This window comes from Trichosurus vulpecula, chromosome 5 (genome assembly GCF_011100635.1).
Source record: "Trichosurus vulpecula isolate mTriVul1 chromosome 5, mTriVul1.pri, whole genome shotgun sequence".
NCBI lineage: Eukaryota > Metazoa > Chordata > Mammalia > Diprotodontia > Phalangeridae > Trichosurus > Trichosurus vulpecula.
This window is the reverse complement of record NC_050577.1, coordinates 4274265-4418443: the sequence shown is the minus strand read 5'-3', so window position 1 is coordinate 4418443 and position 144179 is coordinate 4274265. Positions and strand designations below refer to the sequence as shown.

The 144179-nt window shown below is 40.0% G+C and overlaps 3 pseudogenes; all 3 read right to left on the bottom strand.

Annotated features, from left to right (window-relative positions):
- Window positions 1-28945: 28945 nt before the first annotated feature.
- Window positions 28946-30151, bottom strand: LOC118852208 (annotated as a pseudogene).
- Window positions 30152-34684: 4533 nt separating this feature from the next.
- On the bottom strand, window positions 34685-35819 carry LOC118850163 (annotated as a pseudogene).
- A 33323-nt stretch (window positions 35820-69142) lies between these two features.
- Window positions 69143-123465, bottom strand: LOC118850160 (annotated as a pseudogene).
- Window positions 123466-144179: the final 20714 nt, after the last annotated feature.

The following is a 144179-nucleotide window of genomic DNA, read 5'->3' as shown; positions in this document are numbered from 1 at the left end:
ATTTAGGGACCTCCTTTCAACGAAGATGCTCAAATATGACAGAAAACCCCTCAAAAGGCACTGCCATTATTACAAAACTTGGGATTCAGTTTTCTTAGAAAGTAAACTTACTTCATCAAAAAAAAATCAAAAAAGGTTCCCAAAAGTCAGAGCAAAAAATTACATTTCCAGGTTTTTAGAAGTTTCTTTGGTGATTTTTGTTTTGAAAAAGAGCATAAGAAATGATAAGCTCAGTGATTTTAGGAAAACAAAAAACTTGGAAAGACTTCCATAGATTAACGAATTGTGAAATGAACTGAACCAAGAAATTGCTGTATACAGTAACAGTAATATTGCTCGAAGACTGACTTTGAGTGAATATTATTTTGAATATTACAAACAGCCACTATCTGCATCCATAGAAGGAACTGATAAATAAAAGTATATATAGAATAATTTTACATTGTACATATACATAAACATATGTGTTCACATATGTGTGCATATGCATAAATATATAACATGTGTGTATGTATCTATGATATTCACATATATACATCTATTTGTGTCTAATTGTGGCCATCTCTAGGGCAAGGGGGTAGGGAAGAAAAATGAAATTTACATCTTAATTTTGTTGTGTATTTGAAAAGAATAGCAAGTTATGCATAGTATATTTTCAGTTTCACATGCAATCATCTTTTTTTTGTACTATGTTATGGAAATGCTTCTTTTATTCCATAAATTAAAAATAAAATCCATTTTCAAAAAAGACAGTTGTCAATGACTTGTTTTTCTCTGGTTGTGTTTACTTCTTTTATACTCTATGATCAAAGTCAGAGAAAGTACATTTATACATATATTTTGGATATTCATGGAGAATGAATCACCTCAGGTATCATGTGAACACTCCATAATATTTAAGAAATTCATTTTGTCATTCCTTTGTAAATATCTTTCTAATGTTGCACACAGTAATGCCATTGACCTCCAGCTTCTTAGTGGAAAAAGATCATTATAAGTCCATGTATTTTTAGGAAGAGCTTTAAGGTGAGAAATATAGTAGAGAACAGATCTGATTGAGGGAATATAGAGACAAAACTCTCTCATATCTTCATTTATAATTTTATTTTCTCTCAGTTATATGTAAAAAAAATTAACATTATTTTATTTTTAAATTTGAATTCAAATCTCCTTCACTCTCCCTTAAGCCCTCCTTGAGAAGGGTGGCAATTTGATATTGATTTTACATATGTAGTTATGTGAAATATTTCATTATTAGCCATGTTGCAAAAAAAATACAGACCAAAACAAGAAAAAATCAAGAAATATATAAAAAATAAAAAAAAATGCTTCAATCTGCATTCAGACTCCATCAATTCTTTCACTGGAGATAGATAACATTTTTCATCTTAAGCTATTCACAATTGTCTTGGATCATTGTATTGCTGAAAATAGTTGTCTTTCACAGTTGATCATTGTACAATATTGCTGTTACTGTCTACAATTTTCTCCTAGTTTTGCTCACTTCATTTGCATTGGTTCATATAAATCTTCCCAGTTTTTCTCAAAACATCATGCAAATAATTTCTTATAGCACAATAGTATTTCATCACCATAATATTCTGCAACTTGTTCAGCCATTCCTCAATTAATTTCACACTTAATTCTTTGCCACCATGAAAAGAGCTGCTGTAAATATTTTTGTACATATATGTCTTTTTCCTTTTTTAAAAAAAAATATTTTTGGGATAAAGACCCAATAGTGGTATAGCTGAGTCAAAAGGTATGCACAGTTTTGTACTTTGGGTACAGTACCAAATTGCTCTCCAGAATGGTTGAATCAATTCGCAGTTCTACCAATAATGGATTGTCTTAATTTCCTCACATCTCCTCCAAACATTTGTCATTTTTCTTTTCCTCATATTATCCAATTTGATAAGTATGAGGTATTGGCTCAGAATTGTTTTAATTTGAATTTTTCTGATCAATAGTGATTTGGGACATTTTTTCACATGACTATAGATAGCTTTGATTTCTTATCTGACAACTACCCATTCATATCCCTTGTCCAATTATCAATTAGGGAACGACTTGTATTCTTATAAACTTGATTCAATTTTTCATATATTTGAGAAGTAAAGCCTTTAACAGAGAAACTTGCTGTATTCCCTCCTGAAATTTCTGCTTTTTTCCTAATCTTGGCTATGTTATGGTTTTTTCTGCAACAACTTGTTAAATTTCATGTAATCAAAATTATCCATATTATAATTTTGATTACTTTTTTGTACAAACAATGCCAATGAAACCTAGATCAGGAGGGAAGCAGGAAATTGGGAAAGAATTTTAATAACCAGTATATCTGATAAAGGCCTCATTTCTACAATATATAGAGAACTGAGTCAAATTTCTAAGAATACAAGTTATCCCAATTGATAAATGGTCAAAGGATATGAACAGACAGTTTTCAGAGGAAGAAATTAAAGATATCTTCAGTTGTATGAAAAAATGCTCTAAATCACTATTGTTTAGAGAATCAAATCAAATCAAAACAACTCTTAGATACCACATCACACCTGACAGGTGGGCTAACATAACAAAACAGGAAAATTGTAAATCCTGGAGAAGATGTGGGAAAATTAGAAGACTAATGAACTGTTGGTAGAGTTGTGAACTGATCCAAACATTTTGGAGAACAATTTGGAAGTATGCCCAAGGGGCTATAAAATGTGCATAACCTTTGACTCAGCAATACCACTTCTAGGGCTGTATCCTAAAGAGATCATATAAATGGGAAAAGAATTCACATGTACAAAAATATTTTTAGCAAGTTTTTGTGGTAGCCAAGAACTAGAAATCGAGGGCATGCCTATAAAGTGGGGAATGCCTGAACAAGTTGCGGTATATGAATGCAATGGAATACTATTGTGCTATAAGAAATGATGACCAGGTAGACTCCAGATAAACCTGGAAAGACATATGTGAACTAATGCTGAGTGAAGGGAGAAGAACCAGGAGAACATTTTACACAGTTGCAGCCACATTGTACAATGACTAACTTTGGTAGACTTGGCTTTTCTCAGCAATGCAAGGTTCTGAGACAACTCCAAAAGGGTCATGTTGGGAAATACTGTCCACATCCAGAGAAACAATTATAGACTCTGAATGCAGATAGAAGCATACTATTTGCTCTATATCTTTTTGATTTTGCTTCTTCTTTCTTATGGTTCATCCCATTGGTTATAATTCTTCTTTGCAATATGACTAATGTGAAAATATGTTTAATGTGAATGTATATGTAGAACTTATATCAGATTGCATGCTGTCTTTAGGAGGGCAGAGGGGAGGGAGGGGGAGAAAATTTGGAACTCAAAAGGTTGTGGAACTTAATATTGTAAACTAAAAATACATTTAAAAACATCATTTTATTGTACCACTTTATGAACCTGTTTGCTTTATTCCATAGTTTAAAAGTAAAATTAAATTAAAAATATATCCATTTTACATCCCATAACATTCTCTATCTCTTGTTTGGTATTAAATTTTTCCCTTACCCACAGATAAGACAGGTAAAATTATCCATGATTCTCTAATTTGCTCATGATATCTCCTTTATGTCTAAATCATGAACCTATTTTTACCTTATCTTGGGTTACAGTGTGAATTGTTGGTTTATACCTAGTTTCTGCCAAACTGCTTTATAATTTTCTCAGCAATCATTGCCACATAGTGAGTTCCTGTTCCAAAAACTTGGATGTTTGGTTTTTTCAAACACTAGACTAATGTGGTCATTTGCTATTATGTATTTTGTACCTAATCTATTGCTCTGATCCACTGCTTCATTCCTTCAGCCATTAACAGATTGTTTTAATGATTACCACTTTATAATACAGTTTGAGATGTGGTATTGCTAGGTGACCTTTCCTCATATTATTATTCTTCCATTGATTCCCTTCATGTTCTTCAGCTTTTGCATTTTCAGATGAATTTTGTTGTTATTTTTTCTAGTTTTCTATTTATTTTTGTCAGTTTGATTGGTTTTACCTTAAGCAAATTAATTTAGACAGAATTATAATTTTTATTATAATGGCTCAGTCTACCCATGAGCAATTAATATTTTTAATTATTTAGATACAATTTTATTTGTGTGAAAAATGTTTTCAATTGTGTTTACTATAGTTCTTAAATTTGTCATGGCAGGTAGATTCCCAAGTATTTTATATTGTCTTCAGTTATTTTAAATAGAATTTCTCTTTTTATCTTTTCCTGCTGCACTTCATTGGTACATATAGAAATGCAGATAATTTAAGTAGGTTTATTTTATATCTTTAAATATTTGCTGTAGTTTAAAAAATAATTTCAGTAGTTTTTTGGTTGACTCTCTAGGAGTCTCTAAGTATGTCATCATATTGTCTGCAAAGAATTATAATTTTATTTCCTCATTGTGTATTCTAATTCCTTATGCTTCTTTTTCTTCTCTTATTTCTATATCTAGCATTTATACTACAATATTGAAAAATAGTGGAGATAATAGGAATCCTTGATTCACCCCTGATCTTATTGGGAAGTTTTCTAGTTTATTGCCATTATAGATAATGCGTGCTGATGGTTTTAGATAGCTACTACTTATCATTTTAAGGAAAGCTCCATTTATTCCTTTGCTTTTTACTCTTTTTAATAGGAATGAGTGCCATATTTTGTCAAAAGCTTTTTTTCATATACTTTGATTATCATATGATTTTTGTTTTCATCATTGATACACTCAATTCTGCTCATAATTTTACTAATATTGAACCAGACCTCCCTTCCTAGTATAAATTATACCTAGTCCTGGCAAATGATCTTTGAGATATATTGTTGTAATCTCCTTTCTAGTATTTTATTTTAAATATTCACATCAATATTCAATAAGGAAATTGATCTATAGTTTTCTTTCTCTGATCTTGCTCTTCCCAGTTTAATTATCCACACTATATTTCTATCGTAAAAGGAATTTGGCAGAACTTCTTTGTGTATTTTTCATTTTAGTATTGGAATTAATTGTTCCTCAACTGTTAAGTGTAAGTTGCTTATAAATCCACCTGGTCCTGGGGATTTTTTCTTAAGGAGCTCATTTTTGACTTGTTCAATTTCTTTTTCTAAGATGTGGTTGTTTTAGTATTTTAATTTCCTCTTCTGTTAATCTAACCAATTTATATTTTTCTAAATTTTCATCCATTTCACTTAAATTGTTAGATTTATTGTCACATAATTGGGCAAAATCAATTCTGATAATTTCTTTACTTTCATCTTCATTGGTGGCTCATTCACTCTTTTCATTTTTGATACTGGTAATTGAGTTTTCTTTCTGTTTAAGATCAAATTAATCAAATGGTTTATTTATTTTATTTTTTAAAATCAGCTCCTAATTTTACTTATTAGTTCAATGATTTTCTTTTGATTTTACTAATCTATCCTTTGATTTTTATTTGCTGTTTAATTGGAGATTTTTATTTTGTTCTTTTTCTAGTTTTTTTAGTTGCATGCCCAATTCATTGACCTGCTCTTCTGTCTTCTAAATTCATGTGTCTCTTTTTCTTCTGAGAACAGTAGCACCATTTATCTGCCAAAGGATACGCAACTTTTCCCCTACATCCCCTCCATCTCTTCCCCATTATAGTAGTATGATGGTAATTTTTCATTATTGTTTTCATTCAGTTGTTTTCAGTCATGCCTGAATTTTTGTGACCCCATTTGGGGATTTCCTGGCAAAGATACTGTGTAATAGTTTGCCATTTCCTTCTCTCACTAATCTTACAGATGAGGTAACTGAGGCAAACAGGGTTAAATGACTTGCACACAGTCACACAGCTAATAAGTATCTGAGGACAAATTTGCAATCAGGGAGATGAGTCTTCCTGACTCCAGGTCCAGCACTTTATTCACTGAACCACCTATGTCCCCTCACAATTTCCTGTATGTCTTTCCAAAATCTTGATTCCACCCTCCTCTGGATGATAAATTCTTCAAAGTCTGTCTCCTGGAAGATCCTGAGTCACCTACCCTATTCTCTAATTCTATAGCTGTAATCATGAATGTATACTTAGAAGAACATGCAGAAGTGTGGAATAAACAGCAGGATTGCATTGTGAAGCAGCATTTTTAGAAAATGTCTGCGGCATAGAGATTCATTGACATCTTGATGTTGAAAATAGAGGAGTAAATGGCCAGGCTCATTGGGCCTTGCAGTCCCCCTGAAATTAGAGCTGCTTCCCAAGCCCCGGGGCCACTGAGAAGTCAGGAAGCAGAATGGTATCTTTTGAGTGACACAGGAGGTGAGATTGGCCCCCATCTTCTAAGCATAATCTTATGTGAACTCTCTGAGCCATAGTATCCTTCTGAGCTTCTTTCTGATGTACAGGGATCACAAGGATCATTCCAGCTCTGGAAGGGCAGTGTATTCATTCAGGGATAGCTGCTCCAGCTCCCAAAGAGAATTGTTCCAGTCTATTTTCCCCTGAGCAGCAGGAGTAAGCCTTGTAAAGAAGCAGGACTTGGCAAGGCTACAGGAGGCATAAATAGTGTGTAATCCACAGATGAACAGAGAATTATGTGCTGGAGAAAGGGTGTAGATGAGCAATGGGAGCCCGAATTGCTCCCCCCAACTAACTGGTTCATGGTTAGGAGGCCTTTTTTTCTGAAGAAGACCTGGCAGGGTGCATGGGATAGCATGAAATCCTGTGCTCCTGACTTCCCCTGCCCTCACTGATACTGAGCTTTAATCTCTATCATTCAGAAAGGAAGACAATTGAGGCTCACCTATAGGATTCAAAAACAATTTGCCTCCTTCTTCTTTAACCTGCTAATATCTATCATTTAATACAATTGTTAAATCTTGCACCAAAGTGGCACACAAAATGAACTTTCTGAGATGGACAGTGGTAACAACTTAAAGAAAACACCATATCCCAAGAAGCATTGCAGAGTCCATGCTGTGTGCCAGCCATTGTGTCAAAGGGCTCGGGATGCAGTCAAATGTGGGCATCACACTGATGCCTTGAAATCCCATAACACTCGAAGAATTTCAAAACTATTTGTATGAATTATTTAATTTGCATGCAGTAGAATTCCTACCCTCAAAGAGCTTCCCTAGTGGAATAGAATATATACAGATAAATAAATACAAAATAAAAACAACAGGCTTTGGCCCAGGGTGTTAACAACCGGGAAATCAGAGAAGCTTTCCTACATGAGATGGCAAATAAGTTGTCTTAGAGGGAGTTAAGAGTTCCAAGAAGCCAAACAGAGGAAGAAGGCAATTCCAAGTATGGTGGACCATTTCTATTAAGTTACAAAGTTGGCCAATAGAATGCCATGTACAGAGAAGAGCATATTAACCAATTTGGCTGGAGCAGAGGCTAGACTGAATAACCAGGCTGGAAATATGGGCTAGAGCCAGACTGTGAAAGCAAAAAAAAACAAATTGTGTTTTATTCTATTGAACCATGTAATTTGAGAGTTGGAAGGTACCTCAGTGACCATATAGTTCAAGCTAAACAGAAAAAAAAGATTCTCCACTATAATATACCCAATGATTGATCACCCTTCTCTGCATGAAGACCTCAAAGGAAGGGGAAGTGAGCACAACTCTAAATTGCCAAACTCAATCTGGTACAGTTTGAATTGTTAGGGTGTTTTGCTGCTTCTTTGTTTTTTTCTCCTGACATTAAGGCTAAATTATCCTCTTGGTTACTTCTCCTGGTTCTATCCTCTGGGACCAAACTGAGTAAGACAAATCTCTCTCTCTCTCTCCTTGATGGCCATCTTTGAACTAAGCTAAATCTGCCCACTTCCATTGAGTAATCTTCACATGGCATAGATTCAAAAGTCTTCCCCATCCTGAGTGCCCTCTGGAGGCTCTACAGCTTCTCAGTGTCCACGGACAAGGCTCCTAGAGAGCAGGGTCAGGGACTGGTTTTGAGTCCAAGACAATTGTAGACACTGTCAAAATTGTTATTGTGTTGAAAGGACCTAGAGGGTGCCATTCTGTATGGAACTCCCCTCCAGAAAGCAAGGAAATCTGGGTTCAAGTTCCACCCCTTGTATACACTGACTGTGTGACTCCTGGGGAGTCAGTGCCCCAGCAGCTCTTGAAGCCTGCAGAGACAGTGATGACCTGCATCAGTAGAGGGCCCTTCCACAGGAGTAGTTCTGATGCAAATGGAATAAAGAAACTGATCAGAAAAAGTGTAAGCCCCACTTCCCATGTTATCTCTGTAGCCTTCCTATACCTTCCGTACCCTCCCACACTCTGTGACTGATCGATGATAGCCTTCTTGCTACTCATACAATAAGACACTCATTCCCTACTCTCCACATTTTTAGTGACTGTCTCCCACATCTAGAACTTCTCCCTCCTCATCTCTACCTCCTGACTTCCATGACTTCCCCAGGAAACCTTTCTTGATGTCCCTTAATTCTAATGCCTTCATTCTTTCAAGAATATTTATCCCATCCACATTGTGGGGTTTAGGGGTATGGCAGCTCCCTCCAACCTCCTGAACTGGGATCTGGAAAATACGCCTACTTTTTTGGCTCTCTCTTTGTGCCAGAGAAGTCTGCATTTTTTTTCTTTTGTGGGGTGTTTATAGTACCTTATTGTAAAGTTTAGGTTGATATTATATGATACTATATATGTATATATATATATATATATGCATTTCTGAGTTTCTAAATTTTTTCTGTCATCTACTCACCTTTGCATGTAATCCGTGGCTTCCATGAAACTCCCACAAAATTCCCATTTAACCTCTTACGCCAATCCATGATATATTAAAACCACCATGGGAAGGGTCATGATTTGGAAGGGATAACTGTGTTTCTAATCTATCCCGTAGATAGCTTGTTTGAATGTAGTTGTTTGCATATTCTCTCCCCCATTAGAGTTTAAATTCCTAGAGAATGGAGATTTGCTTTTATATTTCTTTGTCTCTCTAGTGCTGAGAACAGTGTCTGGCACATAGTAAGTACTCAATAAGTGTTTATTGACGGACTGACTACCAGAGTCTTGCCCCAGCCATATCTTGAAACTAGAGCAAAAAGCAAGCAACTTCTGTTAAAGTAGGCCAGATAGATAGCTCTAGAGAACTTTCGGGGAGTTAGCTGAAGTCTTGCACACTAATGCTCTTAACGCTGAATTGAAACTGGTAAGCGGACATTTTCTAAAGTCTTCAACCAGACACGTAGTGACTCCAGGTGATTTGCACCAAAGCATGGTATCCACTCTTGGAGGATTTTAAAGTAGACTTTTGGGAAAACCGCTTATTATCAGAGCTGGATTTCACAGAGGCTCTTCAAGGATCTTCAAAAATGCTTAATGTCATTTATTTTCTTTGATCTTCCCAACGACTCAGTGATGTAATCACTTCAGGTACAATGATCATTACTCTTTTCCAAATTAGGAAACCAAATCTCTCAGAGTAAAATGATTTGCCTATTACTAAATGGCTACTGAGTTTGAATGATGAGATTTGAACAAGGGTTCTTGATTAGAAGTGTATTCCTCTTCCCTACTCATCATCACTGACCATTAGCTTCTAAGGATGTTTTACTGAATCAGAGAATGTCTACCACCTGGTCAAAAGGAGCCAATGTCAAGATTGTTGCCACTTGTTTTTCCATGGCTGATGGTAGCACTTCAGGCAGAATAACTAAAAACAAAAACAGGACAATATCCAAAATTTGGGTACTGCTTATGTCAACCACAAACCCTCTCCCTGCCCCTCCACAAACTGTGTTTATCCATATGCCCAGAACAAGGACAATCATCAGAATAACCCTTTTGCCTATTCCTATTCTTGGAGAAATTTGCTCTCTTCCTTTGGTCTGTCCTGAATGAATGTCTGCAGGCTCAACTCCTGTCTCCCCACTCAACCTTAGTTGTGCAGTTTCTCTGGATGAGAGCTAGGGTAGATGTATACTACCCATATGCCAAGATCAGATGAGGGTGTCATATGACAGGTTTAGGGACTTGGGGCCCAAAGACAAATGGAGAGCTGCTCAGAGGTGGGCATTTTCAAAGGCCTGGGTTCAGAACCTTGGCTAAGTGAAATGTATCACTGGTGGAAGCCATGGAAGATCTGTTCATATGGAGTTGTGTTTGTATGTGAATGTGTGTGTATGTGTGTGTGTGTGTGTGTGTGTGTGTGTATGGATGGATGTGCATAAGTGAATATTCACCCACCAATATCTGAAGGCATTTGGAATTTTAGCAAGCTCCTAGATTATGTAAAACAAATGAGAGTCATGGGTGGGCATATGGAACCCTCCCCTAACCCCCAGATTTATTAAGACTGTAGTATATAATTAGGCTTGTTATTGCCTTCATTCGGCCTCCTTGGAAGACAATTGTGCCTGATATCATGGTGATCTTCCAGCTCTTCTTTATGACATCTTACCAGTCCCTTCTTATTAAGCATTTAGAGTTCATTCATAATTTATGATCAGGTTTAAGTCTTTGGCTAGCGAATATCTCTAAAATCCTTATTAGATTTTGAGTAAATGTTCCCCAACTCTCCTCAGCATTTTGTGAAAAATGAATTTTATATATTTTTTGATAAAACTTACAGAACCAAATGCTCAATAAAAGGAGTGAGGCTAAAATTACCATGAATATGTGAATGTTGGGCAGGAGTTCCTTTTCTCCATGCAAAGGAATGAGTCACAGAGGCTTCATTTCCTGAATTCCTTATTAACTTAAACTTGGGTCAACTAAAAAGGAGATTGAATTTGACTTGAGGGCCTGACCTTTGCTCAGCTGACCCTCTGACAACACACAAAGACCTTCTGATTGCCTTCCCTAGCCCCACTGTGCAGTAGTCTGGTCCTGGGTAGACTGTGCTTATTTGTATGTATGTGCATGCATGTGTGTGTATGTTAATCAAAAGGAGGGGAATTGGGAAGGAAGTTTTGCTTGAAAATGTCTAACTCAGCTGAAATCTAATAGAATGTGGGTTACTTTTTTGTCTGTTCATTACTCTGCATTAGGTAGCAGTCTTGTATAGAAAAATTGAAAGACAGGCAACTGTGTTAACAAACCCAGAGTGGGGTGCAGATTAAGGGGCTAAAGAATTCTTTGAGGAAGAATAGATAAAAACAGATTCTAATAAATGTCCACTATGATATAGTTGAATTGCTGACTTTCTAACTGAAATATCACAATGATATTTCCCCACTTGAACACTGCAGGCACAAATAAATAGAGCTTACACCTGTGACAAAGCTAAGATGGGAGCTGTCTGCATATCCCTGCTGAAGAAATCCCAAGATTTTCTTCTTTTTTATCCTCCTGGGAAATGTTCTGGTAAGTTACTTGCCAAATAACTTACAATGGAAGTATGGCATATTTGTAAGGAAAGGGTGGGGCTGGGCATCACAAACCTTGATGGGAAGGGTTCCTGGCCAGGTAGACCAGACCTACTAGCTGGGGTAGACATTGATCCTTTCCCAGTGAATGGTTCTCTCCCTTTTTCATGCTTGAAATCTTCAGTGGGAAATGGCTTTTCTTAGTTGGTTGTTTGGAGTTTTGTAAAATTGTTCAACTTTAATCTAAAAACCAAGTGTTTGTTAAGCACCTGCTGCATGCATATCATTGTACAAGATTCTGGAGACACAAAACAACCTAATCTTATTTTTCAAGGAGCTTGCCTTGTGGTGAAAAATGCATTACCAACATAGCTCCCACTTATCTCTTCTGCCTTATTCTATATTACTCTTCTCCATGCACACTTTTCTCCAGTAAAACTGTCCTTCTTCTTCTCCCTCAGACATGGTGTTGTATACACTGTCTCTTGTGATTTCACATTGGTTGTCTCCCATGCCTAGAGTTCACTCTGTCCACATCCAGAGCTCAGGTCAAAATTTGTCTCCTCTAGGAGGCCTTTCTGGATCCCCTCAGTTTCCCCTAATGACCTTGAATTGATTCTGTAGATACTTATATGTACACATGTCTTTTCCTATGTGGTGTGATCTCCTAGAGGGCGGGGATGGTATTTATTTTGGATTGTGCTTCCCCACAACTGGTGGCTAGAGAGGTGTCTTTGGGATCAAGCAGAGCTGGATTCAAGCCCTGCCTCTGATATGTTCTGGGTACATGACCCTGGGCAAATCACTTAACCTCTCAGTGCCCTCCAAGTCAACGCTCTAAGCCTATGTGTTGTGAGGAAAGTGATGGCTTGCATTGGTAGGAGGAATTTTCTCTTCTGGGAGAACCTTATATTAGTGAAATCACATGTTTAGTCTATATTCCACTCACAGTGCCTGAAATAGTATTGAACACATATTTGATGCATAATAAATGTTTGTTAATTGGTTGATTAACTTAGGTCTGATCCATCACTGAGAAACAAAGTTATTAACACTGATAACTTGGACTCTAGGTGAAGAGTCAGTAATCTTCTCCTATTTATCTGTTCTCAGTCCTTAAGACAGAAGTATTTTGGGGTAATTGTGTGGGCTTGGATAACTCCAATTCCAATCATGAGCTTTGGAGCCTTTTTAGGCATTACATAGGAAATCCTGGGACTTTTAAAATCACTCCTGGAGAGACAAGTGTCCCATGATTCTTGTAAAAATTTACTGTGTAAGCTACTTTGTAATGGCCCATGCACACAACAAGGATACCCTAGTTCAATGGTTCCAATCAGAACACGAGCACATTGGCTTTTTCTGAGTTACCACTGAAAGGTGGTAGAATGCACTAGATTCAGACATTCTTATGTTCTCTGCATTGGAGTGGCCTTCAACCAGCCTTACGAGGAAGGAACAGTGTTAGAAAACATGTCTTTAGGGCACATACATACATACATACATACACACATCAGTAATGAATGGTGTTCTTTACTAAAGCATCATAGAGTCGCAGAATCAAAATTTTAGATTTGGAGCAGGCTTTCAATTCCTTCTCATTCCAACATATGCTCTGAAAAGGACCTCCCTGCTCCATTATTATATAGCAGACAAATCTCTATGGAATTTCTGCTGAATGATCTTCAAGCCTACCATCACCCCAAGGAAGTTCATCTTTCCTGTGCTCTACTCAGGAATGTGTCCTTCCATCCAGCCCAAATCTGTCTCCCTCTAAGTTGCACCCATTACCTATAATTTTGCCTCCTGTTGGCCTACTGGAGACCACGTCTGTTCTATTTCATATTACTACTCTTCAAATACCTGAAGAACAAGATTTCTTCTTCATCTGTCCTGATTTCAAATTCTACAAACAACTTTTTTTTCACGAGGGCCAATTCTTGCTTAATTTTTTGAAAATATCATCCATTTGAAGGCATCTCCATGGATATCTTGCCTGATTTCTTTGTCCATTTCTATCTGCTCTGATATTTTCTTGTTCCAAGTACATTTCTTCACAATAGCATTTCTTTTTACTTTTTAGTATCTCTGTCATTATGCCTATTTCTTTCTCTTCCTTGTTGTTCTTCTAAGCCATTTTGTATAAGGTGGTTATTTCTCATATCTGCATTTAGGTTAAGCACTATTTTCTGATGATCCTCCATGAGGTGAGCCACTTGTTTGGCTAGCCTTTGCCTCTTGTCACTCTTTGTATCATAGAAGCCCAGTATGTCCATGTTGGAAAGAACCTTAGAGACATTTAGTCCACCTTCTATCTAAACAAGAATCCCTGCTACAACATCCTTTTGTTTTGTATTTGAAAGGAATAGTAAGTTGTGCATTGTAGATTTGCAGTTTCATGTACAATTATCTTTTACATTTTACTATGTTATGGAAATGCTTGTTTTATTCCACAAATTAAAAATAAAATTAAACAAAAGAGCTGACCATCTAGGATTGGCTTAAAGACCTCAGGTGAGACATATTCAGAAGCAGCCCTACTTGGAAACATCTCTAATTTTCAGGAAGCCCAAATTGGCCTTTTCGACTTCTTTCTGTTGCTTCTTATTTTAACCTCTTTGGCATAAAGAAGCATTTTTTCTCATCTAGTCAAGTCAACATGCATTTCCCAAGAGCCTACAATATGCCAGGCATTAGGCTAAGTACCAAGTATATAAAGAAAGGCAAAAAAATCCCTCCCCTTGAAGAGCTCCCAATCTAATGTGAAGGTGATATTAAAAACCCACCTAACAACTATGAAGAAATAAGACATATACAGACATATGCAAATGTACACTCAGAGAGAAAGCACTAGCATTAATGGTGACCACAAAAGGCTCCTCAGAGATGATGGGATTTAGGTGAGACTTGAAGGAAGCCAGGGGTGCCTCTTCAAATCTTTGAATAGACCTTTTATGTCTTGCCTACATCTTCCTTTTTCTAACCTAGACAGCCACACTTCAGTCAAACAGAGAACGTGATTTCAAAGCCCATGAGCATCTAGGTCACCCTTTTTATGGATGCACTCTGCCTTATCCAGGTCCTTCATAACATGTGGCACCCAGAATGGAAGACAAGTCAGTATGAACAAAGACACTTGTTATCTTTCTTTTCTTGTCTCAGCTATTGCGGTTCCCATAATATAACCTTAACATCAAATTAACTGCTGGCCTTCACTTCTATATTATCATAAATAGCATTGTTGACTCAATTTAACCTTGCATTATACTAAAATATTTTTCCAAAAATTTTACAAGTATTTTTCAGGCAAACTTCCATCAAGCCATGACTCTCCCATTATGTGTTTGTCAGGCTTACTTTTTGGAAACAAGCATAAGATATCACATTTATCCAATTCCATTCCATCTTATTCAGTTTGGTCCAGTTTTCTATACTGCCGCTATCCGTGAATCTTGACTATGCCCTCCAGCTAGTCGTCTAGTTGGTATATAGAGCTAGTGTACCTCCTGTAACTTTGATAAAGTAGCCATTTAGTCCATTATCAAAGTAATGAACATAGATATTAAAAGACATAATATTAGACACTCCTAGGGAGTTCATTTTCCAAGCTGATAGGAGTCCAAACTATGATCTATGGATCAAAGCTGTAAATAGGTGAATTTACACTGGATGTTGGGATAAAAGCAATTGGAAAAGAAAAAGAAACCAAAAAAACCCCAAAATAATTCCTAACTGAAAGCTGAATAGACTAGCAGGAGAGGCTTGATCTCAGAGTCTGGATGAACACTTGAAAAATTCATTGTGGAAGGACCTCTTTCCTTTTTAAAGATTCAGGTTAGATTCAATTAGATAATATTTGTAAAGTGCTTAGGACATTGCCTGTCACATAGTAGGCATCATATAAATGCTTATGTGTTCCTCTCCCCCTTTCAGTGGCCTCCCTGGTCATTTTTATATCTAAAATTCTGTGATTTCCTGACATGGACTTTCTGGAAATGATTTCTGGACTCCTTAGATAATTTTTTTTTCTGTATTGAGAAGTGCTGGATGATTTCATTTTAATATTTCTTGAATTATAGTTTTCTATGTTGTTTTGTTTTGTTGCCATCTTCTGGGAGACCTATCATTCTTAAATTGTCTCTACATAGCCTACTTTGGGATCATATTCTTTGCTTGTGTGTTCTATAAACATTATTGCCCTTTGATTCTCTTCTTCTAGAGTGTCCTTTACTTCTATAAATTTGTATTCCCAATGTATTAGCATGGCAATAAACACAACATGGACGATAACTGAGACTATGGCTATGTAGTTCTGTATCACAAAATATAAGAAACTTTCCATATATGAGGTAGAAGGAGTAAAGTATTTATTCAGACCCTGGAGGAACAGTTCCCATAACCAGTAAGTCCAACCCATACAAGCAGTAACCAACTCCCCAAACCAGTAAGCCCACTTTATCATAACAGTAGGGAATTTAAAATACAATATCACAGCATGGAGCCTCACCATCCCGTAACCTTCTTACCCCCTCTTGGGGCCTTGTCACCAACAGCCTTGCACATCACAGCACAGCACAGCATGTCTGCTCTCACCCTCAGCTCTAACTTCTCTCTATCTGAGCATTTCATTTTCTGTGACACACTTTCCTTTACCTCTCAGCAAGCTCATCCCACTACATGTGACTTAGGCTTCCTGCGATGTAAGCAGGTCACACGGGCCTATTAATGGGTGGGAAAGGTCTTCAAATCTAAATTGTCATTACATCCAATTACTCATTTTTGCTTTTATTTCTTTGAAAAGAATTGCCACGGTGAATTAATTTTTTTTATCCTTCCAATTATTTCTGCAGCATGAGCTATAAAGTTTGCTTACACAACTCTTATTTCTCTTTTAAACCAATCAGGAATCTCCCACTGTGGTTCCATGTCCTCTTGGAAATTCATGGATTTCTCTACTTCATTAAGTGTTGATTCATTTTCCTTTTTCTTATAAGATTTACTTATAGATGACCAGATTCATCGATAATCTAAACATTATTTTTCCATTTGTTATTAATATCTACCCTCTTGGCATATTTGCTTATGATTAAAATATATAATTGAGCTTTTCTTCTTCAGAATTCATTGATAATCTCATTCTATATTCCCCTATGTTTCCTAATAGCTTATTTTCTTCCTCTCTACCCTTGAATGGCAATGTTTCAGGGGGCTGGAACTCAAAGCTGTGTTGGCCTCTCCCACACTGGGCAATGACTTTTACCTGCCTTAATCTTTTCCTCAAGTGACATATTAAAGGAAAAAACTCACCCCAGTTGGATGTTTGGCATAGTGGAGTATCACACCTCCATATACAAGTCGTCTTGGCTTGGTTTCTTCTGTACCTTGGTTTCCTGTCCCTCTCTTCCCTCTGTCCTCCAGTGTGCTCTGCCCCTTAATTCTGACTCTGTCCTTCAGCTCTTTGGCTCCCTCTGCCCCTCACTTTACTGGTTGAGCTTTTTCATAGCTAATAGGATTGCCATGATTTTGGCTCGGCTTGAGGAAGTCTCTGCTTTTTGTTTTTCTAGGGCAATAAAAGAAGGGAGTGAGACAAAAGCCCATGGGTCCAGGCCTGGCTCTGGTGGATGTGCACATTGGTGCCCGGGAAGCAGATTTTTCCATTATCAGTCCATCACAGAGCTGTCTCTTCAAGGTTCTCGGTGTTCTATGCTGTGGATACATTTGAAGTTTATTTTCTGTTTCTAGAGGCATAAGGATAAGCAAAAACATCTTATCATCCATTATACTGAACACATGGCTTAGTAGCTAGTTCTGTGACATGAAACTTTGTTGATGACTCTCTGAATGTGGCAATTCAAGGATCTCAAGTTCAGCCATATAGGCCAGGGCTGCATTTTTTCTTTGTGTGTGAAATTTATCTGAAGTTTGCTAAAAAGCTAAGTATATCTACAGGGTCCCTTAATCTACCACCCTACTAACCCTATCAAAAACCAGAAACAATATTAATTTGGCAAGTCCTCCTCCTAATGGAGTCATGTTGACCATTTCTTGTTACTATTTCTTTATCTCAATTTTCTTGTACCATTTCTTCTATACCTTAGTCAAGAATTGAAGTCAAATTCCCTGATGCATACTTTGCAGATTCCTTTCTATTCTTCTTGGTGAAACTTGGTGCACTATTTGGCCTTTTCTGATGCAGTTGTGCTAATATTATCCTCCAAGTTTTTTTGGAATATCACTGAACTTGGCTTAACAATTCTATCAGTCAGTCACATCTGTACCCAATGGTGTAGCTCAGTAAGCCTAGTATTATGTATGTATTACAAACAGCTAAATTATCCTCATCACCTGCTCTATCTGGGGCATCAAATCTCTATGAGCATTTTTTGGGCTCATTTCCACTCCAATACCACTCTCATTGGCAGAGGAAACAAAAGATTATGCAGCCCTGCCTGTTCATACGTTGTCACTTATCACCACCCATTCTTCTTTTGGCTTTTTCTTTTCTTCAATATGGATGAATATATTGTCTGCTCATTGAGTCGTGTGTCCCATTAATTCAGAATCATTTAGCTTGACCCAGAATATTTCAGCAGTTTCTAGGCCTTATAGAATTTAGGCATTGCACCCCACCTCAAATGTGGGGTGTTCCCATTGGGCAGTCACTCTGAATGGGCCTACTTTGATAAGGAAAGGTCTGGGTATTGGCTGGTATGTCTCTTTTCTGAGGAAGAGTGGCGAATGATTCTTAGATATAATCTTTTATATCACATGGAGGTTACATTCCTGATGTCAATTCCCAAAGTAAGCAACATGGAAACATGATCAGATGACCATTTGGGGAAAAAATCAAGGACTAGTCTTGGAGTGAGAATGATCCGTAGACTGTATGAGTGGGCTTGGGGGAATAATTCAGCAGGAGTATATTCCCTGGGGTGGAAAGGGAGGCCATCTTTGATTTATCATTCCTGCCAACTAGATGATAAGTTCAGTTATTTTGATATTGCTGGAAAAGGTCACTCTAGTTAGTCCTGACTAAATTGCAGTCACCTGGTCAACAACGCAGTCTCTTAGCTCTTGGTAAAGCACAGGCAATCTGCAACCGTGGTTGGAGTACCTACACCAGTGAAATCATCTCTCCTTAAAGTCTTTAAGTAGTTCATATATGGGGAAGTGGAACCTGAAACTCCCCATATGATTTGATATGCATAATGAAATATGCAAATGAATAAAGAAATTTAATATGCCCAGTACATTTGATTAATAATGGGTGGATAGAGGCAGTTTAGAGATACTTTTTGTAAGTACCCAAAGGATTTGGTCTAGTTTATCTCCAGATATACTTAACATCTTTTGTGCAAAGAATGAGTCAGTTTTTCATCTCTCTATCCCCTGTGCATAGCTCAGTGCTGGGCATATGGCAGCCACCCAATAAATATCTGCTTAATTGAACTGAATCCAACATCCACTACTAGCCAATCCATCCAATCCTTGTCCTCTTTTCAGTAACATCCCCCAAACTGCAAAAGAGATCCTGGTCCCTAAAGCCTTTCCTGCAGTTACCAGTAGGAAACAGCTGCCAACCTTTAGTTACAAGACTACATTCCAGAGACAGGAATTAATGAGGCTCATTTCCATGCCAGCCTGCCCTGAGTCCTTAGAGAGTCAGAGGGCAGTGGAAGAGTATAATTATGGGAGTTAAAGAGTAGTGGCAGTGGGATGGAGTCAGGATTCATGGCGGGCTTTAAAAGAACAGCTTTGATTGTATTTTTAGTTTGATGTGGGTGAATCAGAAAGTGGGGGGAAAGGGCCTCTGTGAAATGGCACTTAGCAGATATAAATGGAAACACACATTCAAATTCTCCATTCAGAATAATAAGGAGAGAAAAAATTCACCCTCCTGATTATGGGTCCAGCAGTAGAAATGAACACCATCAGTTATCCTTTGCTCAAGGTTGTCATGATGATAGAAATAAGTGTCAGGTGCGAATTACTGATTTCTAACCATGTTGAAAAAGCTACGGCAGTGAAGGATTTCCTTTTATTTAATCATGCATGCTAAGAATTTTTCCATTTTTACCTGCTCACTACAGTAAAGTTCACTGAAGTGTGGCAGGTACTTTATAAATCTGAACTAAAGGAGACAATGACCTTTCACTAGATATTCCTGTGCCTTTCTGTAGATGAGAGTCCTTTTATTGAAACAGACTCATAAAGGCATAGGCTCTATTTTGCAATATAACCTGCTTCCCCTCCCCCAAGTTATGTTCTGGATGTGCTACTGAGGATTATTTCCTTTTCATCTGTGGTGGAATATTGAGATGTCTGCAGATGCTTCATGACAAAGGGTACCGTGATTGAATTCCTTGGTATGTCAATAATGCATTGGCTGAGCTCAGTATGATATCCTTAGTGATTCATCTAATTTTGTTGCATCAGAAAGTAGTGCTAATGTGATGACAGTCTGTCAAAGGAACTCAATTCACTTCAACATATTAATTATGTCCACTGGGTTATTTTGGTAGAAATAGTTGAAACTGCCCCAACCTTTGGTAATTTAAGACATCATTCTGTTTGCTAGTGTTTGAATTTTATGTATGATATCTTTCAAATAAGGCAAAGAAGCAGAGAATTGTGGATGTGAGTGACCAAAGTCTTTTTTGAGTGATTAGACATCCATTCATTTAATCATGCATTCATTCATTTGTAAAGTGTATTAATTGCCAACTTTGTTCAAGACATGATCTTTGGTGTGGAGGATACAAAGATAACTTGAATGCAGACCTTGGTCTTGGGGTGCAAGCCCCATGCTTGGAATGGAGAAGCTTCACTGGAACTGTTCACCTGAGATGACAGTCCAGCAAGGCAAGAAACGGTAAGAAAGAGCAGCAAGCTTTCAGTAAACATATACTTGTTTCTAGATGCTTCATTAGGTTCTGTGCAAAAATAAAACCATCCTTCCTCTTGGGTACCTATTTTCCATTCAATCATGCTTTGCCCTGCATCCAGTGCTTGGGTGATCTGGCTAGACAATATCTAGTGATATTGGACAGTGTACAGGAGAATAAGAAAGTGACTGTAAGGCACTATTCTGAGAAGATTTCTATACCTCAAAAAAGATTTGCAGACTATTACCCATATTAAAGGATGATCTTACTCACTAATAATGAGAGAAATTCAAATAAATGCAATTCCCCAAAATTGCCTCATACACAGCAAAATGGCAAACTTGGTAAAAGATGGGAATAGCCACCCTTGGATGAATTGGGGGAAGAGAGGCACAACAATACATTGTGCGTTGAGTTGTGCATTAGTAGAACAATTCTTGTAAAAATATTTGTTGCTGTTGTCGTTCAGTCATTTCAGTCACACTCACCTCTTCATGACCCCTTTTGGGGTTTTCTTGGCAAACACAGTGGAATGGTTTGCCATTTTCTTCTCCAGCTCATTTAATACATAAGGAACTGGAGCAAACAAGGTTAAGTGACTTGCTTAAGGTAACACAGTTATTAAGTGTCTGGGTCTGGATTTGAATTCATGAAGATGAGTCTTCCTGATGGCAGGCCCAGCACTCTATCTACTACACCACTTAACTGTACCCCAAATATTTGCAATTGTGCAATTAAATTGACTAAAATATTCATACCCTTTGATGCAAAGAATTCACTGATGCAAATATATACCAAGGAAACCAGTGATTAAAAGAAAGCCTCTGAACATACCAAAATATTTGTAGCATTTTGTGATTGTCAAGTCAACAAGCATTTATTAAGCACCTAATATGTGTCAGGCACTGGCCTAAGAGCTGGGTATGCAAAGAAAGGCAAAAGGCATACATTGCTCTCAAGGAGTTCACAGTCTAATGGAGGAGACTATGCAAACAACTATGCATAAGAAAGGAAAAAAAATAAAGAAAGGAAGGAAGGAGGGAATGAAGGAAAGAGAAAGAGAAAAAGAAAGAGAAAGAAAGATGTATATTTTTCTATCTATCTATAATGTTAATTTGGAGATAATAATAATTAAGGGTGATTAAGAAAGGTCTCATGTAGAAGGTGGGATTTTAGCTGGGACTCGAAGCAAGCCAGTGAAATGAGAAGGAGGAAGTCAGGAGGGAGACCACACCAGACATGGAGGGCATTCATGTATATGCTTGAGATTCCTCTTCTTTGAGGAACAACAAGTAAGTCAATGTCACTATACTGTAGTGAGTGTGTGCGTGTGTGTGTGCGTGTGTGTGTGTGTGTGTGTGTTAGTTACAAGAATACTGAAAAGGTGGGGCCAGGATTCTGAAGGACTTTTAGAGACAAACTGAGACTATGACATTTGATTGTTGAAATATCAGGGAGCCACCACAGTTTGTTGCAGAGGAGGGTAACAGGATCCTGGGCTTTGGGGAGTCTACTATACCTTGGCAGAGGAGCTAAGGAAGGAGTAGGGAATGCTTTGAAGCAGGGAGACCAACCAGAAAACTACTGCGATTGTCCAGGTTGGTTGGTTGGTTGTCGTCCTTTGTTCTTGAAAAGGACCAAAATGACATCACTATGTTGGGGTCAAGGTACAGTGTGTCTGACTGTGGCTGATCAAACCAACATGAGCACAGAAGCTTTTAAATTCTAGAGCCATGTTCTAAAGTCTAGAACATGTCAGGCACAAATAGTCCACATGAACATTTGGAGAGCAGATGTCTCATGTTTCTTTTGAATTACTGTAGTTCTGCTTTGCTCACAGAGTAGAGGGACTTCTTTAATGTGGGCATCCCATGGTGGGGTGGGGGTGGGGGTGGTCCTGTGCCCTTATCTCCAATGCTTCACAATTGCCTCCAAATTCTTCAAAGAGACTTTGAGAGTGTCCTTATATCACTTTTTCTGACCTCCAAGTGAGGGCTTGCCTTGTGTGAGTTCTCTTTAAAACAGTTTTTTAGGCAAATGTGCTTTTGGCATTTGAACAATATGGCAAGCCCATCAAAGTTATATTCTCTACAGCAGAGTTTGAATGTTTGGCAGTTTAGCTCAAGAAAGGATGTCAGTATCTGGTACTTTATCTTGCCAGATGATCTTCAAAATCTTCCTAAGACAATTCAGACGGAAGCGACTCAGTTTCCTGGCATGGCACTGGTATACTGTACAGGTTGCACAGGAAATACAATGAGGTCAGCACAATGGCTCTGTAGACCTTCAGGTTGGGAGGCAGTCTATTACCTCTTCTAGGTATGAGAGCATAGAGAGATTGAACTAGGGTGGTGAGAGTCAGAGTAGAGAAGGGTATATTTATGAGGAATGCTGAAATGGCAGAATTAACAAGATGTAGGAGGTAAGAGTGAGCATTTGAGCATGACACCTAGACTGTGATTCTGGGTGACTGGGAAGATGCTGGTGATCTTAACAGTAAAACAGAAGTTAGAAAGAGAGAATTTCTGGAGAGAGGTGCTGAGTTCAATTCTGGACATGATGAAAGCCAAAAACTGAGGAGTGGGGGGAGAAGCTATACCTTGTTTGGGAATGACACATCATATGAATGAGATGTTACTGTGCAACAAAGGATTATGAATAGGATTAATACAGAGAAACATGGAAAGATTTAAATGAAATGATTCAAAATAAAGAAAGTGAGACAATCAATATACATGATGACAATGTCAGTGTAAATGGAAAGAACAACCACACTCCATGAGTAAAATGAGTGTTGCAACATTATAAAGAACAAGGAAGGCTGCAAAAAAGGAAGAAATAAGTCCCTATCTTTAGCATTCTGGGCATAGTACAACAGTGTGAGAACGTCACTTTTGGGGTTTGTTTTTCCCCTTTTCTGAAAAAAAGTGAAACTTTGTTATGAGTTGGCAGCCAAGAAGGGAGGAAGAATGCAGCAGGAACTCTAAGCAACAGAAAAATAAAATGTACAAATGAAAAATTGCTTTATAAAAAAAGTGAAGCCCAAGTCATAGGAATAATCAGGAAGGGTGGGATGCTTTCTGCTGGAATCCTGCAAGGGGAGCAGGAGCAAATAACACTTCATAGAGGCCTTAAAGGAGGGGAAGTGTTACAAAAGGTGGGGGGTAGTCTATTACAGGCACTGGAGATAGAAGACATGGGAGAGAGAAGGGTGTGAACTGAGGCAGCTCAGGGACACAGCACACGGAATTCTGGGCTGTTTGAAGACCTCAGCACCTGGGCAAGTCACTCACCTCTTGGCCTGAGCTTTCTCATCTCCAAAATGACAACAATCACAATGCCTACACATAAGATTTTTGTGAGGATCAAATGAGATGATATATAAGGTTGTCATCGTCATCGTCATCGTCATCGTCATTCTGCTGGATTGGGCTGGAATGTTGACTGTGCCAAAGCGACTACCATGAAATGCATCAATAGAAAGAAGGCAGGGAGGGTCCTTAATGTAGGGAAAGGGTTGGTATTGAAAGGCTCTCGGGAGAGAGAATGGGAATCATGTTGGCCCTTCCTATTGCACCCGTTAGAGGTAGGGAAAGACCCACTGTGAATGCTGTTGGTATGTTCCAGAACATCATATCATTTCCTGACTGCTGAGCTTCAGGCTGGCAATTTGGATCATTGGTTTGTAAAGTGCTTTAGATTATGAGTCTTGCTTCTTGTTAAGGGAGTATGCAACTTGGCTCACATGGTTGTGTTTGGAGAATTTTTTTTCCTTGAAGAAATGTATCTTCTGTTTGATAACATGGCATACTGAAGTTGTCGATAATACCAGTGAAAACTAATTCCTTTCTCCTTCCTGATTCTTAAAAATGACAGAAATAAAATGTATTAAGTCTTCAATTCTTTCCTTTTCCCTCCCTCAATTGTGCCTATTTCAGACAATTCTATGTAATCCCTCAGTTTTGTGTGTGTGTGTGTGTGTGTGCGCGCGCGCATGTGTGCACCTCTGTGTGTACACGTACTGTAATTCCTCTAGGGATCTTCCTATTCATCCATCATGCTTTTACTCTGACAATTTTGGTCAAAATTCAAAATTAGGGCTTCTTTTATGTATTAGTGTGAGAGAACTAGCCCATCAATTAGCTGAATTTCTTCTTTACAGGATGAGGTAATTAAAGGCAGCTAGCTCATAGGAGCTCCTCTCTTCTGCTCCTCTCTCAGACCTTCCACCAGAGATTTCCTCTCGGATATCAGGAATGTTATCTATCTTGTAGTGAATCCCCTAAAGCAATCTGTGGGCAGGAGCACAAGACAGTCAATGTGTGTCAGGCATAGCAGAGAGCAGGAATACAGCTTATGGAGCAAAAATGGAATGAGAACTAAAATGATCTAATTGACCTCGACACTTCTTCAGCATCAGCTGGACAGTCAAGTAGGTCTTGGGGGTTTTAACCAAGAGATGGACAAGGTTTTGCTTCTGATTCCAAGATGCATTGATTGGGCTCTCCCAAGCCTAGTGACCTGGACCCATGGGACTGGAAGTCAGGCACCTGGTGAGGAGGTAGGAGAGGAATTGTCCCAGATTTGCTATGGAGAGAGAATGCCTTTGACTTCTTTGTGCCTTGGTTTCTCCCACTTTAAATTGGAGATCTTTCAACTGCTCCTGTGATCTTCACATTGGTGTTGAAAAGAAAAAAAACAGAGATGAAGTAGTGGGTCCTGATACCTCTGGACCCCTCAAGGTCCCTTATAGGTGGACATCCTTTAATCAAATCACCTTCTCACAAAGTCCCCTGGAGGCTTCATTCATTAGACAGGCTTGGAAAGGATCAAAATTACAGAGAAAGGCTTCTCTCATACCTAATCTTATTCTTGGTGGATGGTGAGTGTTACACTTTCTCCCTTGCATTCATTGGGATCAAATGTCGAATTCCCAGAAGGAAATGACATAAAATCAGCACAAATTACTCTGGGTTATATTAATATTTACTTATTTAAATTGTGTCCAGGAATTTACATCAGCATTTTAGTCAATTGTGAGACTCTCAACTAAAGGATGAAAATATGATGGTCACCTACACTTAAAGATAGATGCTACCCCTAAACTGGAGACTTTCTTGGCCAGGGCTGATACCTGATAAACAAACACACGAGGGTTTGGATCACACTGAGTGCACTGGAAGAGAAGTGTCTGCCTTGGGATGGATAAGGTGCTCAGCATCTCCCTGATTGTGCTCAGCATCCAGGCCCTGCTTTAGAGCAGCCTGGGACAGCTGGCAATAGAGTGAGCCACTTGGAATCAGGAATACTTCAGTTGAACTCCTGAGTCAGTCCTGATTCAGCATGACCCTGATCATATCACTAACATTCTTAGCCTCAGTTTCTTCATCTCCAAAGTAGGGCTAATAATAGCACTTAAAGGATTGTTGTGGGAATAAAATTTTATATACATACATATATACATATACATATACATATACACACACATACCTGCCTACCTGCATACCTACGTATGTGTATGGATATGTGTGTGTTTCTGTCTCTGTGTCTGTCTGCTGTCTGTCTGTCTATCTGTCTCTCTCTCTCTCTCTCTCTCTCTCTCTCTCTCTCTCTCACACACACACACACACACACACAATATATACATATGTAATGGGTCTTGGGGATGCCCAGATTGCCTAGCATGCAGTCATCCCATTTTCCATAGTTCCCCTACCATGTGGGTGTGAGTAGCCTCTATTGATTGGCTGCTTAGACAGAATAGGATGCATATTTAAAATCAGGACTTTGAGTCCTGGTGCCCTTGGAGTCAGGACTGCAGGTGTGCTTTTGCAGTCAGCCAACCTAACCTGGTAGGGGAATCCAGACAATCCAGGGCACAAGGAACATGAGCCTGACGTGGGGTTTGGCACTGAACTACTACTATGCTCTACAGCAACTGAGATAAGCCATGAATCTGATCCCTTTTCCCTCCCAGAGACTGAGCTGGAAAAAGGGGACAAGGCTATGAAGCGTTATGTATTGGGAGCTAGGTTGGTATTTTTGTGATTATATCATTTGAAGTGCAGATTACTTTCTGAGAGGTAAACTAAATATTAAATGACTAAGTGGAAGTAGCGTGGAGGTGCCCATCCCTAAAATCAGACTGAGCCCTCTCAGTAGGGCTGGAGCCATTTTCAGAGTGCCCAGATGCCCTCCACCCTCTCAAAGGTGCCAGAGAACTCTGCAGAGTGCTGAGATGTACCGTTTCTGGACTTCAGGCATGTGGGCCAGGATAGTTGATGTTAAACATGTGTAAAACCTCAAAGCACTTTATAAATACCAGCTCTTACTCTTATTCTTAGCTTAGAGAGTATGGAAATGTATTGGGAAAATGTATTTGCTGTTCTCTCACTTCTCCCCACTGCCTGCAAATGGAGAAGTGGTAATTTCTTCTTTAGTGGCACCAGCCAGAGAATACATCCAAAGGACCACACAGCCTGAGTGGGAGAATTGAGCTGGGCATGGGGGTGCTGTGCAATGTGCCCATAGGTACACTAGTCTGCGATGTGCTTGAAACATTTTTTGAGTTTGACACTAAGCCGTAGCTGTTGTGATGACCTTGGTACAATGATGCTGAACTCCATCCTGGTCATTCAGTCATCATAACCATACAGTAGCAGCCCCTGCCATCCCAAAGGGCCTCACCCCTGGATTGGCCCTTACCCCAGAAGGAAGTGAGTCAGAAGTCTGCAGTCTGGGTTAAAAAGGATACTACTCCCAACATCATCCTGTGCCCGCTGCCTCATGCTTGCTCTGTTGCTATACTGCCTACCTATCTCCTGGCTGGCCTGCTGGCCTCTTGGACCTTTGTTCCCCACAGGTTTCCTGATGGCTTACCCTTTGCCCATGTTTTTGCCTCATAATTCACCTCCTTTGTGTTCCATTGCTGCTTTCCAGGATTCTCACTTGGGCTACCTATGGGCTCCTTGGCCCTGGAGGCTCAGCTCAAAGCTGTCCTTGGGCTTTATTATGAGTGTTGGCCTTAAGATGCTCGGGATTACTTCACTATTTTTTTTGGGGGGGCAATCAGGGTTAAGTGACTTGCCAGGGATCACATAAATAGTAAGTGTCAAATGTCTGAGTTCAGATTTGAACTCAGGTCCTCCTGACTCCAGGGCCAATGCTCTATCCACTGCACTACTGCATAGCTGCCCCTTACTTTGCTCTTTTGTCATCATTCCTAGCCTTGCTTCAGTTTCATTTTCCTGAAATCTCAGTTCCTTCCTTTCTCTGTGTCCAAATGTGATGAGCCTAAGTTCTAAGAGCACTAGTGACTCATCGTTAAGAGTCAGTGGCTGCTTCTTGACATGGGTTTTCCATTCATGTTCCGTGCCCTGAAGATCACTTACCTCTACAACTCTGGATGCTGATTGGAGAACATTCATCTTGTCTGGTTGGCATTCAGGACCATCTTTCCACTTCCCGTCCACCTCCTTGACAGGCTTGAACATGTGTATGCTCTAATTCTGCCTTTAAATTCTACCTTAAAAAAAGCAATCAAGTCAGCCCAATCATTCCCTTTAAGTGCATCTCAAAAATGACCGTATTACTCCATTTACCCTGCTTTCTGATTTCTGTCTTCACATTGTTCCTACATGGCCACTCCTCTCCTAATACAGATATTGTCTTCCCCTGTGATGATGTAAGCTCTTAGAAGCAGAGTCCTTCTTGAAGTATACCGAGAATGTCAGAATTCACGATGCTTAGTATTTGTTAATTTAAAAAAGGAATTCGACTCAGTAGAACAAAATGCTAGTTTAAAGATTCTTTTACAATCATGTGTTTTTCAATTACATATCAATATCATTAAAAATCCCTTGGAAGATATAGGAACAAGAATACATAGTCAGTAAAATTGATTACACACTTTTATGTGGCAGGCACTGTGCTAGGTGATGAGGCTGTGAAAAGAGACAAAAGAGAGGCTCTGTCCTCAAGCAGCTCACAATCTACTTGGCGGGGGGAGACAACAAGCCAAGGAATATATGTAAACAAGCCATATACAGGAGAAGTGAGAGATAACTAACAAAGGAAGGGCACTAGAATTAAGGGTGGGAATGGCTTCTGTAGAAGGTGAGATCTTAGCTGCAACTTGAAGCCAAGGAATCCAGTAAGTGAACATGAGGAAGAGTATTCCAGGAGTGAGATAACTAGAGGAAATCCTTGAGATGAGGAGTAGAACATCTTGGCTTTGGAACTGCCAGGACACCAGTGTCATTGGATTGAAGATCATCTGTTGGGGAAGAAGGGGTAAGTCTGGAAAGGCAGGAGGAGGCAGCCTATGAAAGGCTTTGAACATTAAGCAGAAGATTTTATAATTGATCCTGGAGATGATGGGGCTAATGTTATTGTCTGTTTGTCCTTAATTTTATATATACATACACACACATATAGTATACATTTTATTTGTCGGTATTTCCAACATTACAGAGTCAGGCTTTATTGAAAGAACCTTTCTTTTGATGTTCAGATCAACGTCTGAAATGCCAACATTTGATATCATGAATAAAATTATACATGAAAAATCATCCAGATTGAGCAAGGATACTTGGAGAACAAAAACAAGCTAAACAAAAATAGCCTTTCCTTCTATTAAAGGTGGACATTGAAGTAGATTTAATTTGGTTTTCTTTTTAAAGACCCCCAAATCTGAAACACCTTGAAACTTATTTAAAATGAATAAAAATTTTTGTATCAAGCTACTGGTCTCCAGCTCCATTTTCTGTTTTCAGTTGTTTTGGTGTAGGTTCTTCTTTTTCTGTTTCTTCTCATGTCCTTTTAAGGGATCCTCCAGCATCACCATTTCGCTGTTCTTCATCACTATCAAATTTTGTTTTCTTGCCATGAAATTGTAGTTTTCCTTTATTGGGTGTACCCTGGACAGCTTTACCATTTCCTCCTTCTTTTCCTTTAAATTTGTGACCTTTTGACTTCAACTTATTTAGGGCTTCTTGTTGGTCTTCAATGATTTTTTTCAAAGCTTCTTTCTCTGTGTCTCTTTCTAATACTTCCCAAGTTATATCTTTGTTTCTTAATTTTAAATTTCATTATTTTCTTCATTGACTTTGTCCAGTGCTTCTTTTGCCTTTTCTTTAAATAGGATTATTCCCTCGTTTGCTCCTCTGATGAAGTCTATCTACTTTATTTCTCCATAATCAGAAAAAAGTATGTGAAGATACTCTCTACAAGTTTGATCATCTAAATCACCAGAAAATTTCAGCAAGCATCCAATCTTTTCATCCAGGGATTTCAATTCAGCATCTTCTACTTGCCTCGGTTTTTCTTCTTGCTCTTGTTTACCTTTGGTTTTAGCTTCTACTTTATTTTGCTTCCTTTCTTCATTCTTTTTTACAAAGTAATCTTCCTTAAAAAGTATCAGCAGCTTTGTATCTTTGTATTTTAGTCCAGGGGTTTCCATAAACTTGTTGGCAGATTTAACACTATCAAAAACAGCAAATATTGATCCCTTAAGGGTTTTATTTAGTGTTCCTCCTCATTTGAATATTTTATACTTGGCCTTTACCTTCTCACCATTCTTTTATGTCATCAAGGGTTGCATCTGTTGGAAAGCCTTTAACATGGATGGACCTATTTTGTACTTCATTTTTATACTCGTCTGTTACTTCATTATTTAGAGATCTTCTGATCTGAGTTTTATCCTCACTAACTTCCATGAGTTCTGCCTTGTACTTCTTTAGAGCACTTTTATCACATAAAAGTCTTTTGTTAGTTTGCTTAATCTGTTGAATTTGATCATTAGCTCCAAAGGTACTCACCCATCTATTCTGATCTGTTCCTTTAACAATTTGTCTCCTGAAGGTAAAGTCACCAAAACAGTACCTAATTTGTTGGCAAATTTTGTACTTTACATCAGTCATTTTTTCACTGTCACTATTCTCAGCCATTGTGGGAGCCTATTCCATGAGGTCCCAGCAGGGTTTGTGCTGCCCTGCTATGATTCTCACGACTCACGAACTCACTCTTCGATTCCCTATGGCAGTGTGGCTACCTGCGCTTGTCCTTTATTTAAAGCTGGAGCTGGGCCCCAGCCCATGCCTGCCCTTCACTTTTGGAGAAGACCTGTGACTTCTGTGAGGTGATGTTTTGACTTACATGTGACATGGATTTTAATTGAAGCAGAGTTGCACAAAGTTGTGAGCCTCAATCTCTCTTCCAGAGTCACTGAAGTCCAATGGCAAGAGTCAGGATGGCTGGCCATGGCCTGGTATGCAGTGGATGACCTTGCAGTCTTCATTGTGTGACAAAGCTCTAAGCTCTCCACAGCATCTGTTTCAGCCACCTTTCTGGCTGTTGGAACAAATTGCTCTTATTGGCCCATTCTGCCAGTGGTGTAGCTACTAAGTTGTTACTTGAGTTTATTGAAAAGAGAGGGTCTTCTGGTTGGGCCTTGTAACAGCAAGCAAAGTGGACTTTTTTGTTGGACTGAATTCTAGACAATCAGAGACTTCCATGTGCATTGAGTTTTAGCACAGCAGACATGGGTAGTGAATTCTAGCCAATCAGATGCTGACTAGAACTGTATATAAACAGAGCCCAGAATATGAGAAAGCTGTCATTGAGAGAGCCAGCATTGAGAGAGCTGCCAACATTGTGAAGAAAATGAAGAGAAGAGACAAAGAAGAAGAATGGGCTTTGAGTGTTGAGCTGAGAGGAAACCTAAAGGAGCTGAGAAGAGACCTTTAAGAGCTGAGAGGAAACTTTTGAGAGCAGAGAGGAGAGTTCTGAGAGCAGAGAGGGGACCTCTGATGGCAGAAACTTGCTGATGGAACCTCTGAGCTGTAAAAGCAAATAGAGCTGTAGGACAAAAACCTGCCCACATCAAGGAGGCTTAGCTTAAGCCCCTTTTGAGAGCTGTTAAAGTGAACTGAGCCATTAATGCAGAGCCTCTGGACTTTGGAGGTGAATTGAGATGGTGGTGTTGGTGATGTGTGTTGTTGCCCTGTTAAGCTTTGTTTTACCAGAGGCAGAAGTTGTGGACAGGACCCCCTGAAGCTTGCTGTTGGGCAGGAGCAGTAAGAGCTTGAAGTGGAACAGTCCCCATGAGCCGAGACATGGCACAGGAGTGGAGAGCTGCCTACTTGTGAATCCAGGCTAGAGCCAAGAGCTGTCAGCCCACAGAGGAAGAGCCATCGGACTTGGAAGTCAACCTTAAGTCAAGATGAAAGAAGACTTTACTTGATGCTTGATATTGATTAAGAAGATTATTCTTGTGATCTAGGGGTGGATGCTGTGACGTTTTCTGCTACCCCTTAAGGATGTGTTACAGTGAGAGGGAAGACCTTAACCTGGGATCCCCTGCTGTGTAAACAAGTATTTTGGGGAATGCTACTGAATATAATGATATATGCTATGAATCATGTGACATGCTGAATGATATGAGATTTTTTACATACCTAAGAAGAACCCCCAAAAAACAAGAGGAAAAGATTCCATCAAACCCTTGTTCTATAGAAAGAAAAGGGAGGCTGGTCCTATGGTGAAAGCAAGGACTGACCAGTAGATGGCTAGAATTCCTCCTTTGGTATCAAGACAAGTTAAAGAAGGCCTTGAGCCACTGAGTGGTATGACCTGGATGAGAGTCATGCAGGATGGTCAGGAATAGATGGATTTCAAACTATATCTTAGTGGAGGCAGCTCCACATAGATGAGATGATAGATTCATTTGAGCGTGCACATCTAAGCCTATATTCTATTGGGTCCCATTTGGCTGGACTGGGGAGTGAAAGAGAGAGGGTAACTTGAAATCACCGGTAGACTGGAGTCATCATAAAATGCATTTGGATGCCAAACAGAGAAGATTGAATTTCATCCTAAAGCAAATAGAGGCACTAAAACTTTGAGAACAAGGAGTCAGGTAGGTTACATTATCAGGCAAAACAGGAAGAATATTGTGGTGGCTGAGCAGAGGAACAGAGAGACCGAATAAGAGAGAGAATGGAGGTGGTAAGACCGAAAGATGATGGGCTGGATTTTGGAAATTTTGAGGAAGACATTTATACATACATACATACATACATGCATACATACATACACACATGTATATATATATGTGTGTGTGTATGGGTATATATATGTATATATATATGTGTGTGTATATATGTACACACACACACACACACACACACACACACACACACATATATATATATATATATATACTCAAAGTACGTTGGAAAAAACCTGCACAAATGTGAGCTGTTGTGATTTATTTCTCTGTGACTCAATGTCTTTATCAAAAAAACAGGCATAATACAAGTTCCTGCCCTGCCTACCTCCTGGGGTTTCTCAGAGGATCTGAGGAAATGATGGGTTTAAAGTTCTTTATGAGGAGCAATGGGCTACAAAAGAGCTTCCTTAACCTCTTATCATTATTATGGTTCAAAGATTTGGAGCCAACTGTGGCTTAGAGAAGAACAGTGACTTGTACAAGGCCACACAGGAAAGTAAAGCTCATTGGGAGCAAGACAAATGGTTCCTGCCATTCCCCAGATAATGCTATAGCATACCTTTGGAATGCAAGGCAAAGAATAGACAGATTTCTTTCTGAGACTCATTTGTGATACTTGTATTTATACTTTCCTGGGGATGGCCACACTATTCCTGGTTAGCCAAGAGACAAAGGAATTTGATGTGGTTTCAAAGGCACCTGTGGGAAGATGAGGGCCGAAGCTCCAATCAGCTCCTTCTTCCATTTCTGGTTGCATAGGCTCAGCTCAGCAGCCCAGGATGAGTTGGTCTTGGATACCAGCATTCAGATGATGGTGAAGAAAACCTAAAAACAAACACCCTGAGTCAGGAGGTGGGAAGAGAAAAAGCAGAGAACAAAACCCAGTTCTTTGTGGGAATCATTGAGAACTAAACTCCTGGCTTCATTTCTTCCTTCTAGCCACATTGCCAAGGGAGTTCCACTCCAGGAATTGCCACAAAATGGCCCCCAGCCTTCCTGCTTCCTCTCAGCCTGTCCGTATCATGTCTGTCTCCGTAGATGTGGATGTGCTGAGGCTGAGTCCACAGAGGCCCAATCAGCTGGTGTGGCTGCTTAGCGAAGGAAAGGTAACCAGAGAAACAAGGGGGAGCAAAGCCCTGCCTTCTGCATGTGGGGGCAGTAATACAAGGCTTGATTGGACCTCCTCTTTTGGTGCCTTGAATTTATCCCAGAGTAAAGGAAGGCAGCTCAGAGACATGGTGAGCAGAGAGCTGGGCTAGTAGTCAAGACCTGAGTTCAGATCCAGTTGCAGGCATTAGCTCCATGACCCTGGGAAATGCCCTTCAACTGAGGCAAAGGCTGCCTCCTTTCCTTTATCTCTAAAATGGCCATAATAATAGCGCCTACTTCTCCCAGTTTGGTTAGGTCAAATGAGCCACCCTAAGTAAGGCAGCACATACCCCTGGCATTGTCATCCAGCCCTCACTCTTTCAGCCCACATGCCCAGTATTGCCATGGAAATATCTTCAAATGTTGTTGATCTGCCCCTTCTTTTCACATCATGGCTTCCCCATTAGTTCAGATCCTTAACATCTTATCCCCCATATTAGGTCTACTTGCCTCACTCCAGTCCATCCTTTACTCAGCTGCCCGTGTGTGTGTGTGTGTGTGTGTGTGTGTGTGTGTGTGTGTGTGTGTGTATGTGTTTGTGTGTGTGTGTGTGTATTCATATATATTCAACCATGTGTGTGTAACATCCATGTCACTTAGATCATCCTCACCTCCACAAAATAAACTCCTGCAGTTTCCTATTGCTTCTCAGATAAAATTTAAACTCCTTTGGAGCTTTCAACACTTTACAAAACCTGGCTGCAGCCTGTCTTTTCAGCCTTAATGAACAATATTCTCCCTTCAGCAGTCTGTAATCTAGTCAAATTGGACTGCTCTTTGTTCTCCATTCATAACCACCCCTTTCTCATGGCTGTGTTTTTGTACTATATTTGTTTTTGTATTGTATTTGTTTTGCATGTTCCTGTGTTTTCGTATTGTATTTGTTTTGTGCGTTTTTATGCCTCAAATGAACTCCCTCCTTTCCTTTCACTCATATAGTCTGTCTTCCTTTAAGATGCTGCTCAGGCTATATCTTCTTTTTTTCCATGCAGACACAGCTTTATTGACCTGGGGCCACTCATCTACCCCTGCATAAGGAGTGACCCCTTCACACACATTCTGCCCTTCAGCTGCCATCAAAGGAGAGCCATATTTGACATTCACTGGCACCTTCAAACTAGGTTTATACAGGTTTCTCTAGCATGGGAGTAGCAGAACTACAACTGTTCCTGAATTTGTGGAGTTCTCATACCTTGTGTCCCCCAAGGGGCTGGGTCTTTTCCCACTTGTACACCACCATGAGGTAACCCTGCCTGCCTCCCTCTCTGCAGCCCTTCCTTTGTCCTCAGCCACAACTCATGCTTCCGGGTAGTTTTCAGGATCATGGCTTCACCTTAAACCCCATGTGTCTTTTCTGGTGCTCATTAAGGTTGGAGTGATGGCTGAAGGGCTTGCCACACATGCCACATTTATAGGGTCTCTCTCCAGTGTGAATTCGCTGGTGGCTGAGGAGCTTAGAGTTTCTAACAAAGGCTTTGTCACACTCACTACATACATAAGGCTTTTCTCCAGAATGAAGTCTCTGGTGCTCTCAGTTCTGAGCTCCCTCAAAAGGTCTTACCACATTCATTACATTCATAGGGCCTCTCTCCAGTGTGAATTTGCTGGTGGTGAGCAAGGCCAGAGCTCCCCTTGAAAGTTTTCCCACATTCAGTGCACTCATAGGGTTTTTCTCCAGTGTGTATTCTCTGGTGACTGATGAGATTTGCTCTTTGACTAAAGGCTTTTCCACACTCATTACATTCATGAGGTTCATCTCCAGTGTGAATTCTCTGGTGTTCTGTAAGATTTGAGATCAAGATGAAGGTTTTTCCACACTCATGACATTCAAAGGGCCTCTCTCCAGTATGGATTCTCTGGTGATGAATGAGTTGTGAGCTCTCCCTGAAGGTCTACCCACACTCATTACATGGATAAAGTTTCTCTCCTGTATGAATTATCTGATGTTGTCTAAGGCCTGAGTTCCTCATGAATGATTTCCCACACTGAAAGCATTCGTGGGGCTTTTCTCCTGTGTGAATTTTCAGGTGTTCAATTAGGTTTGAGCTCTGGATGAAGGCCTTCCCACATTCACTACATTCGTGAAGTCTTTCTCCAGTGTTAATTCTCTGGTGCTCAATAAAGTTTGAGTTGCAGTTAAAGGATTTCCCACATTCATTACATTGATAAGGCTTCTCGCCAGTGTGAATTCTCTGGTATTGAATAAGAGTTTTGCTCCTACCAAAGGATTTCCCACATTCATTACACTGATAGGCCTTCTCCATAGTGTGAATTTTTTGGTGATGAATAAGTTGTGAATGTGCCCTAAAGTCCTTCCCACACTCATTACATTCATATAGTTTTTCTCCAGTGTGAATTCTCTGGTGTTGAAGGAGGTAGGAGCTTTGGCTGAAAACTTTTCCACATTTGTTATATTTACAGGGTTTCTCTCCTGCATGGATCTTCTGATGAGTCATTGGTTCTGCAATGAGCTTAAAGCTCTGATTGTATAGGTCACATATACGGGGTCCGGCTCCTGTGGGAATTCTCTTCTGGGGAACTAGATTTCATCCATATTGACACTCTGCCCAAGTTTGGTACGTGCCTTCTCTATTTTCTCAGGAGGAGGTTTCTGGTCTACTTTAGAACTCTTCCTGAAATCTCTTTCCTAAGAAGAGGACTTCTTCAGCTTCCCCTCTGTGAAGATACCCAGCCACCTCTCTGATCTGCCCACACAATCCCAGCCTTCTCCATATTCCAGTCCTTGGAAAGCTTCCGACATCACCCCTTGTGAATCTCCTTCTTCAGATATTTCCTGTTTGGGAGCCCATTTCTAGTCCTTGACATTGGTCCCACAATCTGTGCTCCTGTCTCTGGGTGGGCCCAAAGCCCCGGGCTTGTCCCCTTCTTCCAGACTGGTGATCATATCAGATTTGGAAACTGGTGGGCATCCGAGGAGATGGCCAAGCAGCCTGGGGGATCCAGGATACATCCTGGCCAAGGAGTTGCCACTGACCCCGGAGTCCTCTGCTGGCTCCTGCCTGCTGCGTGCACAGGCCAGGACCTGGGGGCCCGAGCATCCTAGACCTCCCTGCAGGCCCTCCACCAGGCACACGGCCTCCTCACTGGTCTCGGGACACTGCTCCCACACCCAGGCCTGGATCTCGGCAGGCAGGACGCTCAGGAACTGCTCCAGCACCAGCAGCTCCAGCATCTGCTCCTTCGTGAGGCTCTGGATGCACAGCCAGCGCCAGCACAGTTCACAGAGCCGGCCCATGGTCTGGTGGGGGCCGGCTGCCTCCTGGTAGTGGAAAGTGCGGAAGCACAGGCAGCACGTCTTAGTGCCCATCTGTGGGGAACTGCATCCCCAGGCAGGGGCCTCCTGCTTCGAGGGGCCCCAGGGGGCAGGCTTGGGGTCTTGAGGGGCCCCGGCCCCCCACCCTGCAGACATGGTCCTTCCTGGTGGGCAGCGGCGGCGCTGGTGGAGCAGGCCTGTACAGACATAGAGAGAAGGGCAGGGTCAGGGGGCACCACCAGCCTGCGGGTATGGATCTGGGGGTCAGCGGGGCAAGGGGAGGAAGGGAGGAGGCATTGAGCCCATGTGCAGGCAGGAGTGGGGGAACGGGAGGGAGAGACACGTAGAAACAGACAGGCAATGGAGTTGCAGAGACAGAGAGATGATGGAGGTGCAGAGGCAGAGACAATAAAGGCGCAGAGACAGAGAAACTATGCAGGTGCAGAGACAGAGGGATAGAGAGACACAGAGACAAGGAGATAGGGAGAGACCAAGACAGACACAGAGATAGGGAGAGAGAAAGAGACAGGAAGAGAGACAGAGAGACACAGAGATAGGGAGAGATAGAGAGATGGAGAGACGCAGAGACACACAGAGACACGTAGAGACAGAGACCCACAACGACAGAGACCGAGATACGCTGAGACCACCCCCCCAAGCTTTTCTCACCTCATCATATCTTCTTAATGAAGCCTTTTCTAATCCTCCACCTACTAATGACTCCCTTCCAAACTGACTCATATTAACTACTTGGTTTGATTTATTTCTTTATTTATTCTGCTTATAGTCACATACATCCTTGTTATCTTCTCTGTTACTGGGTTAGCTCTTGGGAATGAGTGAGCTTGATTTTTTGAGCTGGAATTCCCACTGCCCAGCACAATGGAAGGCACACACTGTTAGCGGTAAATTTGTTTTACGTCAGCCCATATTGTCCTCTTGGAGAATTTTACCCAGTGCTCATCGTTCTTTGGGTCCTTGCAGGAAAAGTACAAATGCTCTTCCAGGTGACAGTCCTCCAAGTCACTGATAATGAATGACTCATGTTATCATGACTGACTCTCCTCTCCTATCGATGAAACATCCCCAGGTCCCAAAAATGCCTCCTATTCCATTGCTGGTCCTCTACCTACCCCTGGACCCCGCAGGAAATACTTTGTCACAGATATCTTCAAATGGCCATACATCAATAATTTTTAGAGACATATTCTTCCCCGGGCTAGTTGAAAAGAGAGCATGTATAGTGGGTGTAGGGAATTAGAGCATAGGCATCAGGTACAAAAGGAGGTCTTTTTTGCTGTTCAATGGGTTAATTGTCCAAGTTTCTCCCATTTATCTACAACACGTTCAGGGAATTGTTTGGTTTGCAGAAGGCACTGAAGGCCACCTGTTCAGGAAAAAAAAATCCACTTCCCTACTGAATGGTTATCCTCCACTCCTTGCTTTCTCTCACCCCTATTCAATATTTTGCTAGGTCCTCTTGAGTTGACATACATGATATTTCTTATCCATTTTCCCTTCCCTCCTCTGACACTGCTGTCACCCCGGTGTGAGCCTTCATCACCCGGTGCCTGGGCGATTTCAATACTCTGATAGTTCATCTCCCTGCATCAAGTCTCTTTCTCCACCAATCCATCCTCCACTCACCTGGCAAATTGATCTTCCTCTGTTTCCTCATCTATAAAACAGGGATAATAAACCTGCTCTCCAGGACTGTTGTGAAGATTAAGTGTGATAATATTTGTAAAGCACTTTACAAACTTGAAAGTGGTTTATTAATGCTAGCAATTATTAATATTTCTAAAGCATCAATTTGATCATGTCCCGCACCCCTACCAAACTCCAGGGTCTGCCTACTGGCTACAGAATTAAATATGGAATCCTCTATTTGGCATCCAAACCCTTCATAACTTGTCCTGTCATCACCTTTCTAGTCTTTTTACACCTTACACGCATACTCTGTGATTCAGTGACACTGGACTCCTTGCTCTTCCTAGAAGATACTCTATTTCCTGATTGCATGAATTTCCAGTGGCCCACCCTCAAGCTTAGATGTGTCTTCTTCATCTTCTTCTGCCTCTGGATTCCTTAATATCCCAGCTAAAACCCCAACATCTACAAAAAGCCTTTCCCCAACCCCCTTGATACTAACACTTTCCTTCCATTAATTATGTCCAATTTATCAGATATATCTTATGTGTATGTGGCTGTTTTTATGTTGTCTCCCTCTTTAGATCATGAGTTTCTTAAGATCAGGGACTACTTTTTTGCCTTCCTTTGCATCCCCAGAATTTAGCACTGTGTCTGACTTGCAGTTGGTGCTTAATAAAAGGTTCTTGACTGAACAATATATTAATAAGAAAAGTTTCCATGGGTTTTCACTGAGATATACCTTCGCAACATTTCTTTGCCTCTTTGAAGTTGGTGGTGATCCCCTCTTGAAGGCATGGAAGGTTCTAGTATGTATTTTTTAATTTTTAAATTATTTTATAATTTTTAATTTTACCAGAACACAAATACAGAATGGAGAAAAGAAACAAAAACATATTGTAAACTTAAATACAAAGTAAGAAAGAAAAAGAACATGTCATGTGCATAGGAAAATATAAGAGAGGATTCAAAATATGTAACAAATTTTCATTTCAAGAAAGCCTGTATGATAAAAAATACAACTTGTGTTGAGAATTGTCCATCTTTTCTTTGCTTCCTCATGTTTTCTTTTGTTCTCTGCTGTGCAATTTTTAACTTATTCTTTTTTTCCCTCCCCACTACCCCCATAGAAGGCTGCAATATAGTTTAGATGTGTTTGCCATGGTCCTTACCAGTCTTTCCCTTGCTGCATGGGTTAGAAAAGGTTTTTCCTGCTGCAGATGAAATAAGAGGGCACTGTGTCCCAGATGAGGGAAATTTTGGCATTGAAAAGCTGTTAGAGAAGTGTGTTATAGCAGGCTTTCTCTTGCTAAGCCTTCATGTTGAATTTATTCGCACTGCTTTAAGAGTGATGCTGAACAAGCCTAGGTGAGATGCCATAAGACCCTGCCAGCAATAAAACATTGAACGGCAAATCACCAAAAAAATCAGAACAGCAACTTTCAGGAGTTTTGATAGGAATTGAGTAAGGGAACTGAAGTTTCTGAGTCTTTACTTTATCATTAGTCCTATGATAGACATGTTTCAAACATCAGCTAAGACCTGTGCTATGCTGTTTCTAATCCACTGTTCACATCCCAGAGGAGCAACTGTGTGGAATGAAGCACAGTAAATAGCACTTTCGCTAGAATTCCAGGGCATAGGCAGAGTATCTTTTAGATGGGCCTTCCTGGGTATTGGATCTGCAAGGGCACAGCTATGTGGAAGATGGTTTTATTATCCACTTCTTTATTGCCTTATCTGATTTTAAGGTTTCCACAGAATTTTGCATGTCATCTGAATACTGTGTACAATATTATACAGACATGTCTGTCTTTTCTTATTAAGACTCAACCTTATTGGGCCAAGGTCACATGACTAAGCCTTAGCAACATATGGCAGATTCAGGGAAAAGGCAGGTTTTCTTGTTGGATGGAGGCTCAGAGCTATTTTAGATTGAATAATTGATTTATTCCACATCTTCTTAGACCATTTAGTGTGACCGCAGAAATGGGGTCCAGCTACGGAGAAGAAGAACATGAGGTAGATCTCTAGTTGCTACCTAATACTTTTAGGATAAAATGCAAAATTATCACCACATTTAGAACCCTACACTAGATGGCCTCCACCCACCTTTCCCATCATCTTTTATTCTGTGTCCCTTTCTGCACTTTGTTGGAGTCAAAATGGTCAGGTAGCTTCTTCCTTCAGGCTCCCTTCTCCATTCAAGCTTCTAAGTCTCTGCTTTTGCATAGGTGGTTTCCCACACCTAGAATCCACTCTATCCTCACCTCTACCTTGTGCAGTGGTGAACCTCCCTCAAAGAACACACTTGGGGCTACTGCCTTCAGGAAGCCTTTCAAGATTGCCACAGTTTATTAGTACATTTTTCCCTTCTGGAAAATGCTTTATCTTACTTTATTTTTTGTGTGTTGACTTATCTGTACAAGCTGTTTTTGCTCAATAGAATTAAAATCCTCAAAGGCATGTATTACTTGTGTTTGTTTATGCCTTTCCCCAGACATACTGCTACTACTACTACTACTATTACTACTGCTACTGCTGCTACCACCACCATTACTACTACCATTACTACTAGCTGGCTAGCATGTAACCATTGTGCCTATTATAGGCTAAGTACTTTTACAAATATATCTTATTTGATCTTCACAACAACCTGGCAAGTAGGTAATGTCATTATCCCCATTTTTTCCTGAGGCTGACAAAGGTTAAGTTACTTTCTCAGGGTTATGTCACTAGGAAGTGACTGGGGCAGGTTTTGAACTCAGGTCTTCCTTAGTCCAGATCCAGGACTCTATCCACTGGGGTGCCACCCCATGGTCTCATAATTGGTTCTCAGCAAATGACTGTGGAATTGTATCAATTATACTACTGGTAGCCACTCAAAACCATGGCAATGGCCTGAACTGACCAGCTTATGACATCACCTGTCCCAATGATGCCATGAAGCTGGGGAAAGTGGAGATGGGAAGATGTATTTGGAGCATATTGCTCTAGGGGGAGTGAGAATGGAGGTCTGAACTGGGCACCTATATAGGAGAGGGAAGGTATGCAGGACAGAGAAGGAATTAAGAGGATTTCTTCATTAGATTTCAGATGAGAACAACAAGGAATCAGGGAAGACATCTCTTTCCTACCCCAGGCCCCAGGGTGTGAACATAGCAGTCAGGGTGAATGATGATGGCACCGACAGCCAGCATGAAGGCAGACAGAGGGAAAAAAAATGTACCATCTATGCCCTGCTGAATTTGGTGTGAGGGGGGATGGCAAGGATCATCATTGCCCTGCCCAGTACTTGGCTTCGGTTGATTCAGTACCCTTCAAATGTGAGAGCCCCTGGAGGGTAAGGGTTTTCTTCAATTGCTCTTAGTTTCGGGGACTCCTTAGGAACTTGTGGAACATGCAGCTCATTTTTCCTCTTCCAAACATTATCTACACAGCTAAGGCCATGCTGGGCCAAGGGGATGAAGATTCCAATTTCTGTGCAGGTAAACTGTCAACATGAACCTCATTCAGTCAGGCAACAAATCTTTATTAACTGATGATTGTGGGCTAGGCACTGTGCTAAGTATTGGAGATACAAAGAAAGGCAAAAATCTGGTGCTATCTCCAAGGAGCTCCCAATCTAGTGGGAGAGATGCCACATCAATGACCAGGTACATAGAAGAGCTGTTCAGAGTAGATGCAGGCCAACTGCAAAGGGAAGTCGGCACTGGTCAGTTGATTGTGAACAGGGTACCCATGTTTGATGTTATTTTGATATAACTCTTTCTGAAGCATACTGCCACAGTGGATGTTTTCTTTTGGGTAGGTTGATCTTGTATTTATCTTTAGAGCTACAATAAATAAAATTACCTTCTATCTCCAGGCTTACTACAGAGCAAGTCACTCATTAAGGCCTGTCAATTATTCCTTCCTTTTTGTTCTCATTCTTAGGTGATTCCATTACAAGCTCTTTGACATTTTTTTTTCAGCTGTGGCACTGAAAATCAGTGTCTTTTCCCTTTCTCTCCAGACTGCACACCCACAGATTAAGATAAACAACAGCAACAACTATTATTGTATCATTGTCGAGGAGGAGCAGCAAACAATTTGTGAAGACATAGATTTAGACTTGACATCAGGGGAAAAACGGTAAAAAATAGAGCATCCTTGGGAGGTTCTGAGATCCCCCTCAATGGGGGTTTAAAGCAGATTCTAGGTGACCACTTGTCAGAAGAATCTTATTCAGGTGAGTGATAGTCTAGATGGTCCTGAGGTTCTTCCAGATCCTAAGATTCTCATTTATTCCACCATTCATAAAACATCTATTTTTCTTTCTGAATAATTTCTACATGCTGTTGCTTGGCTTTCAACTCTGCCCCTCCATCCCAACTGCTACCCAGCCCTTGCATCCCAATAATCTGGCACAAGACTGGGCATATGATTTTCTTTTCTACTCCTCTTGTTAGGTCTGTCTCTTTACTGATGTCCTTCCCACCCTGATCCCTTCATGTATTCTCTGCTCCTCCTTGGTGGAAAGGACCCCATCCTTCCACCAACCCCTACCTAATCCTACGTATGTTTCAAAGACCAAATCAGTGACTACATGCCTGAGCACTGCACACCTACCACCTACACACCCAACACATGTTATGGGCCTACTATAGTAACCAACTTGGCATTTTTCACACAAATTAGTCTGTCTCCCTACTTGATTGCTTGCATGTCTGGACTCCTTTCCCTTATCAACCTTGACTCTTCCTTTCTGAGGATCAAGCTCAGATCCCACCTTCTGCTAGAAGTTTCCTTTATCCACTCTTCTGCTACTCTCTTCCCTGGAATATCACTGTATATATCTTGTGCGCAGACAGCTTTAACATGTTGTATTTCCGATTAGATTGCAAATTTCCCCAGGGTAGGAAAAGTTTTTGCCTTTATATGTATCACCAGCTCTTAGCACAGTGTCCAGCATATAGGAAACCGTTAACAAATCCTTATAGACTGCCTCAACATTTCCCCATAATGACAATAATTCTTGCAACTTAACTCAAGTGACTTTACTGTCCTGTGACATTCTGTAGTGCCATCATCTCCAGGTAGCTGTTCCTAGGGTTCCATGACAGAAGAGCCCCATAAGCTCTCTTGATCTAAGGCAGGGCTGTCCAAAATGTGGCCGATGGTCCCATGTGGCCTGAAGTGTGATTTATGTGGCCTGCCTACCAGCATAGAAATTTACATAAATGCTTTAGTAAATAAAGCCAAGCTACCGCAGAGACCTTACTAAAATGGCAAATCAAAATCAAAATATATTGTCTATTGTCTCAATAAAAATCTAAGGTTGGACAGCCCTGATCTAGGGTTTCCCCCAACAATAGGAATACACTATAGTTGGGCTGGTTCCTGCACTGTGTAACCTCAACTCATCTCCTCTTTCCAGATGGACAAGTCTATAGTTACGACTCTTATATCTGTAGTTACAAACATGGCACTTTAGTGTGAAGTGTAGGTGCTCCCCAATGGCATAAAAGAGGACATTCATGGATTTAGTGATAGGGGCCATCCAAGTACGGGGGGAAATAACTTTATTTGGGTCTTTAATGGGAATAATTCTGAGAGAGAGAGAGAGAGAGAGAGAGAGAGAGAGAGAGAGAGAGAGAAAGAGAGAGAGACAGAGACAGACAGACAGATGGACAGACAGACAGACAGACATGGGAACAGAGAGAAAGTGAGAGATAGAGAAAGCACACTCTGAAATAATAAGTAACGTGTTATCGTCCTAAATTCAAATGAATTTGTAAAATCATATTATTGTTTGCAACTCATTATTTGTATCACCCACATGTTTTTCAAGAATTTATACATTTATTCAAATCAGTGATTAAAATTATTAAATAATATAGGGCCAAGCATAGATACCCTGACCACTCCAATAGAGACCTCCTTCCAAACTGTAATTGGACCATTGGATCCCATCATTGTAATGGTATAAATCATTTAATCATGTTATCATCTGGCTCACAAGCTCTCCGTTTTTTATACACACACACTCACACACACACATACACACAAACACACACACAGGCACAGTATGAAAAGTCTTACAAAATCATCAAATAAACTCCAGATAAAATGAATGTACTGAATTTTCCAGATATACCAATTTAACAATTCTATACAAAAAGAAATTAGATTCATCCTTTATGACTTTTTCTTCCTGCTGAAGACATTCTGCCTGCTTGTGATTGCTGTTTTTTTCCTCTATATGTTTCACCAATTACTTTTTAAAATTAATGTTTAATATTCTTGAATTTCTTTTATCAGGAATCAAAGTAAACCTCCCTGGTCTCTCATTCCATTGCCCTCTTTCTTTTCTCCTCTTCTTATTCCTCATTCTTCTGTTTCTTTTTCTCCTTCTCTCTTCTTTTTCTTCCTTCTCCTTTGCACATTTGACTTCCTCTAGTCCTTTGTTGTCATTCTCATTTTCTGTAGTCTTTTGAATTTCACTGATATGAGGGACAACCAAAATTTGGGGGACAGAGTGTCCTGTGTGAGGAATAATAAGAAGGGCAGAGATGCTCTATTGTAGAATATGCAGAAGAGAGTAAAGGAAAAGAAGATTAGAAAAACTAGAAAGGGTCAGGTCAAAAAGAAATTTAAATGCCAAATAAACCAATTTATATTTTATCCTAGAGGGAATATATACCTAGAGGTAATGAGAAGCCAGCAGAATTTACTGAATGTGTGTGTGTGTGTGTGTGTGTGTGTGTGTGTGTGTATGTGTTTGGTGGAGGGAGTCCATAATGTACTTTAGGAAGATAACTTTGGTAATTTCGTGGAAGACAGACTCGTGAGGAGAGACTTGAGTCAGGGAGAGTAACCTGAGACTTTCCACTAGTCTCCATGTGAAGGGATGAGGGCTCACAGCAGAGTGGAGACAAGGAGCTTTGTGGGAGAGATGTTCTGAAGGGAGAAGTGGAAAGATTTGGCATCAGATTGGAGATATGGGGTGGGTTCATCCTGTGAGTGAAAAGAAATAAAGAGTTAATGTATGACACTGTGCTAACTACAACAAAAATAGGAGCAAGAAGACTGATACTGAACAAAAAGTTTAGTATTATTGATAACCACAAGTAACAGTCAGCTGATCATTTGGTAACAAAATGATTATTGAAATTTCCGTTCTACATATATATATATATATATATATATATATATATATATATATATATATATATATATATATATATATTATTTATAAAGAGAGTTCCTTCTATGTCAAATACTGAGTTTATAGAATACTTTATCCTTTAAAATATTTATTATTTGTTCATTAGAATTAATATCTAATAATTGGGATGTTTCAGACCCTGGAGGTTTGAGATCCTGTGTCTTCTACTTCCTCATTAAGAGACTTCTCAGCTCAGACCCAGCACATGTGGTCTCCACAATCAGTCCTGGGCTAGTTGGGCCTCTAAGGAGAAAGACTGGGGGCTCATTTTTGTACTCTTTTGTTATTTACACTCCCACCCTGGCTCCCCAGGGAAGATTTACTTAAAGATTGTGTTCTGTCCTATACCCTGGGTCCCCATGACCACCTACCACCCAGAAGGGGAGGAGAAAGGAACTTTATATACACAAAGTGAATCAAGTGTAGTACAGGTAATAATTTCCTACACAAGCAAGAAATGTCCAACACAAAAGGCTCTCACAAATGCATATTGACTGAAACACTTAAAATATAAACCTCCAGCAGTCATGAATGTTGTCAGATTTTGCTGGGATACTGAGGCAGCACCATTTGTATTTCACCTGAGTTCTGCACCATTTATTACAATATAAATATCTTCTGGCAAGGGATGCTAGGCATTGGACTCCTCCCCCAAATGATATATCAAAAGGATCTTGGAAGCCTGCTGCAGCATTGGCATGAATCTAATAAGATAAAAACATAAATAAGTATAAATGTGAGGTCTTACATTTTTGTTTAAAAATGTACATTGGGTGGGGGGCATATGGCTAGACAATAGGTATTTTTTCCCTGAAGAGTACTTAGAGGTTTTAGTGGATTGGAAGCTCAGTTTGTGTCAACAGTGTGATGTGGCAGTCCCCAAATATAACGGGATCTGCCCTATATTAGAAGGGGCAAAGCCACCAGGAATGAGGAGGTGATAATTGAACTATAGTAAGCCTTTGTCATATGGACAATTGTTCTAACTCTGGGTATGACAGTTTAAGGAGGTCATTGATAAGCAGGAAAATCCAAAAATGGCAATAATGATGGTATAGTGAATAAGTCAAGTGTTTATTAGATGCCAACTATGTGCCAGGCATGCAAGTATAGGTCCTCAAGGGTGGCCCTTTGACTGAATCCAAATTTCACAAAACAGGTTCAGAACAGTCAAAGGGTGGCACTTGAGAACCAAGAAGACCACACATGGCCTTGAGGCTGCAGGTTCCCCACCCCTATGCCAAACAAGGGGGATAAAGATGCAATTGTGCAACAATCCTTGACCTCAAGAAGCTTGTGTTTCAATGGAGAAAGAGCACATTAAATTGGAAAACATGAAGCTGAGGAGTGTGTCAGTGGTGTCATGGTATGGAGATAACCAAGTGGTAAGTCAGAGTCCTGGATCCAAGCAAGATAAGGTAAAATCTCCCTAATCAGAACCCCAGACTGTAACAGAGGTTGAGATCACCTGGTGGTGATGCTGGCTACAAAAGAGATGTCATAGAAATTTCCAGGAAGTGGATAAACAAGAAAAAAAGTTAAAATAATTTAATTAAAGTATAATGATGAGTGCTTAACTGTTGGGCAGTTTGTCAAAATGGTAGGTGGTTTCAAATTGTGCATATTTTCTTTTTCTTTTAGATGGCATGATATTTGATGTGATTCTGCATTTGAACTATTTCTGATTTCAACAAACAGTTCCCTCTCAAGTGTTTCAAACCATAGAACTTCTCCTGGGGTTCTCATCATCTCTGTCTCCATATCATTTCCTTAATTACCACACCCCTGCCACTGGGCTGGGCGAGGTCTTTGAAATCTATCTGGTGCTTTAAGAGGGAGCTCCTTGATGTATTTCAATAAGGATGCACAAAGCAAGGGCTTCTTAATTAAAGACAAATTTCCATTTTGATGTTATTGAAAGTGCCACTAAAGTGAATAGTTGAAAGCCTCTTATTAAGATAAATCTGCCCTTTGGATCTCATGAAAGGGCTCTTGGGCTGAAGCTACAATGAAAGAAATAGCCAAAGGTGGTTTCAATAGAACACTACTAGATTAAAAAATAGCTATTCTGTATCAATTCATTGTATTTTACTCTATCAGTTATCATTTATCTTTCTATTTCTAGCACTCTATCATCTACATCATTCTATCTATGTATCTTTTATTTACCTCAAAGAGGTGAACGCTTGGGCCTGAAAATAGCCAGAGAGCAAAGGAGAGTAAAGGGAAAATAAAGTAAAGTATCAGGTACAGATTGTTGCCGTATCTCAAAGTATATTTCTATTATCTGTCAGTTCTGGTTTATAAAATATTAGAAGGGTGTTTTTGGTCTGTTTTATTTTAAATGCTCTAGCAAATGATCATTTCTTATAAAGGTGTTATAAGCCTCTGAGAAATGTGTATATTGCTTTCCTTTACCATTCTACAATCATTAGAGAGTTTTTATATTTGACTTTTCTAAAATTGAATTTAAAATACTTCTCTCTTATTTATCTTTTTCGTTAGTTTTGTCTAGTTTGGAAAGGGGCACATTAAGTTTCTTGACTATTTTACTTTTTCTGCCTAATTCTTCATATATTTTAGTTAACATTTCTTTCAAGAGCCTTGATGCTCTGAAATTTCTTTAATGTATATAGAGTATTGGTATTATTTAATTAGCTGTGATTTCTTTAAGTGTAATACGGTTTTCCTCCTTATATGATTTATCTGTGTCTATTTCCACTGTTTTGTTTTTCTGTGACTATAACTGCTTCCCATTCCTGCTTTTTTGAGTTTGTTTGAAGAATAACAAATTTGACTCTATCATCTTATTTTGACTCTGTGAATCTTTATTTCAAATATGTTTCTTATAAACCATGTGTTGCTTTCTACTTTCTAGTTCACTCTGCTATTCCTGTCTCGTCCAGGGGTCTGCCAGTTCTGAGAGATTAGCTTTCTCCTTCTGTTGCCAGGAATCAAGCCTTTGAACCACTTCCCAGACATCTCTCATCTCATCATGTTACCAACACTTGCTGTCATCCTCAAGTCCCTTGCAGCTTTACCTTAGACCCCATCCCTTCCTTCTCCAGTGAGCTCTGATAGATCCAAACATTTCCTGGGACCTGGCTAAGTTCTACTAGAGACTTTGATATGGCCAGGCTTTGCAAGTATCCCCCACACCTTTTTAATCCCCTTTATGATCTATCTCCCCCCATTAGCAGCTAAGTTCTTTAAGGAACATCTTCCTTTCTTATGTTCATAGTCCCTGAACTTGGTACAGTGCCTGCCCCACACATATTAAACAAGTAATAAAAGGTTTGTCTATCTCCCTCTAACGTATCCTCTTTTTTAAATAATAATTTTAAAGGATGTTTTATTTTTACACCATCTGGATTTTTCCCTTTCTCATTTAGAAATATAAAAAAATCAGATTTTCTCTGGTTGCTGAAGTATTAAAGAAATAAGGGGGAAAACAACTACATTGTGAGAAACATGGAATTTGTGGGTCAAAAGATAAGAACATTTTAATCATTTTATTTGCATGCTTCAAAATTTTCTTCTAAATTACATAATGAAAAAGTGCTTTCACAGCTCTACCAACAATGCATTAGTGTGCCAACCATCGGACAACTCCTCTGACTTCCTCTGTTCTCTTTTTGTTTGCATTATTTTTGCTTTTCAGGATTGGAAGCCTTTCATATAGATATTAATAGCTTGTATTTCTTCTTTTGAATCCTGTCCATGTCTGGATTGCAATCTTACATGTTTCTATTAGTTGTCTACATGTCTTGGATACCAAACACATTGAAAAAAACTTTATTCAACTTCCATTCCTCACAGTTCAAATGCTTCCTTCTTATTCTAGATGCAATACTTTTGTTTGTGCAAACACTTTTCAATTTTCAGCAATCAGAATTATCTATTGTATCTATACCTTGTTTAGTTACAAATATACCTCCTAGTCCTATTTATGAAAAAAAAAGGTTCACTTCCCTTCCAAGTGTTTTTAATGATGTATTCTTTAATACTCAAGGTGTGTATCCATTTGATTGTTATGCTATTTTATATAATATGTTGGTCTAGACCTAAAGAAAATCACTTTGGGAGTAGCATATAGGATGGACTGAAAGAGGGAGGGGGCTGAGGTTGGGAGACCAATTTAGGGGCTTAAGGAGGCTACTCTGTAGGTTAAAATTAATTTGGGCCAGAATGAGGGTGGTAACTGTGTGAATAGAGGAAATAGGTGGATGCAGGAGATGTTGTTGGAGTAGAAATGGCAAGCTATCAAAAGTGACTGCATATGTGAGGTTAGGGAGAGTGAAGAAGCACGTATGATTACAGGGTTACATACGTGGGAGATCTGAAGAAGAGTGGTTATGTCAATATCAATAGGGAAGCTGGAAAGAGAGGTGGACTGAAGGCAAAGGACATTTCATTCTATTTTGGACTTGCTGAGTTTGAGCCATTTCTCTCTCTCTCTCTTTTTTGAAGTGGGGAAGGCAAGGCAATTGGCGTTAAGTGACTTGCCCAAGGTTATGCAGCTAGTAAGTGTGTCAAGTGACTGAGTCTGTATTTGAACTCAGGTCCTCCTGACTCCAGGGCCAGTGTTCTAATCAGTGTGCCACCTAGCTGCCCCCTGAGTCATTTCTCAACTGTGTCTGAATACATAAACAAATGAATGATTAAAAAAGCAGCATAATGGAGCCCTGACAATATTAATTGTTCAGGAGAAGATCCTCTCCAATGTCAAATGGACCAGATAGGTTAAGAGGAATGATGTTGAAGAAAGGGTATTAGATTTCCCAATTAAGATATCATTGGTAACTTCAGTTGACTGATGAGATCTGAAACCAGTTTGAAAGAATTGAGTAGTGAGTGAATGAAGAGGAAAGCAGAAAGGTTTCTGGGAGCAGCTAGGTGGCACAGTGGATAGAGTTCTGGGCCTGGAGTCAGGAAAACCTTAGTACATATCTGGCCTCCAAGACACACTTAATAACTGTATAACCTGGTCAAGTCCCTTAATCCTGTTTGCCTCTGTTTCATCATCTGTAAAATGAGCTGGAGAAGAAAATCACTCCAGTATCTTTGCCAGAAAAACCCAAAATGAGGTCAGGAAGAGTCAGACATGACTGAACAACAAAAAAGAAAGAATTCTCCCCACTCCAAGGAGACTGGCTAACAAAGAGAGGAAAAATGTTGATTGATGGGATAATAGGGTCTGGTTAAAAAATGTTTGTTTCATATTGTTTTTGAGAATGGGTGAGATGGGTATATTTGAAGGCAATGAGGAAGGAAATCGCAGATAAGATGTTGAAGATTAAAGGTGTGTGAATTTGACTGATATTGCAAAATCTTCTGGAAAAGACAGAGGGAGATGGGATCAAAGAAACACATAGAAGGCCAGGTTTTGGCAAGGATGGCTACATCATTGTCAGATATTGGAGAAATGTTGTAAATCCATCAAGACTAGGAAAGATCTCTATTTGATAAGAACTGCTGGAAAATATGTCTACAACACCCTTCTAGGGGCTCCCCATTCCCCTCTATGATTAAAGATTATCTTCTCTCACTGTCAAAGACCTTCACAACCTGGCCCAAGCGTACTGCTCCAACCTCACTGGAGATTTCACAATCCCCAATCCAGCCAAAATAAGCCTCTCTTAATTCCTCTGGAAGGACAGGGATGCTCCCTCTCTAGTCTTTGTACTTTTTGACAATGGCCTTCCCCCATGCCTGTAATTTACTTTCTCCTTACTCCCGCCCTGCACCAGAGGATCACTGGCTTCCTCAAGCCCCATTTCCTATGAAGCATTTCTGATTTCCTCACTTCCTCCTTCCTCCTACACTGTGTCTTGGATTAACAATTTTAAGTTTATTCTTTTTATGTTTATTCTGTATATTTCTATACGAGTACTTTTGGCTCCACATTGAAATGTAAATGCCTTATGAGTAAAGATTTGATCTTTCTCATTTTTATAGTACATAGCACAGTGCCTGAAACACAGTAGCTGCTTTTTGATACTTGTTGGTTTTTAAAACTTATTCATTATCTCACATAGATATCGATTTCTGTTTGCTCCATTTTATATTTTCCCTATGTGTGACTAAAACACCATGACATGGTTAGCCATGGGGTTTAGGGAGGTTGGCAAAAGGAAAGGTTAGAAATCTGAGGCAATGTCTATATGGGTATTCCATTTCTTTTTTTTTAATTTTTTTTAATTTAAATTTATTTATTTAACATATTTGGTTTTCAGCGTTGATTTTCACAATAGCTTGAATTACAAATTTTCTCCCCATTTCAACCCTCCCCCACTCCAAGATGGCTTATATTCTGGTTGCCCTGTTCTCCAGTCAGCCCTCCCCTCTATCATCCCCCTCCCCTCTCCATTTCTATAGTTCAAGGTCAGGAGTTAGGACAGAGAAGCAAATGATATGCCAGGCGCTGAAGGCCTTGAGAATCCTTCATTCCCCTCCTGACTTTCTCTGAACTATGAACTGTACCCATTCTCCTCCTCGGGCCTCTCTCAACTCTTAGAACAACCTACCACCTCCACCAATATTCCCTATGGAATATCCCTCCTGAAGTCCTGCCCAACTTCTTCCGTTGATGGATTTCTCCATTTTCTCTCCATTTTGTGAGAGGTTGAAATCAGCTGCCTTCAGTCACTTCCCAACTGTGTTCTTGACTTTCTGTGGACTTCAAAGCTATGCCTCCTCTACTTCTGGATCATCCTGGAACTTCCCTTAGTGCTTGGGTCTTCTTTGCCATGCAACATCCTACCTTTCCATCAGCCCAGTCACCACAGAATATCTGTCAACAAGGCCCATCCACCCTCCCCTTTTGATGAGTTCTTCCAGGAGTCTCCAATTTTAGAGGGACCCTGGCTGTTCTACATCCATTCTCCTGGCCCTTTTTCTGACTTTATACATCTTCTTTGAGAACAAAGGACAAAGAACAAATACCTTCAAAATTATGATCCCATGCCCAGCACCTTCCTTTTCCATATCCCCTAACTTTCTTTTGTGTGTTGTCTTACCCCATTAAAATGTAAATTTCTTTAGGGCATCAATTCTTTGTTTTTTCTTTTATTTGATTAAAGAGGCCATCCCTTGACTCACTTCTTTTTTTAAGTTGATTTATTCATTTTTTAGTTTTCAGCATTAACATCAACATCAACCATAAGAATAAAATTTTCTCTGCCTCCCCCCAATCCCCCTCCCCAAGACAGTGTACAATCTGATATAGGCTTGTGTTGGTAAGCAAAATGGGCTCTTAGCACTTAGCTGGTCATTGTTTCCTTTGAGTTATTCAGTGTATTTCATTGAATGTGGAACCTATGTGGGTGTGGATTGGTGACTGGGGTGGGGCCCAAGGTGGGGCTGGCTGAGGGGAGGTGCTAACTCCAGAGCCATGCCCATCTTGCTAAGCCCCAGGCTCTAACCCCTATTAGGTTTTAACCCAACCTACGTGGATGTGAACCTCCCAGGGTCCTAAGGGGAGGGGCTAACTCAAGAGCCAATCATAACAGCCTAAGTTCTGGTCATTCAGATGACGTTTGATGATGTCTGAAGCCGTATAAGAAGAGAGGACAGAGCCATTTGGGCAGGGCTCTCACTTGTGCTGGTGTGCTGGTGCAGAAACTCCGGGCAGCTGTAGTTAAGGGCCCTACAGCTTGTAACCCAGATGCTGGGACTTTGTTAAATTCTGGTAACTATGTATTGGGATTTGAATGAGACAAGGTCTGTCTGTTGATGTTTGTAATTTGTTTGTTATTTGCTCTGAAGTTCAGTGTGCTGGTCTTTTCCCCTGAACTAAGTGAATGACATTTGTATGCTGAATTAAAGTAAGCTTGTCAACCCTTTAACGTTGCGTCCTTGCTTTCCTTAGTTAAGCAGATCAAAAGAACCTGTGCTTTGGCAGCTTTCTGGGTGCTGGCTGTTGGTGGATCTTACACCCCCACAACAGCTGCTAACTGGATTGTTGAAAGAAGGCTCTACACATACATTCTTATTCAGCATATTTTCACATTAGTCATGTTGTACAGAAGAATTAGAATGAATGGGAAGAACCATGAGAGAGAAAAACAAAACAAAACAAAAAAGACAGCAAATGGTCTGCTTCAATCTGCACTCAGACTCTCCATTTCTTTCTCTGGAAGTGGACAGAATTTTCCATCATGAGCCTTTTGGAGTTGTCTTAGATCCTTCCATTGCTGAGAAGAGCTAAGTCCATCAAAGTCAATCACTGCACAATGTGGCTGTTACTGTGTACAGTGTTCTCCTGGATCCACTCACTTAACTAGGGTCAATTCATTTAAGTCTTTCCAGGTTTTTCTGAAGTCCACCTGCTCATCATTTCTTATACAGGGTGTCCCTAAAGTTTGGACACATAGGAAAATTGCCAGCAATGTGAAGTTATTGCATGAAGTTCACATGAATCTTGCAAAGTGCATCAACCTTTGCATCACAAATGATGGAAATCATATTGAAGATGTTATTTGTTAATGTTCCAATTAAATAAAATGTGGTCAAACACCTTGGAAAATTTCCTGTTCATACCCTTTGACCATTTCTCAATTGGGGAATGACCTGTATTCTTACAAATTTGACTCAGTTCTCTATGTATTTTAGAAATGAGGCCTTTATCAGAGACACTGGTTATAAAAATTCTTTCCCAATTTTCTGCTGCCTTCCTAATCTTGGTTGCATTGGCTTTGTTTGTGCAAAACTTCTCAACTTACATAATCAAAATTATCCATTTTGTGTTTTGTAATGTTCTCTGTCTCTTGTTTGGTCATAAATTTCTCCATTCTACATAAATCTGATAAGTAAACTATTCCTTTCTCTCCTAATTTGTTTATAGTACCAGCTTTTATATCTAAATTGTATACCAATTTGGACTTTATTTTGGTATATGGTATAAGAGGTTGGTCTATGCCCAATTTCTGCCATACTATTTTCCAGTTTTCCCAACAGTTTTTGTCAAATAGAGAATTCTTATCCTAGAAACTGGGGTCTTTGGGTTTATTCAAAAATAGTTTACTATAGTCATTGATCACTGTGTCTTGTGTAGCCAAACTATTCCACTGATCCAGTACTCTATTTCTTACCCACTACCAAGTAATTTTGATGATTGCTGCTTTATAGTACAATTTAATATCTGGCCACTTTCCCTGACCTTTCTTTTCATTAATTCCCTTTATATTCTGGACCTTTTGTTCTTCAAAATAAATTTTGTTGTTATTTTTTCTAACTCTATAAAATAATTTTTGATTACATGATTTATATGACAATGAATAAATAAATTAGTTTAGGTAGAATTGTCACTTTTATTATATTGGCTCAGCCTACCCACAAGCAACTGATGTTTTTTCCAATTATTTAGATCTGACTTTATTTGTGTAAAAAGTGTCTTGTAACTGTGTTCGTATAGTTCCTGGGTTTGTTTTGGCAGGTAGAGTCCCAAATATTTTATAATGTGTACAGGAACTTTAAATGGAATTTCTCTTTTTCTCTCTTGTTGTTGGTCTTTGTTAGTAATATATAGAAATGTCAATTATTTATGTGGGTTTATTTTATATTCTGCAACTTTGCTGAAGTTGTTTATTATTTCAAGTAGTTTTCCTTGACTCACTTCTTAAAGAGGTCTATTCATTGAATGACAGTTGCCTCACTCAAAGTGAGAACTGAAACAACCTTAAACTAAAAAGGCCAAGGTCTTCCACTTCATTCTGGGACATCACCAGTCCTCCTGATCCATATCTGGCCACTGGACCCAGATAGCACTGGAGGAAAAAGTGAAGCTCTTGACTTTGCACAGCCTTCCCTCACTCAAATACAATTCAATTGCAAATTATGTCATCATCTCCCTGTTGTCATGGTCCTCTTTAAGAAAAAGGACTAAATTCCTTCCTTCCTTCCTTCCTTCCTTCCTTCTTTCCTTCCTTCCTTCATTCTTCCTTCCTTCCTTCATTCTTTCCTTCCTTCCTTCATTCTTTCCTTCCTTCCTTCATTCTTTCCTTCCTTCCTTCCTTCCTCTTTCTTTCTTTCAAAGGTAATGTAAATTTTATTTTCTAAACCTTTTTTATTCTTTTTTTCTCTTATTGAACTATAAGAAGTGATGAAGGATATAGCTTTAGAGAAACCTGGGAAGACTTGTAGTGATTGACGCAGAGTGAGCAGAACCAGGACAATCCATGCAATAACAAAATGATAAAAATGCACAACTTTGAGAACCTTAAGGACTCTGGTTATTGTATGGATCAACCTTGATTCCAGAGGATTGATGATGAAGAATATTTCCACACTCTGACAGAGAGCTGATGAAGTAAATATGCAGAATGAGATATACTTTTAGATATGGTTAAAATGAGAATTTGTTTTTCTTGAATATGAATATTTGTTACAAGGATATTTTTTTCTTTTATTCCAATGGGAAGTGGGCATGGGAAGTGAAAATGAATGCCTATTAGTTGGGAGGGGCACTTATTTTATAAAGAGAATGGAATAATAGGAAGAATGATGGATTCCAAAGGTAGAGACCATGGGTCTGAATTCTCTGTCACATTAGCCATGCGACTTTGGGAAAGTCATCTCACTTATCAATTCCAACAGACAAGTAAGATTTAAGTGGTGGAATTTTTGCTGAATTGTATGAGTAGAAGGAGTTCATTGGTCTGATCCAAAAAACACCCCTATGAACAAACAATATAATCTTGGGTTGTTGAGAGGATCCAGTGAACTAGCATACATAAAAAAAAAAAAAACTATGAGAAAGTGCTTGAATCTTACATCATTAACATTCTTGTTGATCAAGGGTGTAATTGCTAATGTAGGCTTATTGACAGCCTTGCCTTGGTTGCATAAACATTCGTATTTCAGCATTGAGTCCTGGAAAGGACATGCAGAGGAAGAGCTCAAAATAAAAGGGTGAAGGCTAGAAGATGGGCCTTTCCCCCAACCTCTCTATGTATTACCAATTTCTTGTTGATTTGACAGACTGAGGGGGACAGACCACTGGGGCAATACAAACTAACTACACATCCTGAATTCCTTCAGCCCAACTCACTCTCCGAGTATGTTTGCATATTCAGCTGGTATTTAGCAATGAGCTATTCTCAGCTCTCTGTCACAACATACCCAAGCAGATGCTTTTTAAACACTCTTTTCCCAGAAATGCCATGTTTAAATGCAAATTGCATGGTAATATTTCCCAACTTGCAGTATTCTCACCTCATTGTTGGTGGGTGATGTTGGAACTGACACACTTTCAGGATTCTTTCTTTGATCTTCCCTCCTTTCCTTCTTCCAGCCTTTGTCCCAACAGCTTGACATGACTTCTTCTACTGGCATGATGGACACTGTCATAATTCTTCCACAATTCAAGGCTCTGCAATCTCAATAATGACCCTGTTCACTGATACTGAGGGAAATCCCTATGTAAAGTAACTGATTTTTGAGTTATTGTGACTGAAAATTCCCTGATTTTGTGGACCACTTGAAGGGGATCCTCTGCAAATACAGTTACGTTCGTCCTCAGTCAATGGGGTCATATCACCTTGGAAACCTAAAGCTTTATCTCAGTAGGACCCAGGTGCATTTCCTCTGACAAAGCCTTCCTGAAAAACTTCTAAATGCATGCATTGTGGCATCTTATAATGCCACTACTATTCTTTAAATAATCACAGTCCCCAAGGAGCACATTGAATTCTACTTAGAAAGAGGATGAAAAGGGTTGGTGTTGATATCCTGGTCCCAAGTTTAGGACAAGGCTCATGAAGCAGATTCCTGAGTAATCTTTTTCCCTTTCTCTTTTATGAAGGTCTGCAGGATACATAGATTCTTCTAATACCCAATTATGCCCTGCCTATAAGTTAAGGATGCTTTGAAGCTGCCTCACCTCTTTCAGGCCATTGAAGCTAGATGCACATTACTCAAATCCCTCTTGTCAGGTTCAATGAACCATAAAATACCTTTGTCACCTGATGGGACTACAGAAGCTTTTGAGGCTGATTAACTCAAGCCATAAGGCCTGACAAAGGCCTTGAAAGCCATCCTAGAAAGAGTCTGATTCACTGAATGCACAGCAAATGCTCTGATAAGTGGTTAGATCTTGTCTTAATTTGCTTAGTTCAGTCATTGTTACCTATATCTCTCCATGCCCTGCTAAAACTGCTGCCTGCCTGGGACATGTCAATCAAGTGCAGACATACCCACTTTTTGTGGCCTGGACACCCTTTGCCTGAATAGGATGAAACTGTATATGGAAAGTGTCTTGAGAATGCTAAAGCACTGGATGTCAGTTGATGGTTTTGTTATCATTGCTGACATCATTAATAAGCCATAACTAACTGAGTAAATCATCTAGACAAAATCTAGGACTAAGCACTTCCTCAACTCAAGTTTGATTTTAAATGTTGATTTATATTTGGGAAGAGATTTATATATGGGGATAAACCTCTATCTTTGACATTGCAATGTGTCTCTACTTGTCTCTGTCTCTTCTATCAATCTCTGTCTCTCTCACCCTTCTATCTCTCTTTTCTGTCTCTATCTTTCTGTATCTGTCTCTCTCTGTGTGTGTCTGACCATAAGCTCAATGAGGGTAGCAGCTGTGTATATGTGTAAATGAATTTCATTTTTCCTCAATTACATGTTAAAATAATTTTAAATATTTTTTCAAATTTTGAATTCCAAATTCTGTCCCTCTCTCCCTCCTACTCCATAACCCCAACCTTCTACCCTCTCCTTGAGATGGTTAGCAATCTGATATACAAGTGTAATCATGCAAAATAATTCCATATTAGCCCTGTTTTACAGGAAGACTCAAAGAAAGAAAAGAATGAAAGTATGTGAAAAATAGGATGCTTCAGTCTGTATTCAGTCAATATCAGTTATTTCATTGGAGACAGATAGGATGCTTCATCAAGAGTCTTTTGGTATTGTCTTGGATCGTTGTGTTACTGAGAATAGCTAAGTCATTCACAATTCTTCATTGTAAAATATTGCTGTTATTGTGTATGACCTTCTCCTGGTTTTGTTTACTTCACTATGCATCAGTTTAAGTTTTTCCAAGTTTTTCTGAAATCATCCTACTTGTCATTTCTTAGTAGCAAAATAATATCCCATTACAATCATATTCCACAGCTTGTTCAGCCATTCACCAATTGATGGGCCTCCCTTCAATTTCCAATTTTTGGCTACCATGGAAAGAACTGCTATAAATATTTTTGTACATGAACATCCTTCCCCTTCCTTTTTATGTCTTTGGGAATACAGATCTAGTAGCATAGCAGCCTCTTCTCAAGAAGTGCTGAGTCTTGCCTTTACCTAGTCTCTGAACCTGGGGAAACTTTAATAAATGTTGGTGTAATTTAACTGATTTCTGTTGCTCAATGTTTGAGTTCTCTACTGTATCCTGATGAGGCTTATTGATGAGTTTTGTTTTTACATTACAATTTTCTAAGTTACTTGTTCTTCCAAAGAGCTATTTCACATTTTTTATGTTTTATTTTTTGTTCTGTTGCTTTTGTTTTATTCTTTCCTGATATCTCATGGAGTCATTAGCTACCACTTGCTGAATTCTTGTTTTTAAGGAACTATTTTCTTCAGTATGCTTTTGTACCTCCTTTATCATTTGGCCAAATCTACATTTTAAATAGTTCATTTATTCAATGAAGCTTTGTACATCTTTTTTTCTATTTTAACAATTTTGCTTTCCAAAAAATTAATTTAATTTATTTTCTGTTACATTTTAATTTCTGAAATAATTTCCTGCCTTCTTCACCCTACATTAGAGAAAGGCATGATTTGACACAAATCTATTTATATCTATATAAAACAGTACTATGCCTATTTCTATTTATCAATTCTTTCTCTGAAGGTGGATTGTGTCTTCCTTCACAAGGTCTTTATAGTTGATTTGAGTATTTATAATACTCAGAATAGCTTAGTTTTGACAGTTGTTCTTTGAACAATATTTCTGTTACTGCATACAACATTCTCTGGATTCTTCTCATTTGTCTCTTCATTATTTCATGCAAGTCTTTCCATGTTTTCTCTAAAATCAACATGCTCATCATTTCTTACAGCACAGTAGTATTCTATTACAATCATATAACTACAATTTGGTCAACCATTCCCCACTTGATGAGTATCCCCTCAATTTCAATTTTGCCACCACAAAGACAGCTGGTATAAATATTTTAGAACATATAAGTTATTTTCCTTTTTTTCCCTAATCATCTTCAGAAATAGACCTAGTAGTGGTATTTCTGGGTCAAAGGGCCTAAGCAGTTTAATAAGTCTTTGGGACATAATTCCAGATTGTTCTCCAAAATGGTTGGATTAGTCCACAATTCCACCAGCAATGTATTTGTGTCCCAATTTTTCCATATCCTCTCCAACATTTGTTATATCCCCTTATATAATTTCAGTCAATTGGATATATATGATATGACATTTAAAAGCTGTTTAAATTTGTATTTCTGAAAAAATTATGGCATATTTCCCATGACTACATATGTTTCTGATTTCCTCAAAAAACCTGCCTATTCATAACCTTTGACTATCCCTTGGAGAATGGCTCATAATTTTATAAATTTGACAAAGTTCTCTATATATTTGAGATATAATAAGTATCTTTATTGGGAAAATATTTATAAAATTCACCCCTAATTTTCTCTTTTCCTTCTTGGTTACATTGGTTTTATTTCAACAATACCTTTTAAATTTAAAATTATCATTTTTTTCACATTTCACAGTGCTCACTATCCCTTGTTTATTCATAAATTCTTCTCCTGTATGATAGGTAATATGTTCCATGTGTTGTTTCCTAGTTTACATATCTCTCTTTATATGTGGGTCATTATCCATTTTGTCCTTATTTTGGTAAATGGCATAAAATTTTGTTCTATAACTGTTTCTTCCAGACTGCTTTCAAGTTTTCCCAGCAATTTTTTTTTACCAAATAGTGAATGCAGTGTCTCAGAAACTTAAATCTTTACATTTGTCAAAAACAAGGTGACTATAATCATTCACTACTGTAAATAGTATTTCTACTTTGTTTCACTGATTTTTCTATTTCTTTTTTTAAAAAAATATTTATTATTTAATATTTTAGTTTTCAACTTTGATTTCCATGTGATTTAGAGTTATAAATTTTCTCCCCATTTCTAACCTCCACCACTCCAAGATGGCATATATTCTGATTGCCCTATTCCACAGTCAGCCCTCCATTCTGTGTCCCCACTCCCCCCCCCCCCGGCCCCCAATCTCCTTTCCCCTTACTTTCTTGTAGGGCAGGATAGATTTCTATGCCCCATTCCCTATATATGTTATTTCTCAGTTGCATGCAAAAACAACTTTTTTGAGCATCTGCATTTAAAACGTTGAGATTCAAATTATCTCCCCTCTTCTCTTCCCACCACCCTCCCTAAGAAGGCAAGCAATTGAACATAGGCCACACATGTATCGTTATGCAAAACACTAACATAAATAGTCATGTTGTGAAAGACTATTTTCCTCCATCCTATCCTGTCCCCATTTTTCCCCCTTGACCCTGTCCCTTTTCAAAAGTGTTTGCTTTTGATTACTTCCACACCTATCTGCCCTCCCTTCTATCATCCCCCCTTTTTTATCCCCTTCCATCTACTTTCCTGTGGGGTAAAATGCCCAATTGAGTGTGTACATTATTCCCTCCTCAGGTCAAATACTATGAGAACAAGATTCACTCATCTGCCCTCACATGCCCCCTCTTCCTTCCCAACAGAACTGTTTTTTTCTTGCCAATTTCATGTGAGAAAATTTAACACATTATATCTCTCCCTTTCTCCCTCACTCAATATATTCCTCTCTCATCCCTTAATTTGATTTTATTTTTATACCTATAATCCCTTCATGTTCAACTCACCCTGTGCCCTTTGTCTATATATATATATATATATATATATATATATATATATATATATATATATATATATGTATGTATGTATGTATTTCCTTCAACTGTCCTAATACTGAGAAAGGTCTCAAAAATTACACACATCATCTTTCCATGTAGGAACGTAAACAAAACAGCAAGTCGCTTATGACTTCTCTTTCTTGTTTACCTTTTCATGCTTCTCTTGATTCTTGTGTTTGAAAGTCAGATTTTCTATTCAACTCTTGTCTTTTCACTGAGAAAGCTTGAAAGTCCTCTATTTTATTGAAATCCCATATTTTGCCTTGGAGCATGATACTCAGTTTTGCTGGCAGGTGATTCTTGATTTTAATCCTAGCTCCACTGACCTCCAGAATATCATATTCCAAGCCCTTCAGCTCCTTAATGTAGAAGCTGATAGATCTTGTGTTATCCTGATTGTGTTTCCACAATACTCAAATTGTGTCTTTCTGGCTTCTTGCAGTATTTTCTCCTTGACCTGAGAACTCTGCACTTTGGAGACAATATTCCTAGAAGTTTTCTTTTTGGGGTCTTTTTCAAGAGGTGATTGGTGGATTCCTTCAATTTTTATTTTACCCTCTGGATCTAGAATATCAGGATGGTTTTCCTTGATAATTTCTTGAAAGATGATGTCTAGGTTTTTTTTTTTTTTTTTGATCGTGGCTTTCAGGTAGTCCAATAACTTTTAAATTATTTCTCCTAGATCTGTTTTCAACGTCAGTGGTTTTTCCAATGAGATATTTGACATTGTCTTCCATTTTTTTCATTCCTTTGGTTCTGTTTTATAATATCTTGATTTCTCATAAAGTCACTCATTTCCATTTGTTCCAATCTAACTTTTAAGCTTGTATTTTCTTCAGTGGTCTTTTGGATCTCCTTTTCGATTTGGCTGAGTCTTCCTTTTAATGCATTCTTCTCATTGGCTTTTTGAGGCATTTTTGCCATTTGAGTTAGTCTATATTTTTTAATTTTTTTTAAAATTTATTTAATATATTTAGTTTTCAGCATTGATTTTCACAAAAGTTTGAATTACAAATTTTTCCCCATTTCTACCCTCCCCCCACTCCAAGATGGAATATATTCCGGTTGCCCCGTTCCCCAGTCAGCCCTCCCATCTGTCACCCCACTCCCCTCCCATCCCTATTTCCCTTCTTCTCTTGTAGGGCAACATAAATTTCTATGCCCCATTGCCTGTGTATCTTATTTCCTAGTTGCATGCAAAAACTTTTTTGTTGTTGTTGTTTTCGAACGTCTGTTTTTAAAACTTTGAGTTCCAAATTCTCTCCCCTGTTCCCTCCCCATCCACCCTCCCTAAGAAGGCAAGCAATTCAACATAGGCCACATACATATCCTCATGTAAAACCCTTCCACGATATTCATGTTATGAAAGATTAACTATATTTTGCTCCTTCCTAACCTATCCCCCTTTATTGAATTTTCTCCCTTGGCCCTGTCCCCTTTTGAAAGTGTTTGTTTTTGATTACCTCCTCCCCTCGTCTGCCCTCCCTTCTATAGTCACCCCTTTTTTATCGTCTTCCTCCTTCTTTCCTGTGGTGTAAGATACCCAATTGACTGTGTATGGTATTCCCTCCTCAGGTCAAATCTGATGAGAGCAAGATTTACTCATTCCCCCTCACCTGCACCCTCTTCCCTTCCTACAGAACCACTTTTTATTTCCACTTTTATGTGAGATAATTTACCCCATTCTATATCTCCCTTTCTCCCTCTCTCAATATATTCCTCTCTCATCCCTTAATTTAATTTTATTTTTATAGCTATCATCCCTTCATGTTCAAGTCACCCTGTGCCCTGTGTGTGCGTGTGTTTACATATATATACATATACATATATATACATTATATGTACATAGATAAATACATAGACACACGCATATGTATATATATGCATACACACACACACACACACACACACACACACACACACACATATATATATATGCATATTCCTTTCAGCTACTATGATATTGAGGTCTCATGAATCATACACATCATCTTTCTATGTAGGAATGTAAACAAACAGTTCAACTTTAGTCAGTCCCTTATGATTTCTCTTTCTTGTTTACCTTTTCATGCTTCTCTTGATTCTTGTGTTTGAAAGTCAAATTTTCTATTCAGCTCTGGTCTTTTCACTGAGAAAGCTTGAAAGTCCTCTATGTTATTGAAAGTCCATATTTTGCCTTGGAGCATGATACTCAGTTTTGCTGGGTAGGTGATTCTTGGTCTTAATCCTAGCTCCATTGACCTCTGGAATATCATATTCCAAGCCTTTCGGTCCCTTAATATGGAAGCTGCAGATCCTGTGTTATCCTGGTTGTTTTTCCACAATATTCAAATTGTTTCTTTCTGGCTGCTTGCAGTATTTTCTTCTTGACCTGGGAGCTCTGGAATTTGGTGACAATATTCCTAAGAGTTTTCTTTTTGGGATCTATTTGAGGAGGCGATCTGTGGATTCTTTCAATTTCTATTTTACCCTCTGCCTCTAGAATATCAGGGCAATTCTTCTTGATAATTTCTTGAAAGATGCTTTCTAGGCTGTTATTTTGATCATGGCTTTCAGGTAGTCCAAAAATTTTTAAATTATCTCTCCTGGATCTATTTTCCAGGTCAGTGGTTTTTCCAATGAGATATTTCACATTGTCTTCCATTTTTTCATCCCTTTGGTTCTGTTTATAATATCTTGATTTCTCATCAAGTCACTATCTTCCACTTGCTCCAATCTAATTTTTAAGGTAGTATTTTCTTCAGTGGTCCTTTGGACCTTCTTTTCCATTTGGCTAATTCTGCCTTTCGAGGCATTCTTTTCCTCATTGGCTTTTTGGAGCTCTTTTGCCATTTGAGTTAGTCTATTTTTTAAAGTGTTGTTTTCTTCAGTATTTTTTGGGGGGTCTTCTTTAGCGAGTCATTGACTTGTTTTTCATGGGTTTCTCACATCCTTCTCATTTCTCTTCCCAGTTTTTCCTCTACTTCTCTAACTTGCTTTTCCAACTCCTTTTTGAGCTCTTTCATGGCATGAGACCAGTTTATTTTTTTCTTGGAGGCTTTTGCTGTAGGCTCTTGGACTTTGTTGACTTCTTCAGGCTGTGTGTTTTGGTCTTCTTTGTCACCAAAGAAAGATTCCAAGGTCTGAGACTGAATCTGGGTGCATTTTTGCTGCCTGGCCATGTTTCCAGCCAACTTACTTGACCCTTGAGTTCTTCATTAAGGTAAGACTGCTTGTAGAGCAAACAGTACTTTGTTCCAAGCTTGAGGGGATGCACCCTTGATTTCAGAGCTATTTCTATACAGCCAGCTCTGCCACCCCAGCACTCCTTCCTCAAGTACCACCAACCTGGACCTGACACAAATCTTCAGCAGGCTCTTCAACCTTGCTCTGATTCTCCACTTAATTCTTCCCACCAGCTGGGCCTGGGGCCAGAAGTAACTACATCTATGGTTCTGTAGCTGCACCTCCCCCGCTGTCCCCTGGGGTGGTGGTGGAACCACAAACTCTTTTCACTCTGTCCCCCACAGCTTTTTCCACTAACCTTCTCTGTTGTCTTCGGTGTTTCTGGGTTGAGAAGTTTGGTAACTGCCACAGCTCACTGATTCAGGGTGCTAGGGTCTGTTCTGCCTGGCTCCTCATCTGGCTGGTCCTGCTGCCTCCCACGCTGAGCTCCCCTCCCCTCCACTCTGTGTGAGATAGACCTCATCCAGTGACCATCCAGGCTGTCCTGGGCTGGATCCCTGCTTCCCTCTTCTATTTTGTGGGTTCTGCAGTTCTAGAATTTGTTCAGAGCCATTTTTTTGTAGGTTTTTGGAGGGATGTGGTGGGGAGCTCACGCAAGTCCCTGCTTTCCAGCCGCCATCTTGGCTCCACCCCCAGAAGTCTAGTCTATTTTTTAAGGTGTTATTTTCTTCAATATTTTTGGGTCTCCTTTAGCAAGTCATTGACTTGTTTTTCATGGTTTTCTTGCATCACTCTCATTTCTCTTCCCAATTTTTCTTCTACTTCTCTTACCTGCTTTTCCAAATCCTTTTTGAATTCTTCCATGGCCTCAGACCAATTCATGTTTTTTTTGGAGGCTTTTGATGTAGGCTCTTTGACTTTGTTGACTTCTTCTGGCTGTATGTTTTGTTCTTTTTTGTCACCAAAAAAGATTTTCAAGTCTGAATCTGAGTTTGAGTGTGAGTCCCTTCCTGGCCATGTTCCCAGGCAACTACTTGACCTTTGAGCTTTTTGTCAGGGTATGACTGCTTATAGAGTAGAGAGTCCTTTGCCCCAAGCTTTAGGGGCTGCACTGCTGTTTTCAGAGCTATTTCTACTCCACTGTCACCCCAGGCTCTGCCACAGCAGGGCTCCTCCTCCCCCAAGAATGACCAACCAGGATTGCAACCTATATCCAAGCAGGGCAAAGCAAGCCCTGTCCTCCCAGTCTGGTCTGCTGCTTGATACCTCCTACTGTGTGAGCTGGGGACTCCAGAAGCAACTGACACTTGAGCTTTGGAAGCAGCTGCAGGAGCTTCCTGCCGCTGTCACCACCACACACCACCTCTGCCACCCCCAGCGCTGGTGGCCACACTGCTCTCCAGTCGGATCTAGCAGTTTACCCACTAACTTGCTCTGTGGTATTTGGTATTTGTGGGTTGAGAAGTATGGTATCTGCCACAGCTCAATGGCTGTAAGGACTGCTGTGAGCTTACTCTCTATCTGTCCTGCAGCCTACACTGGGCTGTGCTCCACTCCCAGCACCATGCAATAGACCCTTCCCAGTGACCAGCCGGGACATCCTGGGCTGGAGACCTGCTTCCCTCTGCTTTTTCTTGGGTTCTACAGCTCTAGAATTTGTTTAGAGCCATTATTACAGGTGTTTTGAGGGATTTGGGGGAGAGCTTAAGCAAGTCCCTGCTTTCCAGCCACTATCATGGCTCCACTCCCTCCTGTCTGTCTATTTATTAATGAGTACCAGATAGTTTTCATAATTACCACCTTATGATACAATGTTCTGGTACTGCCAACTTTGCTTTTTAAGAAGATTTTCCTTCAGTGGATTTTTGTGCCTCTTTTACCATTTGACCTTTCTGTTTTTTTAAGGTGTTGTTTTCTTCATTTTTTTTTTGGTGTCATATTTACCAAGCTGTTGAGATTTTTAGGATTTTCTTGCCTCACTGTCATTTCTCTTTCCAATTTTTCCTCTACCTCTCTTATTTGTTTTTAAAAATTCTCTTTGACCTCTTCCAGGAATTATTTTTGGGCCTGAGACTAATACATATTTTTCTTTTAGTCTTTGCATGTAGATGTTTTGACGTTGTTTTCTTCTGAGTCTGTGTTTTGACATTAAATATCACCATAGCAACTTTCTATGCATAGTTTCTTTTATTGTTGTTTGCTCATTTTTCCAGTATATTTTTTCCACTTTTATCTTTACTCTGCTCCTGGGGTGAAGCAGGCGCTATGCCAAGCATCAAGTTTTTCATGCTTATATTTTCAGAGGCACTTCTGGGGGTCGATAACTTTTCAGTTCTTCCAAAGTGGTATGATCTAATGAGAAGTATGATTACTACTCTCCTGACCTGTACTCTTGTCTGTGAGCCACCACAGGCACTCTTTTCCACACTGGTAACATGACCAAGATCCCTGTTCACCTGTGGCTGTATAACCTAGTGTTCTAGTTCTCCTTCTCACCCTGGAACTGAGACCTGGAACAGAACAGAGTTCTGTACCTAGTGCCTTCAAAGGGTCTCCTGTAATTTCCTTCTGACCACCAGTTTTCTGCTCCCTTTCTGTCTGTGGACTGAGAGCTTTGGAACCTGCTGTGAATGAGACAGACTTCTATTGCCACCTTTTTAAACTGTCTTGGTCTGGAAAATTGCTTCATTTCACACTTTTGTAGGTTCTGCTGCTCCCAGAATTCATTTTGATGTTTTATTTTAAAGTTGTTTGGATTGGGAGAGCTCATGTGAATACTTGCCTTTTTACTCTGCCATCTTCAAATAGCCTTGTTTAAAAAAGAAAGAATGAAGGGTGGCCTAAAAGGTCAAAATCCAAGAAGGAAAGGATGTCATAAGGAGAAAATAGAGAAATAAACAAGAATAAATAAAGATAAAAAATATAATCAAAATCTTATTCTCATACTTTATGGAATTCAAATTGACATGATCCTAGGATGTTTTACTGTCATTATCATCATCATCATCTTTATCCTTACCACCACCATTATCATCATTAGACCAGAGCAATTGTTAGAAATTAGAAAACTTTTTTCACAGTAACACATTTATAACACTGGTGTATTAAAAACAAGTCTTATGAACATAATTTAAATAGCTATATCCATAAGAAGTATTTATAATCTCAAAGATTTGTGGTATGAGGAAGGGAACTTTTCAATTATAGAGACTGAGGAGAAATCTAAATTGTGTAAGAGGATGATGAGTCAAATATCATACATGTTATCCTCTCTCATATTGAAATTGCCATGTAGATACCTTGAGTCTACAGAAGTTTTTATCCTAATTCTTATCTTTTAGGTAGAAACTAATTATTTAATATATCTTTGTAATAGTCTTCCGAACATTACATATAAAAGAACAACAGAGTGCTGGCTTGTCCCAGTGTAATTTCTGTCTCAAACCCATTGGATAAGATGAGAATTCTTTTTATCCTCATTATCGTCGTCAGTCATTAACAACAATAACAACAGTACTTGTCATCAAGGATAAAGCTGTGGCTGTGTAAATTGAGAAATGACTGGTGTCCTGAAATCGAAACTCAATGGGGAGAAGACATTGAAATGCACTAACACCTACAAAGTGCCAATTTCAAATACATTTTTAGCATTAAACGTAGACAAAATAATTTTCTAGAGTATTCTAAGAAATGAATCCCTCTAATATTCATAAAACAGAACACCTAATATCTTCAGCCTGCTATGGAAAGCTTGAATCTTCCTTGTCAAAAAGGGAGGAAGAGGATTGAGATACATTTTCAGAGTACATCATACAAGAGGTGAATAACTTCCAGAAAAGCCTTTGACACAAGCACACATCATTCTACCCGCCAACAGTAAAAGCAAATGGGAGATACATTCTATCGATTAGTTGAATGGGAACCAAAGTTTTGTGCATGAAATGTCTATGTCTATGAAATGATTAAAATCCAAGAGAAAAATCAAGTTGATTTATGGATGATGTCACATGAAATTAGTCAACAGAATATTTATAAAGAACCATCAACCAAGGCAAATCATGTGAAATCTTTGTAAAAAAAATGTTTAGGAGGCAGTTTGGAACCAGAGAGTCATCATAAACAGAAAATAAAGACAACAATATCTTTATGCAACCCACACTTATTCATCAAGGAAAATTACGCAAGGAAACAGAAACTTCCCCAAACAATTAGGTGGGGACTAGAAATAGATATATAGATATATAACTGTGAGTCATCAGCATAGATATAAAAAAATACACTACCAGGAGGAAAAGTAGAAAGGAGGACATATTAGAGGCCTAGGGCAGAGCCTTGGGGGAGACCTATTTTTTATGTAAAAATATTTATTCCCAAATTAAGAGGTTTATGCAGACAAGGAAGTTAAGGGATACTGGAGTGAAGTCAGTCTAGGATACTGTATTGAAGTCAGCCATACACTAGTGAAGTGTGTCAATCTACATGAACTCCTGGAGTACTACTATGCCATATTTCTTCTCCTTTTAGTTTTCTCAAAGATCTAACAGGTTGAGAGCTCTAGTAGCTATGCAGTGCTGACTTGGTGAGGGGACAGGAACTGTCTGATATCCATGGGTGCTCTGGCTATATCAGGTGATAATTTCTCTGAAGAGTCTTCAGCTCCCATGGGAAACTCTCCAGGGCATGACTTTTGGCTGAATCCTCTTCCTCTATGTCATAGGGATCAGTGGTTAGACCTCTGGCCTTTGCACTGGGGTAATCAATCAGGGCACTAAAGGTAGGGTCTCTTCAGAATAAACTGCAGATGAAGGAGATGACCATGAGCTGTGCCTCAGGAAGAGTAGTTGGTGACACGGATATAGAGACTTGGCAAAAGCAGTCACCAAATAAGCAGGTAAATGAGAGGTAGTCAAGAATAGGTCTACCAGATAGGAAAACAAAACAGTCTCAGTCCTTCTCATGGAAAACAGATTGAATAGGTGTTGTAACAATTTGGCTAGCAGCTGCTGTGGGGGTATAAAACCAACAACAACAAGCTCACAGAATGTGGCAAGCCTAGGTTCTTTTGACCTGCTTTACTAAGGAAAGCAATGTTAAGGGGTTAACAATCTCAATTTAATCCAGCATACAAATGTCATTCACTTAGTTCAGGGGAAAAAGGCAGCACCCTGAACTTCAGAGCAAATACAAAGGAATTACAAACATACATTTGTAAACAAACCAAATACAATTCATAGTTACCAACATCTGTGTGCAGCCGGGAGCTCAACAATGGCTGGCCCAGAGTCACGCATCACTACTGCTGTAGCTCAGAGCTCCTAAAAAAGAAAGCCAACCTCTGGTTTTATATATCTTGTTCAGGTAACACATGCGACTCACCCACGTGACCTAAAATCATCACAAAAATATGACTTAAACTCACATGGTCTAAAGGCCTCTGTGTCACAAACATGTCACTCAAACCCATGTAAACTAGGCTTTCCCTTGAGACGAGGAGGTCATCGAAGACTCCTAATTTAATCAAGGAAACAAAGGCCAAACTCTTCAAGGGCACTTGGTTGAGTAAGTGCTAAGAGCCCGTCTTGATTCCCAACACAATAGGCTCTAGAGTAGAGTTACTTCACATGATGCTGACAAATCAGGATAAAGAGCCCATTCAAAGCCAGGAGCTTCATGGTCCCATCCATGTGATGTGCACCTTTGAAGAAGTCAAGCAGGACAGGAGGCTGCTTCATGTGTAATCATGCATGGTCACCAGCATGTTCTTATAGGGGCTGATGGGCAGCATGTGCTTGAGAAAATTGGACTAACTCTTCTCAAAGGCTGAGTTGCCAAAGAACTTAGAGACATCCTTCTGCTGTCAGGGCAGGCTCCCAGATGAGAACAGAGTGAAGGTGTTGGTCCAGAACATGGTAGCACATCATCTTATGACTTAAATGATGAACATTTGACAATTAAGAAATCTTTTGTGGCTTTGAAGTGTTTCAGTCATGCCATGAGGTCAGAAGCCAAATTAAAAAGGGTTGAAGAAAGAGAGAGTGGAAAGAAAGTGGAAGCAGTGATTGAGGACAGCTTTTTCTAAGAGTTTGACAGAGACTAGAATGAGGAGCTTTGCCCATGCTCATGCAGCTCATGACTAGGAGGGGTCATCGTTGGCTCCAAATCTTCCTGACTCCTCCTCTATTGCTTCATCTGCTATGCCACATTACCTCTCAAAAGTAGCCAAATTTGACCACAATTTCTTTACGGCAAAACAATTTAGAAATGCAGCCCAGCATCAAAATTCTGTGAGCTGAAATGTTTTGTGAGGGAGCTCTAGGTATCCTTTATTGTCCTGCTTCATAAACATACTGCTGTAATAAAGAACATTGAATAACACTGTATTCAGGGATTTTATGTGCTAAAGCTAAATTTATGTGAATATTATTATTAAGTAATTAAATTTTGAGGGTCCAATGGATCCATATGTGTACACACATATGTGTATATAAAATGGTTATGTATTAGTGTGCACATATACACATGTTTACATATGTGTGAAATTCTATATATATGGACTGTGCAATTATATATATGCATGTGTATATTCAATATATGTAAATATAGTATACACTATATATGTAATATACATATATAATATTCATAGGATATTTATATGAATATCTAACCTATAGCTATAATATTTATATTTCTGTATCTATAATCTATCCTGAGTAGATAGAAGATACATATTTACCTTAACAGATTGACCCTAGTTCTTTCAACTTAATTTCTATTCTGTAAACCAGAGCTGCTCACCCAAGAAGATTATGCATTGCAATATACTGATTTCTATGGGGAAACTCAGTTGTAATCCCAGATTTCAATCACACATCATCCCTAGAAAATGTTATTAAGGCTGCATTAAAAGAAAAAGGATTTGCTAAATACTGAATAAAGACTCAATCAGATGCTTTGCAGCCCAGTGACATCTTGAGCCCCACACTCTTCTGTCATACTGGGATTTTTTCATTTTTTTTTCAAATTATATAATGTGCTTTATGGACATCATTTAAGTATCTTTGTATTAAATCGAGGGGGGAACCCTCCACTTTGGGGTCTTGGTCTGCAAGTTAAATTACATTTGTAAATGGTTCAGTGAACTGTATTTTTCAAATATAATCCAAGCAGAGCAATCATGTTTAAAATATAATTTTTCATAGTTATGACCCATCTGCTCAATACTGATAAGGGGTTCAATAAAGGCAGCTGTAAAAATCAATGCTCTTAAATGTTTATTAATTATGGAACACGGTGCTTCCCCTCCTCAGAATTGTTAACGCCATCCATGCATCTTCCCAGGGTAGAGATGGAAATGCAGCGTTTAGACCGAAAGATACATTTTAAGTATTTTCCAGCTGCATTCTCTTAATCAAAATGTGTAAGCATTGTGCTTATTATTCCATTTAATCTGATCTTTCAGTGAGGACACAATTTCTCTGAAGGTAAAGCAGACAATTTCTATCTGGAGGAAAAAATTCTTGAAAATCCACTGTACATTAAAAACCAGTGAGGCATAATGGGCAAAGCCACTGACAAACCAGATTTCAACCTTCCCTGAAATTATCAGCACATTTAAGGCTCATTCTCATTTTCTTGGCCATTATTTTAAACTCCAGGAAGCACTAGGGGCTGATTCAATCAGAAAGTGACTCAGAAAGCCCTCAGGCCAATTAGGTTAGCCCAAGAGGTCATCATGATGCCTTCTCCCTCTTCTCATCAAATGTCTGTGTCAGAAGTATGCTATAGCAGGAGTCACACCGAAGGCATTCCAGAACCTTTCCTTCCATCTCTACATGAATTCTAGGGTTAGAAGATAGGGAGCTGGCCAGGAAATAGGAAGTGAAAATGGGATAGACTGTGATAAAGACTCTTTTTGTGGGTGGTGGCTCTATGTGCAGATGAGGTAGTCAGAAATGCTCCTGATGGTAACCGAGGTTTGAGAACTGAAGGACATCTTTGAATTAGCCATTCAGTAGAACACATCTCTTCTGCCCCAACATCTATCTGTGACTATTGTAGGCTTTGAGACAAAAGGATGACTTGAGTTCTTAAAAGTACACATCTAGTCTGTATGGTAGAGACTGAAAGGAAGAAATAGAGACCCCAGGGGCTGAGCAGCAGAAGCAGCTGCAATGAGGTTCAACTCTTCAATGTTGCCCAGGACTTAATGAGCCAACGAAGGAAGAATCCACAGCAGCACAGGGGCAAGAGGCAAATGGAGGGTGTGTTGGGTGATCATGGTCATCACAAATCACTCTCAGGGCTGAGAGAGAATACTGATCCCTCTGAAACATAGATTCCCTAAAGCCAATAAACTCGCAGATACCTCATACACTTCCATTTTGCATTCCATTATTATCTGCTCCTTGGTTCATAGGGCACTTAAATTCTTATTGACTGATACACTGACTGACCTAGGAACTCTTCTATGCAATGATTACTAATGATTTGAAGAGATTTGACAAAATGGTAGCATGAGAAGGCTAAAAACTATTCCAGAAGAAAGAAGGTAAAATGGATCTTCTGATAATAAGCTTTAGGAGCTTTGTCAAATGGAGAAGTTTCTCTTTCACTCTCTCTCATGAATTTTGCCTAATTCTAATGTCAGGTGAGGATGATTTAGTTTTAATGGCTAGATTATGTTCTGGGCCAGAATGTTTACCCCGTATTTGCCAAAATGCGTGGCAGGGTTAAGAGCAAGGAAGAATGGTGTCCATTCTGCCAAGATCATTCATCACCATTTCTATTTGTGGAATGGGTCTTCTGTCGTCTCTTCCCCTTTCCTTTCAGATAACTAACCCAATGTGATTTCGTTTCCCCTGTGATCTCCAAGTGCCGTGGGAGGCTCAGTCACTGTACAGATGTGGCATACTATAGAGATGTCCCATCCCAGACGTCAAGAAAATAACCTGAAATCCCACAAGCCAAACCAAATGAGACCTTGTTGACTGTTTGGGTTAATGTGATGACAGGGCTATTAACCAAGTCATGGACAATTGGCAAGGAGAAGTGTGCATTTGCAAAGTGGCAAGCAGTTTTCAAAGGTGGAGTCAAATGAAAGACATTCCCTGTGAAACTCAAATTCAGTCCCAACATATCACAGTTGGAGGGCACCTGTAAAGGACCTGTAAAGGACCACACTTTCCTTTCACTAGCATTCTTGACAGGGTGTAGTCCAGATGCTACTTGCAGATGTGCAGTGTGAGGAGACAATTGTTTCCCAGGCCTCCCATTCCTCATTGGGATGGATCTAAGTGGTAGGAAACTTGTCTTTTCCTCAAGCCTCAGTCTGCTTCTCAGCAGCATTTATCCCATTTCTTAAGTTAGCTCTACACCAATGATGTAAATGTGTGATGTGTGTGTGTGTGATGTATGTGTGTGTGTGTGTGTGTGTGTTTGTGTTTGGAGGATTATCTTCATGCTGTCACACATTTGTGTGGGAAGCTTTGTACCCTTGATTGGGAATTTCCCTAGAATCCCTGGCCCTAAAGAGTTACCGGGATACACACCAGCACATTGAATATCCACTTTGGAATCTTGGGTGCAGAACAAAAGACAGGTGCAAAAGCAAATGACAAACCCAAACCTGTGACTTGGTAGTTTCAATGGCACACACACAATGCCAGCATTGAGAGGCCATCCAATCTCAATCTATCCTGCCCCAAAATCCCCATGCCAATCTCCCTGATAGAAATGATAATGATGGTGAAGATGATGATGGTGGTGGTGGTGGTGGTGGTGGTGGTGGTGGAGGTGGAGTAAATGACATCTGGACTGAGGCTTAGTTGTGGCCTGATGGGACTCAGCAGCTCACCAGATCACCAGAGATGGAAGTCAACATGAAGTTATCCATCCATTCTACCTTCTTAGTGAAAAGCTAGACTGGGAGATGGATTTTCTTTCATTTTGCTTCAATTACTGTCACTTGCTGCAAAGTGTTTTCACAACACCTGATGGGTGGGATGATTCCATGGTTGCTGCTACCCAGGTGCTACACATGCCTCTCTGCCCTTCCTAAGCCAGCTATAGCACAGCCTCACAGGAGGAGGCACAGGCCCCTTTAAATGGATGCCAACTGGCTCTATGATACAGCATCACTGTACTGCTCTCATTTTCAAAGACTCTCTACACAACTTGGCCCACAGTTAAGAGATAGGTAAACAACAAGTGAGGGTTAAGGAGAATGAAATAAAAGAGCCAGCTGCCTTCCTCAGAGAAAAAATGTGTTTATTCAGCATGCTGCATGGCAGTATTTGGATTTTAATCCCAGAAGATTGAGTTCAAGGAAATTCAGAGCTCAATCAAGAAAGGGAGCAGGCTAAAAGCAGGGACAAAAGGGCTGCTGGGGGCAGGGGAGAGTATTGCTTTTGATCAGGAAGCCCCTAAGGACTAAGTCAAACCAAAAAGAACAATCACATGTTTACCAGGTTTGGATTTCCCTCCCTCCCTCCTTCCTTTCTTTCTTCTTTCCTTCCTTCCTTCTTTCCTTCCTTCCTTCCTTCCTTCCTTCCTTCCTTCCTTCCTTCCTTCCTCTTTTTTCTTCCTTTGTTTTTTCCTAAAAGGAATTCTTATGATGAATTTTTGTTTATAAATTAAAATTTTACGTTAATTTGGAAAAAAGATACTTCCTGTGGACATTTTAATACAAAAAAGGAAAAGAATACCCAGAGAAACTTAAACAAGCTATCACCCAAAATGCCAAGTATCAAAGAAATGGGTGCAAATTTAATATTTCTTTAAAAATGTCCAAACTGAGAACAGTGGATAAAAACATAAAAAACAGTCTTATGATAAAGGAAGTAGACCATTAAAGAAAAAGCATGGGACCAAATAGAATTAGGAATGAATAATAGCAAACATGCCAGGACCCATATTCCCTAAACTGTGCCAACTGATTTAAAAAAAATGAAGGAGGCTACTTGAGGTCCTCATGCTTTCCAAGGTGTTAATATGACTGATCCACAAACCAGCGAAAGTAAGCTAGGATGGGAAAACTATATGTAGTCTAATGCCTTTAGTACATATCATTACAAATGTACTAAGCATACTACTGCCTAACAAAAGACAGCAGTACATTAAAAGTCATTCATTAGGACTCTGTATAATTTATACCTGGAATATAAAGATAGTTTAATATTCAGGAAAAAAATCAGCAAAATAAAATACATGTTGAAGAATGACACTGAGAAGAATAGAAAGGTTTGTCATTATAGTGATTAAAAATATGTATGGTGTATACACGAGCTAATATACACAATAAAGAAACTTTAGAAGATACTTTCCTACCCAGAAAAGGCCAGGGGATAGAGAAGCAGAGCCTACACCACTGTGTAATATCATATTAAAAGACTGAATTCCCAGACTCTGTAGCTGGAAAAGCAGTTCCAAGGCTAGCTACTTGGCTCCACCTCAGAACACAAACTACTTTTACATTACCACTGAAAAGTGACCAAGTAAAAAGTGACTTCTAGCCTTCTCTTGAAGCCCTCTGGGGACTCATTGCTTCACAAAGGACTTGGTATCACCTCTGATATCTCTGAATGTTAGGAAATGCTCCTTACATCAAGACTGAATTTCAAAAAGAGCAAGTGAAATTTCAGACCTAATGGACCAGAGATCCCATCAGTAGGCATATACTCTGAGGAAGTAATTACAAAAAGTAAATCCCCATATACAAGCAAATATTCACAGTCGCACTCGTGAGTGTGTGTGTGTGTGTGTGTGTGCATGTGTGTGTGTGTGTGTGTGTGTGTGTGTGTGTGTGTACTAGAAAGAAATCAATTCCCATTGATTGAGAATGGCTAAATAAATTGTGGCACAGAATATGACAGTATTCTCAGAAAGACTAATAGAATGAATGTAGAGAAACATGAAAAGATTTTTAGCAACTGATAAGAAGTGAAGCAAGCAGAGCCAGGAAAACAGCACAGAATGACTACAACAATACAGATGAAAAGAGCAGCAACCATAACATGATTTAACGCGAAAAGTTCAAAATTATAAAGACCAAGTTGTACCCCTAGGAAATCTGATCTGCACTTTCACATCTCCAATTAATAAAGTGGTAATAATCAAAACTCCAAAACTAGATAAATAATTGAAAAATTGCCTAGGTCCATAGTTGTGGAACATTGTATAGAGTAGCAGTTTTCAATGAAATGATTCATTTTGGTGACTTTAAAAAATATTTTCCCCCTACTTCTTTGTAAGGAATGGCTCTGATATACAAGCGAGGAGATTTTACAAACCTCCAGGTCTCTTTTAGCCCGAATGCTGTCCTGACATGACTCTCCAGTCTTGTATTTGTGAAACTGATTTTGACTGGCTTAAGGCTGAGGACTTTGCATTTTCCCTGTTACGTTCTCTCTTCCTGTCAATATGTCATGGGCTTTTTGAATTCTGACTGACATCCACGGCATTAGCTATTTCTCCCAGTTTTGTGGCATCTGAAATGTTGAGACCCAGATTACAACTGCATGGTCAATATTTTCAGAATTGTGTCAAATAGTTTGTTTTGGAAATGCTACTTAAGATCAAAGATTTAGGACAACGTAGAGTAAAAATCACCTAAAATAACCTTCTTACTTTATAGACATAGAAACGTAGAAGTTGCTTGCCTAAGGTCACACAGTTTAGGCTAGACAAAGAAATTAATGAAATATACATTGTCAGATGATATAGAACATTTTTTTCCAGCTGTTGTTGTTATTTTTAAAGTATTACATCAGTTCAAATGATATTTTTAAAGCACCAGGTTTTTAGACGGTACTTTTTAAAAACACAGGAAGAGATTAACAAAAAATCCAAAATAATAAATTCCTTCATCAAAGGTGGATGAGCAGCCCTGAAAAAGGTCTCAGCAAGCCCTCATACCAGAGGTTCTAGACCTCCTTGGAAACCCCATATACATACAAATGTGCACACACACACATACAAGTAAACAAATGATCCCCAATAACAAGAATATTGTGTTCAGAAGAACCAAAAAGTATACATGTATATATATATATATATATATATATATATATGATATGTGTATATATATATACAGTATCAATATGAAGTGAATAAAGACCTCTATGTCCAAAACAAAATGAAGGTTTATAATTGCAATAAATATCTTTGCTAAAACTCTGGTATCCTAAAGCTATAAGGAATTGATTCAATCTATAAGAGCAAGGTCTACCCCCAAAAGTGTATATGGTCAAATACTATAAACAAGTCATTCCAGAAAGAAACACAAATGGTGATTATCTACCTGAAATGATTGCCTACTATCTCATAACCACTGAAATATATGGATCAGATCCTCTGTAATATAACATCTCACCCATTAAATTGGCAAAGAATCATGGTTCCCACCTCTTCATTTAAACAAAACAAAACATGCTTTCTATGACAGTGGAAACTAACTCAAAGATTTATCTTCATGCAGACCAGACTGAGCCACCAAAAATAGTGTCTTCGATTGGAATAGAGAAGATTGCAGAGAATCCAAGTGCACCCAGAATTCTCCATGAATGGTGAGGCTGTTCAGATGTTCCTGTTTATGGATCACATGTTTCTGGTTTAATCAAAGCCCAGAGAGCAACAGAGCCTCCTAGAAAAGATCTGTAACTGCTCAAAAGATTTTGGCAATGATGATCCAAAAAATCATTCAAATTGAAAAAAAATAAATGTTGACAGAGCTATGGAAAAACAGATGCTTTATCATGCTGCTTGCACAACTCTAAACTGGCAATTTCTTTTTTGGAATGCAATTTGGTAATATGAAATATGGGTTGCTAGGTGGCTCAGTGGATAGAGTGTCGGGCCTACAGTCAGGAGGACTTACCTTCCTGTGTTCAAATCTGGCCTCACACACTTACTACCTGTGTGACCCTGGGCAAGTCATTTAACCTTTGCCTGCCTCAGTTGTTCATCTGTAATATAAGCTGGAGAAGGAAATGGCAAACTGCTTCACTATCTTTGCCAAGAAAACCCCAAATGGGGTCACAGAGAGTCAGACATGACAACAAAATATGAAATAAGGGATTTCAAAACTAGTGATTCCTTTGGATCTTGAACAGTCATTGCTTGATTTTCAAACATAAAGAAAATCCTGAGCTATAAGTTTTTTTTGATATTGCCTTATTCATAATAAACTGCCATACTGGGGTAGAATGATAGCTTCAATAATAAATGAGGGGTCTAAGGATATATTGAAATAGCATTGTGCTTTAATAAACAACCTCTGCAAAGAAACACGTGAAGCCAAAACACGTGATGGGTGCAGAACGAAGAAAGCAGAATCAGAAATGAGCATTAGTGTAGATGATGATGGCATAACATCTATAATAGTTCAGATACCAATAATGACATGGACAAATTTTTTTAAATGAGATGAAATATAGCTCAGAAAGGGCCACAGATGCTGCCAACAGGATGTTTTGTTCTCTTTTTCTTCAAGTTCAAATTCACATTCGAACAAAAACAAACTGTGATGAGGGGAGTTTACAATATCTTGCCTGATTTTTGTAAATATGTATGGGTTGTGGTGAAGGTTACTAAGTTTAGAATCAAGGGAAGAAGAAAAAGAGAGAAATGTTATGCAAGACTCTATATCACTTTATTCATGAAGTGGAAAATATTTCCTTTTTTCATTTATTTAATTTATTTAATATATTTAGTTTTCAGCATTGATTTTCACAAGGGTTTGAATTATGAATTTTTTCCACATTTCTACCCTCTCGCCCACTGCAAGATGGTGTATATTCTGATTGCCCAATTCCCCATTCAGCCCTCCCTTTGGTCACACCACACCCCTCCCATCCCCTTTTCCCTTACTTTCGTGTAGGGCAAGATAAATTTCTATGGCCCCTTGCCTGTGTATCTTATTTCCTACTTGAATGAAAAAAAAAATTTTAACATCTGTTTTTAAAACTTTGAGTTCCAAATTCTTTCCACTCTTCCCTCCCCACCAACCCTCCCTAAGAAGGCAAGCAATTCAACATAGGCCACATGTGTATCATCATGTAAAACCCTTCCGCAACACTCATGTTGTGAAAGACTAACTATATTTTGCTCCTTCCTAACCTATCCCCCTTTATTGAATTTTGTCCCTTGACACTGTCCCTTTATGAAAGTGTTTGTTTTTGATTATCTCCTCCCCCTATGTGCCCTCCCTTCCATCCCCCCCCCCTTTTTTTCTTCTTCCTCCTTTCCTGTGGGGTAAAATACCCAATTGAGTGTGTATGTTATTCCCTCCTCAGTTCAAATCCAATGAGAGCAAGATTCACTCATTTCCCCTCATCTGCCCCCTCTTCCCTTCCTACAGAACTGCTTTTTCTTGCCACTTTTATGTAAGAGAATTTAGCCCACTCTATATCTCCCTTTCTGCCTCTCTCAATATATTCCTCTGTCATCCCTTAATTTTATTTTATTTTTTTAGATATCATCCCTTCATATTCAACTCACCCTGTGCCCTCTGTCTACATATATATATATATATATATATATATATATATACATATATATATATATATACACACACACACACATACATACACACACACACTCACACACACATATGTATATTCCCTTCAGCTACCCTAATACTGAGGTCTCATGAATCATACACATCATATTTCCATGTAGGAATGTAAACAAAACAGTACAACTTTAGTAAGTCCCTTATGATTTCTCTTTCTTGTTTATGTTCTCATACTTCTCTTGATGCTTGGGGTTGAAAGTCAAATTTTCTGTTCAGTTCTGGTCTTTTCGCTGAGAAACCTTGAAAGTGCTCTATTTTATTGAAATTCCATATTTTGCCTTGGAGCATGATACTCAGTTTTGCTAGGTGGGTGATTCTTGGTTTCAATCCTAGCTCCATTGACCTCCGGAATATCCCATTCCAAGCCCTTCGATCCCTTAATGTGGAAGCTGCTAGATCTTGTGTTATTCTGATTGTGTTTCCACAATACTGAAATTGTTTCTTTCTGGCTGCTTGCAGTATTTTCTCCTTGATCTGGGACCTCCGGAATTTGGCAACAATATTCCTAGGAGTTTTCTTTTTGGGATCTTTTCCAGGAGGCTATCGGTGGATTCTTTCAATTTCTATTTTACCCTCTGCCTCTACAATATCAGGGTAGTTCTCCTTGATAATTTCTTGAAAGATGATATCTAGGCTCTTTTTTTGATCATGGCTTTCAAGTAGACCAATAATTTTTAAATTACGTCTCCTGGATCTATTTTCCAGGTCAGTGCTTTTCCCAATGAGATATCTAACATTGTCTTCCACTTTTTCACTCCTTTTTTTCTGTTTTATAATATCTTGATTTCTCAGAAAGTCACTAGCCCCCACTTGCTCCAATCTAATTTTTAAGGTAGTATTTTCTTCAGAGATCTTTTGGACCTCCTTTTCCATTTGGCTAATTCTGCCTTTCAGGGCATTCTTCTCCTCATTGGCTTTTTGGAGCTCTTTTGCCATTTGAGTTAGTCTATTTTTTAAGGTGTTGTTTTCTTCAGTATTTTTTTTTGCATCTCCTTTAGCAAGTTTTTCATGGTTTTCTCGCATCACTCTCATTTTTCTTCCCAATTTTTCCTCTACTTATCTAACTTGCTTTTCCAAATCCTTTTTGAGCTCTTCCATGGCCTAAGACCAGTTCATGTTTTTTCTTGGAGGCTTTTGATGTAGGCTCTTTGACTTTTTTGACTTCTCTTGGCTGTATGTTTTGTTCTTCTTTGTCACCAAAGAGGGATTCCAAAGTCTGAGTCTGAATATGAGTCCATTTTTGCTCCCTGGCCATGTTCCCAGTCAACTTACTTGACCCTTAAGTTTTTGTCAGGGCATGACTGCTTGTAGAGTGGAGAGTATTTTGTCCCAAACTTGAGGGGATGCGTTGTTGCTTTCATAGCTATTTCTATACAGTCAGCTCTGCCAAACAAGTGCTCCTCTTCCCCCAAGAACTGTGAACCTGGACTGGACTCAGTTCTTAAGCAGGCTCTGCACTCCCACTCTTATCCTCCACTTAATTCCTCCCACCAGGTGGGCCTGGGGCCAGAAGCAACTGCAGCTGTAGGTCTGTAGCTGCAGCTCCCCCGCCACTCCCGGTTGGTGGCCCAACCATGAACTCCTTTCACTCTGTCTCCCACAGCTTTTCTCAATAACCTTCACTGTTGTCTTTGGTGTTTGTAGGTTGAGAAGTCTGGTAACTGACACAGCTCACTGATTCAGGACTCTATGGCCTGTTCTGCCCCCATGCTGGGCTCTGCTCCACTCCAATCCCAGTTCCATGTGATAGATCTTACCCAGAGACCATCCAAGCTGTTCTGGGCTGAAGCCCTGCTTCCCCCTGCTATTTTGTGGGTTCTGCAGTTGTAGAATTTGTTCAAAGCCATTTTTACAGGTTTTTGGAGGGACCTGGAGCCGGGGGAGCTTAAGCAAGTGCTTGCTTTACAGCCGCCATCTAGGCTCCGACCCCTGAAAATATTTCTATGAGATGATTGGGAATAGCTAAAAAAAAGTTAAAGCCAATAGTAAGACTCAGAGGAAATATTACCTTCATTCTGGAAATTATTCTCAAGAAACTAAAGCAGCAAACTTTCCGCCTTTACCAAGTACCTTCTCCTTTTCATTTCCGTAGTCTCATCCCATTTAAAATCTTGACCTCACTTAGAGGCCTATGGTGGCCTTCTTGCTGGCCTTCCCTCTAGATGCTCTGTCTCCCAAAACTGGCTCTTCAGCTTCACTGGGCCTCAGGCCTGGAATCCTCTCCTGTAGTTTACCTTGCTTCCTTTGAGACTCAGCTCCAATCTGATACTCTTCAAGAATACATTCAATCTCTTTTTCAAAGTGCTTCTGTTCTGAGTTTGCTTTACATCTGTCCTTTCTCCTCTCTCACCTCTCTCTGTCTGTGTCTCTGTCTCTGAATCTCTGTCTCTCTCTGTCTGTCTCTGCCTCTCTCTCAATGTCTCTCTTTCTCTTTCTCTCTCTCTGTCTCTCTCTCCCTCTCTGCCTTTGTCTGTCTGTCTCTGTCTCTCTCTCAATTTCTCTCTCTCCCTCTTTCACTCTGTCTCTGTTTCTTTCTTTCTCTCTCTCCTCTGTCTCTGTCTGTCTGTCTCTGTCTCTCTCCATATATATATATATATATATATGTATATATAGAAATGTATATATAGAAATGTATATATATATGTGTGTATATATATATATACATAAATATATATAAACATCTTTTATACCTGCAGTTATTGGCATGTTGTCTGCCTCATTAGGAGGTGAAGCTCCTTGAAGGCGGGGAACATTTATTTGGTATTGTTTTATACCCTCACTATTTAGTACAATGTCTGTCAAATAGTAAGACCTTAATAAAAGCTTATTGACTCTCATAGACTGACAATGCATGAATCAGGAATTAGCTTTCAATAGCTGCCTTTCCTGAATCAAACATTTTTGTGGATGAATATACAGGTGTGTGTGTGTGTGTGTGTGTGTGTGTGTGTACATGTGTATTGAAAGGTGGCAGATTCATTTCTCCTCCAAAAGGAACAGTAAAAGGAGCCATCACTTCTCCACAGTTTGCCATCCTGGTGCCCTTTGCTGCCTACCGGAAAGGAACGAGAAGCCCTAGTAGCATTGTGTAGCATTCTGATATCATTGGCAAACCAGGAACACGACACTCCATCTTAGCTTTAATTTCCTGCCTTAAGTGGATGGCTACCTGGAGCACTGAAATGTTATGTTGCTCTGTAAAATGGGAATACTGACATATACCTCCCATTATTGCCATCAGGATAAGATGAGAAGCCATTTGTAAAGCATGTTGCACTTAAAGCTCTATAGAAACGCCATTAATATTGAATGGCTTTGTACAGGCTTCTACAGCTCACAAGTATCAATGAGAGGAATTGAAACTTGGTCTTTTTTGTGACTTTGTGACTGACTTTCTCTTGGCTCCACCACCTTGCTTAACAAGAGACAAAATCAATTTAACCTACAATGACGTTGCTTCCCTAAATACCCAAATGAGCAAAGACCCTCTGAGTGGGTGCCCACGTGGTTTGGCAAAAATAAGCCCTGAACATAATAGAGTTCTTAAAGTTTAGAACATCATGAGTAGGAGACATTTCTCTGAAACAGCTTTTTAATTTTTATATTTTTTTAGAAGAAGAATCCCCTCATTTGGGCATAATTGGCTTCCACAAAAGCTCTGCACGTGTTCTGAAACCCAACAATTTCCCATTTCTAATGAGTTGCCTTAACAAGATTACCCAACATAGAAAAGGAACTAATTAGGTGGCATTGAATTCCAAAATCACAACGAAATTCAAAGTGGGTTTTTGCAGCTGGCATTTTGCTGGCATTGCAGGAGAAAATGAGCAGGTGGCTGAGGAGCAAGGCACCATAGTCCTGCTCACCGTGCAGGAAGAATCACTCTTTACTTTTTTCGGGATAGACAAGGAAATTAGCTATTATTGTGTGAATGAAGAAACAGCTTAATACTCTGCGATAGAGTGGGAAACTCCCCACTGTTCATTGCTCAGGGTCCATTTTTTTGGGAAAAATGCTTGCAATGCCACAGAAGCCTGTGTGTATATACAAATACATACAGACATATACATATATACACACATACATGCATATACATATATATATATATATACACATATACAGACGTACACACACATTCACACACACACACACACACACACACACACACACACACACACACAGATAAATATCTAGCTATCTACACAAACACATATCCAGGGCTTGGCCAAGGTACTCACATAGGCCATCACAAGCATGAAAGGGAAAGGAAGTCCAAACATCCAAACATGGAAGCTAGTGTCAGGGGCCTTGTACTCTGAACAGATGGAACCTTTAGAGCCCTGAGATATGAAGAGCACAGAGAGGTATGGGGTCGCCTGCTACATTGTGTCTCAATTTATAGCACAGCACATTTACCTGTGTCCTGGAAATGAAAGGCTTCTGCCGGCTTAGGTTCCTTAGCATGGGCCATCATATCTTAAGAACAATCATCTGACATTGTACAGGAAGAACTAGAAGGCATGAGATGGAACTACCCTAAATCTCTCCCTAGCCGTAGCTGTTGCCCTGCTGCCTACAAACTCAGCTATGCCTCTCTCATGCAAAAAAAGAAAAAGTTAAACTGCTCCCCTGCTCTGTCCATTGCTGCTAGCTTTCATCATCCATTTTTTCTTCCTTCCATGGCTAACCTACTTGACAATACTCTCTACAATCAGAGCATACAATGCTGAGCCTATTACTTGATTCTAAATCCTGAGCAATCTGGTTTCTGACTTTGTTCTTCAACTGAAGCTGCTCTTTCCAAAGTTACCAATTATTTCTTTACCAAAGAGATATCGCCTAATTGCCAAATCCAGGGCCCTTTCCCCATTCCTCCTGCCTCTTTGAACCCTGTAGATTAACTTGTGGTTCTGGACACTTTCTTTAGAAGAGCCCCATCCTCACCTTCTTATCTTGTTATTGACCCAACCAGGACATAAAGTCTCCCTCACCTTTCCTCAGTAGAAGACCACTCTAGGTAAGAAATATAACCCTTAATGACATCATACTGGGGCTAAAGCTCCACCGGCCCTCTCTTAGTAATGACTCTACCTGGGCTTGAACATTTATGACCCCAGTGACCTCGGACTAATCTCTGAGCCTCTCTGGGTTTTCTCAAATCTCAAATGTGGGGGTTGGATTAGTTTGCCTCTGAATCCCAAATTTATTACCCTAAGTTCATGAACAAAATAACTGCCACAGTTCACCTGTTTAACAACTGGCAATTTCTGTTACCTAAAATGGCCTGGTGAGTTTCAGGTCTAAATTTTTGCTACCATTAGCATTTCCTGAATACACTCATGGTTGTTTTATTGACTACCCACAAAATGCTTCAATTGAACTGCCCCATTTCCAAGTGTCTGTTCCCAAGTCGATGGATTTCTGAGGTGGAGTTTTGATGGTGATAACAGCAAATATGAGACCAATGAGTGTGCCCTGAGGAACACAGAGTACAGCTGTGGTGCTTAGCTATTAACGCATCTAAGAAATAATAAAGGGCCTTCACCTGCCACTTGAAATCTCTCCTTCTTCCCTGTGCTTTAGTAAATGTGCATGGTGTCTCTATAGAGTGTCAGAATCAAGGATTTTTCCATTCCTTTGTTTCCTCAGTCCAAGCAGTTTCAATGTTATGACTGCCTCACTCCATCCCATTCTGCATTCTCTTGCAATAGTCTGGGTCCTTTTATATTTGTGAAGTCAGAGAACCCTAAACAGTGGAAGAATAAGACAGAGCTGAAAAAGTCTGGAAAAGGAGAGCTGTTTTGTGATATAATTGTTTGTTTCTGGGATTTTACACCACTATGGCTCCTACTCCTAACACGACTCCTATTACCACAGGTTCCTAATGCATTGCACCATTAATAGCTTAATGGGACTCTGACATTAGGATGACAACCACAACAAAACTATTTGCCAGTATGAAATCCATCCTAGCTCCTGTTGCATCCTCATTCATACCTAACAACTTTACATTCCATTGAATAGGATTCATAAATGTTTCTTCTGTACTCTGCCAAGATATAACATAGTACATACATATGAATGATGAAAAAAAGCACTTAGCTAAGAGGGCGGCTGGAAAGCAGGGACTAGCATGAGCTCCCCGCGGAGCCCCTCCAAACCCCCCCCCCAAAATGTCTCTGAACCATTTCTAGAAATGCAGAACCCAGAAAACAGCAGAGGGAAGCAGGGCTCCAGCCCAGGACAGCCTGGATGATCTCTGGGTGAGGTCTATCCTGCACGGAGCTGGGAGCAGAGCAGAGCAGAGCCCAGCACGGGAGGCGTGGACCAACCAAACCAGGAGCCGGGCAGAGCAGGCCCTAGCGCCCTGAATCAGTGAGCTGAAGCAGTTACGGGATTTCTCAACCCACAAACACCGAAGACAAAAGAGAAAGTTAGTGGGGAAAAGCTGCTGGGGACAGAGTTTATAAAGGAGTTCGAGGTTTGGCCACTGCCCCAGGGGCAGAGGAGGTGGGGCAGCTACAGAACTACAGCTGCAGTTGCTTCTGGCCCCAGGCCCACCTGGTGGGAGGAATTAAGCGGGTGGATCAGAGCAGGAGTGAAGAGCCTGCTGAAGATCTAAGTCCAGTCCCGGGTTCTTGGAGAAGGAGGAGTGCTGGTGTCACAGAGCTGGCACATCACCCCAGGCTTGGAACATAGTTCTCTTAACTCTACAAGCAGTCATACCCCGCTGAAAAATTCAAGGGTCAAGTAAGTTGGCTGCGAACATGGCCAGGCAGTGAAAATGCACCCAGATTCAGTCTCAGACTTTGGAATCTTTCTTTGGTGACAAAGAAGACCACTACATACAGCCAGAAGAACTCAACAAAGTCAAAGAGCCTACATCAAAAGCCTCCAAGAAAAACATGAACTGGTCTCAGGCCACAGAAGAGCTCAAAAAGGATTTGGAAAAGCAAGTTAGAGAAATAGAGGAAAAATTGGGAAGAGAAATGAGAAGGATGTGAGAAAACCATGAAAAACAAGTCAATGATTTGCTAAAGGAGACCCAAAAAATACTGAAAAATATACTGAAGAAAACAACACCTTAAAAAATAGACTAACTCAAATGGCAAAAGAGCTCCAAAAAGCCAATGAGGAGAAGAATGCCTTGAAAGGCAGAATTAGCCAAATGGAAAAGGAGGTCCAAAAGATCTCTGATGAAAATACTACCTTAAAAATTAGACTGGAACAAGTGGAAGCTAGTGACTTTAAGAGAAATCAAGATACTATAAAACAGAACCAAAGGGCTGAAAAATGGAAGACAATGTGAAATATCTCATTGGAAAAACCATTGACCTGGAAAAGAGATACAGGATAGATAATTTAAAAATTATTGAACTACCTGAAAGCCATGATCAAAAAAAGAGCCTAGATATCATCTTTCCAGAAATTGTCGAGGAGAACTGCCCTGATATTCTAGAGCCATAGGGCGAAAGAGAAATTGAAAGAATCCATCGATCGCCTCCCCAAATAGATCCAAAAAAGAAATCTCCTAGGAATAATGTCACCAAATTCTAGAGCTCCCAGATCAAGGAGAAAATACTGCAAGCAGCCAGAAAGAAACAATTTGAGTATTGTGGAAACACAATCAGAATAATACAAGATCTAGCAGCTTCCACATTAAGGGATCAAAGGGCTTGGATTATGATAGTCCGGAGGTCAATGGAGCTAGGATTAAAACCAAGAATCACCTACCCAGCAAAACTGAGTATCATGCTCCAAGGCAAAATATGGATTTTTAATTAAATAGAGGACTTTCAAGCTTTCTCAGTGAAAAGACCAGAGCTGAATAGAGAATTTGACTTTCAAACACAAGAATCAAGAGAAGCATGAAAAGGTAATCAAGAAAATGAACAAGAAAAAGAAATTGCAAGGGACTTACTAAAGTTGAACTGTTTTGTTTACATTCCTACATGGAAAGATGATGTGTATGATTCATGAAACCTCAGTATTAGGGTAGCTGAAGGGAATATGCATATATATATATATATATATATATATATATATATATACATCTTTATGTATATATATGTGTATGTGAGTATGTATGTATGTATATCTGTATGTGTATATGGAGAGAGAGAGAGAGAGAGAGAGAGAGAGAGAGAGAGAGAGAGAGAGAGAGAGAGAGACAGAGAGAGAGAGAGAGAGAGAGGGCACAGGGTGAGTTGAAAATGAAGGGAAGCTATCTAAAAGAAATAAAATCAAATTAAGGGATGAGAGAGGAATATATTGAGAGAGGGAGATAGGGAGAGATAGAATGGGGTATATTATCTCACATAAAAGTGGCAAAGAAAAAGCTGTTCTGTAGGAAGAGAAGAGAAGGCAGGTGAGGGAGAATGAGTGAATCTTGCTCTCATCGAATCTGACCTGAGGAGGGAATACCATACATACTCATTTGGGTATCTTACCCCACAGGAAAAAAGGAAGAAGAAGATGAAAAAAGGGGGGATGATAGAAGGGATGGCAGATGGGGGTGGAGGTAATCAAAAACAAATACTTTCGAAAGGGGACAGGGCCAAGGGAGAAAATTCAATGAAGGGGGATGGGTGAGGAAGGAGCAACATATAGTTAGTCTTTCACAACATGAGTATTGTGGAAGGGTTATACATAATGATACACATGTGGCCTATGCTGAATTGCTTGGCTTCTTAGGGAGGGTGGGTGGGAAGGGAAGAGGGGAGAGAATTTGGAACTCAAAGTTTTAAAAACAGATGTTCAAAAAGAAAAAAAAAGTTTTTGCATGCAACTAGAAAATAAGATGCACAGGCAATGGGGTGTAGAAATTTATTTTGCCCTACAAGAAAGGAAGGGAAAAGGGGTTGGGAGGGAAGTGGGGTGATAGAAGGGAGGGCTGACTGGGGAACTGGGCAACCAAAATATATGCCATCTTGGAGTGGGGGGAGGGTAGAAATGGGGAGAAAATTTGTAATTCAAACTCCTGTGAAAATCAATGCTGAAAACTAAATAAAAAGAACAAAAAAAAGCACTTAGCAAGCATGTACTTTGTGCCAAGAATTGGAACAAGTTTAGGTGACCATAGATGAGTGAAATGGTCTGTGTCCTCAAGGACTTTACATTTAAATAGGAAGCCAATATTCATAGAGCCAACATGTCCAAGAACTTCTATTTTAGAGCTAAAAGTCAGAAGGCCAGAACCATAGAATAATTAATAAGATGTCCTCTCTGGGAAGGGTTATTTTGTTTTGTTCAGTATACTCAGAATTAGTTGAGTTGGAAAGGGAAAGGAGGTTCACAGTGTGATGTTGTGGAACTGGCTAGGAATTGGTAAGGTAGCCTGAGCACAGGCCAGGTTAGTGGAAAATGTTCTTCAAGCAAACATAGAGGCACAGGGTGGGGGCCTTCATCTATGGAAGTGGGACTTAGACAGTAAGTAACTTGGCATGGGGATAGCCAAGAGATGGTACAATTGCACACATCACAAGATCAAGGATTTAGAGCTGGAAGGGACCTTCGAAACCAAATGGATCCATGACTGTATCAATTAGGAAGTTCCTTAAAATGATGCCCATCCATCACAACCCATTTATGCCTACCAACCCTTTACTATTCTTGGGACTGTGATCTCCTGTAAGATCCCCGTTTCAGAGGGGAATCACTAACTGCTTCCGGAGAGTTCCGACATGTACAATTCATGTGCAAAGTAGTATCTCCTATGTGAACCCACAGGTAATGATGTATTCCTGTATAAGGTCTGTAGCCCTAATGAGAACTGTTTTCCATTTAGTTACAGCCAAATCTTCCTGTATCCTCTGACTTTCATGTTTCATCTCTTTGTCTGTCTATTTTTTTTCTTTACTATTTGGGGTCAAAACAGAGCAATGTGATCTTAGGTAGGAGATAAACATCCGAGCTTCCCCAAGAAGGTCACTCCTAAGATTGGGAGACAGAGCCTCAGCTCCATCAAATAGGGCCATCTTCTTTCTCCATTATAGGGGGTAACCTTGTCCATGGTAGGGGGTAACCTCAGCAGAAGGCCAGCCCCAAGGGGCTATAGAATCTTGATCTTCTACCTGTAATTTGGAGAATTAGACTGAGTGTAAGGACTATGTGGTGTTTGCATTAGGCAAGGCAAAGCGAGGTAAGCAAAACATGTAGGAGACATGAAAAGGAGTATGAGAAATAAAAGTGAGCACTTCCATTAAATCATCGCAGTGTACTTGGAAGATTCACAAATGAAGACAGAAGGCTAACACTGAGCACCTGGAATAAGCCAAATACAGGTGGTTTCATATGAGATCAAGCAGAGAGGAGACAGAGAGAAATACAGCGTCCAATAGCGTTTCCTCCTCTGGCCCATGTGATGCTAAAGAATGGCGTTATCTACTACCATATTATCTCATTGGACACTCAGGACAACCCTGAGAGGTAGCTGCTATTCTTGTCCCCATTCTGCAGGTGAAGAATTTGAGTCACATGGTAAGTGCTCAGTTTCACACAGCTAGTAAGTTTCTGAGGCTGGATTTGAACACAGGTCTTCCTGAATCTAGGCCCAGAACTCCATCCTCTATGCCCCCTAGTTAACAAACTGTTGTTGTGGTCAAGTCTGAGAGATCTGATCCAGGCAATAATAGTTATATAGGATTCAAGTGGATTTGGATGAGCAGAAATATAAATGAGCAGTTAATATCAGAACACAACCAAAAGAGTGGGCATGTGCCGGAGCTCTGGCGAATGATGATCAAGACCTGATATCTGGGACAAAGAAGGTACGACGGGTGCTTGTAGCTGTTCTGGGCAGACCCAGTCTGGATGGAATCTTGTCCAGCTCCCTCATTTTGCAGAAGACTGAAAGGTTTTCCTTTCCCTGAAGTGAAATAATTATGAAGTGTTTCATAGAACCTATAATACATCATAGGATTTCAAGCAAGAAGAAATACTGTAGAGATCATCTATTCCAACACCTTTGGCTAACAGGATAGGGAATTGAGGCATGGAGAGATCAGGTGAGCTCCCAGAATTATAGAATATCAGAAATCAAAGGAATCTGAAAGATTCATTGCAGTTTCGATTCCACTTTATTGGTGGAATTCCCTACTCCTCTTAAAGTCACTGGATCATCAGTTTAGAGCTGGAACAACATGGAAAACAGTGGCTGCCATGACCACCCCTTTACCTCCTGACCTTCTATCCCCTACCAAACCTACCTGAGATAATTTGTCCTGGTAAGGACAGAATTCCTTTATTATAAATGTGGCTGAACCTAGCCCCAGATCCTGTCCCTGCCCCCAGTTTTTAGGTGCTCTTCTCTGCAGTCTCCGAAATGGGGGAGGGAGCTGAATCTAGAAATGGGAACATCTACATTGATAAAGCTGATCTCTTTCTACCAGCAGCAGAGTGTCACTGATCATGCTTTATAGTTTCACATAGTGTGGGGATGTTAGCACTAATCAATATAAGGACCTTATGGCCAACAGCACAATATGTTTGAAGCGCTCGTGTGATCACAAACATCTGCTCCATCCACTTCCCACACTGCCCAAATCTTCCACCATTACATCTTAGGATCTTAGATTTCATCAAGCCATTAGTAGTTTAGGGTATTTGAGTGTCTCCTGATTTAGGTTTGAGGAATGGATCACAGAACTGTAAGTTTTAATAAGAGAAAGGAGGAAGAAAATGTTCAAAGTCATAGCCAGTCACCACCAAATGAAGTGGGGTCCTCTGCTGTGGGACATTATACTACCAGGGACATTTTGAGGGCACAGAATGTGTCAGCAGAGGATGCCAAGATAACATGGGCAGGGGCACAGACACTAAACTATATTTTTAGTAAATTTGCTTTTGACTCTCCCTGCCTGTTAAGTTCAGCCTCATGGTTTTCCAAGATAGGATAAAGGTTCAATAGGTTGGGGAACCATATTTGGTTTGGTCACCCCATTGGAGCAGCAGGTTTATTGTTGAATTGGTGGCCACTGCTCCACTCCCTATCACTAATGCTTTCAATGGAATTTGAGGCAGGCCCAGGTCAGGACAGCAAGATGAGAATTTCTCTTGCTTTCAGGGCTTGGGAAGGAGTATAGGGGACCTCTCTTGAGGAGTTCAATGTATCCACTGAGCAATACCTCATATTTCTAATGGGTTCCCCAAGTAGTCAAGGGGTAAAAATTTAACCAAGAGCTTTGAAAAAAAGCCATGCTCCATCTGACCATCTTGGTGCCAGTGATGAACATGCAAGCAGTCACCCTGCATCAGATCAAAGATAGTGACAGATGTTTTGAATGGTTGATACAATTAGAAATGGCAATTAGTAATACAGTCTCTGTCTATTTTCTGACACAACATCTGGTTGAACATCCATTATGCCATGTAATATAAATTAGATTTAAATACATGAGGCTTATATGGACAAGTGTAGATTTTTAAGAATCTCTGTCTGGATTTTATTCTCCCTATCCACTTTCTGCTATGTTATTATAACTGAGTTCCTTACATCCTCTGATATGAATCTCTGATATGAGCTCATAATTATAATAATAACAACAGCCACAATGTTTGTAATAGCTAGAATTTTTAACAATACTTTCTTTTGCAAAATGCTTATGAATACGATTTCATTTTATCTTCAGAACCACATTAAAGGGTAGATGCTTTTATTATCCCCTTGCAAATGAGAGAACTGAGATAAAGCAAGGCAAGGTAAATTGCTTTGGATTCCAGCCCTGGGAAGGATTTGAACTCAGGTCTTCCTGACTCTCAGCTTAGGACTCTTTCCACTATGCCACCTAGTTGCCTTTAAAACAAGAAATCTTAATGTAGGGTCTATGAACTCGGGTTTCTTAAATATATATTCTGAAAACTGTATTTCAGCATAATGGATTTCCTTTGTGATCCCACATATTTTACTTTATGAATTTAAACCATTATTCTGAACAGGAGTTCATGGGTTCACCAGACTTGCAAAGATAGAGAAAAATAGTCAAGAGCTAATACTTTAAAAGGAGGTGTCTAGCACCTAAGCAAATCCAATGAAATTTTCAGTGAGAGGCTATTCTGTGCAAATCATTGTTCAAAATGCAGAGAATAAAAAGACAAAACAGAAACAGTTTAGTAGCAGCAGTGGTAGTGGTGGTGGTAGCAGTACTAATAGCTTTTGTGTCATTTATTTGAGGCAAGAATATTATTTGGTTACTTTCATGGGTTGTTGAAGTTTGGTCCTCCATGTTACCTGAGAGAAGCTGGAACAGTTTTCACATTAAAATAGAGTAAAGAGTAAATAATTTGGGAACAAAGCAGATGAACCAATACCTACAGGTAACTGAAGTATAAGTTGCTTCCAAGAACTATTGTTTAATAGACATTATCGACTTAGAACTGACCATTGTCACAAAGGTCAGAGAGTGAGGCTGTGAGAGCTGTCCAGCTTAAGAGATTACAGAGAGAGCAGGTGGCTTCTGTTCATTCATTGGTATTTGTGTATTTTGCATTTCAGCCAAAATAAGAGGCAGCTTTGGTTGTTATTTAAATAAACTAAAATAATGCTGCCATTGCATTGCGCAGCTCCCTTTCCAAAACAATTACCAATCTATTCTTTCTTCTGATCCTCTTGGTATACCTGGGAGACAGGTGTGACAGGTGAGCTAGCTAATGAAGGGAGGAAGCTTGAGTAGCAGATGTATATGCCATGAAGCAATGCTGGCAGAATGACACTCTTTGAGAAAGATTTGAGTATGCTTTTGTACTCACAAAAGGTAGATCAAAACATCAACATCCACAAACTCTCTAGGTTGAAAATTTCTATAGAAGGGCAGAGATGAGAAGCACTGAGGTGTCAAGAAAGGCAGGAAAATCAAGGAGTCCTTGTCTAATCCCTTCCTGAAGCACAAGTCCCTCAACAACATTTACGAAAAAGATTTAGTCTATTCTTCCAAGGTCTCCAGTGTCTTGGTGGAATTCCTTCTATTCCAAGGCTGTCTATTTTACTTGGGCTTAATAATTATATGGAAGATCCTTATACCATTGAGTATGTACCTGTACTTTCTACTTATCAGTCCTAGTTCTAGTCTCTGCAACCAAGCAAAGTAAGTCTATTCATACTTGAAATTATAACTCCCCTTGAGATACTTGCCTCTAATGTACTCCTACCTTCGCTCCCCAGAAAACAACTGCTCCTTTGGACTCAAAGAGTACTTGGTGGGTGCCCACTCCTCTGACTATGGCTTACAAGTTCCCATCCACCCCTATGATTAATACTAAAAGGCAGTGTGTAGACAGAATTAGATCTTAGCAAAGGCATTTACTAAGGAGAGCAAATTGACAACAGTAGCTACAAAATTCCCCCTCCAACAAATCAGCAGTACTGTAGACACTAATAAATACACAGGTAATTTGTGGAAAGAGTGGGTTTATACTGAGAAAGTGCTGGTTGTAAGGTATGCATTTAAAGAATGTGTATGGTTAAATGTTCATTTCCTCCCCTGTGAAATGCTTACAAAGTTCCCTCTGGGCACAGTGACTCTGCAGAATGAGTTGCTCAACTGAACTTCCAGGGACTCCTTGTTAGAGGACACAATAGCTCTTCAGAGGCCATAGCTGACTCCCTTCTCTGCTACCAGAGGCTGTGCTCCTTGGAGCTGCTTGGAACATTAAGAGACTGCCTCTCCATATCTGTGGCAGTATGCTATGTATGTCTCTCTTCCTTCATCTGTTCCTCAAATTTTACCATATTGATAAATTCTTGAACTGCTGATACAGGTGTCTTTTGTAAGTTTCTTCATTTCTAGATGCTATGATTTATATGTGCATGGAGCAGGGGAGAAAAGAATATCCCTTCTATGAATCTCTCCCCAAGAGATGAAGGGCTGGATACTTCCCTGATTGTTGGCTCTCTCTTCCACTCTTGAATTGCCTACCATGTCACAGTCTCCTGCCCCTAGGTATTTAAAACTCTACAAGACTGTGGCCAATTTTTGTTCATCCAAAGAACTCAATTACAGCTCCCTTTTGATTCAATCAGAGAAGCTAATCTCCACCCTCACTACTTAAATAAAGAGTCTTAGATTCTTACTTAAAATGAGAAAATAATAAGGGGCAACTTGGTAGTCATTGCTCTTGAACAAAAATGTTTCTTAAGTTTCAGTACTACAGTTTTTGAATAGCTAGTTGATTGACCATTAATACCATATTAGAGAGACAGTCACAAAAAGGGCAGGGTTTGAGGGGGTGGAGCCAAGATGGCCGCATGAAAACAGTGTCTTACCAGAGCTCTCTCGTAAGTTCTGTCAGATTCCAATAAAAAAGTAAATTTGAGGAGATTTGAGAGAGTTAGAAACTGCGAGCAGTCTCAGTGGGGCAAATTTCCCAGCCAGGAGGGTCTGAAAGCCCGAAGGAACGAATCTGTAGGCTTGGAGAGCTCTCCGCGTGTGGAGCTGCTACACATTGCACCAAAGCCGAAGTGGCTGGCTGGAAAAACCACGTGGGAGAGAGGCTGGGAGAAAGCTGGGTGCCTGAAACCAGAGGAGATCCCCAGGCCTCCCACCATAGGACGGCAGTCTGTGGAAGTGATGAGAGGCAGCGCAATGCCACCGGCTGGGAACACCAGCTCCTGAGGCTTGCAGCCCAAAGTTATGAAAGGCGGATTTTTGAACTTCCGGGAGACATAATGGCCAGGTAAATGGCTCTAATCCCTCCCCTCCCCATCCAGAGGATTCCTTGGAAAAGAAATGCTGGAATAGAGGAGACAGAACTGGGGCTTCAGTGGCCGAGTAGTGGGAGTACCTGAGTCCTAGAGGGGCAGAGTCAGCAGGGGTTAACACCAGGAACCCAGACATAATCTTGCTCCCCCATGGGAAGTGCCAGACATCAGCTCAAACAACAAACAGCTGAGACCATCGCTGGAGAGCAACCCCAGGGGAAGAGGAGATTTCAGGCAGCCAGACCCCATGACACCTCAGGAAACTGAAGGCCATAATTCCCGAAGCCAACAACCAGACTCATGATCCCCAGAATAAGAAAGCTGGGAAAGAGAGCTCTGAGCCCAAAAAGTAGATATTTATTGTAAAGCCAGGAGAAGGCTAAATAACATGAAGAACACAAAAAAAAAAACGATGACCATTCATCCTTTTTATGGAGACAGGCACGATCAAAATACCAATTTGGAAAAGGATAGCAATGACACTATACCCACATCTGATACCTCAAAAGGTAGTGTGAACTGGTCTTAAGCCCAAAAAGCATTACTGGAAGAGCTAAAGGAGGATTTTAAAAACCAAATTAGGGAGGTAAAAGAAAAAATGGAAAAAAAAATATGGAAAAAATGGAAAAAAATCCACTGATGCAATCAAGTCCCTAAAGAATAAGATTGGTGAAATGGCTACAGGGATTCAGAATCTAAATAGAGAAAATGACACCCTGAGAGACAAAATCAACCAACTGGAAAAAGAGACTCAAAAGCAAAATGAAGGCAGTACCTCAAAAAATTAGAGTTGAACAAGTGGAAGTTAATGAGTCTATGAGGCATCAAGAAGTAGTAAAAGAAAATGTAAAGAATGAAAATATAGAAAAAAAATGTGAAATATCTGATTGGGAAAACAACTGACATGGAAAATAGATCCAGGAGAGACAATTTAAGAGTTATTGGGCTACCAGAAATCCATGATGAAAAAAAGAGCCTTGACAGTATCTTCGAAGAAATTATCAAAGATAACTGCCCAGAGATCCTAGAACCAGAGGGCAAAATAGTCATTGAAAGAATTCACTGATCACCCCCTGAAAGAGATCCCAAACTGAAAAAAAATAAGAAATATTATAGCCAAATTTCAGAATTACAAAATCAAGGAGCAAATACTGCAAGCAGCCAAAAAGAAACAATTCAAATATCGTGGAACTACAGTCAGGATCACGCAGGATCTTTCAGCCTCCACATTAAAAACAAGAGAAACTGGAATATGATATTCCGAAGGGCAAAGGAGCTTGGACTACAACCAAGGATCAACTACCCAGCAAAATTGAGCATAATTTTTCAGGGAAGGAGATTGACATTCAACAAAGTAAAGGAATTCCAGACCTTCCTGATGAAAAGGCCGGAACTCAATGGTAAATTTGATTTCCAAATACAAAACTCAAAGAGAGACATAAAAAGGTAAACGGGGGAAAATCCCCCAAAACCTTATTAATTAATAAGGGCAAATTACTTGCATCTTTATATAGAATTATATTGTCTTACATATGTTTTATATGTATACATATATATGTCAATCTTAAGATTAGTACAGCTATTATGACAATTGAAAGGGATACACATAGACTGTGAATGTCTGTATAAAATAACTGATATAAGGATAAAAAACATAATTAAGAGATGTAAAGGCAGGGCTTTGAGAGAAGAGGTAAGGAGGTGGTAGAAAAGGGTAAATTACACCAAATGAAAAGGTACAAAAGCACATTTTAGTAGAGGGAAAGAAAGGAGGGAGAAGAGCACTATTTGATCTTTACTGCCATCTGATCTGGTTCAAGAAGGGAATAACACGAAGATGGCCACATGAAGGCAGCATCTTACCGGAGCTCTCTCACAAGGTCAGTCAGATTCCCATAAAAAAGTGAATTTGGGCAGATTGGAGAGAGTCAGAAACCGCGAGCAGTCTGCGTGGGACAAATTTCCGAGCCAGGAGAGTTTGAAAGGCCGGAGGAATGAACCTGTAGGCTCGGAGAGAGCTCGGTGCGGAGCTGCTCCACACCAAGGCGGAAGCGGCTGGCCGGGAAATCCATGTGGGAGACGGGCTGGGAGAAAGCTGGGCGCCCGAAACCAGCGGAGATACCCAGGACTCCCAACACAGGACGGCAGTCTGTGGGAGCGACGAGAGGCAGTGCAACGCCACCGGCCGTGAAAACACCCACTCCTGACGCTTGCAAAACCCAGGAACTTTGCTTCTTGAACTTCCGGAAGACTCAATAGCCAGGTAAAAGGCTCTAATCCCTTCCCCCCTCACCCAGAGAATCCCTGGGGGGAAAAAAAAAAAGAATGCTGGAACTGAGCAGAAAGTAGTGGGGCTTCAGTGGTTAAATAGCAAAAGTTCATTAGTCCCAGAGGGGCAGAGTCGGCAGGGGTCAACACCAGGAGCCGAGACGTAACCTTGCTCCCCCAGGGGAAGTGCCAGACATCAGCTCAAACAACAAACAGCTGAGACCATTGCTGAAAAGCAAGTGCTGGAGAGCACCCACAGGGAGTGAGACGCCAGGGAGCTAGACCCCTCCCCCACACCTCAGGAAATGGAAGGTTATAATTCTAGACTCACAACCCCCAGAATAAGAAAGCTGGGACAGAAAGCCCTGAGACCCACAGATAGAAATTTGTTGTAAAGCCAGCAAAAGGCAAACCAACATGAAGAAGAACACAAAAAAACCGAGGACAAAAGATTCTTTTTATGGAGACAGGCAGGATCAAAATATCAACATAGAAGAGGATAGCAATGACACGGTAGATACATCAGATACCTCAAAAGCTAATATGAACTGGTCTCCAGCCCAAAAAGCACTGCTGGAAGAGCTAAAGGAGGATTTTAAAAACCAAATTAGGGAGCTAAAAGAAAATATGGAAAAAAAGATTGGCGAAATGGCTACGGAGATTCAGAATCTAGAGAGAGAAAATCACACTCTAAGAGGCAAAATCAACGAATTGGAAAAGGAGACTCAAAAGCAAAATGTAAACACTAACTCATTAAAAATTACACTTGAGCAAGTGGAAGATAATGAATCTATGAGGCACCAAGAAGTAATAAAACAAAACGTAAAGAATGAAAAAATAGAAAAAAAATGTCAAACATCTGATTGGCAAAACAACTGACCTGGAAAATAGATCCAGGAGAGACAATTTGAGAGTTATTGGTCTACTGGAAATCCACGATGAAAAAAAGAGCCTTGACAGTATCTTAGAAGAAATTATCAAAGACAACTGCCCAGAGGTCCTAGAACCAGAGGGCAAAATAGTCATTGAAAGAATTCACCGATCACCCCCTGAAAGAGATCCCAAACTGAAAACACCAAGAAATATTATAGCCAAATTCCAGAGCTATAAACTCAAGGAGAAAATACTGCAAGCAGCTAAAAAGAAGCAATTCAAATATCGTGAAACTACAGTCAGGATCATGCAGGATCTCTCAGCTTCCACATTAAATGACAGGAGAAATTGGAATATGATATTCCGAAGGGCAAAGGAGCTGGGACTACAACCAAGGATCAACTACCCAACAAACTAAGCATAACTTTCCAGGCAAGGCAATGGACATTCAATAAAAATAAGGGAATTCCAGACCTTCCTGATGAAAAGGCCAGAACTCAATGGAAAATATTGATCTCCAAATACAAAACTCAAGAGAGCTATAAAAAGGTAACCAGGGGGAAAAACCCCACAAACCTTATTAACCAATAAGGTTAGGTTGTTTACATCTTTATGTGGGATTATATCATCTGATGTATGTTATATATATATGTATATATATATATATATATATACACACACACACACACACACACACACACACACATAGTCATTCGTGTGAATGGTACAGCTATTATGACAATTGAAAGGGATGTACATAGGTTGTGAATGCCTGTATAAATTAACTGATGTAAAGATTGAAATATAAGTAAGAGATATAAAGGGAGGGCTATGAGGGAAGCGGTAAGGAAGTAGTAGAAAAGGGTAAATTACACCAAAGGAAGTGGCACAAAAACATATTATAGTAGAGGGAAAGAAGGGAGGGAGAAGAGCAGTATTTGAGCTTTACTGTCATCTGATCTAGTTCAAGAAGGGAATAACATACTCTGATAAGTTTAGAAATCTAACTTGTCCTACGGGAAGTGGTAGGGTAAGGGGTGAAAAAGGGAGGGGGGTGGTCAGAAGGGAGAGGAGAAGTAGCAAGTGGATAACGGTAAGATAAGGGAGGGGAATGAAGAGGTAGGGTTAACTGACCAAAGTGGCAGTCAAAGCAAAACTTGTTGAGGAGGAGAAGGGGAGAGGGAGAAATAAAAGCATAAACAGGGGGAATTAGGATGGAGAAAAAGACACAGATAAAATCATAACCCTGAACGTGCAGGGGATGAACATTCTCACAAAACAGAAGCAGATAGCAGAATGGATTCAAAACCATAATCCTACAATTATGCTGTTTACAAGAAACACATTTGAAACAGGGGTGATACATATAGGGTAAAGGTAAAAGGACTGGAGTAAAATATATTGTGCCTCAGCTAAAGTAAAAAATGCAGGTGTAGCAATCCTAATCTCAGACAAAGCAAAAGTAAAGATAGATTCAATTAAAAGAAATAAGGAAGGACATTATATCCTGCTAAAAGGCACCATAAACAATGAAGCAATATCATTGCTTAACATATATGCACCAAGTGGTAAGGCATACAAATTCTTAGAGGAGAGGTTAAGGGAATAACAGGAAGAATTAGACAGCAAAACTATAATATTGGGAGACCTCAAACTCCCCCTTTCTGAACTTGATAAATCTAACCTCAAAATAAATAAGAAAAAAGTGAAGGAGGTAAACAGAATTTTAGAAAAGGCACATATGATAGACTTCTGGAGAAAACTGAATGGGGATAAAAGGGAATATACTTTCTTCTCAAAAGTACATGGCACATACTCAAAAATTGACCATGTACTAGGGCATAAAAACCTCACAATCCAGTGCAGAAAAACAGAAGTAGTCAATGTATCCTTTTCAGATCATGATGCAATAAGAATCATTTTTAATAAAGTACCATGGAAAAATAAGCTAAAAACTAATTGGAAACTAATTTAATTCTAAAGAATGAGTTGGCCAAAGAACAAATCAGAGAAACAATTAATAATTTCATTCAAGAGAATGACAATAATGAAACAACATACCAAAACTTAGGGCATGCAGCAAAAGCAGTTTTTAGGGGAAGTTTTATATCTCTAAATGCCTACATGAATAAAATAGGGAAAGAGGAGATCAATGATCTGGGCATACAGCTGAAAAAGCTAGAAAAAAAGCAAATTGAAAATCCCCAATTAAATACCAAATTAGAAATACTGAAAATCAAAGAAGAGATTAATAAAATTGAAACCAAGAAAACTTTTGAATTAATAAATAACACAAAGAGCTGGTTTTATGAAAAAACCAATAAAATTGATAAACCTTTGGCCAATTTGATCAAAAAAAAAAGAAAGAAGAAAATCAAATTACCAGTATCAAAAATGAAAAGGGTGAGGTCACCTCTAATGAAGAGGAAATCAAAACAATAATTAGGAATTGTTTTGCCCAACTGTATGCCCATAAATTTGACAACCTTAGAGAAATGGATGAATATCTACAAAAACATAAACTGCACAGGCTAACAGAGAAGGAAGTGAAATTTCTTAATAACCCAATATCAGAAAAAGAAATTGAGCATGCCATCAATGAACTCCCTAGGAAAAAATCTCCAGGGCCAGATGGTTTTTCATGAGAATTCTATCAAACATTTAAAGAACAACTAATTCCAATACTTTGTCGACTATTTGGGAAAATAGGTGAAGAAGGAGTCCTACCAAATTCTTTTTATGATACAAATATGGTACTAATACCCAAACCAGGTAGAGTTAAAACAGAGAAAGAAAATTATAGACCAATTTCTCTAATGAATATTGATGCAAACATTTTAAATAAAATATTAGCAAAAAGATTGCAGCAACTCATCACGAGAATAATACACTATGACCAGGTAGGATTTATTCCAGGAATGCAAGGCTGGTTCAATATTAGGAAAACTATTAGCATAATTGACCATATCAACAACAAAACTAGCAGAAACCATATGATCATCTCAATAGACGCAGAAAAATCCTTTGACAAAGTACAACACCCATTCCTATTAAAAACACTAGAAAGCATAGGAATAAGTGGAACCTTCCTCAAAATTATAAATAGCATCTACCTAAAACCATCGACAAGCATTATTTGTAATGGGGATAAGCTAGATGCATTCCCAATAAGATCAGGGGTGAAACAAGGATGTCCATTATCACCCCTGTTATTCAATTTGGTACTAGAAATGTTAGCTGTAGCAATAAGAGAAGAAAAGGAAATTGAAGGGATTAGAATAGGAAAAGAAGAAACTAAATTATCACTTTTTGCAGAGGATATGATGATTTATCTAGAGAATCCTAGAGAATCAAGTAAAAAACTACTTGAAATAATAAACAACTTTAGCAATGTTGCAGGATATAAGATAAACCTACATAAATCCTCAGCATTCCTATACCTTACTGAGAAATCCCAACAGCAAGAGATAGAAAGAGAAATTCCATTCAGTGTTACTGATGGCAGTATAAAATATTTGGGAGTCTATTTGCCAAGACACACCCAGGGCCTATGTGAACATAACTATGAAACACTTTTCATGTGAATAAAATCAGATCTAAATAAATGGAAAAATATCAGTTGCTCATGGTTAGGCTGAGCTAATATAATAAAAATGACAATCTTACCTAAATTAATCTATCTATTCAGTGCCATACCAATCGAACTACCAAAAAATTATTTTACTGAGCTGGACAAAATAATAACAAAATTCATTTGGAAAAACAAGAGGTCTAGAGTATCTAGGGTATTAATGAAAAGACATGCCAGAGAAGGTGGCTTAGCCACACCAGATATTAAACTGTACTACAGAGCAGCATTCATCAAAACTGCCTGGTACTGGTTAAGAAACAGGGGTGTGGATCAGTGGAATAGGATAGGTACACAAGTAGGAGAAATCAACAAGTTTAGCAATCTACTCTTTGATAAAGCCAAAGAGGCCAGCTTCTGGGCTAATAATTCACTATTTCACAAAAACTGTTGGGAAAATTGGAAAATGGTAGGGCAAAAACGGGGCATAGACCAATATCTTACACCATATACCAAAATAAAGTCAAAATGGGTTCATGATTTAGGAGTAAAAGCTGATACTATAAGTAATTTGGGAAAGCAAGGAATAGTTTACTTATCAGATTTATGGAAAAGTAAAGAATTCATGAGCCAACAAGAGATAGAGAGCATTACAAAATGCAAAATGGATAATTTTGATTATGTCAAATTGAAATGTTTTTGTACAAAAAAATCCAATGCAACAAGAATTAGGAGGGAAGCAGAAAATTGGGAGAAAATCTTTGCAACTAGTATCTCTGATAAAGGCCTCATTTCTAAAATATACAGGGAACTGAGCCAAATATATAGGAATACAAGCCATTCTCCAATTGAGAAATGGTCAAAGGATATGAACAGGCAGTTTTCAGAGGAAGAAATTAAAGCTATCTACAGGCATATGGAAAAATGCTCTGGATCACTACTGATTAGAGAAATGCAAATCAAAACAACTCTTAGATACCACATCTCTCCTGTCAGATTGGCTAAAATAACAAAACAGGAAAATGATAAATGCTGGAAAGGATGTGGGGAAATTGGAACATTGTTGCATTGCTGGTGGAGCTGTGAGCTGATCCAGCCATTTTGGAGAGCAGTTTGGAACTATGCCCAAAGGGCTATAGATATGTTCATACCCTTTGACCCAGCAATACCACTTCTAGGGTTGTATCCCAAAGAAATCACACAAGCGGGAAAAGGACCCATATGTACAAGGATATTTATAGCAGCTCTTTTTGTGGTAGCCAAGAATTGGAAATCAAAGGGATGCCCATCAATTGGGGAATGGCTGAACAAGCTGTGGTATATGAAGGTGATGGAATACTATTGTGCCATAAGAAATGGGGATGATGCAGACTTCATAACAACCTGGAAAAACCTACACGACATAATGCTGAGTGAGCGGAGCAGAGCCAGGAGAACGTTGTGCACAGCCACAGATATATGGATCACGTGAGGACCAACCCTGACATATTGCACTCTTCTCAGCAACCTAAGGGGCAAGGACAACTCCAGGGGACTCAAGATGGAGAATGCTGTCTTCATCCAGAGAAAGAACTGTGAAGTTTGAATACAGATCGAGGCGCACTACATGCTCGCCTTTTTTGCTTCTCTTTTGTTTTGTTTTTGGGTTGTTTTTTTTTTTTTTGGTTCTGTTTCTTCTTTCTCATGATTCATTCCATTGGTCACAATTCTTCTCCACAACTTGACTAGTGCATAAATTAATTCAATGCAAAGTTATACATGACAGTTATATGAGATTCCATGCCGTCTTGGGGAGGGAGGGGGGAGGGAGGGGAGAAAATCTGGAACTCAAAACTATGTAGAACCGTGTGTGGTAAACTAAAAATAAATAAAGAAATAAAAAAAAATTAAAAAAAAATTAAAAAAAGAAGGGAATAACACACCATGATATGTATAGAAATCTAACTCATCCTACAGGAAGTAGGAGAGGAAAGGGGGAGAAAAGGGAGGGGGGTGGTCAGAAGGGAGGGCAGAAGTAGAAAGTGGAAAACAGTAAGACAATGGAGGGGAATAAAGAGGGAAGGTAAACTGAGGAAGGTGGCAGTCAAAAGCAAAACTTTGTTGAGGAGTGGAAGGGGAAAGGGAGAAAGAAAATCATAAATGGGGAAAATAGGATGGAGAAAAAGACACAGATAGAAATCATAACTGTGAATATGAATGGGATCAACTCTCCCATAAAACGGAAGCAGATAGCAGAATGAATTAAAAACCATAAGCTACAATATGCTGTTTACAAGAAACACATTTGAAACAGGGGGATACACACAGGGTAAAGGTAAAAGGCTGAAGTAAAATATATTGTGTCTCAGCTAAAGTAAAAAAGCAGGTGTAGCAATCCTAATCTCAGACAAAGCAAAAGTAAAGACAGATTTAATTTAAAGAGATAAGGAAGGTCACTACATCCTGCTAAAAGGCACCATAAACAATGAAGCAATGTCATCGTTTAACATTTATGCACCAAGTGGTATGGCATGCAGATTCTTAGAGGAGAGGGTAAGGGAGTTACAGGAAGAAATAGACAGCAAACCTATAATATTGGGAGACCTCAACCATCCCCTTTCTGAACTTGATAAATCTAACCTCAAAATAAATAAGAAAGAAGTTAAGGAGGTGAACAGAATTTTAGAAAAGGCACATATGATAGACCTCTGGAGAAAACCATTTAGTTCCCATTTAGGGAAAAAAAAGGAATATACTTTCTTCTCAGCGGTACATGGCACATACACAAAAACTGACCATGTACTAGGGCATAAAATCACAATTCAGTGCAGAAAGGCAGAAGTAGTCAAAGCATACTTTTCAGATCATGATGCAGTAAAAATTATTTGTAACAAAGAACCTTGGAAAAATAAGCTAAAAATTAATTGGAAACTAAATGATCTAATTTTAAAGAATGAGTGGGCCAAAGAACAAATCAGAGAAACAATTAATAACTTCATTCAAGAGAATGACAATAATGAGACAACATACCAAAACTTATGGGATGCAGCAAAAGCAGTCCTTAGGGGAAGCTTTATATCTCTAAATGCTTACATGAATAAAATCGGGAAAAAGGAGATCAATGATTTGAGCATACAACTGAAAAAGCTAGAAAAAGAACAAATTGAAAATCCCCAATTAAATACCAACTTACAAATACTGAAAAGCAAAGGAGAGATTAATAAAATTGAAACCAAGAGAACTAATGAATTAATAAATAAAACAAAAAACATGTTTTATGAAAAAACAAATAAAATTGATAAACCTTTGGTCAATTCGATTTAAAAAAAAGAAAGAAGAAAATCAAATCACCTGTATCAAAAATGAAAAGGGTGAGTTCACCTATCTAATGAAGAGCAAATCAAAACAATAATTAGGAATTATTTTGCCCAATTGTATGCCCATAGATTTGACAACCTTAGAGATATGGATGAATATCTACAAAAACATAAACTGCCCAGGTTAACAGAAAAGGAAGAAAAATTTCTAAACAACCCCATCTCAGAAAAAGAAATTGAGCAAGCCATCAACAACTCCCTAGGAAAAAGTCTCCAGGGCCACATGGTTTTACATGTGAATTCTATCAAACATTTAAAGAACAACTAATTCCTATACTTTGTAGACTATTTGGGAAAATAGGTGAAGCAGGAGTCCTACCAAATTCGTTTTATGACACAAATATGGTACTAATACCCAAACTAGGTAGAGTCAAAACAGAGAGAGAAAATTATAGACCAATATCCCTAATGAATATTGATACAAAAATTTTAAATAAAATATTAGCAAAAAGATTGCAGCAACTTATCACCAGAATAATACATTATGATCAGGTAGGATTTATTCCAGGAATGCAAGACTGCACAGGGCAGACAAGAGCCATCTGATTACCCGTCTAGCCTCTGACTCTGTGCTTCTTAGTTAACCCAGCCTAGGACTGAATTTACATTCTTAATTGACATATATTTCTGACTTAAACTCAAGTAGAAATGCACTAACCCCCAAGATATTTCTCTGCTATGGTTCTGCCTAGACACCCCTCCTCCTATGTGTACTTGTGAAGTTGACTTTTTTGAACTGAAGTCCAACCAAAAAATCACAAATGGAAGCTGAGGAGATTCTTAAATACCACATTCCCAAGGAACTGTCTTAAATTATTTGACCAAAGTCAAATGATACAGGAACTACAGATGTGTCTTTGAAAGTCTTTGCTTACCTCTCTCACCCAGGATCATGAGGAAGCTACAGTCTGAAGGTTGATGGAAACTAAAATAAATTCTGGCAAATCATTTGGAGGTGGTTTCAACAATCCTGCTAGCAGCTGCTGTGAGGGTGTAAAACCAACAACAACCAGCTCACAGAACGCTGCAAGCCCAGGTCCTTTTGATCTGCTTTATTAAGGAAAGCAACGTCAAAGTGTTAACAATCTTACTTTAATGCAGCATACAAAAACCATTTACTTAGTTCAGGGGAAAAAGCCAGAACCCTGAATTACAGACCAAATACAATTCGTAGTTATCAACATCTGAGTGTTCAGCCAGGGAGCTCTTTACAATGGTATATTAAGAAGGCAGAATTTATGATTTCAAAGAGAATCTCATATGTGCCTAAAAGGTCCGGAACCGCAGCATATAAGGAATTCTCTAGGCAGAAGGCAGGAGAACTAAAGCATGTATTTACACTCCACAAACCAGCTTCCCCATTTTGATATTTTCATCAAAAGCTTCCAGGCCCAATAAGTCCGCCTTACAAGGGTAACCAGAAGGCCACAGAGAAGCGAGATGGTATAAGGCAAAATCGTATACATGCTTCCCCTCTATGGTAAGAAGATTACCCACTAGCCTCTAGTCAGCTCTGCTACCAGCAGCTCAGCTTCGGCTGTAGGTGTCTCTGGCTCTAACCGGAAAAGGAAAGGAGGATTTTCAAGCTGTCCTCTCCCCTCTTATAGAGTTTTTGACATCATCAAGCACCGCCTGAACGACCATGGCCGATTGGTTCTTGACTTGGCCCTTCCCCTAGCGTAGACCACGTTAACACACTTCCCCTCAGCCAGCGCCATGACTCATCACACAGGAAGCTCTGGTCCTGCCCCGGAAGAGCAAGCCCCAGCGTTCAGGGAAGCTCAACGAGGCAAGCTGAGTCATTCAAAGAAAACAAAGTCCATTTTGGCTACACTCCACCTCTCACAATGTTCTAGGATGCACAATCCAATCATAATTCAAATTAAATTATATATCCTAGAACATTGTGATCCAATTATGCAGGAAACTAAAACATATCATTCACAATAAAGCAAAACATATCATTCAGTGACATTCCCAAATATTGGTTTACGATTCAAATGTGATCCACCCCTAGATCCCAGCCAGATAATCTCTTCAATCAATAATCTCAAACTAATTATTAATAATTCAAATGTCCACCCCTAGATCTTCGTATCCATTACATATGATCAATAATATCATAACAATAAAACAATATAGCAAGGATAACACAAAATAAGTACACAGAACACTATCATCATTCCCCCCCTCAAACAATTGGGGCTCAAAATCTTGGGGCAATGGGTGAAGGTCCATTTTCCATAGCTTCTTCTTGCTGAAATTGGATGTAGAGGTGTCCCTGCCCCAAAAATTCCCATTCCAGAGTTCAGTTCTTTATCGAGCTGGCAGGAACTCCAAGAATGCTACGTACTTAGGCAGTCACCGGAAACTGCAGGGTGCTTAAACCTGCAGGAGACAGAACTAGCGACAAGGTTAACTAAAAGAGAGAACAAAAAGAGTAGGCAAGTGTGGGCTATTATCCTTTAAATAAAATCATCTCCAGTTTAGTTGAAATTTCAGTTATGCAGAGATCCAATATCAGAGCCAAACTCAGATGGGAAATGTTTCTTTTAAAATGGAACACAATGAGGAAACTAAGCCAAGAAGATCCCACCCTAGATGGAGACCAGGATTGTCCTCCCAGCCTTTCCCCAGATGTACAAGGGAAACCAGGAGGATCCCATCCTAGATAGACTAGGATTGTCCTCCCAGACTTTTCCCAGATGTACAAGCTTTCATCCGTTAATCACACAAAGTCACTTTCCCTCTGAGTGGCTTGTGTCAATTACCAGCATCAGCCATACCTGTGGGGTCCGTGAATCTAATATTATAGCCCTATTCACGGTAAAATATATGGTTCAGGGGCACGATTTGGTAATTATCTTCCCCTGAATAGACAACTGTTACAGTGTTGTTCTTCCCATGGGCTATGACTTCTGCAGCCTTTGGAATATCATCTGGCTTCCGTTTTACCCATCCCTTAGCTCCCAACTTTATTCTATCAATGGAGCAAGCCCCTTTTGCCCCTCTAGTAGTTATTTTGGGAGGAGGGTCAGTTTTCAGAAAGGGTATTTTTTCACAGGGGATAATAATCACTTGAACTATCCTATCATTCCTACCAAATTGTACAGGTTTTTCACCCAAATTCTGGAGTGTCACAACAATTTCTTTTTGATAATTCGAATCTATCACTCCAGCCAATACATGTACTCCTTGAGCTGCTAATCCTGGTTTAGGTAATATCTGTCCAAAATGATTCTTGGGGATTCTCATACATACTCCAGTAGGGGTTTTTGTTATCTCTTTCCTATTCAACCTAAAATTCTCTATACAATGTAAATCATATCCTGCCGAACCAGGTGTTCCTGGACATGGTAGGGGGACATCTTCCCTCACAGTCCAAAATTCAATATTTTGGATCTCACATGTTTGCTGTTCTCTAATCTGCAAATATGGGGTCATCATTCTGGCTAGAGGTGTACTCCCCCCTAAGGGCCTATTATTCAAATTACGTAAGGCAATAGACAAATTATCCTTCCAATGTCGATAGGAATTATTAGAGCTTAATTTTCTCAGCTGTTCTTTCAACAATCCATTCATTCTTTCAATCAGCCCAGATGCTTGTGGGTAATATGGAATATGATATATCCATTCTATATTGTTCAACACACAATATCTTTTCACTTCTTTGCCCTTGAAATGTGACCCATTGTCACTTTGAATCTGCATTGGGGTTCCGTAGTATAAACTTACAATACCTAGGGTTTTACAGGTGTTTTTCTGAGTTGTGTCCTTATAAGGACAAGCCACTAGGACACCTGAATAGGTGTCAACACAAGTACATACATATTTATGTCCTTTATCCTGGTGTAGTGGGCCAATATAATCTATCTGCCAAATTTGGGCTGGAACTTTTCCCCTTGCTATTTCTCCAGTTACTATCCTAGGAAGAGTTCTTTCTTTTTCTAATTGACATATACAACACCCCTCTGTTATTTGTTTTAACAACGCATGAGAGATACTGATACCCCGATCCTGTGCCCATGGGTGGGTGGCCTGGACCCCTAAATGGCCGGTGGTCTGGTGGACCCATCTTGCTAAGGCTGAGTCATCAGTTGGAGTTGGAGTAGGGACAATACTTTCAGTGGCAATCTCTGCTAGTCGATCCGCATGTGCATTGTACTCACGCTCTGGTGTGGTCAGGGTCGCATGAGAATCAACATGAAAAACTGACAAATCCGTAACCAAAGACATGTCCCATATATTTTCCCATAACTCTTTACCCCAAACTTGTTTGCCATGAATCTCCCAATTCTGATTCCTCCATATAGGCATCCAAGTAGCTAATCCATTAGCTACCGCCCATGAATCAGTAAATATATGACACTGTCCTCCCTTCTCCATTCTGATGGCCTGATGTACTGCCATCAGTTCAGCATATTGGCTACTTCCCCCTATCCCAGAACTTTCCAGAGTTCGCCTAGTACAGGGGTTATAGGCTACTGCTTTCCAATGTCTCTTCTGTCCTAAATATTTTGCTGTCCCATCAGTAAACCAAGCGTGTTTCTTCCGTTCTACACTTAGTCCATCATACCCATTATTCCATTTCACTAAGGATGGCACCATCTGTTGCTTAGATTCCATGGGTTTTTCATTTCTCTCAGTGCCAATGTTTGCCACCGATTCATGTAAAGCAGAAACTCCACTTTTGCCTGCTCTGGACCTATTCTGAATATACCACTTCCATTTGATTATGCTTGCCTCTTGTGCATGTCCAATTGTGTGAGAAGCTGGGGTACTCATTACCCAAGTCATAATTGGAATACCAGGCCTTAATATCACTTCATGACCCAGGGTTAGTTGCTCAGTTTCTACTAAAGCCCAATATGCAGCTAACAGCTGCTTCTCAAAAGGTGTATACTGCACTCCAGATGAGGGCAGTTTCCTTGACCAAAAGCCTAAAGGTACACTTCGGCTCTTTTGTTTTTGCCACAGACTTCAATTTGCATAGTCATCTTGTACAGTCACTTGTAACTCCACTGGCCCATTTTGCATAGGCCATAAGTCCAGAGCTAATTGTAGAGCAGCCTTTGCTTCCTCAAAAGCTCTACTTTGTTCAAGGCCCCAATCGAATTCATATTTCTTTCTGATGACTTTATACAAGGGCTTTAAAATCTGTCCCAAATGTGGGATGTGGTGTCTCCAATAACCAAATAGCCCTATGAACTTTTGGGCCTCTTTCTTATTAGTAGTGATGGGAAAATCCTGAATTTTTTGTTGAGCTTGTGGGAGAATTTCTCGCAGTCCTCTATTCCACTGTATCGCCAAGAATTTTACAGTTTGAGCTGGCCCCTGAACCTTTGCGTGGTTGATTTCCCATCCTTTACTTTTCATATGGTCAGTTAATAATGCTAAACTCTCCTCCACTTCTTTTATATTCTTTCCCTGTATCATGATGTCATCTATGTAATGTGTAAGCTGTACACCAGGTAGCTTTAATTCATCCAAATGCTCAGCTACAATCCTGTGGCAAATAGTTGGGCTATGAATATATCCTTGTGGCAGGCATATAAATGTATACTGTCGGCCTTGCCAAGTAAAAGCAAACTGGTTCCATTGCTTGGGGTCTATTGGGATCGTAAAGAAGGCATTGGCCAAATCAATAACTGCATACCAAGTCCTTTCATGTTTTTGTATTCTCTCTACTAAAGTGACCATGTCTGGAACAGCAGTATACAAGGGAGGAGTCACTTTGTTCAGCTGTCTATAATCTACTGTCATCCTCCATGTCCCATCTGACTTTCGGACTGGCCAGACAGGGTTGTTCCATTGAGTAGTTGTAGGGACTAACACTCCTGCCTCAACACATTCTCTTATAGTGTTGGCAATTTCATCTTGCCCACCTGGCACACGATATTGCCTCAAAGTAATTACTTCAGAAGGTTCGGGCAAAGTGATTGGATCCATCTTGATTTTCCCCACTAAGACTGCATTAATGCATATTTTCCTCACAGCAAATTGGTATTTCCCTTCAGGTAAATTTAAGGTCATACCCTTCGAAATGTCTATTCCAATGATGTATTCAGGAATAGGCACAATAACCACACTACATTCTTTCTTGGGCAACTGTCAAATTTTCATCATCAATTTAACTTGTCTGGCTGATATTTCAGTCCCTCCTAGTCCTGTGATGGTAATAGGAGTTCCATGGCTGAATTTGTCTGGATTCCCATAGTTAAGGGTAGCCTCGGCCCCAGTGTCTATTAATGCCCTAGTTACTGTACTTGACCCATTTTTCCAATATATGGTCAAGTTAATGTGAGGTCTGCAATCCAGCTTATGTATTTCCTTAATTTGGGCTGGGGCCTGGCCTGTTTCCTAGTATTCCCTAGCATGTGATTCACTTGGGTATCTGTAGCATTTGCAGGAGCAGTTCTTATTTCCCTGTCTCTCCTGTTATCGAGTCTTTTATCTCGGTACATCCTGTACAATTCATTGGTTGGAATGCCATCTATCATTTCAAAACCTACCCCTGCTCTCAATAGAGCAGTGAACATTTCTTTTCTTGTCACTCCATTTTGACGCCAAGTTTGCTGGCTATTCACCCTTCTCTCTCGAGGAGATCTATCCCTTCCCCAGTCTCCTAAGTCATGTAACTGTAAAATCTTATTTATCACCTCTGTAAGATGGCTCCCTACTTCCCCAAGTAACAGATTCAAAATTAGTTGTTTATAAGCAGGGGGAGCTGTCCTAATTATTAAATTCCTATGAGGGATTCCTATGGGATCATTGTAATATTTGTCTGCAGTTCCTGTCATAATAGCAGTCTTCATTACCTCCTCCTTTAGTCTCATGATACAATCTTTAAGTGAATACCAGGGTCTGTGCTCAGTGGGCCACATAGAATCATTAGCATATCTCTTATTGCATCCTCCAGCAGCTAATGCCAACAGAGTAGTCCTGCTAGCATCATATCCTCGCTGATGATGTTCCCTAAAAGCTTGCTGAACTAGAGGATCGTGGCTGATACTTATGAATCTCATACAATCCCTCTTATCTACTAATATTCCACCGGCCCCTTGATCACTGAGCCTTACCATCCAAGATATTAATGGTTCTCCTACTCTTTGGCTGAATCTACTCAAAATATCTGTGACCTCTTGTGGTGAGAAATCTTCCTGAAATTCCCTTGTAACTAAATTGCCACCTCTGGTTTCTGTCCTCCTCCTCTCTACGGGACGAACGCTTGTCTGAGTATTTAACCATCTCCCATTCTCTGTGCGAGGGATGTCCTGAACCCTAGTAGCGTTTTCTGTCTCAGCCCCTAACACTGTCTCATTTTCCCCCCACTCGCTTCCCCTGCCACCATGGCAAGTACAAAGCAGGCAGTCAGGCTTGGTCTGAGCTGAGTTGGGATGCACTCTTGGCGTATTTGGCCTCCTGTTGCTCCTAGCCACATTAATAGAAAAGTTCTCATCTGAGTCAGTGGTTTCTTGAGCAGCAATTTGTTCTCCTGCTATCTGAGATTCCCCTTCTTGCTGTGGGGTAGGAGTGCCCCTATCTCTTTCACTTAATCTCAATCTTTCATATACTAGCCGGTAGGCTGATAACACTATCCAGCTTTGCCTAGATAGTGATGCCCCTGACTGAATCCCAACCTCTTGTAAACACCTTTCCAAATCCTTAGGATCTCCTCTCTGTAGCCTTGGTTCCCAGTTTTCACAGGGTCCGGCTTTTTTAGCCAATTCCTTTGCTAAGGAGGAATTAAATGGATCCTCCCACCCTGGGATATTCATCTCTTCCTCTGAAGTTCTTCTGCTTCTGAACAGAGATCTTATATCTAGCGATCCCATCCACCTCGTCGCCAAATATATTAGGAAGGCAGAATTTATGATTTCAAAGAGAATCTCATATGTGCCTAAAAGGTCCGGAACCACAGGATATAAGGAATTCTCTAGGCAGAAGGCAGGAGAAGTAAAGCATGTATTTACACTCCACAATAACAAGCCCACAAACCAGCGTCCCCATTTTGATATTTTCATCAAAAGCTTCCAGGCCCAATAAGTCCGCCTTATAAGAGTAACCAGGAGGCCACAGAGAAGCGAGATGGTATAAGGCAAAATCGTATACATGCTTCCCCTCTATGGTAAGAAGATTACCCACTAGCCTCTAGTCAGCTCTGCTACCAGCAGCTCAGCTTCGGCTGTAGGTGCCTCTGACTCCAATCGGAAAAGGAAAGGAGGATCTTCAAGTCGTCCTCTCCCCTCTTGTAGAGTTTTTGACATCATCAAGTGCCGCCTGAACGACCAGGGCCGATTGGGTCTTGACTTGGCCCTTCACCCTAGCGTAGACCATGTTAACACACTTCCCCTCAGCCAGCCCCACGACTCATCACACAGAAAGCTCTGGTCCTGCCCCGGAAGAGCAAGCCCCAGTGTCCAGGGAAGCTCAACGAGGCAAGCTGAGTCATTCAAAGAAAACAAAGTCCATTCTGGCTACAAATGGCTGGCCCAGAGTCAAATGCCACTCCTGTTGTGGCTCAGAGCTCTGACAAAGAACAGCAACCTCTGCATTTATATATCCTGTTCAGGGGCCCTGAGGGCCCAGACCTCACCCAGGCTGGGCATGGAAAAATTCCCCACCCCCAGTATCAAATCATATAAAAATCAATGACTCCCAATTGTCTCAGTGTTGAGAAATACAAAAACATCCCACTTAATCTGCCCCATTCAATCAAAGGCTTGAATAATTAAAGGTCAACAGCAAAAAGTCGCACCTTAATTACTGTAACAGGTGGTGGTCCAGGGATGAGGAATGAGGAAGAATAAAAGTCATAGAGGAGGTTAGGTAACTTTTATGACATGGGATCAACACAACATTCCCCCTTATTTTTATAGGGGAATAGCGTGCCATCATAGACCATTTTAGTACAAAATAAAATGCATAAAGGTCTAAGTAATAGTTGTATAGTATGATATGCAAATCAAGGTAGGTTTTGTGAAGACATTTCCTTTAAGTTTTGAGGTACTACCAATTCAAAAGGGTATGGGTAGGAGTGGCAATTGTTTCCAGTTAAAGAAGAGCAAAATAAGAGCAAAGGCACAGAATTTGGGCCAATAAGGCACTTTCAAGGGATAGTGCGATTGAATTCTAAAGTCCATGGAAAGTATTACTATGATATCAAACTGCAAAAATCAGGGACAGGGAAATGACATATTGTGGGGGGCCTTGAATGTCAAAAAATAGTATGAGGTATACTTGCTTTGCAGTTGGACCCCTTAGACGAGTTTAAACCAAAGAAAAGCATTCATTGAACACTATGATGGGGAAAACCACAATTTTGCTAGATGCAATGGAATGAGAACTTACTAATTGATTGTCTAACTGACCAAATGAAGCTTTTACCATATGCAGGTGCTGTACTGATGTGGAAACCAAGGGGCCTCATGTCCAATCTCAGTTCAGTTTCTCATTGCTTGAGTGATCTTTGGCAAGTTCCCTCCTTTTTCTAGGCTTTGGATTCTTTGGGGGTAAAATGAGGCACTGAAGTAGTAGATGGTCTACAGAACCCTTTCTTACGCAAGCTCCCCAATGTTAGCCCAATAGAAGGAACCCGGGACATGATCTTGAGGGTCCCTTCACTCAAGGCCTTACCTGAGGAGTCAGGCTTGGGTTTCTGGGCTGAGGCTCTGACAACTCTGCCCCATACTCCCACTAGCAGTCAGGTGACCTGCTCTTTGCATGCTGCAACAGTTCCTGTGCAGAGTCTGTCTCATTCATTTGAAGAGTTCTCCTTCCAGAGACAAATGAGACACTGCCATTTGTTGAATGTAAACCAGTCAATGGCCAAGGATTTCTTGACTTTTGTAACAAATAGTGGCAGAATTTGGATCTCACAGTGAAATTCTCTACCAGTTCAACCTCCATGCTTATTAAAGCTGTTGAACAGCAGTGCAGCCTCCAGTGACTCATGCTGCTAATGGGGAGAATTCCTCACCCTTGTTGGGTGACCGTGCTAGAAAATAGAGAAACACAAAGATAAACATCCATTCTTACCCATAATAACTGCCAGCCTCTGCCTTGTTGTTTAATAGAGGACATAATTAACTGAAATACTGATCACAGAATGTGGTTATATAGGGTTAAGCTTGTGAGGTGAATGTAGTTAGCATAGGAAGCCCCAGGCTGCTGGAAATGATATTAAAAGCATTTGGTAATTTTAACATTTATTAAGTAAAAAAGTAGAGAAATGTGAGAATACAGCACTGGATTTCACTTTCTGGTGGTATGTGGGGGAAGCTTTTCTATCCTTATTTCTTTTTGGAGGGAGGAAGGCAGGGCAATTGGGGTTAAGTGACTTGCCCAAGGTCACACAGTTAGTAAGTGTGTCAAGTGTCTGAGGCTGGATTTGAACTCAGATCCTTCTGACTTCAGGGAGCATGCTCTACTCACTGCACCACCTAGCTGCCCCCATTCCTGTCCTTATTGTTCTGATCTTTGTGGTGACATAGCTACTACCCTAGTTCAGGCCCTCCTCACCCCTCACTGGGTGAATACAATTTACTCTGTTGCCCTCTCTGCTTTCAGTTTCTTACTTTTCCAATTCATCCCCCAAGCAATTACCAAAATTACACTCTCAAAACGTACAAAACAAACTTCAGTGGCTTTCACTATCTTCCAGGACAAAAACAAACATGTGAAATAAATGAACTAAGCCCAACATTCAAGGCTTATTCCAGGATGGTTCCAATCTATTTTGCTAGCCTTAGTTCATGTTACTTAGTTTCATAGACCCCCCCCCCCATTTTGAATGCCTAAATATTCCCAAATCAACGTTGCCTTGCCTCTTTTTCCTCCTTGCCTTTTCCCAGGACACTCCCCCACTCTTGGAACTTGCTTCATCTAAACTCCACCCCTCAGAACCTTGTCTTTCTTTAAGGCTCTACCTGCATCAGTGCACTGTAAGGAAGACCAGCCCTGCCTCCTGAGTCAGACGACAGTATCTGAAGCCTACCTTTGTCATTTATGACCTGTGGGACCTTGGGCTCACTTAACTTGCCTGAGCCTCCATTTCCTCTCCATTTATGATATTGTGACCTTCTCTTTGAAGTCTTCTATGATCCCGGTTATTGAAGTGCTTTGTCCTTTCTGGACTTAGGTTGTCATCCTTCTCTTTCTGTAGGTTATGTTTTCTTTTTCCATTTGAATATTTTCTGGACTTTATGAACTGATGCAAAGTAAAATGAGAAGAACCAGGAGATCATTTTTGCACAGTAACAGCAACATTGTAATGAAAATCAACTATGAAAGACTTGACTACTCTGATCAATACAATGATTGCAGACAATTCCAAAGGACTCGTGATGAAAAAATACTATCCACCTCCAGAGAGCAAGCTAATGAACTCTGAGTGCAAAATGAAGTATAATTTTCTCACTTTATTTTTAAAAATATGGCTAAGATGGAAATATGTTTTCCATGATTTTACATACAAAAAATTGAAAAAAATAACTCTGTAGGGTCCCTCTTTTATTGCTGTTGTGCTCTGTTATTGCTATAGTTTTTAGCCTAATATGTGTCTTCCCCTTTCTGTTTTAATTTTTTATTTTATGTTGTTGCTATCCTCTCAAAATTATGAAGCAAATGAAATTTTGTGGTGGAATCTACCAATCAAAAGCCATTTCCAGAAAACAAAAAACAAGAAGAAGCAATGGGTGGAAGTTGCAAATAGGAAAATTAAAATTTGATGTCAAGAAAAAGTTCTTCAGAGAGCTTTTAAAAAGTGTAGTTCAGGGCTGACCAGGCGGGCAGCTGACCAAGCAGGTGGTGGGGCTGACCCGGTGGGGTGCTCCCTCACCTTGGTGGTGTGCAAGCAAAGTGCAGATGTAAGTGATATTTTATAAGGCGGATTCCTTTAGTTTATTGATTGGGTTACTGTGGTGACTGCTGAGGTCGCTTCCAACCTTTAAATCTGTTGATGCCATGAGCCCACTACTCCTCCTGTGCTAGTCTTGAGGCAGTTTAATGTCTTTCCAAATGGAAGGCTTCACATTTGGCAGAATGCACTTAGTGTTTCCTCCCCACCAACCATACAGCTTGAAGAACAAAACATGAATTGACACTCTGAAAAATGCAGAAATATCCGCAAGCTGCATTAGCTACGGTCACGACTAACTTTGTGAGGCTTCCACAGGATTCGGTACTGGCAGCCCCTGTTTTCAGCTACATTCCCAATTGATTAGCACACTCTTAAGCAGATAGGGGTATGCAGGCCCCACTTGACCCAGTGGATCTGATTAATTGTACAGTCCATGAAAAAGTCTTTATTGATATTGCTTTGCCCCTGGGGGAGGAATTTGACCTTGCTTTGATCATTTGTTTTCTGTGTAATGGGTAAGTAGTGTTTGGCCCATAGTAAAGACTTATTGGACTCTTGATGATTTGTACCCATATAAAAATGAAGACAAACTCAGGGATCTTAGGTGTGTGTGTGTGTGTGTGTGTGTGTGTGTGTGTGCAAAGTAGAATGAAATACACTTTTTCAGTATGTTTGAAATAATTTTATTGAGGGTAAATCTCATTCTCCTCCAAGACACCTACTTAGAGGAACTCACATTATGACTTGGTCCAGTTTCATGATGTTCAAACCAAACTGGTTTGAGTTTTCTGGGTTTCTCTCTGTCTCTGTCTCTCTCTTCCCCTCAACAATTTATTTCAACCATCCCTATTGTAATGACAAATCAACTTCATGACGCTTCAATTCTGCCAAGATTTTTTCCTGATCATCCACCTACTATGTGTAAAAACAAATAAACATAAAATTGTCACTATACTACTGTCCTTATAATGCCTATGATGATGACTGTTTAATTGGGTGGCCACATGCCATAACAGGAAGAACCCTGGAATTGTACAATGAAATGAGCAGAGAGCCGAGTTGGAATCCATCCTCAGACACAGAGGCATGACGAGGAAATTCCCTTAACCTATCTCAGTCTCTTTCCTCATCTATACAATGGAGATACCAATGACAGCTCCCTCAGGGTGTTGTGAAGCAAAAGGAGATTTGGGCTATTAACCCCTCTCCTTGGACAAATGAATGCCCCGTATCCATTTCTCCTGGCCTTGATCCCTCAGTCTGGCATTTAGTCATCTTTTAATAGTTATTGCAGTTTCATTTTTCCACTAAGTTTCTGTCACTGTGACACATTCAGAATTAGGGGCAGTAGAGCATGGAAACAACCACAGAAATCATGAGGTCGCTGGCCAACATGAAGAAAGCATTTGCGGCATAATGAGTGGGCAACTCTCTGGCACTCCTGAGTTTGCAAAGCCCTTTACGTGCAACATTTCACTTAAGCCTCATTCTCACCCTGTGAAGGAGGTGACACAAAGGTGATTTTGCCCCCTTTACTGATGGGGAAATTTGCAACAATCCAGCTAGCAGCTTCTGTGGGGGTGTAAGATCCACCCACAGCCAGCACCCAGAAAGCTGCCAACAGTGCAAGTTCTTTTGAACTGCTTAACTAACGAAAGCCAGGTGAAGGGGTTGACAAGCTTACTTTAATTCAGCATACAAATATCATTCACTTAGTTCAGGGGAAGAGACCAGCACCCTGAACTTCAGAGCAAATTACAAACAAATTACAAACATCAACAGACAGACCAAGTACAGATTCATAGTTACCAACATCTAGGTTCAGCCCGGGAGCTCAGAACAAGGGCTGGCCCAGAGTCACACTCACCACCACTGTTGCAGGAATGAGCTCGAAAGAACAGACAGCCAACCCCTGGTTTTTATATCTTTTTCAGCGTTAGGGCTGAGTCACACATGCGACTCACCCACATGACCTAGAATCATCATAAAGAGGTGACTTAAACCCACATGGTCTAAAAGCCTCTGCTCTCCCAGACTTGTAAACTAGGCCCTCCCTGGAGTTAGCCCCACCTTGGGCCCCACCCTAATTGCCAATCCACACCCACACCTCATAGGAGTTTGGGCCTGGGGCTTAGAACTTAGTAAGGATTACTCAAAGAAAACAAAGGCCATTTTGCTTACCAACACAGGAAATTGCAGCAAAGGCAATTTCAGTGACTTGCTCAGGGTCACTCAAATAGTGTCAGAGGCAGGACTCAAAGCCAGTGCTTCTTGACTCCAAGTGCAGCCAGTGGCCCACTATGCCAGGCAGCCTTTCAGGGTAAGTCCCTGGGACAACATTAATGTATACCCTCCTCGCTTCTGACCTGTACTAAATACTACGCCCCTCGCTAATTTTCTTCACTGACTGAATTTTCTCTTTCCAATCCACCCTATGCTTTTGCATCATCATTTCAGTGAAATATGTATTAATTTTAGAGTTATTTTAGCTCTTCCTTTAGCTTTTTCTTAAGTATTTGGTACTTTTCCTTAAAACATTTAGTCATCGTGGATACAGTGCTCTCCTTTCTCCCCATATTTATTTATTTTCTCCATTACAAATATGGGTGATCAATCCAAGTAGCTTTTCACATTGACTATGTCCGATGACAGCAAAAACAGTAATGATGATCACAATAACACTTGTCTTATTCTGTTTTCTAAGTCCTTCTCTTCTATCGGGAATTGAGTGGCATGTTTCTTCACTAGTTCCTTGGAATGTAAGGACATATTCGTCATAATGCTCATAACGGTTCAGTGTAACCATAGACCATCATGCTTCTATGATCTAACCCGTTCATACCCTCCACAATTTATGGACACATCCTCATATTCCCATTCCTTTTAACTGCAAAAAAGAATTATGAAGATATTTTTGTTGTTTGGTCACTTTTAGTTGTGTTTAACTCTTTGTGACCCAATTTGGGGTTTTCTTGGCAAAGATACTGAAGTGGTTCAAAATTTCCTTCTCTAGCTCATTTTACAGGTGAGTAACTGAGGCAAATAGGGTAAAATGTCACACAGCGTCTGTACCCAGATTTGAGATCAAGTCTTCCTGACTCCAGGACCAACATTCTATGTATGTATCCACTCTGTCACCTTGCTGCTCTTCCATAGCTTTCACTTAATCTCAAAATTTTTCCTTAAACACTCTCTTTCCATTTATATATTAAAAATTAACTTTTATTTTTTAACTTTTACTTCATCTCTTCTAGGTGTTCTAGTTGAGTGCCAAGCTATATAGCTACATTTTCTCTGAAGTTTTGTTTGTTGATGTTTCTGAATCAAATCATTCTTTTCTTGTAGTCTTGTCTTGAACTTTCCTGCCAACACAACAGTTCTTTGTGATGGGATTCTTTTTGTTTATTTACTCCTTCTTCCAGCCTTAGAATAAGAGTTAGTTCATACCCTAACCCTAAATCTGAAGTACTTCTCTTCCTTTGGCTTTGATGTTATGGCTGGGCTTTGTGGTGCTCCTGGAGGGCAGGTCTGGGCTGGGTCTGTCTCTGCTCTCTTGTCTTACTGAATGCCACATTATCTGAGATCTCAAGGTCAGTCTGAGAATCTGAAAATTTCAAGTGTTCCCAAAGTGACCTGACACAGGGCAACATCTGAGGGCTGGCACCCAGACTGAAATTTGCAAGTTTCTGATCTGGGTTTGGATCTGAGCCAAGCATAGACTGCTGCTGAATTCAGCCCCAGACATCCAGCTAAAAAACCTATGGGTTCAGAGAACCAAAATTGTAGGCTCTTTTTAGATCTCAGACTGAAGACATTGGTTATTTCTCTGCAGGCTGGGCTAGATGCTGGGAATGAGATCCTGCTCTGTACCAATAGTCTAAACCACTCCATTCCACAACAACTTCTGTTCTAGGTAAAAGGTTTACCATCCAAAGCCTGCCTCCCTAGGAATACTACCCCTGTGTACAGATCCCCTTTTCAATTTCCTTTGGGTCTATGACCCAAAAATGAACAGTAAGAAGGCAAAGCTTCCAGTTGTCACCTGTCCTGATCACAGTCTCTTGGTATGCTTCTGGGGCTGTCCGGATATGAGTCTGAGACAGCCTCTTGTTGGGTGCTGATGCTTTTGGCCCAGCCACTGTACCCAGTATCCACAGATCGCTTTGTTTATGTCTCTATGCTGAGCTATGGTAGATAAATGACTGACTGTGCCTTTTTCTGAATTGCCCTATCAGGATTTGGTCTATTGCATTTTCTAGATCTGTTTAGAAAGATTTTCAAAGTGGAGATTGCTGTACTACTTCCTGGCATTCCACCAACTCAACTCGCCACCTCCCCCTCAACATTTACTGAGCCTCGTCACTATCATTAAATGAGATCTTTCTTTATTTTGCCCTCATTTCTTCTAGCCATTTGTCACTGGTCTATAAGAATATGATTTTATTTTGGATTCTAGCTTGCTACTTTGTAGGATTAATTTATTTTTTCTCTGTAGTTATTTAGTCCTTTGATTGATCCCAATGTGTGAGCCTGGCTTTTGCCCAGAATGATATTTTAACCTTTCCCTTAAATCCTTTCTATCCCAGGCTTCCTTTTTGAGTCCCCTAATTTCAAACCTTTATGGTGCTCTGCAGACAGTGAGAGCTACCCGTGGGCATCCTGGTTTTGTACCTATCCTAGATAGGTATGTCACTAGAAAGTGGGACTCTGGTACAGGTGAGGCTGGACGTGGTCTGTCTTTTGATTTTTAGAAATGTCATCAAGTGAAAGCTCTTTGTTGTATTCTTTGTGTGCTTTCTCATAACCATGTGCTGATTTTTTAAAATGCCTTCTCTCTGTTCACATGATGACATGATCCAATTATGTTCTTTGCACCTACGATTGATTATCTCCTTTGTTCAGAGTCATCCTCGCCTTCTTCTGAATCCCCTGATTTAAAGCCTCTCAGGAAATGTGCCCTCCAACCATTCATTATCTAGCTGTGGCTTTATGTATTCTCTACCTTTGCCCATCAATGAGTAACACTGAAAATGAATGCAAATGTTTAAGTATCAGAAGACCCTTTTTTCAGTAGTCTGCTTTGTATGGTAGGATGTGGCCCAGCAGATGAAACCTGTGGTCTGATGAGGCCAGATTGGAACATCCAGGATTGTGGTGAGTTTTCCCTTGGGAGGAAAGTAAATGGGCCCTTGGCTGGGATTCCAGCCCAACAGTAGGAAAGATCACACACACACTCTCTCAAGTTGATCTGAGAGCTGCCTCACACCTTCATGCCACCCACAGATAGAAGGAAACACAGAGGACTGGGTTAGCCACAGGTATTTATGAGAAGTAAGGTTAGATGAATGCAATGTAATCACATAGAGAATACAATGCCATTCTTAGAAATGGGGGACAGTAGCACCTCATGAAATAAGGCAGGGATGTGGGATAAGGGAGACCAATACCTCCACATTTCCACAATACATATTTAGCTTTCCTTGGCACTCCAGTCTCCTGACCAAGCACCCATGATAAAAACCAAAATAAAAGCATTCACACCTTGCTGCTTTTCCCTTTAGCTCTTACCTTGCCAGTATCCCCAGTGGTCTGAGAATGGGAAATGTCACTGTCATCGCTGCTACTCCTCCCTTTCAGCCCTTTTTCATGCTCTCCTTTTAGTCTGGCCATAGTTAGAGCTCATTTAATATTTTCTTGCCTTGGGAAAAGAGGAAAAACCTTCCAGATCCCAGAAGTTTGTGGGGGTCCAGCTGGTCTTCCCCTTTGTAGAAGAGAAATTATAGCCATGTATTTTTTAAAATCCATTTTTATTGACAGTCTCCAACTTAAAAAAATCACCTAGCATTTGTACAGTGTTCTAAGGCTTGCGGAGCACTTGATCTTCACAACAATGCTGTGAAGTAAGCCCTCATTACTCCCATTTTGCAGTTGAAATGGAGGCAAAGAGGTTCAGCGACTTCACTACAGCCTTCTTGTAATTCACTTGTAGGTATTGGAGGTGACCCTATGTTTCCAGATAAACCCAAGAAGTGAAAATTTTTACCTCACTCTGAAGGTCTCTAGTCCCAACCAATGCAGGAATTGAGTATCTGTCCGTTGGATATTACCTAGCTAAGTTTCAAGAGTGGTTCTTCCAGGTTTGCTCCAAAATAAGGAGTTCTTTTAGCCCCATAACTCTCAAAGGACATTGAATAGTTAGTGTCTTCATTGATGGAGGGAGTGGTCATGATGATGTAATAACAAATCTTGAAAATATTGAACCATCAAAGGACATCAGTTTCTCCCCTCCCCTTCTCCTCCTTTGTTGTTCCTCTTATTGCTTTTTAATGGGTTAACCTCACACAAGTGTTGACCACCACTGCTCAAGCTCCTTAAACCTCTGATTTAAATGAGATATTTTAAAGAAAAGCATCAGGTCCATGGAGGAATGCAGTAGTCATGACTTGGCATCCCAGAGTAATCCCCTTAAAGACTGGAAGCATCAAAGACAATTTCAATGAAGCCAGGGAATCGTATCAGTCAACGTAAAATTTTCCCTCTTAGCCAATGGACAGGTCAGTAATAGCAACCTGCAAACCCATTATAATGCATGGGATCTCCATCAAACCTCCTTGTTTTCCTTCTGTACGTATTGTTCTGCTTTCCATACTCAGCATCTGAGAATAATCATATTCTCCAAAAGTAAGCTGAGTCATCAAGTGACTACAAATGTCTCCATCCAGTTAGACACACTATACCAAGTACAAGATTGGGTTGTGATCATTCATTTTCTGTCAGATTATGCCAATGAGATGTTGTGAAAGTGAAGATTATTCCTGTTCATTCCAATCTGGGAAACAACTGCAGTAATAAAATGAGTTTATCTGCCCAGCCCATGATAGAACACTTTGACATTGTATTCTCTCTTCTCTCTGGTTACATTTGTCATGTGATATGGACTGATTGACTTTAACATAATTCTGCTCAATAGCTTTCAACTCAGCAGCTCTATGTGCCCAAAGCAAGAGGGCAATAGAGGCTCATCAAGGTGTTCTTTACAGAATGCAAACAGAAGTGGAATTCTCTCTACATGCTAAGATATTGTGCTGTCAGTGCTGCTTTTCCAGCTGACACCACACTGATGGGACCAAGACCCAAGAAATATATGCCATTTTCAGTGAAACCAATGATCATTCAAAAGCGATTGGTCTAGAAGTTAACACAATAAAAATGAGTAGTGTCTATTGTCCAGACTCTGTCATGCACCTGCATGGGCAGTCCAATGAGTTTATCCATCATTACTTCATATCATGTGTACACTCTGGGGGGTTGGAGAATAAGCTGATTCCATAATTGTAAGAAGAGAAAAAATTGGATCACCTTTGGGAGCCCAAGCAGGGCTTTTACCCACCTCAGGTTGCTCTCTGATGCAAAGCCTGGGCTTTTTTAATACCAAATATTTTGTAACCTTATACTTGATGAAAGCTACCCAAAGGGAATTAGAGAGATGGGTGGGAAGTAGAAGTAGGCTGGAGCATAATATTAATGAAGATTTACTCCCAAAGAAGAATCTTCACGGATATCAACCAGGGATACGTGGGGAGGAAAAAAAAAGTAATGGGCTGTTAATGTAATAAAAGGAAAGTATAACAGATGGACAGTCAGAGAACTTCACTGGTCCCTAGAGACTAAATACCTCCATCACATGAAGTGGATTTTTTAAAAATGAAGAATATATGGGCTGTCACGGACAGGCTTTTGTCCATGGTAACACAATACTTTAAGCACAGGATCATCTATGATCTGCATTGATACAAAGAAGCCACAATGATGAGAACATGCACACATTGGAATGGTATTTTTTTTCCTATTAAAAACCTTAAGCTTCTGTCTCCTCAATATTGTTCTTCATTTCGACAGCTCTCTAGGTCTTTGCAGTACCTGTCTCTTGATCAGCACTTTAATTATTCCATCAAAATGTTATTTTTTCTAGACTTTGCTGTCCAATGGTGCTTCATTTCAGTTAACATTATTTTTTGAGGAGGATGGTGTTCAGGCCTCTGATTTATTTATTGTGGGGAAGCCCCAAAATGGAAATTACCTCCACCCATGCAGAATGGCAATTCACAGACAGTATATCACAGAAGGGGAACTTGAAATAAGTTTTTTCCTTGTTTTAACGCTTATCCACCATGTCCCATGCTGCATCAATTTTGTTTTTCTTTCCTTTTTTGGAATAACAATTTCTCCACCTTTCTTTCTAAAGGTATGACTTGTTTTTCATGAAGAAATTTTAGGTTTTTTACAGACTAGATAGCAAAGAAAGAAATGAATGATTAGTCCACATTGGTAAAATTCTTTCAGTGTTAGAAGGCTAACAGAGCATTCACCTAGTTGTATGTATAGCTTTAAAACTCTGCATGCATTTGAAACTTCCGACTGTTGGTGAAACCTTACTCAACCCAGCCATCTTGAGCAGGGAGTGTTGCTATTTGTAGGATATTTGAAAGGATGAGAGATCCAAGCTGGGAAGAACCTTAGGGTCAGTCTCATCCAACTCCCTTGCTTTAGGACATCATGGTTTAGTATAGAGAATAGAGTACATAGGGATTAATATTATGACATGTGGGGTTAAAGAGCTTCCTTCTTCAAGTTTATTTGCAGCATTGAGAAGGTCCTGTTAACTATTCTAACTCTCAGCTTTCTCCTTCATCAGGTGAGGGGATTGAACCAGCTAGTCCCAAAGTAGTTAACACCTTGGCCATGCTGCCATTTTCAAATGTCGTAATGACTTTGGTTCATTTAGATCATTTCCTTATTTTCATCCCTGAGAGCCTGTTCCTATTTGGACTGCAGAGAAGAATGCTGTAGTCAACAATTTGACCCAGTGTTAATCTCTTGTCTGTGGAGATTATTCAGTGTATTCCCTTTTTTCTAAAGCTCAAGCTTACTACCAATGTGAACACAGACCACTTTGAAGTCCAAATGAGGTCAGCTACTCCTCAGTCCTATTCTTAAGGAGGGCAGCTGATTTCCCCAGGGGTTGACACAAGGTTTTGTATCATTTACAGATGTTTTTTAATCGAGTGCTCTGCTACTCAACATTGTGACCTTTACAAGAATCCTCTGATGGCATTTGTGAAAGGGAGATGTCAGGATCATTGGCTAACTATCACCTATGATTTTTCTTTGGAGCATTTCCAAGTCACATAAATTGCTGTTCAGAAAGCAGGGGAGTGTTACTGGGATCTTCACCCTTTTACTCCTGTCAAAGCCAAGAACAGATGCTCGGAGTGGAATGTTGCCTCAGGTGCCAAAGACTTCCCAGACTTAGAGCTTGTGAGGAACCAAAAATAAAATCTTCCACTGAGCTCTATGATTAAAATGAATAATAACAGTAGTATCATCCCCCACTTCCAGACATTAGGAATGTGCATCTCAGATCCAGCAAAGCAGTGTCTGGGGCATCATTGGAAATAGTCATAGCATTTCAAATATTTTTGCAATAGTGGATGAAGTACTACCTTCAATTGGGTGAGTAGATTTCCCCCCAAAGGATAGAAATTCAGGGCTAAAGGGACAAGTCTCTCATCTTTGGGATTAACTCACCCTTGCTAGCTTTAGCAACAGTGTCTGAAATGTGGTTAAGTATCACCAGTGAGTGTCACTAACATTAATTTCAGTGAGAATTGGTTATTTCTGCCTGTGATATGTGAGGTTTCCAAGTATGAGGCCATGAAAATCAGTAGTTACTAGACCCAGTAGTGACTTAAGGATCATTTGTCTACCATTCAGTGACACATTTCTGATTGTATATATTTTTGGTAGCGATAGTGTGGGGGTCACCACAAACACAGAACCCTTTTAACATGATCAGCGCTTTATTGTCTTAAATTACCAGGTCCCAAAAGATGTAAGACTAGGAGTAAAAGAGGACAAAAAGAATTGTTAGAACTTGGATTGGTTTACTAGGTAGCTGGGCGAAACAAGGAATCAAGTGCTAGCTTGCCTTCAGGAAGACTCCAGAATCCTGACTCAAATCAGTTACCTAGCTAAGGGGCCATGCCCCCCATCTTATCTCTAAGTCTCAGTTTCCTTATCTGTAAGATGGGAGTCATAATAGCACCTACCCTCATGTGGTTTTTGTGGGGATCCAATGAGATAACAGGAGGGTGGAAGGAAGGAGGAGGGGAGGAAGGAAAGGACAGAAGCATTTGTGTAGATAGTGCCCACTCTGCTGGGCGCTGTGCTAACTGCTTCATAAATATTGTCTCATTTGATTCTCATACCTACCCCGCAAGGTAGATATCATTCTTATGCCCATTTTACAGTAAAGAAAACTAAGGAAAGCAGTGATTAAGTAACTTGATCGTGGTCCTACGGACTATAAGTGTCTGAGGATGGATTGGAACTCAGGTCTTCCTGGCTCTGTTCCCAGAACTCCAGGCACCATCCTACCAGCCACATGTAAACCATTCAGCAAATCTGAAAGCAGTATAAAATGCTGGCTATAGTGGTTTTTTCTTGTTTAAAAAAGTCTTCAAAGTTTTACAAGCAATAACTAATTGTTAAAGTTTAGTACAAAGGAAGTCAGCAAATATTTGTCATTATCAATGCAACACTCTGGACCACCCTTCTGCAGTCTGGGAATTTGTTTTGATTCATCAGCCATCCTCCACCCATACACCTCCTTTTCTGTCTTGCCTTCCTTTTCTTTCCTTTTTCATCCAGTTTAGCAAAGGGAGGGGTGCATGTTTTTGATTACCCAGCAGAGCTTAAGGTGGAATGAGGTAAAAATCACAACTTATACAGTGAACACTCTTGAAAATTTACTGAGCACTGTCCTCACAACTGCTCTAGAAGTCAAGTAGTATGCTTTGTCTCCCTCTTAGAGGTGAGAATCTGAGAGTCTGAGAGGTCGTGCAGGTGTCGAAGGTTGCCCACCTAGCATGTGTCTGTGATGGGATTTGAATCTTGTCTCCTGACTGCAAGCTCAGCACTCTTAGCATTGGGCCATGCTCCCTGTCAATCATGCTGTCATCCTAATCCTGGTACACACCATGATTCCTTTCCTCCATTAGACAAGATGGGAGTACCATGAAAATGAGGGGGCCATAGGGGATAGGAATTTAGATTGCCCATGTAGCTAGACAGGTGAGTAACCACCTATCTTGTGGATGGTCCACTCCTTATTTACAGCAAGCGGCAAGGCTTCCAAGTCAATCTCACCTCCTTTTTAAACCACAGACATGTGAGTGAGCTGGAACAAAGCTGAAGCTGTGGAAAAGTTCCTCTGGTGACAGTGATCTGAGAAGACTGTATAGTTGTGTGGGGAGGCAGAGCTCTGCCACCATACATCTGCTAAATCTGTTCTCAATCTGTTTTGTTTTATCTACTAAGACGATAGATGGAAAATTCCTCAGAGGAAAAAGAGAGAGAGAGAGTCGACTGTTTCCAAGAAAAGACAGCTCAGATTAATCGAGCTGTCAAGTACCTAAGATTCATTGGGGGTTAGAGTGATGGAAGGAGAGGAAACTTTTTTTCTTTTTCACACCAATGGCAATGACTTCAGAATGCCTGGGAATGATGAGATTCACGTAGCTAATTGTGACCAGTGGCTCCTTTGGAAAGTTGTTAAAAGTTTTCTCTGTACCAGTTAGGCTCTGGGATAGCTAAAGAGGAGTAGTGGTATAGTAGAAGTAGGAAAAGGAGAGGATAGAGAATACTTCAGCCTTTTCTTCCCCCCAGGGAATCATGCTATAATCCTTTGAATCACATTTCAGATTTGGATGTGGCTTAAATGGACACAAAGTCCAACCTCTATCCCGAAGGCCAACATTTCTGGGACATCTCATAAGTGGTCATCCAACCAATATTTCAAATTCTCAGTTTCTACTCTAGCTCCTAGTTCTTCACCATTCTGATTGCCCTCCAGTTTATCAATGTCCTTCTGCAGATGTAACACCTGGGACTGAACACAATATTCCAAATATGGTGACAAGGGCAGAGAACAGAGGGACTAATTCCCTTGTTCCAAAAATATCTGCCTCTCTTAATCCATCTCAAACCCAAATTAGTTTTCTTGGTAGGTACACAAGTGGAAGCTCATTGGTTTTTTGATGTGGTGACAAGGAAAGTTCAAGCCAATCTCCAACAAACCTTTATCTCCTATCTCTATTGTGCTCAACAGTATGCTGGGATTTGGGGATATTAAGGCAGAAAAAAGACCTTGTCTCTGAAGAATAAACAGAGAAACACAATATGGAAGTTGAATTGATCCAACCATTCTAGAGAACAATTTAAAATTATGCTACGAAAGTGACTAAAATGTCTACACTGTTTGAATCAGACCTCTGCCTACTAATCATATATCTCAAAGGTGGTCAAAGATGGATAGAATGGTCCAAGATTCACCAAAAAATTCATAGCATTGCTTTGACAATTTCAAAAACTTAGAAATTGGGAAATGGCTAAATAATTTATGTCACATAAACATAAGAGAATACAACTTAGCTACAAGAATGATAAATGTAGACTTCAGAAATGGAAGTTAGGGTTTACACAAACTGATTTGGAGTAAAATAAGCAGAACCGAGAAAACAATGCACACAGTGCCCCTGTAATTGTAAACAGAGGGAGCCGACTGGGAACTTGAAGTCTCTGTGATTGTAATAACCAATCTTTTCCTCAAAGAAGAGATTTAAAAAATGCAAGCAAAGACAAGACCCTTTCTTTTCTGCAGAAGCAAAGAAGCAGAGAGATACACATTGAGGAAAACAAATCTACACATCACATGAATCTTACAATACACATAATCCGTTTGTTTTTCTCAATTTTTTTTCTTTTTATAGGTTAATTTTGCTTTGTTTTGAGGGATGATTCTGAATAGATTTGGCAAGAGAAGCATGAATGTGAAGCCTGCATGCCTGCATGTATGTACGTATTTATGTAGCAGATGACTGTGGCATCTTCAATGTCTGACCAAGTTCTAAGCATGTACCTGCTTCAACCATTTTCATGGCCATTGGAATAAATCATTCTCATCTGCCCATTCTGCTTAGGGAAGTCTTCATGTGCTTGGGGTAGATGCACCTCCCCAGCCACACTTTATTCACACACATATATGTTCATATATAGTATATTGTAGAAATATGTATGTAAAATGTGTGTGTATATAAATATATAGATATAGAGTGTATGTGTGTATTATATATACTTACAATATACATACATGTATGTACCTGTATATGTGTATATATTTATAACTTTTAATAGGTGAATGCAAACACATGTGACAACTTTTGTTATTGTTCAGTCATTTCAGTTGTGTCAAGCTCTTTGTGACTCCATTTGAGGTTTCTTGGCAAAGATCCTGGAGGGGGTTGCCATTTTCTTCTTCAGCTCATTTTTTATGAAAGAGGAAACTGAGGCAAACAAGGTTAAATAAATGACTTGCCCAGGGTCACACAGCTCGTGAGTATCTGATGCCAGATTTCACACGCACACACACACACACACAGTACACACACGTGTATGAACAAATATTTATCATGTGTTTATTACGTAGGAAGTATTCTGCTAATCTGGGGATGCAAATAGAAAAGTAAGACAGTCTCTGCTCTCAAGAGATCACACTCTCACAAGGAAGATAACATACATGGAAAGTTTCAGCTTAAGTTATATTGGAAAGTCCCATTTTTTTAAGGTGGAGCAGCAGGGCAGATATTAATACTTTGTCCTTAATTCCCTCCTGTAACGTCATTATTCTCGGGGCTCTTGTTTTCAAGGTCCTGAGCTGTGTCCATTACAGTCTGAAGGGAGATGTTGGTCAAGGTGGTGATGATGGTGGGACGGCTTGACTTGACTGGCATGTGCTACATCCCTTATCTCCTTCAGGGCACCTTGCTGCTCTGGTGATGTTGGCTTGCTTACCTTATAAGTGATAGTGGTTCGGTAGTTGGTGGTGGAAACTTCTCTTTTCTCTACAGGGACTGCTTGTCCAGAAGATGGTTGAAAGGACTTGGCTAAAATCAGGAACTGAGGCTCTAAGTTCACTGCATACATGAAATTAAAAGACACTTGCTACTTGGAAGGAAAGAGCGAGGCAAATCTGGACAGAATTAAAAAAAAAAAACAGACACCTCACCTTGCTGACAAAAGTCTGTATAGTTAAAGCTATGGTTTTTCCAGTAGCAATGTAAGGCTGTGAGACCTGGCTTATAAAGAAAGCTGAGTGCTGCAGAATTGATGCTTTTGAATTGTGGTGCTGGAGAAGACTTTTGCGGCCCCTTGGACATCAAGGTTAAACCAGTCAATGCTTAAAGAAATTAATTCAGGCTTTTCACTGAAAAAGCAAATACTGAAGCTGAAGCTTAAATACTTTGGCCACTTAAGGAGAAGATGGGAGTCAGTGGAAAAGACCCTGATGTTTGGAAAGATTAAAGGCCAAAGGAAAAGGTGACAGCAGAGGATGAGATGGATAGATAGTATAATGAAACAATGAACATGAACTTGTATGGACTTTAAGAGGTAGTGAAGAGCAGAAAGGTCTGGCATGGTATGGTCCATGAGGTCATAAAGGGTCAGACTTGGCTGAATGACTGAACAACAATAGCAGGATTATAAATTATACATTCATAAATACATATATAGAATATAATACAGAATGTGTGTGTATGTGTGTGTAATTTACCATTGCTATACTTTGAATGTCGTTAATAAATATCCCTTTCTTTATGCCTGTTGTGGCAGATAGCACGCTGGATGTGGAGTCAGTAAATACTGGTATCTTCTTCGAACTTACATGGCTTGGTGCCCTAGACAAATCACTTCCTCTGCCTGAGTTGGTTTCCGCATCTGTGAAACAGGGAGAATGATAGCTATGGTACCTAACCCACCATGTTGGAGTTCCAATGAGATGAGCAGGTGCTACTCTTTGCAAACCTTAAAGAACCCTGTACATGCCTGTGATTATTATTCTTCAATATCAATTTGATCAACAAAGAAAAGCGAATTTGACCAAAAGGAAAGCCATTGGGAAAACTTTGTGCTAAACCTCCAGAAGATGAGGTTTACGATTCAAGAGATAATGCCATCAATGATAGAAAAGAGCAGCCTTACCACAAATATACCTATAATTGCTTTGACCAACTGTGCTGAGCTTTTTCGATAGCACATGGCTACAGAGGGAGCAGCTATGGAGCCAAGAATCCAGAGATCTATGGAGGGTTCTTATCTGCTCATCTGTTGCTGTTTTTACCTTATTCCCCAAACCTTTTCGACTTCCTCCACAAGTGACATCAGCTTTATGTTCGCATCCTAGAGAGACAGCTTGGAATGGACAGTCTCAATTAAACTGAAACTCAGCATGTCCGACTTTTCACTAAAGCAATAAATTGTACTTGACAGCCATTGACCTTGACTTGGGCCATCCTTTTCTGCCTCCCTGCCACTCCCCCACCCCCAACAAAGGCACTTGGAAAAACACATGAATCCTGGAACATGAACACTGAAACCAAAGGATTTCTCACTAGCTAATCAGAAGGAATGAGGAATTGGTAATATGGAGCTGAGCTGAGCTAAAGACAACCAGCTCTGAGGAGCCAAGCCAGTGTTGCAGAGAACAGCAAAGAAGCAGCTGGCCAGAGAGGTAAGCTGGCTCCTGAGAAACCTGGCTGTGGAGGCAAAACCTTGTCCTTTACGTATTCTCAAACCCTCCTCTCTGTCAGTTGTAACTGATTTTTTTTGTTATTATCACCATCATCATTGACTCCACTCAGCAACAGCAGCAGTATTTGTACAAAGACAGGCTCACATCACATGTGTCTCCGCAGGAATACTGGGTGAGGAGGTAGCCATGGACTGGATGAGCTCCTTTTTGGGAGGAGAGCTGTAACAGCTTTTGGAGAAGAAGAAATGATAGTGTTGATTTTTTAAAACAATATCTCCTCCTTCCTTGTCCTCTACCTCTCAATCCAGAGTATATATACACATGCACACAACTCCAGGCTGCAGCCAAGCCAAGTAACAGCTTGATGATTCTGAACATCTTTCCCAATTGACTGGTGCATCATGAGATCTGTGTGCCATGGTTCTTGGAGGATGACACAGCATCTTCCTGGGTACTAGTGGCTAGTGAGGGTGGAGGAACGAGGGTGTGCATATCCTGAAAAACTAAGAAGTCCAGGGCATTTCTGAGTTTGCCTTGTCCTTCCTCAGTGGTGCTGATACTTCTAATTTCTATTAAGTGTCTTTCCCTGGCACTCAATGATATACTCTCAGGAGCATCAGGCTCTCTTCTCATTGGTTTCCCAAAGTAAAACAATGTCTGTTTCAGTTATAATTTAACAGCACTCTGGATAGCCACTCAGAGCAAGCAGGCTTTCCAAGAATTGCCTTCAACTCCTTCCTTGTTACCAGGACATGTATTATGTTAAAATTAATTTTAAAAATAATTTAAGCATAGTTTTAAAAATTTAGAACAAATTTAGAAATTTTAGAAACTTTTGTTAAAGGTGAATAAAAAATTAAATAACATAAAATGCCTACAACTGTGTAAATTAAAAGGGGACAGAGAACCTTAATGCTGGATAACATTAATGATGAAGTTTAGTTCTAGGAGAACTGAGAAAATGTTCACCTTTGTCATCACTGAAGTTTTGTGGGCATACGGTGGTGGAATATAGTATATGCTGGGGGACATACTGTCATATGTGGTCAATTTGCTGGTCATCTTTGCCAAAAGTTTTTTTTCCTATAACATCTTTATTAAAAGTCAAGACTTGCTGCATAAGGTGTTTGGAGGAAGACATATCCTAAAACAAAAGTGATATATTTTTAAAGCACCAACTCCAAAAGAAATGTCACTGCAGCACTGTATCTGGTGAACTTGTTAGATACGACTTATGTAACAAGTAGTAGATATTTAAGATCTCAGAATGTAGCATAATCTCTGGCTCATAGTAAGTGTGAAATAAACCTACTTTTGTTGATTCACTTAAGGCGATTTTGGTTCACTCTGCTTGACAGAACTGGAACTCACTTTCTACCCACAGTTACAGAGAGGCAGATTTCTGTTTAATGGAAGAACACTTTTGTAATGATGACAGCTGCCCAAAGGTCCAACAGGTTGCTTTAACATATAGCTGGAGGTTTTTAAGTGGACAATGGCTGACCACTTGCCATGCCTCATGCAGAAGAGGTTTAGTCCAGCTCTGGTTCCAGATAGGTCTCTTTAATTTCTACCTTCATGAGTTGCTTATCTAGCTTGACTTGGAGCCCTTCCAGGATAGATTCATACTCCTTCCAAAACAGCCCATCTTCTGTGAGCTAAGGGATGGTCAGTAGGCAGCATTTTCCATCAGTCATTAGGCTGTGAAGACTACTGTTGTCTGATCAATATGGGTAGGCCAGTCAGTTGGACAATTTACACTGATTAAGTGCCTACTATGTGCCAGGCACTATTCTAAGAACTGGGGATACAAAATGAGGCAAAAGATGGTCCTTTCCTCAAGGATCTCATAATATAATGGTCTCATGGGCATGGCTTTGGGACCAACTTTCTCAGGGTGAGGATACTGGGGAGGGAAGTCCTCTGATCAAATAGATTTCCTGGAATTCTAATTGATCTTCTGAGATGAAGAGGGTGCTTGTTGTTACCTTTCAAGAAGAGACAAAAGCATTCTGAGCTCTGGGCCTGCTATGATCTTATATATCTGACAGCTGCCGCAGCAGCATCAGTAGACTTTCCGAAGGTCTCCCATCGCCCTTGGGGAAGTGGAGTACAAAACTGTTAGTCTTCCTCATCTTGTGTTCCACTGTCTGCCTGCATATGCCTCCTGAGAAAGGTGACGGGCATGCCATTCAGCCCATGTTCTCTGAGAGTGAATGTGGGCAGAGAGAAATGAAATGTGAAGGATGACATGAAGAAAAGAGGGGAAGAATGCACGGACCTGGCTGGATTGGCCACCTCATGTTCTTCTTATTGGAAGAAAAAGTGAAACTGGTGAGAAATACATGGGCAGAGAAGTGGTAGAAAGGCCGTAAATTAAGGAAGAATATCATAAATAAAAATAGGCTGCTCTCCAGTGTAGGAGGAATGGAGGCCAACAATTACCCAAACGAAATTAAGGAGTAGAAAGTGTTGGAGTTTGTTGCCTAGCTTTTACCTTTCCACTTATCACTTACAGTTCCCATCCACGAAGACCCACAGCAGAGGAAGTGGCCAAAAGCCTCCTAATTGAATGTATCTTGACACAAGATTGTTTTCAGGGAAAAAAATTCCCTTCTGTCATAAGGTAACAAAAATGAACACTGGGAAGAAACCAGGAAAGACATGTGCTGGTGTGAGGGGGAAAATTATCTTTGAAAAAAAAAAGCATTTTTTTTTAAAAGCAAACCTTACTCAGTAATAAATTAGAATATTTGAACATAAATTCCTGAGTCTTTCCCATCCAGATCATCTTCATCTCGTGCTCACTGGGAGGGGTTGCTAGGGGTGACACAGAAATGAAGCCAATCACGGCATTGTAATTTAAAACTCAAACAGCTGGCGAAAATCTTCTCTCCCTGAGCATGGTGTCAGAGAAGTAAATGGAAAGGTCGGGAGACTTTTCATTTACTTCTGCGACAACACAGACTGCCAGAACGAAGGCCTATATTAATGTTTCCCCCATCACTCTCCATTATTTGTCAGAAACCCCATTCCAGGATCTCACAGTGGAGGTGATAGAAGGAGACAGATGAGAGAATAGAGGGGTTGGTCCTAACAGCAAATAATCAACCATCTTTATATTTCCACTCTACATTATAACAGGAATCCTGATGAGATTCTTTCTATCCTTAGGGCTGTTTCACCTAAAAATAAAGCTGGCTCAGCAGGAAGCCTGAGCGTGCTCTCTCTCTCTCTCTCTCTCTCTCTCTCTCTCTCTCTTCTCTCTCTCTGTCACACACACACACACACACACACACACACACACACACACACACACATACAATTCAGGAGAATAGAAGAAGGTTTCTTGGAGGCCCCTGAGCTGAGACCAGAAGTGAGATCAGGATTCGAACAGGTAAAGATAAGGCTAGAGTGATCTCCAGGTGAAGGAAAAGAATGTGATAGAGTGGAAAGGACTCTGAATGGGATGATGCAATTTGGTGTCACCAGAGCCAAGTTCAAACCCTGACTCTATAGTTTACAACATGTGTAGCCTTGGAAAAGTCAGAGGACATCCATGAGCCTCAGTATCCTTTCTACAAGAGAATGGGGTTGGACCAGATGTCTTCAGACATTCTTTCTACCTCTATGATTCTGTGATCCTAAGGTATGAAGAGCAGCTAGGTGGGGCCATGGTGCACAGAGTGCTGGTCTAGGGTCAGCAAGACTCATCTTTGTGAGTTCAAATCTGGCCTCAGATACTAGCTGTGTGACCCTCAGTTTCCTCATCTGTAAAATGAGCTGTTGAAGGAAATGGCAAGCCACTTTAGTATCTTTGCCAAGATCACCCCAAATAGGGTCATGAAGAATCAGATATTATGGAAACAACTTTTACAACCACAAGGCATGAAGGCAGGGAGCAGCATAAAGTCCAATTTGGCTTGACTTTCTTGAGCATGTAGGAAAGGCTAATATGGAATGAGACTGGAGAGGTAGGCTGGAGGAAGATTGTAGTGTGTAGGGTGAAATAGCAGAGGGAAGAGTTCTGGTATTGCTCTCCCATAGACAACAGGGAACCAAAGATGGCTTTTGAGTTGGAGAGTGGCCTGGTTATCCTGGTGCTGTAGAAATGTTCCTTTGGCAGCCCTGTGGAGGATGATAGCCAACCTAACTTGAGAGTCAAAAAGTGGCTCATGTATCGTCTCTTGACCTTTCAGAGTTATGGAAATGTTCACTTGTTAGAAGGATAAAGGCGTTTCTATAAAGTAGCTCCAGTTTGCAGAATATCACATGGAGTTTTGTGAGACATCCTGCTTACAAATTATTGTCGAATTATCTGTGTTTCAGTGGATGGCATGTTTTAACTATCTATCTTAGTGCTTCTGGGTAGCTTAGATTACAAACTGCTAAAAACAAACTGCTAATAACTATATCCCATGTAGACATTTGTTGTTAACTCCTTTGCTTTCCTTCTAATAGGAGGCATTTTAGATTGATAATTAGATGCTATTCTTTACTAATTGGCAGAATATATTCCTCCATTCTTGGGGAAAATTATAGGGAAACAAGTGTTTGCATATGTCTTTCTACGTGCAATATTATTGTGTATCTCTGTGTTCTTGAACATATGTTTGTGTATGTAAGTATATTTATATGCCTATATGTAGTATGTGTTTATGTATTGCGCTTGTGATCACAATGGAGAAATGGGCTAGATGATAAGCTGGCTAGAGAGACTGAAATGGCTGGACCCAAAGGGCAGTCATTAACAAGTCAGCACCACCATGAAGGGGGAGGAGAGAGGATTATTTATAACTGGAGGGTGAAGCCTTGGCACTTGTAGAGACTTTTGGAGAAATCAGCTCTGAGGTCCCTTTTAGCTCTTCAGTTCTGTGATTCCAAATGCATTGGCTACAGCCAGTTGGCTCTCTTCTCTCAGCAACTTGAATCTTCCATGTATTAGCATGGCTCTAAGTAGATTCCCCAATGCTCTCTATGTCTCACTTTCATCATTGTCCAATGAGGAAAATTCTGCCTGTTCTAGCCCACCTCCCAGGGCTGTTTTCCAGAGTGCTGTCTATAACTGAAAGTGCTATATAAATGGATGTCATCATACCATGATCATCATCAGACAACAGAAGGAGCTTATGATAACTTGACAACTAAGGAGATGCTTTGGGACCAATATTCAGGTAAATTTGCCCTCCAAGTACTTCTCCTCCCTTATTCTTACAGTCTTAGTGACATTTCCAAATCTAAACTATCCTAAAGCTTAAGCTTCATGCACCATCCACTCAAGCCCAGAGAGGAGGAGTCTGGCAGGTCATAAAAAAGCAGGGAGGCTGACTCCAGTCCCTTTATATATGCAGAACTCAAGGTGGATGTGGAGCCTCTTTATTGGAGGAGAAAAATGAAATGTCATTTGCTGAAGCAAGAGTGCCTTGGATACATTACATGGGGAATTCACAATAAACAGAACTATTTCTATAAAAGAGCAATAAATAACACCTCCAGAAAAAGTCCAGGCTTTAGAATGTGTTGTCATTCCAGGCTTCTCACACCTTCTGTTCTTTTCATACTGGCAGAATGCTCGCCAGCAGCTCCATGGATCTTCATTAGGGCTCTGATTTTCTGAGGCCTGCCCCATAGGAGGCAGGCACTATTGTCCCCAAATGCACAGAAACAGGACAACATAAGAGAAAGAGACCAACCAGGAAGCACTGACATGGGTAGTCTGGATAGTAAGGAACACCAAGCCCCTCGGTCTTGGTGACTGGACACTGGGAACAACAATTATTCTAACATTAGCCACAATTGGTGAGCCAATTACACCAAGTGATTTTCTTCTACCAGATCTCTCTTCCAAGATACACTGCTGTATGCTGTTCCTTCCAAGATTTAATAAGAAATATGATGATAAATGGTCTCCTTGGTTAATGTTCTCTAACACTGCCAACACTGGAAGGCCAAGTTCTCTACATTAATAATTGTGTAGCACACAAAGTATTAAATGGAAAGAATCTGAGCCTGATGGGCAGGGCCAGAGAGGCCTCTGCTCTGTGGGAGGCAAGGCAAGGCCCTTACTTCCTACTTAACTTGTCCTCATTAGCATGCCATAGGAGGAATGTAGGTGTCGGGGCATTCTGGATCTCCCCCTCCACTCTGTATGTTAGAAGTCCCTGTTGTATAAACAGAGTAAGGGTTTACTGCTGAGGGGTTGATGGAATATTTACATACACACATGTGTGTATGAATTGTAATGTTTATGACAAATTTAGTATAATAAGGATAGTTAATCAAGGTTGAGCCCATTCATCAATTCAGCACACATTTATTCAGCACCTCTTTGTGTTAGCACTGGGCAAAATGGGCACTGCATATTCAAATGCAGGAAAAAACAAACAAACAAAAAAAACTAGTCCCTAGCCATAGAGCATATGAGATAAACTTTGCAAAAGCATAGGGGCTGGAGATGAAATGCTAAACTTTGGGAATATTATGTAGGCTCATGTGCCCAGAAGGGGAGGAATGTGAAATATGTCTCAAAAAGTAGGCTGGAAAAAGACTGAAATATTCTAAAAGCTACACAGAGGGATGGCAAGTGATCCTTGGGACAATAGAGACTCATTGAAGCTTCTTGAGCGAGGGAATGATATTGTCATCTGCATGCTTTAGAAAATGCATTAACAACTGTGTGCAGGAATGATTGCACTGGGAAGGTCCTGGAAGCAGGGGCCAGACGATATCAGTAGTCTAGGCCAGTGCTTCTTAAATTATGGGATTGCAGATCGTGACCCCATCTGGAGTCTCGAAAAATTTGGCAACAGTAAAAGGTTTCTGGATGTGTAATGACCAAAAATTAATTAAAAATCAAACTCATGATGAATCTGAGGTGTTTCTGGCAGTGCTTGTCTGTGTTGCATTGGGCAACTTTACCACAGCCTTGGTTCTGAACACACAATACGGGCTCTTTGCACTGATCATGCTTTCAGGCCTTGGGACACCAACAAATGCTGCTGAAACATGAAAAGAGGTCTTGGGGGCAAAGGTTTAAGAAGCCCTGGGCTAGGCAAGAGGTTCTGAGGGCGCAAATAAGGGTGGTTGTGGTGTGAGTGGAAGAAACGGACTAGGCTTGAGAGTTGTGGTAAAGGAAAAATTATCAAGATTTGTTAACTGACTATTGTATGAAGGGTTCTTGAGGAAGGATCGGGTAAGTGAGAAAGGCTGAGTACATAGTTCTATCCTAAATTATCCTCATAATGGGTGCTAATGGGGTGCCATTCTATGACTCCAATACATTATTCTAACATTTAGCAATTGTATGGCATAGACATGTTGCCTGTGGGGATCACTGTATAGAACCACTTGCCAGGACTGACATTACCTACAGACATACTTGCAAGTATACGCGCGCGTGCGCACGCGCACGCACCTACACACACACACACACATACACACACACACACACACAACTTGTAATACACAGGTAATGCCTGCACAAATGGCTTCATATATACCCATGTGTGTATGCATGTATACGTACTCCTCATTGTGTTAGGGTTGAGAAGAATATCTTTAGTTTCTCTCACAATCTACCCTGTATTCCTTAGGCTGGTGAAACACCTGATCTTCAATACCTCTTCTATTGCTTCTCCTTCCTTTCCTTGTGAGTTTGTAAGTTGTTAATAATTGGGTTGTGAAGGGGTTAGGTAAGGGGCTGTGTTTTTAAAGACTGACCCTATTGATTAACCACATGCTCAGTAGATGGCTGAGTCTTGTGGATGATGCACTGGGTGCCACAGAAAGCACAGACTGAGCCCTTGCATTTCTTGCTCCAATTACCCAAAGCACTCACTTACTCATTCCCTAGACACTCTCCTTTTCTCATCACCTACCCCTTTATTTTCTTTTCTGCCCATGTAAAAATAGGTTTTGTTTGAGGGAAAATAGTGTGGTATTTATAAGTAGGAAGTTGGGAGCATGAGTAGAATGATATTTGATTATGTTTAATTCACCCCAACAAGCATTTATTAAATGTTCATTGAGTGATGGGCTATATGGAACAAGCTGAAAATAAAAAGACAAAAACAAGGCACATCTTGACTTCAGAAAGCTTGCCTTCCATTCTCTCCTCCAGAGAGGAGAAACAGCCTGGATATAGATAAGTAAACATTCAGTAATTGTAGCAAGTGGCAGGGAAGTTATAACTATTGGGATTCAAAAAAAGGTCTCTTTGAGGAGAGGCCATGAGTCGAACTTTGTAATGCCTATCCATTCCAACAGGTGGATGGGGAGGAGAGAGGACATCTATGCACTCTGCAAAGATGCAGAGATAGGAAGGATGGAATGTTGTATGAACACAACTAAAGAAGGCCATTTTGGGTAGAAAATAAACTGTGTAAGGGAAATGACTGGCTTATCAGCCTCCAAAAGTTGAGGCTGGTCAAGAGCTTTCAATGTCAAACATAGGAGAAGATATTTTATCACAAAACAATGCAGCTTTTGCAAGGTGTGTGTGTGTGTGTGTGTGCGCGTGTGCGCGTGTGATGCTGATGACAAGTGACACCATTATTTCTTTGCATATCCATGGTAATAAAGGCATCAAAGGAAGAGAAAATTGTTGAGCAATCTGATTGGTAGGAATGCTGGGAGTGCAGTTGGAGGTAGGCAGGCAGAGAGCTGGCAAGGGGGAAAATGCTAAAACATCTTTCAAAAAACTAAGAAAAACATTTTTATGTCAGCATAAGTGATTCTAAAATTATTTCTCCAGTGTGCCAGATGTTTATGATATTCATGCTGTCTTCTGTAGTGGAAGTGGAAGTCTTTGTGTATTGTAGAGGAATTGGAGTGAGTGCAATGTATCTATTTCCATTTCACTAATATAGCCCAGGCCCTTCTCACACATGGGTTCCTCAAAGCTACACCCAGGTGCAAAAAACATTTTGAGTCAGCATCTATTTGTGAATCAAAGAGCCAACAAGGATTTATTACATGCTTACTATGTGCCAGGCTCTAGAGATACAAAGACAAAAAAATTTCCTTCCCTCAAAGGTTTTATATTGTATTATAAAGAGAAAACATGAACACAGATAAGTAAAAATAAAAGAGAGGCAACGCCAATTCTAGCCACTAGTACATGGGGGCAGGGGAGGGAAATGAGGACATTTATGATGTATGAGCTGAGGTGACTTGAGGTGAACCTTGAAAGACAGCAGGGAGTACAGAGGTGGAGGTGAGAAGGAGAGGCAGTCCACAAAGTGGAACAGAGATAAGATAATGGCATGTGCAAGATAAACCAAGAAGGGCAATGTGGCTGAAAGATCAAGTTCAGACAGATTTTGAAGGTTTTAAGTGCAGCAAACCAATCCTCTAGGCAATCATGAGGTGCTGGAACTCTTGAGTAAGAGAATATCATGGTTAACCTTGGACTTTAAGAAGATGAGTTAGGCAGCTGTGTGACAAGGGGAGTTAAAAAGTAGAGAATGGAGCCAGGCAGATGAATTAAGAGTCTATTGAAATAAATTAGGTCAGGCAAAAGGGGAGAAAGGCTTAGTCTCTTGTGGTTTTGATGAAAGAATGAGTAAGAGACACTGGGACTAGAATCTACGTGTCTCTTGGTTGGTCTTATACACAAGCTGGGGTAATGGAGAATCAAACCATAGGAGTTGGATTGGATTGGCCATTGAGACAGAAATGGAATTGAATTTTAAAATGGAGTTGTTCATGGCAAGAAAAGGACAATAGTAGGGGCCCAGACATCCAGAACAACAGATCTTTTCCTCCAAACCTGCCATTGGCTGCTCCTCTGAAGATTTGATGGTGATATTTTACTTTCTTACTTGAGTTGGGAGGTGCTTATGTCCTCTGCGAGACTGTTTTCTATTAGACATTCCTATCTACTGGGAATCTGCTGAACTTTTAATTTTATTTACTAATGTCCAGTGTAATGCTGCAGCCCTACAGATTATTTCCTACACAGGCAGGGGAAATAGCTTTTTGGGGGGTGGGGCTGTAAACATACCATAGCCACAGGAGAATTGCAGCTCTTTTGTGAGGCAGACTCAGCCAGATCTAACCAGACAGAATTCCTCAGGTCCAAATAAGTATTTTGAACCCTTTTCATTTTACTTAGCATCAAAATCAAGCCAATCTCATTTTTTTTTTGGTTGGGGGACATTCTTTCCCTTCAACTTCTATCCTGTTCCCATCAGCTAGCCTACATATAGTAGGTGCAGATTCCCGGAGCTTCACTTAGCAAGACTAGAGAAGAAAGAGGTGGTACTGATGATATTTTGATGCATTCCTGTAGCTTATAGCTTCACCCAAATTACTTTTATCCTTACACTAAGCAAGACACTCCTTCAAGGAATCCATCGAATATAACTAAGAAGCGGATATTTCCCTAACACATTTTTAGAGATTTGAATTATGTCATTCAAGTGGCATAAAATTATTTCAAATGACTCTGAAACTGAATCTGAGTTTCACACTATTCTGAGCAGCTCTTTACTGGGGTACCTTTTTTTCTCCTTCATAAGTTTGGCATTTTTTTTAAATGGAAAAGTGCCCCTCCCAAAAAAAGCAATTCCTAGAGGTTTAATTGGCACTACTTTTGCGAACTGAAACTTGAATTTTCACAATTGTCCCTAAGTCTAACAATACCATTGACATGGAGTAGAGAAACATTAACTTAATCCTCTATGAATGACTCTGTGGCAAATATTACCTCTTAAGCACATAAAGACCTAATTAC